Source organism: Hypanus sabinus, unplaced genomic scaffold, assembly GCF_030144855.1.
Source record: "Hypanus sabinus isolate sHypSab1 unplaced genomic scaffold, sHypSab1.hap1 scaffold_1034, whole genome shotgun sequence".
Classification (NCBI taxonomy): domain Eukaryota; kingdom Metazoa; phylum Chordata; class Chondrichthyes; order Myliobatiformes; family Dasyatidae; genus Hypanus; species Hypanus sabinus.
This window is the reverse complement of record NW_026779087.1, coordinates 4,999-149,177: the sequence shown is the minus strand read 5'-3', so window position 1 is coordinate 149,177 and position 144,179 is coordinate 4,999. Positions and strand designations below refer to the sequence as shown.

Genomic DNA, 144,179 nt, shown 5'->3' with positions numbered 1-144,179 from the left:
CAGGTGGAGCTGGAAGATGAGGGGCCGCTCTCTGCAGTCCGTCACTCTGACTCTGACTCATCCTCCTCCCAAGCCTGTCTCTCCGCACCTTCCTCGGGCTGGTCGAGGTTCTGGGTATAACAGGAGACAGCAGCAGTCAGTTTGTCACTGAGCAGCCATCTGAGTGAAGCAGCGTCATGTCCGGTGGAGGGAAAGAAGGCAAAGGACAGGGAAAAGGTGGAACAGGCTCCTTTAAGTGCTCCGTGTTAATATCCCGTGAAACATCAAACCAGCCATTTCCCCCTGTCTCCTACCACCACATTTCAGGCTGCGGCAGTACATGCTGAGGGACACACTGAGGCTTGGTGTAGCCGACTGTGTCCCTGCAGAATGATGTGAGTAGAGATGTGCACAGTCCAGCTCTCATCAGACTCATCAGAAAGTGCATATCTGCATTGTAATCCATTTGTCACTCTGTGGCCCTCTTCCCTAAATGGTCAGGGTATCCCTGTAATATATAGTCACCTTCATGAACTGGTGTTTAACTCTCTAATCTCCCGGACCCTATTGAATGTCGCTCAGGTGGTAATGCAAAGATCCTCCTTCCTCGTTCTACCTATGTTGTCGGTGCCCACATGCACCTCCCACTGCAAGTTCCTCTACAGGGCAGATAAGGCGACCCGAACCCGGGCAGAGGCAGGCAACACAGTCAGTCTGTGACTCTGCTACAAGTTCTTCCACCATATCCAGTGTACATCAGTAAGCAGGGGCTACAGCATGCTCAGGTGGAACCAGCATGGAGGGCTTTACCTCTATTCTATTAGGTCTACCTACACAAACATAATTCCGGACATTGTCCGTGGTTTAGTGGAACAAGAACCTAAAATATGAAAAGAGATGCAGCTTGGGTTCAATGATGCAGATAATGAAACACACTAGGGAACATGAAAATATCGAGTCTCCATCACTTACAGCTTTACACAGCTGCTTCTTTTTCTGATCTCGCAAACTGACAAGAACAGAATAAATGAATATAATTGTTAAAATATCCCGCATGGCGGTAAACATACGTATAACGTAGTTAAACACTCAACAATATTCAGAATAGTGCTGCAAATAAACGTTCGTGTTGATGCTGTTCCGAGCAGGCTGTGCATAACAAAGAGAATTATTGCACATCACAAATCAGATTAATTACAGTCAGAAATAGATGTTGTTAACCCTTTGTAGTTCAGCACATGCAGAAATATGAGATACACCACATGTTGGTATAAAATGAAAATAGGGCACATTATTATTAAAGGCTTTGTAATAATCTTATTTGTTGCTCTGATAGGAGTAAGCATTCCAACAAGGATTTCTCTGCAGAAGTGGAAAGATGTGAAACACAGACTTGATGAATCTGCCCAAAATCTCCACCAGTCAAACTCAGACTCTTCTCTCTGACCTCCTGGAGAACCACTTCCTGGATTGGAACTGCAAGACAGTGGACACGAACAGACACATTGAGTGTGAAGCGGGAACGTCAGAACGGTTAGGGGCTCTTGTGTTCAATATGCAAAATGGTCTGTACTTTCTGAGCACGTCACTGACCCCTATGATGTCGTCATTGCTTCTCTGGATCTCAGCTCACTGAACTGAGATGATGATATCACTGCAGGCCAAGCTGCCGAAGTCATTACTATTCCACGCGCACCGTTGCCCATGATGATAATGTTGCCTCTGGAGCCTTCACACTGACCAGAGTGGTAACGTTACTGTGAGGCCTGGACATCCCCAAGACCGCCTTCCGAAACCACTTCCCAGTCAATGTCGTCCACTTAGCTAGAAAAAAAAACATTTTTGTTTCACTTTTGGTAGTTTTTAGCAAATGTGTATGACAAGGAAAATTGAAATATTCTATTATTATGCATTTATACTATGTAATTTGCTAAAACTCAGTTGAAATTGCAAATTTTCACGGTAATTTGGTTAGTTCGGTTGTATAATTTAATCAGTCAGTTTCAAAAAGATTTTTGAATCAATAATGATCTGCTGAATAAATTTACAACACAGTGGGAAAAAGCCCAATATTTTTAATTGCCTTTCCCTCAACATATTTGTGTGAGAGCGGATTCTGCAAGTCTCTGGAAACCAACCAGAAAGGCCCCTTTAATTCACAGACGCTGCCTCCTGCCCGTTAAGCATTCCGCTGTCCGTGTCAGTAAATTTCCAGCAACGCCATTGGATGGCATCTTGTTACGTAGTCTGATGTGAGGCCCCTCATCAACTGAGTTCTGAAAATCCAAGTCAGTGACAACCTCTGCCTCTCCTTTACTGCGACTCCACTCCTCTAGTTAGCACATCTCACTCCTGTATGCCCTCTCGTCGCCGCCTGAGATTCCACCAATGGTTGTCTCATCAGCAAATTTATAGATGTTATTTGAGCTATGAGAAACCATACAGTCATGGGCATATAGAGAGTAGATCAGTGGGCTGAGCACAGACCCCTGAGGTGCGCCAGTGTTGATAGTCAGTGAAGAGGAGATGTTATAACCAAGCCGCACAGGCTGTGGTCTTCCGGATGTACAGTCAACGATCCAATTGCAGACGTAGCGTCACGTACCCCGTGATCGGGTTAAAGAACCTGCAGAAATGGAAAACACTCCGCAGTCTGGTATTGCTATTAACTAATAGTTTTTATTAGTAACTAAGCAATACCGTACTACAAATGCAAATATATCAAAGAGGTTAGCAACGATATATAGATATATAAGTGTGGAAATAGGAACAAAATTAGGCTCTTTCAAACCTAGGGGTAATTGAGTCAGTCTTACGATGTGATGAAGACAGTTCAGTTCAGGTCTAGTAGTTAGTTGAGTAACGTCGGAGACAAGAGGTGAGAGGTGAGAGGTGATGCTGTTGATCTTTCCGTTGTCTTCCGAAGTCCTGTTGTGGTCACCGACTATGACCATGATACGTACGACCGTTCTTCAGTGGGGGAATTATTACCCAGACAAGAGTGAACACACAAATAATTCCCCGACGGTCGCGCCTTTTCCACACTGTGAGCCACCGATCGATTCTTAAAAAAAACCACCTTCGTGTGGGTGCAACAAAGCTCGTTCAGTGTCCGAACTGTGTGTCCCGTGGTGCGTCTGTCTGTGTAACAGCGGACCTGGCTTTTATCTCTCCATGTTGTCCATCAGCCTGCTGTGCACTCCACTTTCTGCACGAACTCTACAAGCAGGCAAGTGACCTCGGGGAAAAGGTAAACAAGCTGGCAGAAGAAACTATCACATCAATCTTTCGAGCAGATTCTGTTTCTCTCTCTCGTTGCGCTGGACACCTTCCTCTCTCTCGCCTAATAGCAGCACGGATCATAGGGTCTATTCTGGGCACTGTTTCAAACTAGTTTTCCCCCTGGTTATAGTAACAAAGCCCGAATTCTGCAACTAGTCAATCAGGATTATGCTGAGCAATAGTCGATGAACAACATCCTGACATGGGTGTTTGTGTTGCTAAAGTCATCAGCCCTGCTCTGTCTCCATCTTCCCTCCACTCTCCGCCGCATTCATCTCATCTTCCATGTGTCCCGCATAAAGCGTATCAAGAGCCACCCCGGTGTCCTGTACCCAACACCTCCCCACCCTCACCGCTCATCGATGGGTCAGAGGTGTTCGAGGTCCGTCGACTGCTGGACGGTCATCGCCGAAGGCGTAGCCTCCAGTACCATGGGTACTGGGAGGGCTACTGACCTGAGTAGATGTGCTGAATCCCCGCCGTTACATCCTGGAGGCCTCTCTCCTCAGGAAATTTTATCGCCAGCACCAAGCTCTTCCTGCTGTGACAACAGGGGCCGTCCGTAGTGTGTGTGTAGAGGGCAGGGGTACTGTCAGTACCGCCAGTTGAACTCTGTCTTTTTGTGTATTTCCTCCAGCTGTCAGTCTGTGATTTTGTATTACCATGTGTCCTGTCCCCGCTCCTGCTCTACTCCGGCCCCTGTGTTACTGAGTACTCCGTCTCTCATCTGTTTCTCATTATTACCTGTATTGCTGCCACCTGTATCTCATTGTGCTCCCCCTATCACCTGCCGCTCTGTTTATTGCTCAGTGTATTTCAGTCCGGTGCTTTCACCGGTTTGTTGCCAGATTGTGCCAGTGAATTTTCCTGAGCGTTTCCGGCATTCATATCTGTCCCCTATCCGTCTGAATATCGACTCTGCCTGTTTCCCGATTCTGGTGTTTGGATTTCTCTGGATGATTTGATCTCTACCTGAATTTTGACGCTGACTTTGTTTGTACCTCGGAATTTATGACTCAGTATATATCACCGTGTGCACTGTACTGGGTCAACGATTGGATCCCTGCTCCAGAGCCTCGACGGAAATAGCAAACATGAATTGCTCTGCTCACTCATCAGGAACTCCAATGACCGCAATGAACACGGACAATATTTTCTCCACACTCAAGTACCTATCCAATATTGCAGACATTTTCTCCGTCCAGTGGTTTGTCCTCTTGTGCTACAGACGAGCTCTCGCAATGAGATGTTCAGATAACACATGCCTGAGGTTCTTAATAAAAACACAAAATGCTGGAAGAACTCAGCAGGCCAGACAGTATCTATGGGAGGAGGTAGTGACGAAGATTCGGGCCGAAACCCTTCCTCAGGAGTGATATAACATGGGATGGTCGGGGGGGGGGGGAATAAAAACAGGGGTGAGAGATAAAGTAGAGAGCTGGGAAGTGATAGGCTGAAGGGAAATGGGCTAGGAGAAAGTGGAGAATTATGGGAAATAAGAGAGAAAGAAAGGTAGGGCTGTGGAGAGATTATAGTGAGGGAGTAAAAGCGAGAGAAAGAGAATCGGACTATAATTATAGATTGGGATTGGGTAAGGGGGGAAGGGGTATCAACGGAGTTGAATGTTCATGCCGGCAGGTAGGAGGCAACCTGGGCGGGAGGTTAGGTATTGCTCCATCAACCTGAGTCTGGGCTCATCTTGACGGTAGAGGAGGCCACGGACAGACATATCGGAGAGGGTGTGGTCTGTGGAATTGAAGTGTGTGGCCACAGGGAGATCCCGGCACTGCTGGAGGACTGAGCGCCGGTGTTCGGCGAAACGGTCTCCCAGTCTGCGGCGGGTCTGCCCAATGTATAAATGGCCACATCGGGAGTACCGGATACAGTATATCACCCCGATTGACTCGCAGGTGAAATGGTGCCTCACCTGAAAGTACTGTCTGGGGCCTAGGATGGTGGTGTGGGAAAAAGTCTGGGGCAGGTGTAGCACTGATTCCGTTTGCAAGGAAAAATGCCTGGAGGGAGGTCGGTGGGGAGGGATGTGGTGGATGAATAGACAAAGGAGTCGCGTAGGGAGCGATCCCTGCGGAAAGTCTAGAATGAGGGGAGGGGAAGATCTGGCTGGTGGTGGGATCCCGTAGGAGGTGGCGGAAGTTACGGAGGATTATGTGTTGGAGCTGTAGGCTGGTAGGGTGATAGGTGAGGACCAGGTGGACTCTTATCCCTGGTGGGCTGGCGGTGGGGTTGGGTGAGGGCAGAGGTGCGTGAAACACGGGAGATGCGATGGAGGGCAGAGTTGATTGTGGACGAAGGGAAACTCCTTTTTTTAAAAAAGGGAAGACATATCTATTGCCCTAGAATGAAAGGCCTCATCCTGAGAGCAGATGCGGCGGAGGTGGAGGAATTGAGAGAAAGGGATAGCATTTTTACCGGAGACCGGGTGGGAGGAGAAATATTCTAGGTAGCTCTGAGAGTCTGTAGGTTTGTAGTAGGCTTCAGTGGATAGGCTGTCTCCGGAGATGGAAACAGAAAGATCTAGGAAAGGGAGGGAGGTGTCGGAAATAGACTAGGTGAATTTGCGGGCAGGGTGAAAGTTGGAGGCGAAGTTAGTGAAGTCGACGAGCTCAGCATGTGTGTAGGAAGCAGCGCCGATGCAGTCGTCGATATAAAGTAAGATAAGAGGAGGATAGATACCGGTGTAGGCATGGAACATAGATTGCTGCACATGGCCGACAAAAAGGCAGGCGTAGTTAGGACCCGTGCGTGTACCCATGGCTACACCTTTAGTATTGATGAAGTGGGAGGAGCCAAAGGAGAAATTGTTAAGGGTGAGGACTAATTCCGCAAGGCGGAGAAAGTGGTGGTAGACGGTGAGGTTTTTAATATCACTTAGCGACTCCACGAAGGCAGATTTTAACAGATTTAAAAGTAAAGATGTTGAATTTACTTACACCAAATACGTTAAGCAGGTGCAATCCTCGCGGTGGCAGATTCAGAATAAACTGAATAATTTATATTTAGACCATTTGTGGGACCATTTGTTTGTCCCAACAATGGTGACAGAACCATTCGAAGTGTCTTATCAGCTAAAGGTGCTTCCACTGTACATTTGCAACATTTATCAGACACTGAATATGGAAGTAAATTATGGCATAGTAGCTTCTGACTCTTGATGAAGGTTATGTTTGGGGAACTACAGACGGGGACTCCAAATTAATGCCTGTTTGTGGTGATGAATAAACACTTTCCTATCCATGAAACGCTCCAACGACTCAGCGAATCGGTCATACTCAGAACATTTGGGGGCTCGTCCAGTACCCACCCGTAACCATGACATATATCACCATCAAACTCACCAGTCTAGCGTGGGGGAGCACGATTTAAACATAGCACCCTATATGGGTCAAGAACACGGCTGTAAGCCAAAGAGGCGGTAAGAAAGTTTGTGTGAGTCTGAGCGTGTGCACACGTGTGTGTGTGTGTGTGTGTGTGTGTGTGTGTGTGTGTGTGTGTGTGTGTGTGTGTGTGTGTGTGTGTTTGTATCTATCTATACGTCTTAAAGTATGCCAGTGTGTTTCTGTGCGTGTTTCCCATTCCACAATTCCACCCAAATAGCCTCCCTAGACGAACCCTCTCGAATCAGTTTGAAAGCTGTCGAATATTGAATTCACATGGAACGGGGCAGAGTTCAGACGTGGGGAGGCAGGAGTGATTTTTAATTAATAAGACACCTGGGACGTATAGGGACACCTTTGTTGTATAATCTAACTCCCACAAATGATCTAAATATTATTCATTAATTTAATCACAATCTGTCATCGCGGCGATTGCACCTGTCTGACGTAATTGGTTTGTAAATAATTTAAAAACATTTCTTTTCAAATCTGTTGAAATATGTCCCTGTGGAATTGCCAATGGCTTTTAATATCCCAGGCATGTGCTGCCTTAATATTTCATTCCGAGAGATTTCCTGACGCACAAAGAGACAAATCAATGGACAGAGAAAATGTCTGCAATGTTCTATAGACATGTCATGCGGAGAAAATATTGTACATGTTCATTGCCGTCATTGGAGTTCCGGGTCAATGAGCAGAGCATTTCTTGTTCGTTATTTCTGTGTGCTAACCGATGTGAACCTGTTTAAGATAATGTTCCAAGCTTTCAACATGAACATCACTGCAAAAATAGCCATCAGAGGTATCGATCCTGTCAATTTTACGTTCTGAATGTTCATATTTAATTACAAGTGGAACTAAGTCTATGTTTCCCCTCTAACTCACGGGTCGAAGAGAACGCTGTTCTTGCCTTGAATGACACCTTGTCCAGAGATGTCCCAGTGCTGGGGCCAGGGATCTCTCCGGGTAGTTGTGACTGGGAGATGTTTGCATTCTGAAGTAAACTTTTCCTAAGTGATTCATCAGAGGGAAACCCTAGTCTTGTGTTTCACGTCTCCCAGTGGAGTCTGTCACTGCCGGATCCCACTGTCTGTTGGTCTGTTATTGGATCTGATCACCTGAACCAGTGTTCACGGATCTGCTGCAGTATGTTATCGAACTAAACTGCGCTGCAGAATTAATCCATTAACGGAGCAACTCAGCCACAGGTCACTAAGTATTTCCTTCTTTCCCTCTGAAACCCGTCATAAATCGGGGCAGCGCTTCGTCCTGAAGGGGGGTTTCGACCCGAAACGAAAGATTATTCAATTTCGTGGATGCTGCCTGACCTAATGTGTTCCTTCAATTTTGTGTGTGTTGCTCCTCTCTGTATCCTGTCTCGGCCTCGTCAGATGCTGATTTTCCAGAGTCCTGGTCAGTCACTGTTAATTCAGTGAAACCGGCCCCATCAGCGACTGGAGTGGGGATCAGCACCGATCGTTGTTTTTCATGCAGATCACATTTATCGCCAACAATTCCCCACACATCGTCTTATCTCCACACTGCAGAAGAAAGGTCAGAGACAGTGCGACCCATTTCTGGTGTTAGATTATCAGCCGTTTACAGGCTCTAGCACTCCCGAATTTTAGCGAAAGCCCGATCCCATGTTAATTCCCAGAGAATATTTTCAGTAATGCCCTGTGTCTGTTCTCTCTCCAGTGAATGTAGTGGCGATTGTGATCCTGTCCCGGGGAAGGTGCGGCCTCTCTACCTGCACCACTCGCTACCTGGTGGCCATGGCAGCGGCGGATCTACTGACCATTGTCACCGAGGTAATTTTGATTCGAATCAGAGTGTTTTACTTCCGGTGGATTTTTCTGGGCATCACCCCTGTGTGCAGTGTTACCGACGTACTGAGCTTCACAGCCGCACACTGTTCTGTCTGGTTCACCGTCACTTTCACCTTTGACCGGTTTGTCGCCATTTGCTGCCAGAAACTGAAAACAAAATATTGCACCGGGAAAACTGCGGCTGTGGTTCTAACAACTGTCCTGTCTAAGAAGGGTTCCCCGATACTTTGTACGGGAACCCAGAGTGATCATCGACAATGTACCGTGGTTCTGTGATCTCAGGGACAATTATTTCATTGACCCCGGGTGGGTAGGATATGACTGGCTCGATACGGTTTTAACTCCGTTCCTCCCTTTCGCTGGGATCCTGCTGCTCAACGCTCTGACAGTCAGACACATTTTAGTGGCCAGTCGGGTCCGTAAGGGGCTGAAGGGTCAGAGCAAAGGGGAGAACCGCAGTGACCCGGAGATGGAGAGCAGGAGGAGGTCTGTGGTTTTACTCTTCACCCTCTCCGGCAGCTTCATCCTCCTTTGGATGACATACGTCGTAAATGTCATATATTATCAGGTCTCAGGAAAAGGGGTCGATTTCAAAGATTCTGAATTGATCTTTCACCACGTCGAGTTTTTCCTGATGGATTTCAGCTGCTGCACAAACACATTTATTTAAGCGCTGACTCAGTCGAAATTCAGGGAGCAGGTGATCAGCGCGGTGAAATGTCCGGTCACCTCGGTGCTTCAGTTGACTAACGGCGCCGCATCATGAGTAGTCGCCAGAGGCGGCGGCAGAGTTTCCAGTCCGGGCTCCAACTCCTCGGATTCACCGCCTGATCTTCCAGGTGTCATTCCCGGGCGGATTGTCCCATCGACAGACAATCCGGGTCGTTAACATAGTGTGTGTTGGGAGGGGCAAAGCACCGTCCAAAAGAGTCAGTACCTCATTCTTCCCGCCAGATGCCAGACAAAGAACATCTTCGGAATGCCGCCCGCACATCCGTCTGCGGATATGTCCGTCTATTCCCATTCCGCTCTCAACGTCACTGACAGACATTCCCACAAGACGGTGCGAGTCGAGTCAGATACCCATTTTCTAACCCAATGTAGACACCGGCCTCTGCAATTAAGGCTCTGCAACCTAAAGGCGCATTCCCTAATGAAACACAATACTGCGAATTAAATTAAAGTCATACCATGACTTAAGAAAGGGATTAAATGAAATCAATCAAGACAACCAAAATTTCAATGAAGTCTGTATGATTTCTTTCCTGATCTGTTTCACCCTGAAATAACATCTGTTCAACAATTTCATATTGAAAAAACCTGCACGATCGGGAAGCATGTTTTGGTGTGTGTGTGTGTGTGTGTGTGTGTGTGTGTGTGTGTGTGTGTGTGTGTGTGTGTGTGTGTGTGTGTGTGTGCGCGTGCGTGTGTGTGTGTGTGTGTGTGTGTGTGTGTGTGTGTGTGTGTGTGTGTGTGTGTGTGTGTCTGTGTGTGTGTGTGTGTGTGTGTGGCCGCTCCAGGTCGACGGACTGTTTGCCTTTACACAACGTAGCGTCGCCTCCAGGTCGTGTTTAACCCGTTCCGTCTGCCCGATACGTCTGGGGGTGGAAGCCGGATGACAGGCTGACCGACGCACCTGAGGCTTGACAGAAGGCCCATACCTGTGAGACGAACTGGGGACCTCGATCGGAGACGATGTCCGCGGGGATTCCGTGGAGGCGGAAGACGGACGAGAGGATCTGCGGGTTCTGGAGAGGAAGGGAGTTTAGGGAGGACAACGAAGTGCACCGCCTAGGAGGATCGGTCTGCCTCGGTGAGTCCGGGGGTGTTCTCATGTGAAGGGGGTTGACCGGGGACGAAGTCTCGGGCGCTGTGTGACCAGGGACGACCAGGGAGAAGACGGAGAGGATGCGAGGCTTTTCCCCGGGAACAGATGGAACATGCCGAGACATAGGAACGGGGATCCACCTCCATGGACGGCCGCGAAAGGGCTTCTTCAGCAGGGTTATGGTCCGATCACTCCCGGGGTGGCAGGCGAACTGTGACTAGTGTCCCATTGGAGAACCTGGAACCTGAAGAAAACGGGCACATACAGGCGATCGATGGGCCGATTGCCAGTGTCGGTGTCATCCCGTTCAGCTTCTTTTTCTTTGGAATCCATCTCCCTAGTGAGGGTGGCAGCCACGCAGGGTAGTGGGAGGACAGCCTCTGGGCTGGAAGTGTCCTCCTTGCAGTCGTATTGGCGGGACGGCGCGTCCGGCTTCCCTTTCTTGCGGGAAAACTTTAACGGTTCATAAAATAATGACCAACCGGCCTGGCGGGACTTCAAACGTTTGGCGGTCTGAATATACCCCAGATTTTTATGTCGAGACCACAATCGGTTGTTCTGCCACCTTCAGCCAATGCCTCCATTCTTCCAACGCTGGTCTGACCGTCAGGAGTTTCCGATTCCCCACGTCGTAATTCCGCTTGGCGGGAGACATTCGGCGAGGACAGAAGGCGCAGGTGTGAAGGGTTTCGTCCAAACTTGATCGTTGGGACAGGACTGCTCCTATCCCGGAGTCTGAGGCGTCCACCTCGACAATGAATTGACGGGCTGGGTCCGGATGGACCAGAATGAGAGTGGTGGTGAAACGCCTCTTTAGGTCGGTGAATGCCGAGTCGGCTTCGGAGTCCCAACAGAAGTGGGTAGTAGGCGAGGTACTCCGTGTAAGGGGGGCCGCCACTCGACTGCAGTCTCTGATAAATCGGCGGTAGAAATTGTCAAACCCCAGGAATCGTTGAAGTTGTTTGCGGGCCGTGGGCTTAGGCCATTCATCCACTGCCCGGATCTTCTCGGGGTCTGCTCTCACCTGCCCGCTCTCGATGATATAACCCAGGAAGCTGACCGAAGGAACGTGGGACTCACATTTCTCCGCCTTCACAAATAATTGGTTTTCCCACAGTCTCTGAAGGACTTGACGGACATGGATCAAGGTCAGGGGAGAAAGGCGGAGAAAGTGGTGGTAGACGGTGAGGTTTTTAATATCACTTAGCGACTCCACGAAGGCAGATTTTAACAGATTTAAAAGTAAAGATGTTGAATTTACTTACTACAAATGCAAATAGATCAAACATGTTAGCAACGATATATAGATATAAAAGTGTGGAAATAGGAATAAAACTAGGCTCTTTCAAACCTAGGGGTAAATGAGTCCAGTCTTCCGATGTGATGAATAGAGTTCAGTTCAGGTCGAGGTAGTTAGTTGAGTGCCGTTGGAGAGAGAGAGGTGAGAGGTGAGCTGTTGCTGTCGATCTCCCCGTTGTCTTCCGAAGTCCTGTTGTGTTCACCGACCATGATACGTGCGACCGTTCTTCAGTGGGGGAATTATCACCCAGACGAGGGTGAACACAGAAATAATTCCCCGACGGTCGCACCTTTTCCACACTGTGAACCACCGATCGATTTCCGCGAATCGTTCGTTTAAAAAAAAACACCTTCGAGTCGGTGGAACAAACCTCGTTCAGTGTCACGGGTGTCTCACGGTTTGTCTGCCTGTGTGACAGCGGACCTGGCTTTTATCTCTCCATGCTGGACACCAGCTGTCCATCAACCTGCTCTGCCCTCCACTTTCTGCAGGAACTTTAACGAGCAGGCAAGTGACCTTGGGGAAAAGTAAACAAGGTGGCAGAGAAACTATCACATCAATCTTTCGAGCAGATTCTGTCTCTCTCTCTCTCTCTCTCTCTCTCTCTCTCTCTCTCTCTCTCTCTCTCTCTCTCTCTCTCTCTCTCTCTCTCTCTCTCATTGCGCTGGACGCCTTCCTCTCTCTCGCTTAATAGCGGCACAAATCAGAGGGTCTATTCTGGGCCCCGTTTCAAACTAGGTTTTCCCCTGTCAGTAGGAACAGAGCCCGAATTCTGCAACTGCTCAATCAGGATTATGCTGAGCAATAGTCGATGAACAACATCCTGACGGGATTCTGTTTGTGTTGCGAAAGTCATCAACCCTGCTCTGTCTCCATCTTCCCTCCACTCTCCGCCGCATTCATCTCACCTTCCATGTGCCCCGCATATAGGTTATCATGAGCTACCCCTGTGTCCCCCAACACCCCCCCCCCCCCACTCACGGCTCATTGATCGGTCAGAGGTGTTCACGGTCCGTCGACTGCTGGACGGTCGTCGCCGCGGGCGTGGCCTCCAGTCCCATGGGGTCTGAGAGGGCTACGGACCTGAGCAGATGTGCTGAGTGCCCGCCCGTTGCATCCTGGAAGCCTCTCTCATCAGGGACTGCACCCAGCTCTACCCTCCGCGAGGCCAGGAGGCGTCCGTAGTGTCCGTAGTGGCGGGGGCGGGGGTACTGTGAGTACCTCCAGTTGAACTCTGTCTTTTTGTGTGTTTCCTCCAGCTGTCAGTCTGTGGTTTTGCATTGCCGTGTGCTCCTGTCCCCGCTCCTGCTCTACTCCGGCCCCTGTGTTACTGAGTACTCCGTCTCTCATCTGTTTCTCATTATTATCTGTATTGCTGCCACCTGTGTCTCATTGTGCTCCACCTGTCACCTGCTACTCTGTTTATTGCTCAGTGTATTTCAGTCCGGTGCTTTCACCGGTTTGTTGTCCAGGTGAATTTTCCTGAGCGTTTCCAGCATTTGTACCTGTACCCTGACCGAATATCGACTCTGCCTGTTTCCCGATTCTGGTGTTTGGATTTCTCTGGATGTTTTGATCTCTAACTGAACTTTGACGCTGACTTTGTTTGTACATCGGGATTTGTGACTCAGTATATATCACTCTATGCCCTGTACTGGGTCCGCGATTGAATCCCTGCTCCAGAGCCTTGACAGAAATAGCGAACATGAATTACTCTGCTCACTCACCAGGAACTCCAATGACCGCAATGAACACTTACAATATTTTCCCGACACTCAAGTACCTATCCAATATTGCAGACATTTTCTCCGTCCAGTGGTTTGTCCTCCTGTGCTACAGACGAGCTCTCGCAATGAGATATTCAGATAACACATGCCTGAGGTTTTTAATAAAAACACAAAATGCTGGAAGAACTCAGCAGGCCAGACAGTATCTATGGGAGGAGGTAGTGACGACGTTTCGGGCCGAAACCCTTCATCAGGAGTGAAGTAACATGGGGTGGTCGGGGGGGGGGGTGGAATAAAAACAGGGGTGAGAGATAAAGTAGAGAGCTGGGAAGTGATAGGCTGAAGGGAAATGGGCTGGGGAAAGTGGAGAATTATGGGAAATAAGACAGAAAGAAAGGTAGGGCTGTGGAGAGATTATAGTGAGGGAGTAAAAGAGGGAGGAAGAGAATCAGACTATAATTATGTAAGGATTGGGTAAGGGGGGAAGGGGTATCAACGTAGTTGAATGATCATGCGGGCAAGTAGGAGGCTATCTAGGCGGGAGATTAGGTATTGCTCCATCAACCTGCGTGTGGTCTCATCTTGACGGTAGAGGAGGCCACGGACAGACATATCGTAGAGGGAGTGGTCTGTGGAATTGAAGAGTGTGGCCACAGGGAGATCCCGCCACTGCTGGAGGACTGAGTCTAGGTGTTCGGCGAAACGGTCTCCCAGTCTGCGGCGGGTCTGCCTAATGTATAAATGGCCATATCGGGAACACCGGATACAGTATATTACCCCCGATTGACTCGCAAGTGAAGTGGTGCCTCACCTGAAAATACTATCTGGGGCCGAGGATGGTGGTGAGGAAAGAAGTGTGTGGCAGGTGTAGCACTTATTCCGTTTGCAAGGATAAGTGCCTGGAGGGAGGTCGGTGGGGAGGGGTGTGGCGGATGAATAGACAAGGGAGTCGTGTAGGGAGCGATCCCTGTGGAAAGTCTAGAGTGATGGGAGGGGAAGACCTGGCTGGTGGTGGGATCCCGTAGGAGGTGGCGGAAGTTACGGAGGATTATGTGTTGGAGCTGTAGGCTGGTAGGGTGATAGGTGAGGACCAGGGGGAGTCTTATCCCTTGTGGGCTGGCGGGGGGATGGGGTGAGTGCTGTGGTGCGTGAAACACGGGAGATGCGATGGAGGTCAGAGTTAATTGTGGACGAAGGGAAACTCCTTTCTTTTAAAAAGGAAGACATCTCTTTAGCCCTAGAATGACAGGCCTCATCCAGAGAGCAGATGCGGCGGAGGCGGAGGAATTGAGAGGAAGGGATAGCAATTTTGCTTGAGACAAGGCAAGGCAGAGAAAGTGGTGGTAGAGAATGAGGTTTTTAATATCATTTAGCGACTCCACGAAGACATATTTCAACAGATTTTAAAGTAAAGATGTTTAATTTTCTTACACCAAATACGTTAAGCAGGTGCAATCCTCGCTGTGACAGATTCAGCATAAACTGAATAATTTATATTTAGACCATTTGTGGGACCATTTGTTTGTCCCAACAATGATGACTGAACCTTCCGAGGTGTCTTATCAGCTAAAGGTGCTTCCACTGTACATGTGCAGCATTTGTCAGACACAGAATATGGAAGTAAATTATGGCATAGTAGCTTGTGAAACTGTATTGAATCACCGACTCTTGATGAAGGTTATGTTTGGTGGGTCTCCAAAATAATGTCTGTTTGTGGTGATGAATAAACACTTTCCTACCCATGAAACGCTCCAAGGACTCAGCGAATCGGTCATACTCAGAACATTTGGGGGCTCGTCCAGGACCCACCCCAAACCCTGACATATATCACCATTAAACTCACTAGTCTAGCGTGGGGGAGCATGATTTAACTATAGCACACTATATGGGTCAGAACACGGCTGTAAGGAAAAGAGGCGGTAAGTAAGTTTGTGTGAGTCTGAGCGTGTGCACACGTGTGTGTGTGTGTGTGTGTGTGTGTGTGTGTGTGTGGGTGTGTGTGTGTGTGTGTGTCTGTGTGTGTGTGTGTGTGTTTGTATCTGTCTATACGTCTTAAAGTATGCCAGTGTGTTTCTGTGCATGTTTCCCATTCCTCAATTACACCCAAATTGCCTCCCTAGACGAACCCTCTCAAATCAGTTTGAAAGCTGTCGAATATTGAATTCACATGGAACGGGGCAGAGTTGAGACGTGGGGTGACAGCAGTGATTTTTAATTGATAAGACACCTGGGACGTATAGGGACACCTTTGTTGTATAATCTAACTCCCACAAATGATCAAAATATTATTCATTAATTTAATCACAATCTGTCAGCGCAGCGGTTGCACCTGTCTGACGTAATTGGTTTGTAAATAACTTAAAAACATTTCTTTTTAAATCTGTGGAAATCTGTCCCTGTGGAATTGCCAATGGCTTTTCATATCCCAAGCATGTGCTGCCTTAATATTTCATTCCGAGAGATCTCCTGACGCACAAAGAGACAAATCACTGGACAGAGAAAATGTCTGCAATGTTCTATAGGCATATCATGCGGAGAAAATATTGTACATGTTCAATGCCGTCATTGGAGTTCCTGGTCAGTGGGCAGAGCATTTCATGTTCGTTATTTCTGTGTGTTAACCGATGTGAACCTGTTTAAGGCAATGTTCCAAGCTTACAACCTGAACATCACTGCACAAATATCCATCAGAGGTATCGATCCTGTCAATTTCACATTCTGAATTTTCATATTTAATAACAAGTGGAACTAAGTCTATGTTTCTCCTCTATCTCACGGGGTTCTTGTCTTGAATGACACCTTGTCCAAAGATGTCCCAGTGCTGGGGCCTGGGATCTCTCCGGGAAGTTGTGACTGGGAGATGTTTGCATTCTGAAGTACACTTTTCCTAAGTGACTCATCAGAGGGAAACACTAGTCTTGTGTTTCACGTCTTTCTGTGGAGTCTGTTACTTTCAGATCCCACTGTCTGTTGGTCCGTTATTGGATATGATCACCTGAACCATTTTTCACGGATCTGCTGCCGTGTGTTATCGAACTAAACTGCGCTAAAGAATTAATCCATTAATGGAGCAACTCAGCCACAGGTCACAAAGTGGTTCCTTCTTTCCCTCTGAAACCCGTCATAAATCGGGGCAGCGCTTCGTCCTGAAGGAGGGTCTCGACCCGAAATGAAAGATGATTCAATTTCATGGATGCTGCCTGAGCTTCTGAGTTCCTCTAGTTACTGTGCGTTGCTCCTCTCTGTATCCCTTCTCGGCCTCATCAGATGCTGATTTTCCCGAGTCCTGGTCAGTCACAGTTAATTCAGTGAAACCGGCCCCATCAGCGACTGGAATGGGGATCAGCACCGATCGTTATTGTTCATGTAGATCGTTTTTATCTCCAACGATTCCCCACACATGTCTTACCTCCACTGAAGAAGACAGGCCAGAGACAGTGAGACCCATTTCTGGTGTTAGATTAGCAGCCGTTTACAGACTCCAGCACTCCCGAGTTTTAGTTAAAGCCCGATCCCATGATAATTCCCAGAGAATGTTTTCAGTAATGCCCAGTGTCTGTGCTCTCTCTCCAGTGAATGTACTGGCGACTGTGATCCTGTCCTGGGGAAAGTGCAGCCTCTCTACTGTACCGCTCGCTACCTGCTGGCCATGGTAGCAGCCGATCTACTGACCATTGTCACCGGGGTCATTTTGAATCGAATCAATGTGTATTACTTCCCGTGGAGTTTTCTGAGCATCTCCACTGTGTGCAGTGTTGTCGATGTACTGAGCTTCACAGCCACACACTTACTTACACCTTACTTACACAACGTCACTTACACCTTTAACTTCACTGTCAGACATTCCCACAAGACGGCGCGGGTCGAGTCAGATACTTATTGACTAACCCAGTGTGAATCACACCAGTCTCCGCTATCTCGTTTCATGATTGACAAAATTAAGACACTCCAACTTGAAGGTGCATTCCCGTTATCAACAGGATTGGACTGTGTTGCAGAGTATTGGGAAATTAAATCCTCACTGCTTCTGTCTTTAATGAAAGCTAATTTAGCCCCAACAAATCCTATCGATTACACGTAACGAAAAAAAAAACTGTTAACTATTTAAAGTCACAATCATGACTTAAGAAAGCGGTTAAATGAAATCAATCAAGCCTGCCAAAATTACATTGAAGTCTGTATGATTTCTTTCCTGATATGTTTCACCGTGAAATAGCATCTGTTCAAACGTTTCTTAATGAAAAAACCTGCACGATCTGGAAGCATGTTTTGAAACAGGACAAAAGGAATAATTAAGCATTATAAGTCATGGCGATATAATTCCCTCCCTTCTTGTTTTTCCCATAAATCCAGCACTTTCATGTTCCCATTCCAGTTCATGTCAATATAATTCCGTCCATTCTTGTTTTACCCCTTTCTCCCCATACACGCAACACGTTGATGTATTCTATAAAGGTGTACCCATTTTCCCATCAGTCTTTCCATAAGCTCCTAACTCCCAACATACATAACTCTGAACTTCTGATTTGTTAAGCGAAGGGTCTTTATCCACAGTTGAACTTTTGTAACTTACAGTCAACCCACTCATTCCCCTTAATACCTCTGTGTGCAGGGACCTATAAGAAGAAAATATATAAACAAGTACTTGAATATGAATTAATGGCTGCTGAGTTTCCAAAAGTAAATCTGACCGACTGCAAGAATAACGTGTTAAAGAATCATCAAAACATAGCAATTATAACGTTACGTGGGAAGAAATTTCTCCACCAACTTTAAGCCTATAATGATGACACCCAATTATGCTGTATGTACTGATAAATGGTTGCAAAGTAATTTCTCTATCATTGTCTATACTTCCGGCACAATAGTGGTCTTCTCCAAACATCCCAGTTCTATTATCTTTCGTTCCTTTTGGAAAAATGTTAAAAACTTGACATGATTAGTGTAACGCTTCTGGCTATCGGCTTGTATTTGTCCAGGGAAAAATACGTCCTCCCGCCAAATCGTGTCTCCCGTTTGCGTGGATGCTGTGTAATGCACACTGGTACAAACTCGCACACACAATATCAGACAGCACATATTGTACGTTCACAGAGTACACTTTATAAATTTTATTGGAACTAGGAAATAGCGATACAATATAAAAAGAAAGAAAAGGGCGCGGAAACGTTTTTAGAGTTCATTGAATTCGTGCACAACCGTTGGAGCTCAGTTATCGAAACCTTCTGTCCACCATTCGATCTTCTCCGACCTCCTCGACCCGCCGCCTGGGACCAAAGGGTCCAGCACGTCCTTCCTCTTCGGTTCTCCTCTCGAAAAACCCGCGCACTGACTCCAGGTTCCCACACATACAGAAGGAACAACATCGCTTCCAGTGGTTAGTTCCTCCGTTATCAATAATTATAACTCAATCATTTCAACTAAACATGGCATTACCAAATCAGTTACCCACAAAGAAGCCTTTTCATTATAACGCTACAGAAAAGCCATTTTATATTTGTAGTTAACAGTTAACATTACAGTTAATAATCTGAGAACCGCGCAATCTCCTCCCACCGATCTCCCGGCAATAGTTGTGAGAATTTCACCTTTTTTGTCAAACCTCCTCTTATTTCCCCGATTCTGTTCCTTGGCCGCCTCCCCAGCCAGCTCATAAGCTCTTTGTAGTTCATTCTTCATATCAGACACACACTTCAAGGAGGCTTTACTTTACCAGCATCCGTCACGAAACAGAGATCAATTAGAAACCTTGCCTCGCACCGAAATATCAAATAGTTGGGCGAGTATCCAGTAGCTTCATTTCGGGTACAGTTGTAACAGTGAACCAGATGTCCAATATGTTGACTCCATCGGCTCTTTTTGCTAATCTGCAGAGTTCCCACCATGTCTAGCAGCGTCCGATTAAACCTCTCTCCCAAAGTTAAAGGCCTCAGCTGTCAGCTTCCCTCTGTTTTCCAATCGTTCCCCCCGCGTGGGACTCACAGGGGCGCTAGACATTACCGTCACCGGGTGCAAATGCGCCAGCGGCATCCCTCTCTTAAAGGTGATTTCCCTCAGAGCTATCTGCCTGGCCTGCACCACCAAGGGCCTCTGCACTTCGGTCCTCACCAGCACCCCACCCGGAAATCGCGTCTCCCCCTCGAGTCCATAAAAGGGCTTCGCCTTCAGGCACTGCGGGAAATCCGGAGAAGATTTCCCATCACTCTTGCTACTTCCCGGGGCCTTATTATCACAGACTTCAACTGGGTGCATCATACAGACCCTCGATTAAATTCAGTCTCCGGCCCAGGTCCCCGAACAGTTCTCACTCGCCCTCTCCTGGCAGGCCCCCATGAGCCTCCGCACCACAGGGGAGTTTGTACCCACCAGGATTGAAGCAACCTGCTCCGGACAAACCAGTGCTACCGTCTCCAAAACTTCAGACACTCCTACATCGACTTCTGAAAATTCTAGTCTCACTAACAAACACCAGTCATAGGGCAATACCCAGCACTGACGCCCTAGATCTTCAGTGCACGGAATGGGGTCAATGGCAAAAGCTTTAAGTATTGATTGTCCAACGAACGGTATAGTAGTGTGACCTGCGACCCCGTATCAGTATGGCTTTAGCATGGATTCCCTGTATCCATAGTGACACACTGCAGCGGGTCCCACTAATCCTTCCAGAATCGGGTCTTCTGCTTTCAGGGGTTTCTTGGTACATTGCTGGGAACGTGTTCCCTTAGAGACACCAGGTCGTTCCCTCACTGGGTCCCCTCTAAGTTTCCCGACACCTCTCCCTTCTTGGATACCCGGAGACTCGGCATCCTAGAGGCTTCCGGCCGCACACATTCCCGCCAGAAGTGTCCCTCCTCCCCACAGTTATAGCACACCCCCTGCCTCTCACAGTCTCTCCGGAAGTGTCCCTCTTTCACACAGTTATAGCACACCCCCTGCCCCTCACAGTCTCTCCGGAAGTGGCCCTCCTCCCCGCAGTTATAGCACACTCCCTGCCTCTCACAGTCTCTCCGGAAGTGTCCCTCTCTCCCATAGTTATAGAACACGTTATTAGTCGCCACTCTTCTCGCTGACCACCCGCCACTTGCAGCTTCCTGCGCTGTCCGTCCTCTGGGGGGCAAAGCCCGCCCTACCGACACCTCAGTCCTCCGCTCGGCCACCACCTCATTTATCATTTGCCGGGTAGAGCCAGATCCTCTTCCGTCCCCACTAGGGGCTACAACTGAGGATCTCACCCCGCTGACAGAGTCCACCCGCGGCCGGAACGTGCGCTCATCCCCCCTCACATCTCTGATCAGTTGAAGGAACGTCGGTGCAGGGCGCGTTTTATAAGACTGCCGGAGACTCCAAGCAATCTTGTCCTCGGCCTGGGCTCCCCGAAATACCTGATCCATCCTTAGCTAATCCAACTGGTCAGACCGAATGACCCCCCGGCTCCGCAATCCATTACGCTGTCCCTCTAGCCGATAAAAGGTCCGCAGAGAGCTTCTCACCCTCCTCCTGATACATGTTTTGAAACTCCCCGAGGAGCTGCCAGTCAACCCAGAAGCTCTTTCTAAAGCCTCTATATCGTCCTTCAGAGTGGCCAAAGGCTGGATAACCTTCAGACCTCGCACTACCCCAGCCGTCTCTCCCCGCAAAATTTCAACTAATCTCTGTCGCTTTTCCTCATCCGAGCACTGACACTCCCTCAACAACTGTGAAGTTTTCTCAACCCATGTCTCATAATCCTCCTCACCCTCGGGAGCGGGCGTTATCCCCGAGAAAACTCTTATCTCCTGGCGGGGATCCTCTGCCCTTCTCGCTAAGGAGGTAAGTGCAGAGGCAAACTCAGAGCTCTCGCCTTTCACTTTGGAACAGGAACTGACCAACTTTTCCAAATCTGACCACCCTTTCCTTTCATCCTCCAACACCGGAAGAATTCTCTCCCTGAGGTCTGCTCCCCCCTCTGCAGGCAACTCTGCTCGCTGAGCTTTGACCCCTCCCTCCCCTACACTCTGTAGGCTCCATGGCCCCGCCTCCCCGGGGACGCCAATCTCCTCTGTCAACTCCGCCCCTGTTTATGTCCTCATTGGCCTGCACTAACACAGTAACACCTACCTCAAAATCAAAATTCCGCGATACAATCTCCACTTTGCCAAAAGTTTTAACCGCACTCAAACCGCGGAGTAACGTTTCATCCGGTACGCTGGTCTCCATCCCCCTCAACACGCACGCATTTCTCTCTGCCCCCTTCGCAGGCGCACACCATCGCCGAAAAGAAGCTGCCTCCACCCCAACTGTATTTTATTTAAGCAGATTGGTCACACAAAATCCATGCAATTCTATCCCGGGACGAGCGCCCCATAGATGTAACGCTTAGGGCTATCGGCTTGTGTATGTCTCGGGGAAAATCCATCCACCCGCCAAACCGTGTCTCCCGGGTGTGTGGATGCTGTGTAATGCATGGTGTGGAGACTAGCCTTCCGGATGAAATGTTACTTCGAGGTTTGAGTGCGGTTAAAACTTTTTGGCAAAGTGGAGATTGTATCGCGGAACTTTGTTTTTGAGGCAGGTACAGATACAGTGTTAATGTAGACAAGTGAGGACATAACAGGGGCGGAGTTGCCAGAGGAGATTGGCGTCCCTGAGGAGGCGGGGCCATGGTGTCTGCAGAGTGTCGGGGAGGGAGGGGCCAAAGCTGTACGAGCAGAGTTGCCAGCAGAGGGCGGAGGAGATCTTAGCGAACGGAGTCTTGCAGTGCTATTGGATGAAAGGAAAGAGTGGTCAGATTTTGAAAAGTTGGTCATTTCCCGTTCCACCGTGAAAGGCGAGAGTTCTGAGTTTGCCTCTGCACTTACCTCCTTAGCGAGAAGGGCAGAGGATCCCCGCCAGGAGATAAGAGTTTTCTCGGGGATAACGCCCGCTCCCGAGGGTGAGGAGGATTATGAGACATGGGTTGAGCAAACTTCACAGTTGTTGAGGGAGTGTCAGTGCTCGGAAGAGGAAAAGCGACAGAGATTGGTAGAAAGTTTGAGGGGAGAGGAGGCCGGGGTACTGCGAGGTTGAAATTTAACCAGCCTTTGGCCACTCTGAAGGACTATATGGAGGCCTTGAAAAGTGCTTTTGGGTTGACTGGGAGCTCCACGGGGAGTTGTAAAACATTTATCAGGAGGTGGGTGAGAAGCTCTCTGCGGACCTTTTAACCGCCAGAGAGACAGTTTAATGGATGGCGGCGCCGGGGGGGGGGAGGGTCATTCGGGCTGAACAGGTGGGTCAGTTCAGAATGGATCAGGTATTTCGGGGTGCCCAGGCCGAATGTTTAGAGTCTCCGGCAGTCTTATAAAATGCGCCCTCCTCCGACGTTCGTTCAACTGATCAGAGAAGTGAGGGGGGATGTGGACGCGTTGAGGCCGCGGAAGGACTCTGTCAGCAGGGTGAGATCTTCAGTTGTTGGGACAAGAGAGGAGCAGGCTCCATCCGGCAACTGATAAAGGAGGTGGTGGCCGAGCTGAGGGCTGAGGGGTCGGTATGGAGGACTTTGCCCCCTCCTTCAGAGGACGGAATGCGCAGGATGCTGCGAGTGGCGAGAGGTCTGCGAGATGAAGGGGTGGGGTAGAGCGTGAAAGATTGGGAAAGACGGAAACTTCCAGACAGACGGTGAGAGGCAGGGGTGTGCTATAACTGCGGGGAGGAGGGCCACTTCCAGCGGGACTTCCAGCCGGAAACTTCTGGGAGGACGAGTCACCGGGTATCCGAGAAGGGAGAGCTGTCGGGAAACTTAGACGGGAATCAGTGTGGGAAACGTCTGATGTCACTAAGGGAACACGTTCCCAGCAATGTACCAAACAACCCCTGAAAGCAATAGACCCTATTCCGGAAGGGTTAGTGAAACCCCTCTCGATCGTGTCGCTACGGATAGAGGGAATCTCTGCTAAAGCCATACTCGACACCGGGTCACACTACTATACCGTTGGTCTTACAATCAGTAATTAAAGCATTTGCCATTGACCCCATTCTGTGCACTGGAGCTTTGGCGCTTCAGAGCTGGGGATTCTCCGTATGACAGGTATTTGTCGGTGAAACTAGAATTTTCAGAAGCCGACGTGGGAGTGTCTGAAGTTTTGGAGACGTTAGTGCTTGTTTGTCCGGACCCAGTGGAGACGGTGGGGGGTGGTGGTGGTGTGGCGGTTCGATCTTGGTGGAGACCATCACTCCTGTGGTGCGGAGGCTCACGGGGGCCTGCCAGGAGAGGGCGAATCAGAACTGCATGGGGCCCGGACCGTGCACTCAGCGTTTCATGCTGCTTTTGAGGAAGGGCGGCATCTGCCTGGTCCGAAAATTGAATTTAAGCGAAAGACTATGTGATGCCCTCAGTCGAACCCTGTGATAATAAGGCCCGGGGAAGTATCGAGAGTGATGGGAACCCCTAGATTTCCCGGAGTTCCAGATGGCGAGGCCCTTTCAGTGGACGCCCCGGAAGACATCGAGGGGGAGTCACGATTTCCGGCTGGGGAGCTGGTGAGACCCGAAGTGTAGAGGCCATCGGTGGTAGAGGCGAGGCGGACAGCCGTGAGTGATAGGAACACTACGAAAAGAGAAATCACCTTGAAGAGGGGGATGCCGCTGGGGCATTTGTTCCAGGTGACGGTAATGTCTATCGCCCCTGTGAGGCCCATTTAGGGGGGAAGAATTGGAATACAGGAAAGCTGACCGCTGAGGACTTTAACTTTGTGGACTCTTTTGTGCCGCCGGAGTGGAAACGCAGGCTGGTGGAGAAGATGTTGACGCTGGAAGATGTTTTTTTTTCTTTTGGTGAGTTTGATGTGAGTTGCTACAAGAGCACTCACAATATCATCCAGTGACCAAGGACACCCCGTTCAGGGAGAGGTCGCGGCGACTGGCCCCTGCAGATGTGGAGAACGTGCGGCAGTACTTGTGCAAGTTGAAGAAAGCTGGAATCATCACTGAGTCCGGAAGCCCCTATGCGTCCCCAATAGTAGTGGCCCGGAAGAAGAACGGAAAGGTACGGATGTGTGTGGACTATAGGACCCTGAACCGGCGCACTGTCCCTGACCGGTATACGGTCCCCAGGGTCGGAGACGCGTTGGTCTGTCTGAGTGGAGCGAATTGGTTTAGTTTGCTGTACTTGCGGAGTGGATATTACCAGATCCCGATGAGTAAGGCCGACAAAGAGAGGACGGCATTTATATCCCCTCTGGGGTTTTTCCCGTTCGAAAGGATGCCCGAGGGCAAATCGGCGGCCCCTGCCACCTTCCAGGGGGTCATGGTGAGGACGGTGGGGAATATGAATTTGCTTGAAGTGCTGGTGTATTTGGATGATTTGGTAGTGTTTGGATCCACCTTGGAAGAACACGAAGCGAGGCTACTGAATGTGCTAAGTCGGCTGAAGGAGGAAGGGTTAAAACTCTCCCTGGACAAGTGTCAGTTCGGCAAGACGTCTGTTAGCTATGTTGGACACATAATCTCGCGGGATGGAGTAGCTACAGACCCGGATAAGAGAGAAGCGGTGACAACGTGGGTGAGGCCCCGGACTGTGAGCGATGGACGCTCGTTCTCGTGGTTCTGTGGTTATAATCGGAGATTCGTGAAGGGCTACACCAAAGTGAGTCACCCCTTGAACCAGCTTCTGCGTGGTTACCCTCCCATGGGAAAGAAAGGAAAAGGGAGCCGGGAGGTTGGAGAAAATCTGAACCCGTCGGAGCCCTTCGGACAGAGGTGGGATGCAAAATCTGAGGAGGCTTCTAAATCGCTGAAAGAGTTGCCGACCCAGGCACCGGTGCTGGCTTTTGCGGATCCCCGATTACTCTGTGTACTACAGACGAGAGGGATTATGGGCCGTCTTGTATCAGGAACAGGGCACGGGTTCAGACCTGTCGCGTTTGTCAGCCGGAGTTTGTCGCCCTCAGAGAGAAACTATCCCACCCATAAGTTGGAGTTCCGGGCGTTGTAGTGGGCAGAGGTGGATAAGCTGAGTGACTATCTCTACAGATCCAAGTTTGTGGTGAGAACGGACAACAAGCCATTTACTTATATCCTGACTTCGGCGAAACTGGATGCTAAATGCCATCGGTGGTTGGCGGCTTTGTCGGCATATTATTTCATCCTGAAGTACTAGCCGGGGAGCAGGAACGTCGATGTGGATGCTTTGTGACCACGGGACCATGAATAACAAGAGACGTACGAGGAGTGGGAGAGCGTTCCGGCCCCTGTGGTTAAAGCCATGTGTCAGTTAACTATCACAGTGTAGGCCGAGAAAAAAGAGAGGCAGAAGCGAGCAGTGGACCCATTGGGGGCTTCTGATGACACCCTACCCCAAGTTTACTCTGACCTGACTGCACTGAAGACTAAGCAGTTGCCAGAATTAAGTCCGGGGGAAGTGGCAGCTGCTCAGCGGGATGACCCGGGCATTGGTGCTGTTTGGTGCGCGTTGGAAAAGAGCGATGTGGCGTCGGCTGAAGTTGAGGAAACAGGTTTTATATCGGGTAACGTCACCCCCAGACCATCCCCCTGCCTGAGAAGTATGGGAAGATTGTGTTGAAGTCCCTGCACGATGATTCTTGACATTTGGTGGTGGAGTAGATCGATGGATCGCTCAAAGACAGGTTGTACTGGTTCCGAATGAAGTACTAGTCGGACCCGGGCCCAGAGGATACTGACTCGGAGGATTATGACTCGGACGATTGGTACAAGCTGACGCTCCTGTGATGGAGCGGGAGGGGGGCCAGTGATGGGCAGTCGGGGGTACCACAGGGTGTTGGAATAAAGGATGTAGGGCGCAAGCAAGAGATCGACGCTTCCGCGGAGCAGAGGGGTTTGGTTCACCACTCACGGGAGGGGTCGCCTCGTAGTTTCCATCGGTCTTCCTGTAGTGTCCGAGGTGGAAGAGATAGAGATAGTCCTCAGAGAAGTAGGTGTCCCCCAGACAGGTTGGTCTATGTGGCACCTGGGGAACAGGGTGTGATCTGCAATGTTTTGGGGAGCTATGCCACTGCTTTCTGCACTTGGATTGGGCTGTGTGTTCTGCAGGAGGGGTAGGCGAATTATCTGAACGTCATGAGGGTATGACTTAATTCAGTGGGGGAGAATGCAGGGCTCTCAGACTATTAACTGTAATGTTAACTGTAACCTGCATACATAAAATGGCTTCTCTGTAACGTTATAATGAAATGGCTTCTTCGTAGGGAACTGATTTGGTAATGCTCTGTTTAGTTGAAATGTTTGGGTTATAGTTATTGAGAACGGAAGAACTAACCACTGGAAGTGATGTTGCACCGAACCAATTGAACTCTGATAAGTTTTTGCGCCCTTTTCTTTCTTTTTATATTATATCGCTATTAATTACCCAGTTCCAGTAAGATTGATAAAGTGTACTCTGTAAACGTACACTGTGTGCTGTCTGATATTGTATGTCCGAGCTTGTACCAGTGTGCATTACACAGCATCCACGCAAACGGGAGACACGGTTTGGCGGGTGGACGGATTTCCCCGAGACAAATACAAGCCGATAGACCTAAGCGTTACACTAATCATGTCAAGTTTTCAACATTTTTACAGATGGAACAAAAGATAGTTTAACAAGGAATGTTGGAGAAACTCATGTTTGTGCCTGGAGTACAGACAAGGACAGAGAAATTACGTTGTAACCAATTATCAGTATATACAGTAGAATTGGTTGCCGTCATTTTAGGCTGAAGGTTGGTTGAGAAATTTCTTCCCACGTAACGTTATATTTGTTCAGATTATTTTTCGACTTTGATGATTCTTAACCAGGTTATTCTAGCAGTGGGTCAGATTTACTGTTGGAAACTCAACAGGCATTAATTCAGATGCAAGTACTTGTTTATATATTTCTTCTTATAGGTCCCTGAACACAGAGGTATTGTGGGGAATGAGTGGGTTGACTGGATGTTACAGAAGTTCAACTGTGGATAATGACCCTTCACTTACAAAAACAGAAGTTCAGAGTTTGGTATGTTGAGAATTAGGAGCTTAAGGAAAGGCTGATGGGAAAATGGGCACACACTTACAGAAAACATAAACGTGTTGGGAGTATGGGGAAAAGGGGTAAAACAGGAACGGACGGAATTATATTGACATGATCTCGACCGGAAACATGAAGGTGCAGTGTTTACGGGAGAAACAAGAAGCGAAGGAATGATATCGCCATGACTTACTATGCTTAATTATTCCTTTTGTCATGTTGCAAAACATGCTTCCAGATCGTGTAGGTTTTTTTTTCTGAAACGGGACGAATGAGGTTCTGACTCTCTTGGACGGGGCTTTGCCCCTACCCACACACACTATCTCAACGACCCGGACTGCCGGTCGATGGGACAATCCGCCCGGGAATAACAGGCGGTGAATCTGAGGAGCTGGAGCCCGGACTGGAAACTCTGCCGCCGCCTCTGGCGACTACTCAGGATGCGGCGCCGTTAATCAACTGAAGCATCGAAGTGACGGGATATTTCACCGCGCTGATCGCCTGCTTCCTGAATTTTGACTGAGTAACCATGTAAATAAATGTGTTCGTGCAGCAGCTGCAATTCATCAGAAAATTCCCGACGTACTGAAAGATCAATTCAGAAACGTTGAATTCGAATCCTTTTCCTGAGCCCTGATTATATATAAAATTTACAACCACCGTCATCCACAGGAGGATGAAGCTGCCGGAGACGGTGAAGAGTAAAACCACAGACCTCCTCCTGCTCTCCATCTCCGGGTCACTGCGGTTCTCCCCCTTGCTTTGACCCTGCAGCCTCTTACGGACCCGACTGGCCACTAAAATGTGCCTGACTGTCAGAGCGTTGAGCAGCAGGATCCCACCGAAAGGGAGGAACGGAGTTAAAACCGTATCAAGCCAGTCATAACCCACCCACCAGGGGTCAGTGAAATAATAGTGCTTGGTAATACAGGCCCACGGTATATTATCGATGATCATCCGGGGTTCCCATATGAAAAACCGGGGAACATTTCTCAGACAGGACAGTACGCCGTTGTTGTCAGAACCACAGCCGCAGTTTTCCCGGTGCAATATTTTGTTTTCAGTTTCTGGCAGCAAATGGCGACAAACCGGTCAAAGGTGAAAGTGACGGTGAACCAGACGGAACAGTGTGTGGCTTTAAAAATCAGTACACCAATAACTGTGCACACAGGCGTGATGTCCAGAAAACTCCGCGGGAAGTAATACACTCTGATTCGATTCAAAATGATGTTGGTGACAACGGTCAGTAGATCGGCCGCTGCCATGGCAGCGAGGTAGCGAGTGGTGCAGGTAGAGAGGCCGCACTTTCCCCGGGACAGGATCACAATCGCCACGACTTTCACTGGAGAGTGAGAGAACAGACACTGGGCATTACTGAAAACATTCTCCAGGAATTATCATGGGATCGGGCTACAGCTAAAACTCGGGAGTGCTAGAGGCTGTAAGAGGCTGATAATCTGACACCAGAAATGGGTCGCACTGTCTCTGACCTGTCTTCTTCAGTGTGATTAGACGATGTGTGAGGAATCGTTGGCGATAAAAGCGATCTGCATGAACAATAAAGATCGGTGCTGATCCCCATTCCAGTCGCTGATGGGGCCGGTTTCACTGAATTAACTGTGACTGACCAGGACTCTGGAAAGTCAGCATCTGATGAGGCCGTCAAGGGATACAGACGCAGTGCACATGATAGTCAGCAAGTACTGACAGCCAGTTTTTGTTTTCGGTAATGGTCCTACACAAACTATAACAGTTTGGAAAACGGTTCCGCAAATGCGGGAATAGGCTGCAGTGTGGCTGCTGGAGTAAATTAATTAGGTTCACCAACAATCTGGCAAGTATGACACGTTCTGCAAAACATCCTCAGATCTTTTCTCAGACCAGGCTGGTCAGAATGTTTTAAAATCTTGTCCACAGATTTCCTTACCCCTTTAGGCCCACAAAAGTGAAAAAGTTAAAATCTCATTTCGATAAACATTAGCAGCAACTACCTGGTGAACAATATTCCATTCATTACTTGCAGTTACTGCAGGCGGTCTGCACTTCCTCATCAGTACTCCTTTCTCAAAATAAACTCTTACTGGCATCCTATCAATTTCACTAGAGTTTGTTCTTTTAAAATGATAATCTCAGGGTCTCTACGCTGCTCTGCTATCATCTGCTTCCGAGACAGAGACAAATCTTCATGGTCAGACTTACTCCAACAATCTTGTTCGAACAATGAAGGTAAGAAAGTTTCTGACCCATCCTCAAAACTCGAATCACGAGTTGTACAGTCGTGGGTAACAACCCCATTCTGCACATAATCTTTTCAGACATAGATCGAGTTACAACACAGGAGGTTCAATGAGGTTATCAAGACCCAGCTGAGGAAGCTCCGCAACAATCTTGATGGATGGGAGAGATTATCACAGGGTTGGAAACGCTGGAGAAGGACTGTCTATGCGGAGACTGCACAAGAACACCTCCACCGTGCCGCTGAGAATGAGCGGCTTCAACATAAGGAGAGACGGGCAAAGGCCCCAACAAGCCACGTCCACCGGCACCTCAATGGCCTACACCTGGCAACACTGCAACAGGGCTTGTGGAGCACGGATCTGCCGCTTCAGTCATTTTAAGAGCCACAAGTGACCAGATCAACGAGCAGGAGAAGAATCACACCCGACTACGAGTGATCGCTGATGATGATGATGATAATCACAAGAATCTACGAAACAACGATGAAATGGCATACCCGCCAAACTCACTAATTTTTGACAGCTTCAGTTTCCGTCATATGTCAAAGTGCAACTGGAGTCGCGTGTTATCTGCAGAGCGGCCGACGGAATGCAAACATACACACCATTCCATTCTCCAGCTCTCTCTGAAGTTTGTCTATATCGGTCCGTATTGTTACTCTACATATTCGTCATTTTCAATATAAATGTGAAGTGTTCTCGGGTATATGCCAGATTATAGATGGCACTAACTGGGACAGATTAAATTGTCTGATATCTCGTACAATAAAATCACGATAATAACTGTGGCTGTTCTGTTCCTGCAGTGTCGCTCCCGCAGCCGTTCTCAACAAACTGTGATCAAGCTATCGAAAGAGAAACCCAGTGTCAGCAAAACCCAACAGTCTCCGATTACAGACGGCGGTACGAGAGTCTGACGCAAATCTAAGTATATTAACGTAATTGTTGACGTAATTAGCCTGTCACACAACAACAACAAATACAACTAACATGACATCTACTTTTGCCGTTCTACTCGTAAGGGTGAAGAATTTCAAGTCCACGTGTTCCGCGAGGCATGACCAAAACTGTCGTTAAATTAACCACAAGAAAACAATCTTTGGCAAAACTGAACGGCTTTACTTCGGAATTGCACTACACTGTACAGAATAGTTCCAATTCCTCTGTTTCCGTAAATGGCCGGTTTTAGAAAATTAGCGTCGGCAATATTGATAATGGTCGCCCAAGGGTACTGTTCCTCTCAGCAGAAACTTGTTTGGAAAATAGGGAGATTCACAGTTTTAAACTTGGAACTTCGGAAACAAAGCCAGAGGGGAAAGCTTCATTAACGCTGTTGTTGTGATGAAGCTGAGTTTACTTACATACTTGAGCCCTGTGCTCCTAACGGCAGCATTGGGCGTTGATGTCCTCCCGTCTTCACCGTCCTCTGAGATCGATGGTATGATTGGAGTTCATCAAAGCTCCTATACTCCATTGTCTGCCCTGTACAGTGGATTGGCCTGGACAGCTTCACCAGAGCCCTTTTGTCCGGACTTACCCGTTTCTACCTCTCCCGACGGGATCGCAGGTTTGGCGTTTCAGTCCCAAGAGTCACTTGGACAGAAAAAGAACACGAGTTCTCATTTGTTGATATGTGATGGAACGATCAGCTTGTCTAAAGTCAACTAGATCGTTCACCGGAAGAGCTGCCATGCTGTTGTGAAGTCTCAGGGTTTTGTTATCGTTCAGATTCCGACATAAACACTAAATCCCGGTTGTCCTTCTTTCGTTGTACAACAAATACAATGTATCATGTACGGTGTGTAGGCAAGGGATGTACCAAATATAATGTTTATATAGGACAGATTCTGGAATAAAATAACGTGGGACTGGAGAGAACAGAAGCTGGTCCGACATGATTTATTGAAGATATAATGAAGGTATGGGACTTTACACTCACGCACTGACACACAGCGACAGCGCGAGTACAAGTTATTGTCACTTCAGGCCACTTTGCTTCAGCGATCATCAGTGCATTTGCTTTAAATACGAAGTGTCTTAAATCCAGTAGGGAAAACACGGCAACTGGCCTTACCTGTGGATACACATCCGCTTTAAATACGAATTGTCTTAAATCCAGTAGGGAAAACACGGCAACTGGCCTTACCTATGGATACACATCCGCTTTAAATACGAATTGTCTTAAATCCAGTAGGGAAAACACTGCAACTGGCCTTACCTATGGATACACATCCGCTTTAAATACGAATTGTCTTAAATCCAGTAGGGAAAACACGGCAACTGGCCTTACCTATGGACAAACATCTGCTTTTAGCCGTCACTTGTCGTCAGATAATAACAATTGTAATGGTTTCTGGGTTGGCAACACAACAAAAACAGGAGGTATTCAGACAACAACGGGTGAATATAATACAGCTGCAAGGAATGGCGCAAAGGGTGCTGGGAGACTCAGGTTTCTCTGGGAGAAACTGTCCATCAGTTTCAATAGTCACATGATCACAGACCACCCCATATTACTGTAGATGAGATGTAACATAACTTCTGTCGTCGTTTCCTAAGCCATTTCACATCCACACTGACCGGTGTCTTGGCACCAGACCAACCTAAAAACAGGGAGGTGTGAGCATTCCCCTTCCAGGAAAAAGACTATCCAATTTAACAGCTAAAACAATTGCCTTTCCATAACTTAGAGATATTAATATACTGCGCCTACTGAACGTGCCGTGAGGGTGATGTCGCACGTTGTAAGCATATTGGGACAATAGAATTGTTTCATTTAAAAGTTGTCAAAACTCTGTCCGAAAGAGTGTACATCATGTGGAGCAATATTCGCCGTGCAGGTCGATGGGAGTCGGCAGTTAATATGGTTTCGCCATGGACTAGATGGGCCGAAGGTCCTGCTTCTTGGCTGTACTTTTTCATGAGTCTTTGACTCTGTTTCCGTTTTGGAGTGTAAGTGATGGAAATTAAAGTTGTGTAAATATGTGATCTGAGGAGTGATTTGCATTGTACGATGACACAACTGATATCAATTGTTTACCCTGATGGGTCTGTTCTGTGGACTGTCTCTAATGCGACTAACTAGGTATCTTAGTCTTTGATGGAAATCTAAATGATTACAGCTTGTACCAAGTGGAAGAAGTTATTCAGGTAGATCTCTGAAATTGAGTTGCCGACAGGATGGGAGCGGATTTTCCAGTTACATCTTTTCTCTGGTGCCGGGTAATCAGTAGAAAAACCAACGTCGATGGAAAAATCACTGTTTCTCCCGCTCCAGGAAGGGAAATATTAATAAGCGTTTCCATCGGATTTGAATGGACATTGAATCAGTATTTCCTGCTTTTTACTGCATCTTTAATTTAATTCATTCCTTTATTTATCTATATTTCTCGCAATTTATAGTTTTAGTATTATTCATTGGAAGTATTGCCGCCGGTAAACGATATATTTCACGATATATGCCAGTGATAGTAAACTTGATTCAGATTCTGATTCCGAATCTGAGGTACTAACATTCGCACACCAGGGTTCATGAAGATCTGACGGATACAGAAAATTATTTGATCTACCATGAAAAGTTGCAATTGGATTTGAGTTTTACTCACTGAGCCGACCATATAATGTCACTGGATGTTTGACACCATTCCTCAGCTCCAGCGTGGATTTCCTGTGTCATCGTACAGATTCATCGGAGTATGGGGACATCTAGTTGACTGAACAGAAAAGGTAACGCTGGTGGAAGAACTCCGTCAAGACGCAGTATGACTGCTTCTTGACGCTGATATTTTCATGATCTCTCTCGTTTACTGTTGAATAATTCAACACCCTTGCCGGATGAAGCAATGGTCAGATTCTGTTCCAAGATCACCGCAATTTGCGAATTTTTAAATTCAGAATATTAGTAGACATAATATAATGGAATCCACGCTTCTGTACAGTTTGCGCTTTAATGACGGGCAAAAGTAACACAAAAAGAAAATCTACAGCTGCATTTTTGATACAAACCACTCTAAGTAGCCTTTGACAACGTTACCGGCGAAGGGTTGGGAAGAATTGTTCTGCACGCCACAGCTGTCTTTCTGATACCATCCCCTCTCAGTATGAGGGGATGCTACACATCTCCATTGATGGGACAGACTGGGGCGTCGTGCAGTTTTAACTTCCCATTTAGGAAGGGACCGCGCGCTTTTTGAATGAAAAGGCAGTAGCCACATGTTTTACACAGTTACAATAGAAATTGTATGTAACCGTGCTCACTTTATCAGACACCAGTTTTCCAGGTTTCAGGAATATTTCTCCAGTTGTCACATAAATCCCTGGAATGATCTGTAGTCCAGTGAATTAGAATAGATTTTCTACCAGTGTAAGGAAAATCGTTGGGCCATATTCTGGCGTTGATTCAAAATATTGAATACAATTTCTGTCGGTGTAACAATCACATCTCTGATTTTTGTTGTTTCTTGCGCCGCACAATTCAATTAATTTTTCTGACTTCAACGAACGCCGCAAACACTAACATTCGTTCACCTGGCTGCAGAAAATTTTACCAGACGGATAAGTAACGTGGAAATGCTTCTGAACTTCCTTCAAAGCTTACAACTCGATTTTGTTTCATCTACAGAGCCGAACACACACCGTAACCAGCGGTTTGACTCCACATTTCAGCTCTTTCCTGAATCTCCTCTGTGACAGAGTGTAGATACACGTGTTGGTGCAGGTCCAGAGAGACTTCAACATGAACCCAAACTGTTGCAGGATATACATCGGGCTGTTCAAATATCTGTCAGTGTAAAAGTAATTCTCAACTTGCCAGTTCATAGTATATACAATAAAGGGGATCCACAATAATATGAAATTGGCTGACAGTGCGAACAACAACATTATTGACTTTCTCCGGTTCTCCACCTCTGGATCATTCTTTTTCCCTCTGCTGTTCCTGAGCCCCCGGCGAACTCTGTTTGCCGCGATAATCTGATTGACTGTTAAAGCATTAAAAAGTAGAATAAAACCGATCGGCAATAAAGGTGTATTAATAGCGTTAAACAACTGGAATGCTTTCCATGCTGGTAAGGTTAGGTATACCATTGTCAAAATGCATCGCCAGGGTATGTTGTCAATGATACGGTAAGGTTCTACCGCAAAGTAGAATGGAACACTTTTCGCACAACATCCGAAACACACAATGGCTATCACAATAGTCGCTGTCCTCTCGGTGCAGTATCGCTCCCGCAGCTTTTGACTGCAGATTGCAATACAGCGATCGAAGGTGAAAGCCACCGTGAGCCAAACAGAGCAGCCCACGCTTGCGAGCCTCAAGACCAGCGTCATGGCGCAAACCGGTGTGATGTGCAAAGGAAGGGCATAAACATAAATATTATTGATCTGATCGATTACAACAGAAATAATAACACCCAGTAAGTCAGCCGCTGCCATTCCCACCAGGTAACGGGAGATGCATTTAGAGAGTCCGCAGTTTCGCAGAGACAGGATCACAATCGCCATTAAATTAACTGCAAGGAAGCAAAGAAAAGGTTAGGCTTATCGATCCACTCATCCAGACAGACCCATCATTGTAGAGGAGAATGCTGAAGATTTTATATATTGCGGGAATAAAATGGACTCGGAGACTGTTTCTTCGGCGATAACATTTTGGAGTGGAGGATCGGCAGAGCTAAATGAATGTTTCGATGTACAGGTGGCAAATAAACTTGAATCTTGTACATTGCGACGGAAACGCAACATAAAGACTTTTACCCTCTCATGTCGTGAGATGGATGTAAGAGTTAAAATAAATCTCACCTTATCTGATCTTATCTAAATTAAAACTGTCCAAAGAAGAATAACGTGCTGAAACGGAAAAGTTCCGCGCGGTACTGTGGCAAATTCAAAGACATTTCGACAAATAAGTACAAAAAAAAGTCTCTTTAGTTGCATGAAGACGGAGCGGAAAGAACAGCGTGTTGCCGAGAAACCGGGGAGCTCGCAGAGAGATCAGCAGCGACACTAAAGATTGTGTTTTCATTTTAGTAAACATTTGAGTTTCCACAGTGATGCAGAATCAGATTTAGAACAATGTGCGATGGAAGGCCGAGTAAGGTAAAATGCTAGAACAGTATCAATCTTAACACTCAATGAATTGACTATATTGACAAAATTGGTCGGACATGAGAACGGATTAACAATTCCAGAAAAAAAAATTGAACAATAAAATAAACTATATCTTTAAACCTAAACAGTTTTAAAACACTCATCAGATGAGGCACCATCTATAACAAATGCTACAAGAACAGAACACACACATACAGTAGCAGACAACGCCAGTTACTTACCAGGGATACCAATGGCTGCCAGTACAGGATAGTAAATACACGAGATGTAGGAAATTGTTGGATATCCCGTTTTCTGTGTGAATCGGTGATCAGTTCAAAATACTCTAACTGCTGATATGTACTGCTGATTGCTTTGCAAGCTCTTATACAGGAGAGGAATGTGCCCCCTGAAAATTAATCATACGACCTGTTCAGCCACATTAGTGACAGCCCGCTAAACAAACAGTTCTGGATTGTTTTCATTTATATTAATTGCGTCATTGTGCAATTAAAATCTCTCCCTCGAAGGAATCACAAAAGTAACAATTGTTTTACTCTCACATAAATATCAATTATAACAATTGGCGATAGCGCATTAAGATTCTGAGGTTAAGGAAGGGGATTTAGTTTGATTGCTCAATTCAGTCATTCCCCGGAAGGGGAATGTTCACACCTCCTTCTTGCTTTCAGATTGGTTTGGTGCAACAATAGTTTTCAATCTAGATGAGAACTAATTTAGTAAACGATTAGATTAAGTACATGTCTCTAAGGTCATTTTAACATCTAACCTGATATGGGAGTCGCGGGGTCATCTATCATTTATGTAAGAGGTCTGTTTCATGAAACTATCTTTAAACATGGAGAGATTGAATATCAATTTTTTTGCACAGAACTGCATTGTTTAACACTAAGTGGTTGTAACATACATCCATTTCACTGCTATTTTGTGCCAATTCTTGTAGGTGTGATATTTTCATACATTGTTCACTGCATTCTGTTTTTTTAACTTACAAGTTGTACACAGCTCGAGGTGTATCATGTGGGAAGGCAAATAACATCTCAGACTGTGCTTTATGCATAGGTGACGCGGGCTCCATATTTTCCTTACTGGATTAAGACACGTTGCATTAAAGTCTAATGATTTAATATCCGCCACAACAAAGCGACTAAAATAACAATAACTTATACTCGCACTGTGACTGTGTGTATGGAAATCCCATTCTTTCATTATATATCCAATAAATCATGTCGGGACAGTTTTGTTGTCTCCAATCCCACGCCTTGATTATATCTAAATGAAACACTGTACGGCCAGTCATGCTGGGCAATGAAAGAACGATTACCGTAGATAATGTCTATGTCGCAGCTTGCGTCTTTCGTACAATTTGGGGCTGTATAACATCAACGACAACTCTACAAGTGTTTTCCTTGGTGAACTCTGCTTTTGACATCGGACAAGCAGGTCTTTCCATCGCAAATGAGAACTCGTGTCGAAACCTCACTTGAAATTCGTTTTTCATAATGAAGTTTTCCCCTCTCGGGCTATTTCACGAGTTTCAATATTCAGACCAAAAGACATGGGATTTATGGGGAGGATTTGGCCATTTGTCCCATCGCGTCTTCTCCGCTATTTCAGCAAGGCTGATCCAATTTTCCTCTCAGCACCAACCTTCTGCCCTGAGCAATCAAACTGAGCATTTAATGCACCAAACGAAATGACTTCAACAATTGCATGAGGCAAAGAACCCCACAGATTTGTCCAAAGAAATACATTATTACCTCCGTTCAAAAGGACGCCCTTCTATCCTGAGGCTGTGCCCTCCGTACGTAGACTGTCCCACCACAGGGAACTTCCTATTGAAAGTCTCACGCCTTGATTATATCCACATGGAACACAGTAAGGCCGGTCATGGTCTCCAAAGAACAGCATGAGTACATGGGAAATAGCGGCCGTCCGAGCCTGCTTCGTCATTCAATAAGATCGTCACTGATCTGACCCTGTATTCATGTCCAACTACCCGCCCTTCTCCCATAACCCTTAACTCCCCTACTACGCAAAAATCTATCCAACCCACTACTAACTCTATTTAATGATGGAGCCTCCACTGCTTCATTGGACAGAAAATTGCACCGATTCTCCACTCTGCGATAAGTAGTTCGTCCTCATCGCCGCCCTGCAACTACTCCCCCGAATCTGTCGGTTAAGTCTCCTCGATCAAGTCTCAGCAACTAGCGGGAACAACGTACCTGCTCTATCTTATTTGTCCTGCTCATAATTTTATCTGTTTCTATAAGATTTCCTCTCATCGTTCTGAATTCCAGCGAATACAGTCCCAGCGATTTCACCTCTCCTCATAGTTTAACCCCGTCGTGCCTGGAATCAAACTGGAGAAACTCCTTCGCCAGTATATCTTTCCTCAAGTAAGGAGACGGGGACTTCACACAGTACTCCAGGTGCGGCCTCACCAGTACCCTGTACAGTTGCAGCATAACCTCTCTGTTCTTTAATTCAATTCGTCTAGCAATGAAGGACAACATTCCATTTGTCTTCTCGATTGCCTTCTGCAGCTGGAAGCAAACATTTTGAGATTCATGCCTAAGGAATCACAAGTTCTCTTCCACAGCGCCATGCTGCAATCTTTTACCATTTAAATAATAGACTGAACCTCCTCTTTTCCTTCTAAAGTTTGCGACCTCGTATTTAATGCCATTGTATTCCATCTGCCAGACCCTTGCCCACTCAATTAACCCATCTAAATCGCTTTTCAGCCTCTCCGTATCCTCTGCACAACTTGCTTTCCCACTCAATTTAGTGTCATCAGCAACCTTAGATACACTGCACTCAGTCCCTTCTTCCAGACCGTTCATGTATATCGTGAACAGTTGTGACCTCAGCTCCGACCTCGGGGCAAACCGCTCACTGCTGATTGACAACCACAGTAACACCCCCGTATCCCAATCCTCTATCCACGCTAATAAGTCACCCCCAACTCTATGCGTCCTTATCTAACGGAAAGTTTTTTTTTTATGTGACACATTATCGAACGCCCTCTAAAAAGTAAAAGTAAATAACACCTGTCTGTTCGCTGTAAACTCTCCGCTCGTTGTAGCCTCAAATAACTCTTGTAACTTTGTCAAACAGGACCTGCTTAAGCCGGATCCCGGCTGCATCTGCATGATGGATCCATTTGTTTCCAGATGCTTTGCTATTCCTTCTTTACCGGTAAAGAAGCTACCGGTAGCTTCATGCGTTTTCCCATTACAGATGTTAAAATAATTTGCCTGTTGTCTACAGCTTTTCTTCAAATATGGCTTGACATTCACTTTCTTCCAATCCAACGGGATCTGCCGATAGACCAGAGAATTTTCGTAAGTTATCACGAATGAAAGACGGACCCTTAATTCTACGCATTTCCTAAATATTTCAGGCCCAAAGTTGAAGTTTTACCATTATGAATTCTGGAACGCTTGGTTTCTTAACGAACCATTGACAACACCGAATCAGAGGAACTGGAACCATTAGCGAGCACTGAAACACGACTGCACTTCTTTGGAACAGCGGTAGAAATTTGCCTGGAAGATAAAAAGCTAGTGTTTGTTAAAGTGAGATAGTATAATGCAATTCTCGTTGTACTTGTGCAAATAATGTGATTAATGCCCTTTCCTTTAGAAAGCTCGCTGCCCATTCCAAAATGAAAGTTTAACACGGCGACGAAGCATTCGTCGGACCAGTCACTATGTTTACCAGTCTTACTGAGAGGGGATGATATTAGAAATGAAGCGCCGACGTACAAATCAATGCTTCCCCTCATAATAACGTGTCCTTACTTAATATTTTCATTTTGGGAGCGAGAGAAACAGAGATTTTCCTCATCAGAAGTCATCGCTCCATTCTGTCGGCATCTCAATTTCGCAGCTGTACTTGACTAACTTCTTCCATTTCGTAAACCAGGTGGCCATTTAGATTTCCGTCAAAACCTAAGACACCCACTTAGTTACATTAGAGACAATCCACTGAACAAACACCAGTTGTGTCGGTGCAGTGAAATTCGCTGCTCGGAGGAATCACAAAATAACACTTTTGTTTAATTTTGTTTAGTTTTACAACGTGCGCTATCACTCTCAAATACTTACCTGTAGAGCAGCATATTGAGGTTTTCAAGTTATGGAGATGCATTTTAATTTGTCTATTAAACTCGATAAGCATTTCTCTGCAAGGGGAATATTCACGCCTCTTTACTGTTTGGTTGGTTTGGTTAGACAGAGGCCAATGTGGACGAGAACAACTTTGCAAAAGATTGGAATACTTATATTACTCGAAGGACAGCGCCACATCCACACTGACAATAGGGTCATCTGTGATGAATGTAACGAGTCGGTTTCATGAAACTACCGAAACAAATGGGCAGAGTAAATCCTGGAATTCCCAGCGTTGAAATGTATTCGGGTTTCTCCAAGTGACACAACAGCTCATCTTCCTTCTCACCATTGACATCTTGCGACATTTCTTACAGTTGTATTGTTTTCATTCATTGCTCACTGTCTGTCTATTTATCTATCTATCTATCTACTGTATCTATATAAGGGAAATGCATAATAATCGCGAAATAGCGGCCTAAAATGACGATATCTTCCACCCGCACTAACATTGCCTGTGTGTGTGTGTGTGTGTGTGTGTGTGTGTGTGTGTGTGTGTGTGTGTGTGTGTGTGTGTGTGTGTGTGTGTGTGCAGTCCCATGGCTTCATTATATTTTCAACAAATGATGTCGGACAGGTTTCTGTTATCTCCAATCCCACAATATTTTATTCCAGAATCTGCTCCCGATAAAAATTTTCTTTGGGAATTCCCACTGCAAGAGGCAAGCGTGCAAATTTTCACTGTTATCTTGGAATAACTGGCGAGATGTTCTGCTGTTTAATGTTAATGGATGGACGACTATTTAGTTGATAGCAAATATTACAAGTGACATTCTCCTCCTGATACGTTGTACTGCCAGTCCTTGTCCCCCAATGAAACGACGATAAACGGGTTATAGTGTTCTATGTTGGAGACCGAATCCTGACAAAAACATGAGACTTTACAACAACAACATGACAGCTTCATTGGTGAAATTCTAGTTGCTTTTAGAAAAATTGATATTTTTCTACCGCATATGAGGGGATGAGAGGTCGTGTTTTATATGTAAAAATGTTCTTGCCTCAGGTAGGAAAGGGTACGTCTGGCCAAAAGGACTCCGGTGAATCTGTACAGGTGAATCTTCTGTTCTGTGGATGCAATGGATGACAGAAGCGTTAATGAACTCTGACGTCAGAGGACGATGGAGACGTGGGGAGGGGGGCTTCAAAGGCCGCTCCGCCATTAATCCTCGTTTAGTGGCATTTATGAAACAAGAAATTCCATGTTTGTTCGCTGTGTAATTCAACGCTAACATCTCGCAGCAGAAAACTCCAGCCAACGAATTTGGTTAACCATGCCTCTTGTAATATCTGCAAATAATAGCTCATCCTTTAATTAGCCGACTACTTCGCCAGTTATTGCAAGATAACGACGAAGAGTTTCCACGCTTGCCTCTTCACTCTGAAGTCCGTTAGCACTCAAAAGGCTGCGGCTTAAATCGATTTTTCCACCTTTTTGTCACTGTGGTTGAATTTCTGCTGAAAGTCGACAGGAGGACTGGAAATAAGACTGAGCTTCTACGTTCAGATGTAGCTCACCTGACCAATCCGCACGGCAAAATGAACATTCTAAACATGAAGCTGCCAGCAGAGACTTCCAATTCTATCGAGGGAAAAGGTGGCGTCTCCATTTATATCAGGAAATTGGAAATATATAAGCAAGATTTTGGGAGGAGAATGTTCCCATCGTTTCCCTGTGAAACTGAAAGCAATTAGCTTTACAGAACACGCCCTGCTGACTGGGGACGGGTGTCAGCAATTATCTCCAGCATCTTGCTAGTATGTTTCAATAATACCTGGTCTTTCACACTCCATTTTATTTTAACCGCATTGTCAATTTCCTTCCACGGCATTCACACATTATCGTTAACCCTCTAAATGCCCTCATAGGCCCCTCCTTTTTGATCACTGATCAACTTCCCCTTCCTGAAAAGGTGGCTCGTAAGAAGCGGGGAAAGATAGCACAGCAAGACGAGCTTGCTCATCGTTTTCGGGGTTATATGCATTATTTTCTCTCCGGAGACGTTGGTACCCTGGGGAAAATAGCATGTCCCGGCTAGTTTCCAAATACAGGAAACAAGTGAATGTCCGAAGCACCGTCATAGCTCGACTACCGGGATCATTAGAAGTAGATTTAACTCATAGTGTGCTATCGTGGCCTCTTTAGATCGTCATCGTGAAATTCCTTAAACGCTTCTGTACATGGTCCGCGAAAAGGGTGATGTTTTGAGATTCATTAGTGATGTAGGTGCAGCCCTCTGGACTTCTAAGGGCGAACACTTCCTCCGTCTCGGCTAATATAAAATCAAGGGCCATCCTGATCTGCAGAGCGACTTTTCAAATCGCTATTACCTCGGCCATATGGTCCCCGATTTGCTGCTGTGCTTCTCCCAAGGCCGAGGCGGTATCGTTCGTTATTTTCTCCCGGGCGGTGGCTAATTTTATAACTTCCGAGGTGATCCATCCAGTTTTCCAACGGGGAAACATAATCATCCATTTTTTCCCCTGAGACAGCCCTCTTCTTCTATTACTGTCCGGGTGGTTCCATTAATCGTGGCAGCCATCCTGCTCAAGGGAGGGGCTACATGTAGATAGGGTACCGCTTACCGAACAAATCAGCCCAGCGCATTGTCATGGGAGGCGAGGGTATGCCCGATCACCACAAATCCAATAGGTCTCATTCAAGATCCATGGGACCCCCATGGAACTATTGGTCCCATCAACCCAATAGCTTAGCACATTTTCTTCGGTCCATAAAACTGCTTCCATTTCTATTAAACCAATAATGGTCAACCTTTTGTGGCATCACTTGTAACACTGGGGCTTTGGGATCAGTCAAGTTATAGCGGGGAATACACCATCAACAAACTGATTGTCTCGCGGAAACTAATGGTAAAACTGATACCGGGCCCTCGTAGCCAGTGTGGAGTTACTGGATGTTGATAATATACCCCAACCCCTGATATATTCTTCGCAAATTACCAGGATCCAAAATAACCTTCCATAAAGGACCGATAGACTTTGATCTCGCTTTGATGAAATAGGATGTGTACTCATGGTATTACAGGACCAGCGAGGATGGGTATGGCCATGCAGATTGAGAAAATTAATATGCTCTTGAAAAGTCCATATTCATCAGTCATACACCTAAATTATTAGTAAGTGGGTGTGCTGTGTTTCCCTGTCCTTCACCCGCAACTCCGTCCCCCCCCCGCCAACATGTCTTTCAATGCTGTCACTATTAGCAAGAGAATCCTCTCATACTGCCATACATCCAATCGGGTCTACCTTCTAGTTTGAGCTCAGTCCTGGTGACCATCAGCACTCTGGTCGGCCCCTTTCACCTCGGAGAAGAAGAATACCATTTTATCGTCCTCGCATACACATCTCCCCTAGCTTAAAAGGATGGGCGTTTCCCTCACCTGACTGAGTAGGGGCTGCTTCTACTTGTGTTTGGTTCTCCATGACCACATCTCCTTTTATATTTCTAAAATTTTCTCCTCCGTCCAGATTAATGGTGTATTATGTCCTCCAATTGGGGGTCTTGGGGGGGGGGAGCTGGTGTACGTGAACCTGCAGGCATGCGTTCTCCTGATAGCACTCCATGTGAGTTTCATTTAGAGATCTTGTTGACATAGTTCAACAAGTTATAGAGGTCTACCGGTAAGGCCTCAGGATCTTTTAGTTAGTCCACTGTTGTGATAGGTGTTCGTCAAATTTTATTTTAATACACCATTAATTCTTTCTACTAACCGATTAGAGTGGGGTTACTATGGGAGTTGATACTCCCGAGGAAATCCTCGGCCCTTGCCAAATTCCTGAATCAACTTCCCCGTGAAGTGCGTTCCCCGATCACTGTTGATCTGCCAGCGGAACCAAAGAGGGGGATCAGCGCACGCATGAAGATCTTGACTGCAATCTTAGTATCATTTTTGTGAGTCGGGAAGCCATCAATCCATTTCGAAAACATGTTCACTATCAAGAGGGTAAGGCGTGAGAGAACAGGACCAATCAATTGTGACAGTAGAAAAGTGTGCATGGAATCGGAGGGAATAGTAGAAATACTTAATGAATACTTTGCTTTGGTATTCACTGCGGAAAAGAATCTTGGCGATTGTGGATGAATTACAGCGGACTGAAAAGCTGCAGCATGTAGATTTTAAGAAAGAGGATGTGCTGGAGCTTTTAGAAAGCATCAAGTTGTATAAACGACTGGGATCGAACGAGATTAACCCCAGGCTACAGTGGGAGGCGAGGGAGGAGATTGCTGAGCCTCTGGCGATGGTCCTTGCATCATCAGTGGGGTCGGGAGAGTTTCCGGGGGATTGAAGGTTTGCGGATGTTGTTCACTTATTCAAGAAAGGAAGTAGAGGTAGCCCAGGAACTATAGACCAGTAATTCTTAATTCAGTGATCGGCAAGTTGATGGAGAAGATCCTGAGAGGTAGGATTTATGATCATTTGGAGAGGCATAATATGATTAGGAATAGTCAGCATGGCGGGTCGTGCCTTACGATCCTGATTGAGTTTTTTAGGATGTGATTAAACGCATTGATATAGTTGGAGCAGTAGATGTAGTGCATATGGATTTCAGCAAGCCATTTGATAAGATAGCCCAGTAATGAGCCTTAAGGATTTCCGCAGTAGATCTATCTGCTTGCTGAGCTCTTGTTCCTTTTGATTGAAGCAAAGCATTGGTGCAAATAATGCTCGAATTAAAATTATTGACATCATTAGAAGTAATAAAAACAAATATTAAAAATATGAAAAATATGTTTGATAAAGTTGTGACAAAACAGGAGAAAACGGATATGCAAGTTAAAAAGTTGGAAGAAATAACGGGAGACACCATGGATAGAGTGAACAAAAAGGAAGATAATATCCTCGCCTGGAAAACTGAAAGAAAACGGTTGTTGGAAAAAGTGGACGAGCTTAAAAATTTTAGCAGACGAAATAATATTAAGATTGTTGGTCTTAAAGAAGATTCAGGGGGAGAAGATTCTTTTTATTTTTCAAAATTGAATCCCGGAAAATTTGGAAATGGAAGAGGGAAATCAGTTAATTGAAATCGAAAGGGCTCATAGAGCCTTAAGACAAAAACCTCAACAAGATCAAATCCCGCGACCAATCTTGATAAAATTCTTAAGATATCAAGATAAAGAAAGGATCCTGAAGGCGGCTGCCCAATGTGCCAAAAAAAGAAACGGACCTTTGAAGATAGAAGGGAAAACTGTAATTTTCTATCCTGATATAAGTTATGACCTTTTGAAGAGAAAGAAGTAATTTAACCCAGTGAAAAAAGTCTTATAAGAAAAGGGTTATAAATTTACACTGCGCCACCCGGCAACACTGATAATTTTTTTGGATGACGGAAAAAGATATTTTACTGATGGTAGGAAAGTGGAAGAGTTCGCACAAGAACTCCCAAATATTTGCTACACACAGCTAAGAATCTATGGAAGCGAAACGGATTAAAGATGAAGACTGAGATAGTGAATGGAATTGATCGATATTTAAGGACAGAAGAATACATAAATGTACTCTTAATTATGTGATAGAGGGGGCGAAAGGTAAAAATTTGAGGAATATTAATCGGGAGTAGTGGTATTATTTTTTCTTCTCTTCCATATATTTTTTTCTGTTCGTTCCGGGGGGAGCAGGGGGAACTTCTGATGGATCGCTACGGGATTCATGTGTGTAATAATGGCGATTGCCATGACCCGTACAATGGAGAGACGGAGAGGGGTAATGTTGTGTTTTTTTTTCATTCACATAATTAGTAGGGGGTATTTTGTTATCTTTTTCTTTATAATCTGTTTTTCTTTTATCTTTCTTTCTTTGCCTGGATGATCGGGGTGTGGGGGTGTGGGGGAAGGGGTGACACATAGCAACATGGAGAATTTAAAAATGATTCCCCAAGATACTACGAGAGTTGAAATATTATGTATTGTTATATATTGGAGTAACCTTGTTAAAAATAATGACTGATTTACTGAACTTTTAAAGTTTTAATGTTAATGGACTTAATAGGCCGGTGAAAAGAAAGAGAATTTTAACATACATCAAGAAAATGAAAAATAGATATAGGTTTTCTATAAGAAACACATTTAACAGAGGTAGAACATTAGAAATTAAAGAGAGAGTAGGTTGGAAATGTTATTGCAGCTTCATTTAATTCAGAGGCGAGGAGAGTTGCAATTTTGGTTAAAAAACTGTACGAATTAAAATACAAAATGTATTAATTGATTTTGCGGGGAGATATGTGATTATAATTTGTCACATCTTTTCAGAATTATGGACTGTTATGAATATTTATGCACCAAATGAAACTGATGTAAATTTTATGCAAGTAGCCTTTTTGAACTTGCCTGACGCACATGATAAAATACTAATAGGTGGGGACTTTAATTTTTGTTTAGACCCAGTTTTAGACAGGTCAACAAAGGTTGTTACAAAATCGAAAGTAGTAAAATTAATTTTAACATTGATGAAAGATTTAAATTTGATTGATATATGGAGAAGAATTAACCCAAGAGAACTATATTATTTATTTTATTCAAAAAGGCATAAAGTGTATTCAAGGATAGGTTTTTTCCTATTAACAACGAATATTCAAGATAGAGTGAAAACTTGGAATATAAAGCAAGAATACTGTCAGATCATTCCCCCTTGATAATGACAATGATAATGATGGATAAGGAGGAATGGATTTACAGATGGAGATTTAATTCAATATTATTAAAACGTCGTTTTCTGTGATTTTATGAAAAAAAACAGATTGAATTCTTTAAAGATACAAATTCACATTCAGTTGATAATTAATTTGTATCATGGGAAGCTATGAAGGCATATTTGAGGGGCAAGATAATAAGTTATACTTCTGAAATTAAGAAGGAATATATGATAGAAATAGATCAATTCGAAAACGAGATTACAACATTAGAAAACGAATCTCAAAGATCCATGACAGAAGAAAAACGAAGACAACTTGTTAATAAGAAGCTACAATATAATACACTTCAGACATACCGAACAGAAAAAGCAATTATGAGATTTAAACAGAAAAATTTCGAACTAGGTGAAAGATCACACAAGATTCTTGCTTGGCAGTTAAAAACAGATCAGGCTTCCAAAACGATAAATGCAATTAGAACAAGTGTAAATACAATTACTTATAGACCTTTAGAAACTTTTAGAAGTTCTTATTCTAAATTATATCAATCAGAATCACAAAATGATATTGTTGAGATAAAAAGGTTTTTATCACAAATAACTCTGCTAAAATTGAAATAGGAAGAACAGAGGGGATTAGATGTGCCTTTTACATTCAAAGAGGTCGAAGAAGTTCTAGGATTACTTCAGATTAATAATTCTCCCAGAGAAGATGGTTTTCCACCTGAATTTTACAAAAGGTTTAAAGACTTATTAATTCCTCCTTTTATGGAGCTAATACACCAAGCGGAAAGAACGCATACACTTCCAGAATCTTCCTCGACAGCTATTTTAATAGTTTTGGCAAAAAAGCTAGAGATCTTTTAAAGCCAGCATCATATAGGCCTATTTCTTTGTTGAATACGGACTATAAGTTAATAGCAAAGATTTTATCTGATAGATTATCTAAATATTTACCAAAATTAATACATATGGATCAAACTGGATTTATTAACGACAGACAATCGGCAGATAATGTAATTCGGTTACTTAACATAATTCATCTGGCACAAAAGAGTGAGGAAATGAGTGTAGCAGTTGCTTTGGGTGTAGAGAAAGCACTTGATAGATCGGAATGGGATTTTTTATTTAAGGTATTGGAAAAATATGGATTAGGGTGTCTTTTATAACTTGGATTAAAACCTTAAATACTAATCCCACGTCTAAAGTAGTGACAAATGGCCAAATTTAAACATCATTACAGTTAACAAGGTCAACTGGGCAAGGTTGTCCATTATCACCTGCATTGTTTTGTATTGGCGATAGAACAATTAGCTGAATTAATTAGAACTGACTCAGATATTATTGGTTTAATCAGGAGGAATATAAATTTAATTTATTTGTTGATGATGTTCTGATTTATCTAACAAACCCATTGTATTCGTTGCGTAAAGTACCTTCTAGATTGGAAGAACATGGGAAAATATCAGGGTATAAAATAAATTGGGATAAAAGTGAAATTTTAGCCGTTACTAAAGGAGATTATAATCAAGGTCCATCAGTAACTCAAGTTAGATAGCCGATAAATGGTATAAAATATTTAGGGATAAGAGTTGACAACGATATAAAGAATTTATATAAATTAAATTATTTACCATTATTGAAAAAAATTCAAGAAGATCTTGATAAATGGATGATGCTACCAATAACATTAGTAGGTAGAGTCAATGCTTTAAAATAAATATATTTCAAAGATTACAATATTTATCCCAATCACTACCAATATAATTACCGCAGAATTTTTTTTTCAAAAAGTAAGTAAATGCTTGAGGAATTTCCTTTGGAAAGGTAAGATGTCAAGAGTACCGTTGGAAAATTTGACATGGAAATTTGACCTAGGAGGGTTACAATTACCAAACTTTAAGAATTATTATAAAGCAAACCAATTTAGATTTTTTGCATCATTTTTCTATGCAGATAAACCGGCATGGATTAGAATAGAATTAGATAATTGAGGAGAAAATATACCAGAAGATTTTATATATAAATAGGAATCTAAATGGGCACGGGAAAAGAAAGAAACTCTTATATTAAAACATTTGATTGATCTATGGAATGAGATAACTGTTGATGATGAGTTAAAGAAATCTTTATTAGCAAAGAGACCTTTAATTCAGAATAGACTTATTCCTTTTACAATGGATAACCAACTCTTATATAGCTGGTTTCAAAAAGGGATTAGATATATAGGAGACTGTTTTGAAGGAGGGATATTAATGACATTTGATCAATTAACGAATAAATATAGAATATCAAATAATACTCTTTTCTGTTATTTCCAATTACGGGCTTAATTAAGAGATAAACTGGATCAAACAACGTTAATGTCGAAACTTAATGAAATGGAAACGTTAATTCAAAATAGAAATGTTTTAAAAAATTACTTCTTGTATGTATAATTTGATTCAAAAACAAACACCTAAACAAGGAATTCAAAAGTCAAGACAAAAATGGGAAACTAATTTGAATATTAAAATTGATTAAACAAGTTGGTCAAGACTATGCCTTGACAGTAGGACAAATACAACAAATGTTCGACTTAGATTAGTACAATACAATGTTTTGTACATCAATTACATATTACACAACAAAAAATGAATAGATTAAGCCAAAATTTATCTGATCAATGTTTTCACTGTAATCAAGAAACCAGTATTTTTTTTTTACATTCTACTTGGTCTTGTTTTAAAAATCAACCTTTTTTTGAGTTTCATTGGAACAAATTATTGGAACACAACTTCCGCATATCACATTATTATTTTTACTAGGTGATATTGAAGGGATAAAACCGAAACCTAAATTGAACGAATATCAGAAAGAACTCATAAAAATTGCATTGGCAATAGCCAAAAAGGCTATTGCAGTTACTTGAAAATCAGATTCATGCTTAAGTATGGAACGTTGGAAGAATGAAATTTTTAGCTGTATTCCACTTGAAAAAAATTACTTATAATTTAAAAGATAAATATGACATTTTTGAAAATTTGGCTCCGTTGTTACAAAAGGTAGGATTAAATTTATCGGTGCTCCGAAGATAGTTATTGGGTATCAGTGGAAAAAAAAAAAAAATATATATATATATATATGTTATTTTGTATTCCATGGAGCATGTGGGGATCTTCCAATACCCAGGCAATCTTTCTTTCTTTCTTTTTGTCTTTCTTTCTTTCTTCTTTTTTGTCTCCTTTTTCACATATAAGGATATGCTGGGGGGAAGGGTTGATATTATTAACTATTCTTTCCTATCTTATGTATCCTGTTTGAAAATTTAATTTTAGAAAAATTTAAAAAAAGCAAGGGTACACGATCATGGAAAAAAGGGTAAGGGCGAGAGGAAGGGAGTTGATCGGCAGGTAAGGAGATAAAGAGAGAGGGAAACAGGAATGGGGGAGTGGTGAAGAGGCGTGCGTAATGACGGTAAGTTCGAGTGCTCAATATTCATGGCATCCGGTTGGATCCCACCCGGTCGGAACATGAAGTGTTGCTCCTCCAAACTGAGTGGCCTCATCGCACAGGCGAGGAGGCCATGGACTGCCGTGTCGGAATGGGAATGGGAAGAAGAATTGAAATGCCAGTGTTGAGTTCATTTCCAGTATATGGAGATTTTCCCGAGTTTCAGGTTGCATTCAGATGAGATGCGACCAGACTTGCTGCAGAATCAGAGTGAGAGTTTGTTTTATTCCAGAGGATCTTCCATATGATTTCCTTAACGAAAGGTCGAAGGTCACACGTACACAAACAAGAGGTGGTGAGATGGGTCTGATGGTGTTTTGCAGGAAGAATGCTACTCCCAATTTACATCCCTTAATACTATCACATTATCCATTGTTTACCGTTTCACAATTAATTCACTAAATTAATCTCTCTCTGTCACCGTGGGGATTTCACGTGACTGAAAATAGTTTGGAAATAGTTTGAATATCTTTATTTCTGAATCTGTTGAAACCTCTCCCTGTGGATTTGCTAAATGGTATTAAAAACCTCAGGCTTCTGCTGCTTTAACATTTCATTCCGACAGATCGCCGGTAACACGGGGGACGGATCACTGAGCAGAGAAAATGTCTTCAATGTTGAATAGTTACAAGACTGTGCAGAAAATATTGTACGTGCCCATTGCCGTCTTTGGAGTTCCTGGTGAGTGTGCACACTTCATGTGTGATATTTCTGTGTATTAACCTGTTTCCGATCAGTTTACCAGCTTCCTACTTGATGATTGTTGCACATATATCCGTCACAAATATCAATCCTGTGAAGTCGACGTCTGATTTTTCATATTTAATGACCAATAAAACAAAACTTCTGTCACCCCTCCGCCCGCAGTGATCGACCCGGACGTTTTTCGTCCCTTTAATGACACCTTTTCCAGAGTAGTCCCAGTGAAGCTCTCCGGGAAGGTGTGATTGGAAGGGTTTTACTGGGAATTCGTCCAGAGTTATGCCCCATGCTGGAGAGAGGCATTTTCCCCGCACCGAAGATGCGACTGGGCGACCGGGAGGGTTTTACATGGTGAAGTTGACTGTCTCTGAGTTATTAATCAGACTGAACACCTGGTCCTGTGTTTTATGTCTCCCTGCTGAGTCTGTCATAGTCGGATCCCACTGTCTGCTGGTCAATAATTGGGTTTTATCACCTGAATCAGTGTCCTCGGACATACTGAAGTGTGTTATGGAATTGCTCTGCGTTGTATTAATCCAATAACGGAGCCACTCAGCCTCTGTTTACTAAGTTGACCCGGCATTCCCTCTGAGACCCGTCGTAAATTGGGGCATCGTTTAGTCCAAAAGAAGGACCCGACACGGTCAGTATTTGTTCAATTCCATAAAAGCTCTTGAGCTACCGTGACCATCCAGTGCTTTGTGTGCGTTACCCCTCCTCAACCCCACCAGATTCTGAGTTCCTCGTGGCCTGCTCAGTCACGGCTCAGTCAGAGAAACCGGCCCCCATCAGCGATGGAGTCAGGATTAGCATCAAATGCTGTCGTTCATGCAGCTGGATTTTAGTACCGAAGATTAGTCACAGATCGCCTTATTTGCACAGTGAATAAGAGAGTTCAGAGATAGTGAGAGGCGTGTCAGATGTTAGACTAGCAGCTGTTTACACATTCTCGCACTCCTGAACTTTAGTAAAAACCCGGTGATTGTGTTCAGTAATGCCGAGTGTCTGTTCTCTTCCCTCTTCTCCCTCCCTGTTTCTCTCTCTCCCTCTCTCTCCAGTGAATTTAGCGGCGATTGTGATCCTGTCCCGTGGAAAGTGCGGCCTCTCTACCTGCACCACTCGCTACCTGGTGGCCATGGCAGCAGCCGATCTACTGACTATTGTCTTCGAGATCATTCTGTACCGGATAAAAAACAATTACTTTAAGTACAGTTTTTTTAACATCACCCCTGTGTGCAGGGTTATCAATGTACTGAGGTTCACAGCCACGGACTGTTCTGTCTGGTTCACCGTCACTTTCACCTTTGACCGGTTTGTCGCCATTTGCTGTCAGAAGCTGAAAACAAAATATTGCACCGGGAAAACTGCGGCTGTGGTACTAACAACCACCAGTGTACTGTTCAGTCTAAAGAACGTTCCCCGCTACTTCCTCTTAGTGCCTAAAGTGATCATCGACAATGTGCCGTGGTTCTGTAAACGCATGGCCAAAGGTAACACTGACCCCGGGTGGGTAGCACGGGCTTGGGTGGAGACTGTTTTAACTCCGTTGCTGCCTTTTGCTGTGATATTCTTCCTCAACGCTCTGACAGTCAGACACATTTTAGTGGCCAGTCGGGTCCGGAAGGGGCTGAAGGGTCAGAGCAAGGGGGAGAACCGCAGTGACCCGGAGATGGAGAGCAGGAGAAGGTCTGTGGTTTTACTCTTCACCCTCTCCGGCAGCTTCATCCTCCTGTGGATGACACTGGTTGTAAATTTCATATATTATCAGGTCAAGGCAATCGGTAACAATTTCAATGATTCCGAATGGATATTTCATGAGGTCGGCGTTTTGATGAGGAATTTCAGCTTGTGCACGAACACATTTATTTACGCGGTGACTCAGCCGAAATTCAGGGAGCAGGTGATCAGCGCGGTGAAATACCCGGTCACCTCGGTGGTTCAGTTCATCAATAAAGTCGCGGCCTGAGCGGAACCCGGATGTAGCTTCAATGTATCCAGTCCGGGCTGCAGATCTTCTCATCCACCGTCTAGTCTCCAAGCTGTTATTCCCGGGCGGTCGCCCTGTTGAAAGGGGATTGGAAGCAGCAGAGCTGTGTACCGCGAGAAAATGGAGGGAGATTGGAAAGTGCTTGCAAGAGAGAGACGTCTGGGATTGGCTGAGTTGAGTGCTTGCGTGGGAGCGGGGTAAAGAGAGACTGGGAGAGCGTGAATAATTGTGGTGTGTGTGTGTGTGTGTGTGTGTGTGTGTGTGTGTGTGTGTGTGTGTGTGTGTGTGTGTGTGTGTGTGTGTGTGTGTGTGTGTGTGTGTGTGTGTGTGTGTACTTGAGAGAGAGTGCAGGAAAGGTGTAAGAAGTTGCTGCCAGTACAAGGTGACCTGTGTTAAAGAGACAGGTTGGCCAGGCATGACACTTGAGAGGCAACCGCACGGCACGTATTAAGATTACAAGTGGTCAGATAGGCAACGCACAAAATTCTTCTGGAACTGATCATCTATTGAAAATTGCAAAACGTCGACATTTCTGTCCAAGACGTAGCTTCAGTCCCCATGCTCCAATCTGACATTCAATCTCCACACCCCGCTCCATTATATACACAAACACATCACTGTCCCTAATTCCTCATCAGAATCAGAATCCTTTATTATCGCCGAGTATGAGGACACACACAGGGAATTTGATACCGGTTTCCCTGAGCTCTCACTGTACAGAATTAAAAACAAACAAAACAATAGTGCAAATAGTCATAAACTCTATGCAATGAGGTCCAACTAGTTGAATGTACAGGTGGACTTGATTTATAATAAACTGAAATTCAAGTCTTGATAAGACTGATGGGATACGGACAGAAACTGTTCTTGTACCTGTTTGTCCTGGCATACAGTGATCTAAAGCGCCTACCAGAAGGAAGGAGTTGGGACAGGTGATGTCCAGGGTGTGATGGGTCCACAATAATGCTGTTTGCTCTCTTCCTGACTCTAGATGCATATAAGTCCTGGATGCAGGGCAGCTTCACACCAATAATCCTTCCCGCAGCCCTGACGGTTCTTTGAAGTCTATTCTTGTCTTGTTTGCTAGCTGATCCAAACCAGACAGTGATGGACGAACAGAGAACAGACTGGATTATTCCTGAATAGAATTGAATCAGCAGCTCCTGAGGCAGGTTGTACTTCCTGAGCTGACGTAGGAAATACAACCTCTGCTGAGCCATTTTGATAAGAGTGTCCACGTTGGGTGCCCACTTCCGGTCCTGGGAGATTGTGACACCCAGAAATCTGAACGTACTGGTGAGTACAGTGAGTGGAGGGGAATATTGGGGGGCTCCGCCTGAAGTCCACTGTCATCTCCACAGTCTTCAGCGTATTTAGCTCCAGATTGTTCTGACAACACCAGACGACCAGCCGTTCCACCTCCCGTCTGTATGCAGACTCATCACCGTCTCGGATCAGGCCAATGACAGATGTGTCGTCTGCAAACTTCAGGAGTTTAGCAGATAGATCCTGTGAGGTGCAGTAACTAGTGCAAAGGGAGAAGAGCAGTGGGGAGAGCACACATTCCTGGGGGGATCCGGTACTGATTGTCCGGCTGCTAGAAATAATGCTCCCCAGCCTCACTTGCTGTACCCTGTCAGTCAGGAAGCTTGTGATCTACTGACAGATGGCGGGGGAGACAGTCAGCTGGGTGAGTTTTGAATGAAGGATTTCTGGGACGATGGTGTTAAACGCCGAGCTGAAGTAAACAAACAGGACCCTCACAGATGATCCTGGGTTGTCGAGGTGCTTTAGAATGTCATGCGGTCCCATGTTGACCGCATCATCCACTGACCTATTTGCCCGATAAGCAAACTGCAGGGGGTCTAGCAGGGGGCCCTGTGGTGTCCTTCAGGTGAGCCGACACTCGTCTCTCAAAGGACTTCATGACCACAGATGTCAAAGCAACAGGCCTGTCGTCATTTAGTCCCTTGATAGTGGGACCACTATCTGACCGCTAACACATCGCGACCCTGGCTAAATCATCATCTGCATTCTAACTACAATATCTGACGTCTAACGCTTCATGTGACCTCGAACTACCTGACATCGCTGTCCCTAAACCACATTGTAAGCTTTTACTCCTCACATTCCTGTCCCTAAACCCAAAATTATATCTACTTCACCCACATGCTTGTTATTAAACCCAATCCGATACTTAAATCCTTCACAAACCTGCAGTCTGCCTAACCTGACTTCTAACACCCCAAAACCCGTCACCAAACATGAGTCTATCCTCCCATTAATTCCATCCCAACCCCCGATCCTAATCTGCTCTGTAACCTCCTACATCTCCGCCCCTGACCCTAATATGAAAACTAACTTCCAAACATCCCATTTTTTTAAATCCTGAAGTGAACTCTAAATCCCCTCAACACTGTCCCTAATCCTCAATCTGAACTCTGAAAACCTCCGGCACCCCACATCTCTCAGCCTAAACCCCGAATCTAAGCAGACCTCCAGCACCACACTGTCCTCTCCATAAAACCTTACCAGACATCTAGACCACCAGAGCCAAGTCCCCAAACGCCAATCTGACCGCTACTTCCCCACATCCCTGACGTTAAACATAAGTGGCCTATAACCCAGCCACATCCCCGTCCCTAAACGCTAATCAGCCCTGAAGCACTTCACATGTTTGTCTATCAATCATCATCTGAAATCTAAATCCGCAGATTCCTGTCCATAGGTCTCAGGGCCTAAGAGACATCAATAGTTTAGGGGAATGGGCAAAGAAGAGGCAAATGAAATACAATGTTGGAAACTGTATGGCCATGCACTTTGGTGGAAGAAATAAACAGGCAGATTATTATTTAGATGGTGAGAGAATTCAAAATGCAGACGTTCAAAAGGACTTGGGAGTCCTTGTTCAAAATGCTCTAAACGTTATCATCCAGGTTGAGTCGGTGGTGAAGAAGGCAAATGCAATGTCAGCGTTTATTTCTAGAGGTGTAGAATATAAAAACAGGGATGCGATGTTGATGCTCTATAAGGCACTGCTCAGACCACACCGAGTATTGCATGCAGTTCCGGAATCCTTCACTTCTCACTTTTAGGATCTTTTTTATTGGCAAATAATCTTCTCCTGCTATAAAATGATACAAGATTTCAACAAATTAATTTGTATACAATTAATAAAGCTGAAGAAAACAAGCTGATCGTAATACATAAAATTGAAAAAAAAGTTATATATGAAGAAAAGAAGGAAAATAAAAGATCCCCAGTCTAACTAAGAAAAAACTCAATGACTACAAAACAAGGGAAACAAAAACGATTAGGAATCAACCCCTCGGGGCAATACGTCTTACCATCATCTATATATATAAAGAAAAAGAGTCGTCAACCGCTAATTCATGTATATATAGAATAAGACTGGAAGGAAACCTTATAAAATAATTCAAATTAAATGATAATATTTGGCAAAAGAGCCCCATCTTCTGTCAAAATCGAACCGGGGATCTAAAGTTCTACTTCTAATATTTTGTTTAGGGACATAACAAAGCTTGAGAAAACCATTCGATTAATGTATGGGCCGGAATCCTTATTTTAGAAATGAGATACTGATATCGGAGAGGGTTTAGAGAATATTCAGGAGAATGATTCCAGGAATGAACGGGATACCGTATGAGGAACGCCTGGCAGCCCTTGGGCTGTCTTTCCTGCTGTTCAGGAGAATGAAGGGGGGTCTCAAAGAAACATTCCAAGTGTTAAAAGGCGAGAACAGATTAGATATGGCAAAGTTATTTCCTATGGTGGGGGATTCTAGGACAAGAGGACACGACTTCAGGATTGAAAGACGACCTTTAAGAACGGACATGGGGAGAAATTACTTTAGTCGGAGGGTGGTAAATCTGTGGAATGTGTTGCCACGTGCACCTGTGGAGGCCAAGCAAAAGCTTACCTGACCTCTGACTCTCCACATCCCTCACCTTAAACATAATCTGACCTCATCCCTGTCCCTAAACGCGAATCAGATCTGGAACGTCCCACATGTCTGACCGTCAATCATAAACTGAAATCGAAGTTCGCAGATCCCTGTCGCTAAATCCTAATCTGAACTAACGCTGATGCATGGGCCAGGACAACTTGGTAGGGTTGCGTAATACTGCATCTCGAGTGAAGTGATCAAGAAACACAAAGGATGATTTTCCCACTGCCCCCATAATCACAACCGAATCAAGTAGTGACATGCTCTTCATTTTCCCAGTCAGTGAAAAAGCCAAGATACCAAGAAGGCGAGAGGGGTCCGATTAGTTAAACCTGAACCACAGAAAACAAGTTGCCCTAAACTCTCAGTGACAGGGTGGAGTGACTCTGAATCTCCAGTAAACCCTGTTGATTTAAACCGGGCGACCCACCACACCCAGATGCAAAATACAGATTACCGTAAACTTAAAGTAAGGAGGTTACGTCTTACTTTGAGATGAAGCCTCAGACCGAAATTGTTAAAGTAAATTCAAATAAAGAGATCTGAAATAACTTAAACACGGGATGTCATGGTTTCCATTATCTTTGCCCATGGGAGTGTCACAAGCCTGGCCTGAGCAACCCTGCTGGGTCGCCCTGGTGAGGGCATCGAGAGATTAAAGTCCTGAATTACCCCCAGCGAAAACAGTTTACGTTACTGATGATGCGTTCCAGTACACACCTGGTTAATTAAGCCGTGTTTTTGGACTGGGTTAATGAAAGGCGTGGGGCACATAAAAGTTGTTCCGCCAGAGCCCAACATTCCGTTTTACCCTAAACTCTATAAGTCTGTCTCCCCAGCCCAACATGTACATCGCTAGCCTAAACGTTAACCATAATCCTACAACACAAATATCCCGGACTGCACCCCGACCAACTCTGGCCACAGCCCCACGAACAAGCTCACTTAACACCAGCACTCATTCACCCCGCTCTCTCCCCTAGTGGATAGTGGAGACCTGCATCTCCATCTCCCGACCCTACGCTAAACTAACACCTTCTCCCCTCCTACACACCCGGGTAAACCCGAACCCACACCTCGACACTCATTCCCTGCAATCCAACATCATCCCCCACTTCAATCACGTAGTGATCCTATCACCTTAGCATATCCATAACAATAAACCTGAAAATTTGTATAACGGGGAGGAATACTCATTAAGGCAGTGGTTAATCGCGGGCCAGAGCAAAGCGGCAGGTTTGAGTGACTCTGAATCCCCAGAGAAGAAATTATTAAGCATAAGAGTGATGAATTTCCCTCCACCCGAATAACAAATAACTATTGCATTGTGGTGAGCAGGTGTGAACAGACAAATGGATTATGCTTTACTCGACACATGGGACACAGAAGAGTTCAGCACAGGAACCAGCCATTCGGCCCACAGTGCTGCGCCGAGCCAGATCCAAAGCAAATCAAAAACACCCGAATACTAATCCATCCTACCTACTCCATGTTTATTTCCCTCAACTTCGGGACATCCATGTGTCTATCCCACACGTCTCTTCAGAACCTCTCATGTAGTTCCTTCACACCACCACACCAGGCACCCACGAGTCTCTGAATAAAATTATATGTTTGCACACAGAAGACAGAATGCAGTGATTGAAGGGACTTATTGGAGCCGGAAGCCTGCAATTAGGCTGCAATTCACCAGGGTTCTGTTCTGGGAGCTCTGCTGTCTGTGATGTATATAAATGACCTGGATGAAGATGGAAATGGGTGGGGTGGTAAATTTGCCGGTGATACCAAGATCTGTACAGCTTTGGATCGTGTAGGAAACTGGCAAATAATTCAGCACAATATAGATCGGTTGCAGATAATTGCAGAGAAATGGCAGGTGGGAGTTAACTGCGATAAATGAAAAGAGATGGTGCATTGTAAAGGCAAGATCCTCAGCAGTGTTGCTACGCAGAGAGATCTTGTGGTCTAAAGCAATATCTCGTTGAAAGTGGCTGTACAGGTCGATGAGGTGGTTAAAAAGGCTTATGGAATTCGTGCTTTTATTAGACCAGAAATTGAGTTCAAAAGTCAGGAAGTAATGCTGCACCTGTGTAAACCTCTGATTATGCCACATCTATAGGTTTGGATACAGTTTTGATCACAACACTATAGGAAGGATGTTGAGGTTTCGGGGAGGGTGCTGAGGAGGTTTTCCAGGGTGCTGCCTGGTTCCGAGGACATGTGCTATCACGACAGTCCGGATAAACTTGATTTGACTCTTCTGGAGCGTTGGACGCAGAGTGGAGATTCGATGGAGATAAGATTATGAGATGAGATTATGAGATTATGAGAAAATGGAGATAAGATTATGATAAGATTATAATCATAAGATTATGAGAAAACATAGATAGAGTGGACAAAATCTATCTCTTTCCCAGGGTTGAAATGATTAATACCAGAGGACATGCATTGCAGATGAGAGAGGGTAGGTTCAAGGAGAATGTGAAGGGTGAGTGCGTATTTGGAGATGCACACAGATTCTGGAATGTCAGCAGATCCAGGGTTGTGCTGAATATCAAAATTGTACAAATTCTACATACGTTGATAACAAATATACTTCTAACTTTAATCTTTGCTCTTGCCATTTGCTTGACGATGGAGGAGGCCATGTTGGAAGACTGTACTGGCAGGCCTCCATTTTGAGATCAGTTTGAACGGATTCTTGCTCTGGGATAATCTGATGTGGATTTGGGTATCACCCGATAAGGATGTGTGCTCTCTTGCGGATGCTGAGAGATTCGGATTGTGGGCGGATATGGGGTGTGCATGGATAATATAGGTGTCGGCCTGTTTGGGGGGTGTCGGAGGATGAGAGATTTAGAACAGTAATGAAGCTTCTCCAACTGTCTTGGTTGTTGGCTGAAACCAGTTTCTGTGTGGGTCCCGGCGGTGGTCACAACTTCCATTATCGTGTCAGTAGCTTCCACTCAGTTCACCAGTGAGCTATGCAAGTCCCTGGTGGAGACAGAGGAATACCGGCGCACACGGATGTTGGAGTGTTCTTCATTGCCGTTTCTGTGACTGTTCTGTTTGGCCAGCCCGGGTTGTTAGCCCTGAGCGAAACTCTCAGCAAATATTTAGTTGGAAAGCTATTGGAAGTTATTCTAAGGACCCGGATATATACGTCCTTCCAGAGCCAGTGCCTGACTGGGGATAGTCAATATAGCTTTGTGCGTGATGCGCCCATGTCTAATCCATCTTCCAGAGTCTTCAGAGGTGTTACTAAGAAGTCTGATGGAAGAAAGTCAGTGGATGTGGTCTCCAGGTAATTTAGCAAGGCCATTGCCGAGGTCCCGCTTCCGATTTGGTTCAGAAGATTCAGTCACTGGGCATCCGGAAGGAGGTAGTGAATTGGAGGAGGTAGAGAGTGGAAACAGTCGGTTGCCTCTCTGACTGGAAGCCTGTGACTAGATGAGTGGCGCAGGGATGTTGTTGTTTGTCATCCATATCAGCAATCTGAATGTTAATGTGATAAACTGGATCAAATTTGTGGATGTCATCCAGATTGTGTTGTGTTGTAGACAATCAGAAAGGCTATCAAAGTTTGCCAGGGGATTTGGACCAGATGGACAAATGGGCTGAAACATTGCGGATGAATTTTAATACAGACCAGTGTGAGATGTTACACTTTGCGTGGACAAATCAGGTGATCAGTTCAGCAACGGGGAATGCGGCAGAAGAGAGTGATCTAGGAATACGGATTCATAATGACTTGAATGTGGCGTCACAGGTCGATAGGGCCCATCGGCATTCAGAAATCAAAGTACTGCGGACAGAAGACGGTGTGGTATGTTGAAATTGGATAAGATGCTGGCGAGGCCGCATTCGTGTAGCTTTTGTCACGAACCTACAGGGAAAACATGAATCTGATTGAGAGAGTGCAGAGAGAATTCACAGGAATGTTGCTGGGAATTGAGCAACTGAGTTATAGGGAAAGATTGAACAGATTAGGAAGTTATTCCCTGGAGTTTAGGAAAATGATGGGAGATTTCAGACAGATGTGCAGTCATTTTAAACTTGGTTGGATGTGTTACACACACAACATCTCAGATTGTGTTGTGGTGCCATAAGGTGGTCCCCTGTTTCGGATTGACCGGCTGGAACGGGACAATGACGCTTCCGGATGCGATGGTTCAAGTTGATGTGAACGTACTGGAATGATTCGAGGGGCAAAGAAATGATGATACTGTTAATTGTGTGGAAACGTCACAGGAAGAGAGGGTTTAGTATTGCGTGGATACGATTTAATAAATATGATTTAATAAATTCCAAGGATTCTGTTATGACTGGGAGTCTTTAGGGGTCATCAGCATTTTAAAGAAAATCATTATGATATGTTAGCCATTTTTAAAGGTGTTTCTAAAAATACTTTTACTGGGAACGTTGGTGTGACCGTTTTTGCGCCTGAATTGCAGAGACGATAAAGAAACGACGTACTGACCATTTTCCAGTTTGTACATCAGAATTAGTTGGCGTCATTTTAGGCTTAACGTGGGTGAGTGAAACGTCCTTGCAAAGTTGGAATTTGATTAGATTCCTTTTCGGTGTTGATGAGTCTTTAAGATGGTCATTCTAGCAGATAGGGTTTACTGTTGGAAGCTCAGCCAACATAATCGCATATACAATGTATTGGATTAACATGTCGATTTCCCTTGGGTCCCTGCATGGGCTGATTGTTCTGCTACAAAAGCTGTGTTTGTCTGTACGCAGATTTGGGGGTGCACGCAGATTAGAGAGCAGCATTGGGTTCGCGGGTTGCCCTCCGATTTGGTGGTGAAGGCTGACATGAGGGTGCAGACGGGTTTGATGGTGCGCTCGGGATGGACTGTGTGCATATTTGGGGTGCACGCGGATTAGAAGAACGCACACAGATTTGAGGGTGCGCACGGATTTGAGGGTGGGCACGGATTTGAGGGTGGGCACAGATTTGAGGGTGCGCACGGATTTGAGGGTGGGCACGGATTTGAGGGTGGGCACGGATTTGAGGGTGGGCACGGATTTGAGGGTGCGCACGGATTTGAGGGTGGGCACGGATTTGAGGGTGGGCACGGATTTGAAGCTGGGCACGGATTCGAGGGTGGGCACGGATTTGAGGGTGAGCACGGATTTGAAGCTGGGCACGGATTTGAGGGTGGGCACGGATTTAAGGGTGGGCACGGATTTGAGGGTGGGCACGGATTTAAGGGTGGGCACGAATTCGAGGGTGGGCACGGATTTTCAGGTGTCGGCAGATGTGGACGTTCTAAATGAATTCCCTAATGTGTTACAAGTTAGCTGCAGCAATGGTAGTATTACTGATGTAGGATTTTCCTTCAGTAAATTTAAGAAATCTTTACTTAATGCAGGTCAGGTGTCGGCAGGAAAGAATTATGTGTGTTGCTGTATATGCCCTGACAACGCTCTTGTGATAATATTTCAATGTATGTTTTAATCGTATTTGGAAGTTAGGGCATCTTCCTTTCTGATGGAATCTGGCCGTTCTAGTGCCGACTCTGAAACCTGGGAGCTCCCCGTCTGATTCTTCTGGTCAGAGGCTAAATCGTTCATATATCATTGATGTAAACTCATGGAACTTATGGTGATAGAGGGTTTGAATTATATTCTGGAAAGAGGTGGTACAGCATTGTATCAGAGTGCATTTCGGAAGTGTAGAAAGCATTCGATTCAGTTTTATATTTGGAAGACTGTTAAATGAAGATGTTGTAACAGCAGTATTTTTTGATACTGTCTGAGACAGGTACTGTGGTGGGTAGATGATGTATGTAGATGATGCAGTTTTATAGATTAGCGGTAAGTAAATCGATTTTGCTTCATTTAGGTTGTAATTAGCAGTTAATCCATTCGAACATCAGGTAAATCGTTCCGGATTTAAGACTTCAGTAGCAAATACACACATTGTGTGTTTTTGAAATCGGATGAATAGACCTGCACTTGATTTGAATTCTATGCTCAGACTCTTGAAGCCGCGTCTGTGGCAAGATTTCTGGTATTGGGAAATGAACCTGGTCAGGCGTCAGACCTCTCGGTGGGAGAGTATTTTAGAGGTAGCGACAACAACTCTATCACCTTCACCATGGCGTCTGGAGAGGGATAGGAGCAGACAATTTGGGAAAACATTTCACTGGGTTAAGGGGAAATACGATGCTATTGGGCAGGAACGTGGATACATAAATTGGGAGCAGATGTTCTCATGTAAATGCACTGTAGAAATATGACAAATGTTCAGGGAATATCTGTACGGCATTCTGCATAGGTATGTTCTATTGATGCGAGGGAAGGGTGGGAGGGTTAAAGAATAATGCTGTACAAAGGATGTAGCAAATCTCGTTCAGAAGAAAAGAAAAGCTAACAAAAGTTTCAAGAAATAGGTACTGTTGAAGCTCTGGAAAATTACAAGAGCTAGCAGGAGCCATGAGAAGGCCTTGGCGAACAGGATTAAGGAAAATCCACAAGGCTTTCTACAATAACGTGAAGAGCAAGGGGATGAGCCGTGTGGGAATAGGACCAATCGGGTGCAATCGTGGAAACATGTGCATGGAGCGGAAGGAGGTAGCGGAGGTATTTAATGAATGCTTTGCTTCAGTATTCACCAGTGAACAGGATCTCGGCAGCTGTGGGGATGACTTACAGTGGACTGAAATGCTTGAGTGTATAGTCATTAAGAAAGAGAAGTGCTGGAGCTTTTGAATTATATTAAGTTAGATAGGTCGCCGGGACAAAATGAAATGTACCCTTGACTACTGAGGGAAGGGAGGTAAGGGATTGATGCTGGAGTGGTGATAGGTAGGTCATATCGAGAGAGGTAATTGCACCCAAGGTCACGGCACCGGATTCTGAGTGACCGTCAGGAAGGAGAGTGCAGCGCACCCCTGTGGTCTGCCCCTGAACAACAGGTATATCACTTTACACACCGGTGGGATGGGGATGACCTCGCAAAGGAAAGTCACAACAGCGCATCCCTGTGGCCATCCCTTGAACAACAGGTATATCGCTTTCCACACCGGTGGGATGGGGATGACCTCATAAAGGAAAGTCACAGCTGTAGGGCCTTTGGCGCTTGGTATGGCTCTGAGGCTCAGATGTGAACAAGGTTCTGCAAAGGAAGTTCAGGAAGTGAGGTGCAAAGTAAAGAGACAGCTCATACTGGGCTGTGATCTCAAGACTGCCATCTGTGCCATGTGCCAGGAATAGGAAGTATAAACTGTTTAACACGTGGCGAAGGAGTTGGTGCAGGAGGGAGGTCATTACATTTGTGGATCATTTGAGCCCACAGGGATTGCAGTGTGCACAGAGTATGAGTGTGTTGGTGGAGAGAGCACATCGTTGATGGAGGGTGAGTGAGCATGCAGGTCTCTCTCTCACACACATACACATGCATTGGAGTGTGAGGGAGGGGAGTCAGGAGGGAAAAGGGGAATGAGGTGGACGGAGTTCCTTCACAAAGCCCCAGAGTCACAAAACAATTTTCCTCTGGAATTGGCCCCATTCCCAATCCCAGGCTGGGCAATGCATGACACTGAGTTGCCTCGCCATCGAGAAAATGAATTGTTCTATAGCATCTGGTTAACACTCTTTGTTAATAAATTTACTTTGAGCTTGATCATTGAAATGTATTGTTTATAAAACATGTACTGATGAGAAATGGTCTCAGTGAAGGTCCGAAAGTGGAAAACGAACCGGTGTTCAGCCCCACTGCTCCGTGCCGGACAAGAACCCCTGTCGGAATCTGTCCCATCTGTCTGTGCTTGACACGTCTCACTCTAAAGATTCCTCTTCCTGTACCTGTCCTAGTGTCTGTTATTTTCCTTCTCAACCCCGTTCCCTGTCTTCTGCCCATGACCTTCGACGCCTTTAGGAATCCAGTACTGGTCAGGACTGTGATCCGGCCTCTGAACGGTCCATGGCAAAGAATTCCACAGCTCCCTCAACTCTCCAAATGCATGATCTCCGGGGTTAGACATTGTGACCCGGAAGGTGAAAATGGCAGCTGTCTACTATATCGAGATCTTTCGTCATGTGACCAAGTTCCGTCAGGTCACACTGAGCCTCCTCCACTCCAGAGAAAACAGCCCAAGTTTGTCCGAACTCTCCTTACACAGTAGTTCATGCCTCTAATCCAGACATCTCGGTGAACCTCTTCGACTATCTCTTCATTGCTGCCCCAAACACCAGTGGAGTAATGGGCTTTACGTAAGTAAGTGATGTGTTGTTGATTGATAAGGGGGCAGTGTGGGGTTTAGAGGAAACATCCGGTAGCCATGATCGAATGGTGGAGAAGACTCGATGGACGGAATGGGTATTTCATTCCAAGACTTGTGGTACAGACGTAAGATGGCGAAGCCGTGGAGAGTGAGGTGCATGTGCAGGTAAGAGGGAGGGTCCAGGTAGGAGATGGTATTGAGCACCTTTTCACTATGTATTATCACCGAGAACAATTTACTCAGAGTGGATGAATATTAAGAGCGATTATGTATACTTGCAGCAAGGGAAGAGTAGCACTGCCCGAGAGCTGGCAATAGCATTGTCAAAAAGAAACAGTACTACCACCCCTTTGAGCATCGGTTCAAGGACAGGGTGCATTCTGCTGAATCAGAGTAGTTGGCATTCTCCCACTGACACAGCTGCGGGTCTGCACTCAAGTGCTCAGTTACCATGTTGCACGAACATCTCTGATACAATACAGGTTCCAGCTGGTTACAGGCCATTTTGGTGTGACAAGTGAAGTACATTTCCCCAGTGCTGGAGAAGCATTCCTACACCACTCGCCCCCTGTGAAATCCCTTCCAACCCCTGCACCACTCCCCAATTCTGTTAACACCCACTGTGATAACCCTTCCAACCCCTACACCACTCCCCATTTCTGTTAATACCCCCTGTGAAAACCCTTCCAACCCCCACACCACTCCCCATTTCTGTTAACACCTCCTGTGAAAACCCTTCCAACCCCTACACCACTCCCCATTTCTGTTAACACCTCCTGTGAAAACCCTTCCAACCCCTACACCACTCCCCATTTCTGTTAACACCCCCTGTGAAAACCCTTCCAACCCTCACACCACTCCCCATTTCTGTTAACACCTCCTGTGAAAACCCTTCCAACCCCTACACCACTCCCCATTTCTGTTAACACCCCCTGTGAAAACCCTTCCAACCCTCACACCACTCCCCATTTCTGTTAACACCCCCTGTGAAAACCCTTCCAACCCTCACACCACTCCCCATTTCTGTTAACACCTCCTGTGAAAACCCTTCCAACCCCTACACCACTCCCCATTTCTGTTAACACCCCCCGTGAAATCCCTTCCAACCCCTACATCACTCCCCATTTCTGTTAACACCCCCTGTGAAAACCCTTCCAACCCCTACACCACTCCCCATTTCTGTTAACACCCCCTGTGAAAACCCTTCCAACCCTCACACCACTCCCCATTTCTGTTAACACCTCCTGTGAAAACCCTTCCAACCCCTACACCACTCCCCATTTCTGTTAACACCTTCTGTGAAAACCCTTCCAACCCCTACACCACTCCCCATTTCTGTTAACACCTCCTGTGAAAACCCTTCCAACCCCTACACCACTCCCCATTTCTGTTAACACCCCCTGTGAAAACCCTTCCAACCCCTACACCACACCCCTTTTCTGTTAACACCTCCTGTGAAAACCCTTCCAACCCTCACACCACTCCCCATTTCTGTGAAATCTGAATGTGCGCAGGGTACTGCATAACAGTGATGCAAACTTATAGCACAATGTGATTTGTATACATCACTGTATCATGGCTAACAGAAAATTATAACCCGGACCTTAACGTACAAGGAGACACGGTGTTTCCGAAGGACAGAGAGGTAGGCAAAGGGGGTAGGTGGCCCTGCTCGTAAAGATGAAATCAAATCATTAAAACTATTGATGACACAGGATCAGAAGATGTAGATTTTCTGTGGATAATACCCTGAAGGAACTTATATACAGACCCCAACAGTAGAAAGAATGCGGTCTGCAGATTACAACGTGAGACAAGATGTATGTCAAAAGGACAATGTTATGACAGTCATGGGGTTACCAACTGGGAAAGTCAGGTTAGTGTTGGTTACCATGAGGGGAATTTGTTTAGAGCAACTGGTGGCTGACCCCACTGGGGATCAGATATTCCGCATAGTGTGTTGAGCGATGAACCGGAATTGAGCCCTGAAGAAATGCTAGAGCAGACTCAATGGGCCGAATGGCCTGACTGCTCTCCTATATCGGATGGGGTTATGGTCTAACAAACCCCTGCAATGCTGAGTGACCAGGGTTCAGTCCTGGGAGTGAGGAGCTGCTACTGGAGTTTAAGCAGGTGGGATGACTGAGTAAATCTCTGTGCTCACTCAGGACAGAAGTGTGGCCTCTAACTTACTGAGTTTACTTACTGTAAACTCGCGGGAGCCTTTCAAGGTGGGTCAATTGAAAGAAACTCTTCCCACACTCCGAACAGCTGTACAGCTGCTTCTGTTGCGTGAAATGTCTGGTGTTTACATTGCTCAGGTAACTGAATGAATCCTTTCCCACACACGGAGATGGTGGACGGTTTCTCCCCACTTTGAACTTGCTGGTGTATCTGCAGCTACAATGACCTTGTGAATCACTTCCACGATGAGAAAAGGAGAATGACGTCCCACCACTACCAATAGTCCGCCGTTCATTTCCGTCTTTTAACGGGCATGTACACATATTCGGGTTCTCCATGCCACAGCTGTGTGCTGTCTTCTCCAGTATCTCCTCCTCCACATTCGAGGACTGCCGGCATTTAAGTGCCGGTGAACTGACAGACACAGCAGAACAGACGTGCTGTCCTGTTGGACACTCCCACACACAAACCCTTTTCCTTCTTCCGCACCGTCAAAATTCTGCAAAGTTCGTCAGTGGATGAAAAACAGCTACAATACTGTTGGTCTTAATGGTGACCTCTGGTATCAGACTGTTACAGCAAGGCTCAACACTGGTCGGAGGAGGAATACCTCATCTTCTAACTGGGCACAATTCAAGCATCCAGGCACAACATCCACAAATACGGATGCCATCACAAATGGTCCTGGCACACAATAATCCAGAATAACACGCAGAACGACATAAAATAATATGATAAACAGCAAAACGTAGAAGTTGCTGCAACTGGTGCAGCGCCATCTTAGAGAGTGAGTACAGGAGTGTCCAGTCTGACAGTGACTGATCAGGGTAGGAGACAGCCGGAGAGACTACATCTGCTGACCCGTCTGACAGTGACTGGTCAGGGTAGGAGACAGCCGGAGAGACTACATCTGCTGACCCGTCTGACAGTGACTGGTCAGGGTAGGAGACAGCCGGAGAGACTACATCTGCTGACCCGTCTGACAGTGACTGGTCAGGGTAGGAGACAGCCGGAGAGACTACATCTGCTGACCCGTCTGACAGTGACTGGTCGGGGTAGGAGACAGCCGGAGAGACTACATCTGCTGACCCGTCTGACAGTGACCGGTCAGGGTAGGAGACAGCCGGAGAGACTACATCTGCTGACCCGTCTGACAGTGACCGGTCAGGGTAGGAGACAGCCGGAGAGACCACATCTGCTGTCCCGTCTGACAGTGACTGGTCAGGGTAGGAGACAGACGGAGAGACCACATCTGCTGACCCGTCTGACAGTGACTGGTCAGGGTAGGAGACAGCCGGAGAGACTACATCTGCTGACCCGTCTGACAGTGACTGGTCAGGGTAGGAGACAGCCGGAGAGACTACATCTGCTGACCCGTCTGACAGTGACTGGTCAGGGTAGGAGACAGCCGGAGAGACTACATCTGCTGACCCGTCTGACAGTGACTGGTCAGGGTAGGAGACAGCCGGAGAGTCTACATCTGCTGACCCGTCTGACAGTGACTGGTCAGGGTAGGAGACAGACGAAGAGACTACATCTGCTGACCCGTCTGACAGTGACTGGTCAGGGTAGGAGACAGCCGGAGAGACCACATCTGCTGACCCGTCTGACAGTGACTGGTCAGGGTAGGAGACAGCCGGAGAGACCACATCTGCTGACCCGTCTGACAGTGACCGCAGGTCAGGGTAGGAGACATCCGGAGAGACTACATCTGCTGACCCGTCTGACAGTGACTGCAGGTCAGGGTAGGAGATGTCGTGGTTTCTCCTGCCCCAGAAATGACCAAGAGACGCAGAAGATTCTTCAAGAAGGGTTAAACTTTAATTTGCAAATGAGACAGTCATTGAGCTAGTCGCTGATTGCCCACCGATCCTTGTACATAACATTTATATAGCAATCTCTTGGTTTAGTTGCATTAGCATATCCGATCGGTCTACAGTTGCGTATCACAAGTACGTCCACCACTATTGTTTCTACCCATTGATTTAATCATGTTCTAAGCTACATCTCTTAGCTCGCCTCTCATTAACACACCATTGTCTTCTACATTCTTAAGATTTCATTCTCCTACTAAATTGGGTACATGTACTCAGCTCCGATGTCACTATTGGAGTATAAAAGTATAAATTTTGCTGTGTAACCAAAACTATGAAGTCAGTTTTGAAACTTGCTATTTGCTATTCTCCTAGTAGAATGAAATCTTAAGAATGTAGAAGACAATGCTGTGTTAATGAGAAGTAGCTAAAGAGATGTAGATTCGAACATAATTAAGTCACATAATCCTAGGACGACTAATTGCTATGCATGTATCCTAAAAATGCAGAAGACAATGGTGTGTTAATGAGAGGTAGCTAAAGAGATGTAGATTAGAACATTGGTCCGTTCTGAGTTTGCTATTTGCTATACATGTACCCAATTTAGTAGGAGAATGAAAATTTAAGAATGTAGAAGACAATGGTGTGTTAATGAGAGGCAGCTAAAGAGATGTAGATTAGAACATTGGTCAGTTCTGAGTTTGCTATTATTTTGCACAGTTCTGAGTTTGCTATTTGCTATGCATGTACCCAATTTAGTAGGAGACTGAAATCTTAAGAATGTTGGAGACAATGGTGTGTTAACGAGAGGCAGCTAAGAGATGTAGATCAGAACACGATTGGGTCAATGGGACGTACGTTTAGTACGTGTGAAACTGGACCAGGGGATTGATATAAAAATGCTGTGTCCGGGGATCGGTGGGCAATCAGCGACTAGCTCAATGACTGTCTCAGCTTTGACTTGCAAATTAAAGTTTAACCCTGCTTGAAGAATCTTCTGCGTCTCCTGGTCATTTGTGAGGCACGAAAAACCACGACATCACAAGGATTGTTACAGAAACTCTTTCCCACCAAATGTAATCAGAATACAACCGTTCATTTACTGCAACAGGAGAACACACATCGTACTTCAATAGTCTCTGCGTTATTATTTAATATATAATTATTGCGTATATTGTAAATCTTTATTTTTAGTAGTCTGCACAGTGCTAAGTATGTTTTTAAATGTTGCTGCTGTAACGAAAGAATTCCCCACTCTGGATTAATAGTATTTAATAATAATAATTCTCCACCCCTTTATCACTCTCACCAATCAACTTCTCAGCTCTTCACTCCTCCCCGTCTCCCTGTTTACCCTATCACCTCACCTTCCCCCAGATTCTTACTCCCTCCCTTCCTTTCCAGTCCTGAAGAAGGGTCTCGGTCTGAAACGCCGACTGTTCTCTCCTCTCCATAGTTGCTGCCGGCCCCTTTGAATTTCCTCCAGCATTTCCCCTCTTTTGCTTTGGATTTCCGCATCTGCAGATTTTCTCGTTTGCTCAAATGCGCATGCGCAGAGGTCTGAGGCGGTACGACCTATCGCGCATGCGCTCAGTCGGCGTGAGGCTCACAAGGACCGGCTGCAGGTAGGATGGTCTCCGGGAGGGAATTAATCTCCGGTGACTGAAACGCGATTGAAGGGCTATTACTGCGAGCTCTTGCCGCACTGGTCCTGCATCCCAGGACAGCCCCGGTCCGTTCCCTCTTCCTCAGCCCCACGATCCGTACCCGGGCCCCGGGGAGCTGACGAGCGCGGGAGCCGCCGTCTTCTCTGCGGCGCATGCGCATCGCGAGAACGTTCGGTGGCTGACAGACCGGTTTCTCGTTCGTGCGGCCTTCTGGGTAAAGCGGCAGCCATGCGTGACTCTGCCAGCGTTGTCCCAGTACAGTCGGAGGAAATGAGAGCGAATGTCTCTCTCAAACTCTGCCGAGGTCCAGCTGTATACATGCAAGGATTAGTAATTCGGAACAAAAATATGTTTTCTAGTTAATCTTGGATGAAAAGCCTGCCTTCCAATCAATTAAATTGTCAATTAGTGCTGTATGGCAAAAAAAAATCCTTCCGTCAGATTTAGTTCCCTCTGGTTAAGTAACCCCTTTGTCCTCGAGGACAAGTGACTTGTGGCTTTCACATCACAAAAGTGCCACACTCCAATGAGAATAACTGCTGCCCTCCCATTCAGGATTGCTGGCATTGACATTAATGGATTCATCACTATCAATCAGCGGGGGTGGGGATCCGAGTAATTAGGTAATCTCTGGGATTCTATATGTTGTGACAAGTGATCTTGGTAGTGTTGTGGAGCATGGCCAGAACTTGAAATAATCCCAAAGGACAGAGACAAATTGAGCCAAGTCATAGGTTGATTGAACGCAGAAACATCCTCGTACAGACAGGAGTACAGAGAATTTAATGGTCAGCCAGGATAACTGATCCGTGCCTTGTTAGAAGATGAGGAGTGCATATAGAAACAGAAATCCACAGTGTAATTACAATTCCCTACCACATAGCCCATGTACCTATCTAAAAGTCTCTGAAAAGTTCGTATTGTACCCACCCTTTGTGTGAAAAACATACCTCTGACATCACCCTTGTACCTACTTCCAAGCACCATAAAACTATGCCCCCCGCCCATGTCAGCCATTTCACTCTTGGGAAAAAGCTTCTTGCTATCCACACGATCAATGCCCCTCATCATCTTATTCACCTCTATCAGGTCACCTCTCATCTTCCTTCACTCCGAAGTTCACTCAACCTATTCACATGAGGCATATTCTCCAATCCATGCAACATCCTTGTAAATCTCCTCTGTACTCTGTCTATAGTATCCACGTCCTTCCTGTATTGAGGGGACCAGAACTGAACACAGTACCAAAAGTGAGGTCTAACTAAGTCCTTATATCTGTAAATCTCCTCTGCCCTCTGTCTATAGTATCCACGTCCTTCCTGTATTGAGGGGACCAGAACTGAACACAGTACCAAAAGTGAGGTCTAACTCAGTCCTTATATCTGTAAATCTCCTCTGCCCTCTGTCTATAGTATCCACATCCTTCCTGTATTGAGGGAACCAGAACTGAACACAATACCAAAAGTGAGGTCTAATTAAGGCCTTGTATCTGTAAAGTTACCTCTGGCATTTGAACTCGGTCCCATTGTTGATGAAGGCCTTCTTAACAACACTGTCAACCTGCCCGGCAGCTTTGTGTGCACGATTGAGACGGACCCCAAGATCTCACTGATCCTCCACCCTGTCAAGAGTCCTAACATTATTGTTGTATTCTGTCTTCAAATGTCACCTACTGAAAGGAACCACTGGGTTGAACTCCATCTGTCACTTCCCAGCCCAGTTCTGCATCCTATTGATGTCCGGCTGTAACCTCCAGACTATCCACAACAACCCCAACATTTGTGTAATCGACAAACTTACAAACCCACCCTTCTAGAAACATAGGAAACTACAACAAGATACAGGCCTTTCGGCCCACTTAGTCCTCTATTTTACTAAGCTCCATGTACCTATCCAAAAGTCTCTTAAGAGACACTATCATATCTGCCTCCACCACCGTTGCCAGCAGCCCATTCCACACACTCACCACTCTCTGAGTAAAAGACCTACGACTGACAACTCCTCTGTACCTACTCCCCAGCACCTTAGACCTGTGTCCTCTTGTGGCAACCATTTCCGACCTGGGAAAAAGCCTCTGACTATCCACACTATCATGCCTCTCATCATCTTATACACTACTTCCTCATCAAGGTCATTTGTAAAAGTTACAAAGAGGAGGGGTCCCGGAAAAGATCCCTGCTGAACTGCACTGGTCACCGTCCTTCATACAGCATCTACATCCACCCTTTGCCTTCTGTGGGCAAGCCAATTCTGGATCCACAAAGCAAGGTCACCTTGGATCCTTGCCTCATTAATTTCTCAATGAGCTTTGCTTGAGGAACCTTATCGAAAGTCTTACTGAAAGCCACGTCCACTACATCCAATGCTCTACCTTCATCACTGCTTTGTTGCATCTTCAAAGAATTCAATCCGGTTCGTAAGGCATGACTTGCCCTTAACAAAGCCATGCTGACTATCCGTGATCGGATTATGTCTCTCCAAATGTTTGAAGTCCTGCCTCCCAGGATCTTCTCCAACCACTTGCCCACCACTGAAGCAAGACTTCATAAGACCATAAGATACAGGAGCAGAATTAGGCCATTTGGCCCATCGAGACTGCACCGCCATTCAATCATGGGCTGATCCAATTCTTCCAGTCATCCGCATTCCCCTGCTTTCACTCAATACCCTTCGATGTCCTGGCTAATCAAGAAACTATCTATCTCTGCCTTAAATACACCCAATGACTAGGCCTCCACAGCCACTTGTGGCAACAAATTCCACAGATTTACAACCCTCAGACTAAAGTAATTTCTCCGCATCTCAGTTCCGAAAGGTCGTCCTTCAATCCTGAAGTTGTGCCCTCTTGTCCTAGACTCCCCTACCATGGGGCCTTTTAATGTTCGGAGTGTTTCTATGAGAACTCCGTCATTCTCCTGAACTCCAGGGAATACAGCTCAAGAGCTGCCGGACGTTCCTCATGCGGTAACTGTTACGAACACAAAAGTCTCAGCAGCAGTGGAATGCCTGGAGTCTGGTTTTGCTGTTAACAAAACGCTATTTTATTAGTAACTACATCATTTAGTAACTTAAACCAGGTAAATCAAGAGGTAATGCTGTTATGCATATATAGGTGTAAATGCATAAATCCCCGAACTTCTTCAAGCTTAGGTGGTAAATGATACAGTCTTACGATGGTGTGGTAAGGAAATTCAATTTGGTCCACGGGATTGAAGTGAGAGAGAGAGAGAGAGATGTGTAATCCAAGTAAACAGATGTTGTCAATCCTCCTCGATGTCCTCCAAATCTTCCAAGTTAGCCAAACGTGACCAGCTTAAGAGCGACATCTTCAAGTGATAATCTACCAACCCAGGCAAGGGTTAGACAAGGGTTAGATTCCACAGGGTTGCCCTCAAACGCACTAATAGTCATGGATCGATTCTTCTAATCGATCCTCAGCCCCACCCTTGTGGGCACTTAAAAATTCAGTGGCAATTACGCCACCAACCTTTGTGCATCTGCGTGTACCACGAAAGAGATAGTTACACTTGTTTAAATGCTGGTGTACTGAACAACAGCTGTGTATCATGTAGCGTTCTCTCTCTCTCTCTCTCTCTCTCTCTCTCTCTCTCTCTCTCTCTCTCTCTCCCTCTCCCTCTCTCTCCTCCCCCCCTCCCTCTCCCTCTCCCTCCCCCTCCCCCTCCTTCCCCCCCTCTCTCTCTCTCTCTCTCTCCTCTCCCCCTCCCCCTCCTTCCCCCTCTCTCTCTCTCTCCCCCCCACTCTCCCTCTCCCTCTCCCTCTCCCTCCCTCTCTCTCTCTCTCTCTCTCTCTCTCTCTCCGTCCCTCCCTCCCCTTTCTCCCTCTCACTCCCTCTACTTGCACTGAACTTCTCTCTCTCTCTCTTACAGGCGTGATTCTTAAAGGCACAGTCCATAATGAATAAAACTTAAGATTTCATCGCATTAACCATTTCATACCTCGTGAATCTTCGTTGAGCATTCACCAATGTCAATATATCCTTCCCAAAGTGAGGAGCCCAATCCTGTACACAATACTCCAAGTGTGGTCTCCCGAGTGCCTTATAAAGCCACAACATCACATCACTGCTCTTATATCCTATACCTCTAGAATTTTGCCTTATTCACAACCGGCTCAACCTGGAGGTTCACCTTTAGTGCATCCAGCACAAGGATTCCCAAGTCTCTTTGCATTTCTGCATTTTGAATTCTCTCCCCATTGAAATCATAGTCTGCCCATTTATTTCTTCTACCAAAGTGCATGATCACACACTTTCCAACATTGTATTTCATTTACCACTTCTTTGCTATTCCCCTAAACTATCTATGTCTCTTTGCAGGCTCTCTGTTTCCTCAACACTACCTGCTCCTCCACCTATTTTTTTATCATCGGCAAATTTAGCCATAAATCCTTTCATATCATAGTCAAAATCATTGACATGTATCGTAAAAAGTAGTGGTCCCAACTCTGACCCCTGTGGAACTCCACTGGTAACAGGAAGCCAGCCAGAATAGGATCCCTTTATTCCCACTCTCTGTTTTCTGCCGACCAGCCAATGCTCCACCCACTTTAATAACTTCCCTGTCATACCATGGGCTTTTATCTTGCTAAACAGCCTCATGTGCAGCACATTGTCAAAGGCCTTCTGAACATCCAAGTACACCACGTCTACTGCATCTCCTTTGTCTACCCTGCTTGTAATTTCCTCAAAGAATTGCAGTAGTTTTGTCAGGCAGGATTTTCCTTTCAAGAAACCATGCTGGCTTTGGCCTATCTTGTCATGCGCCTCCAGGTACTCCATAATCTCATCCCTAACAATCGATTCCATCAACCGCCAACCATTGATGTCATGCTAACAGGTCTATAGTTCCCTTTCTGTTGCCTCTGACCCTTCTTAAATAGCGGAGTAACATTTGCTATTTTCCAGTCATCTGGTACAATGCCAGAATTTATTGATTCTTCAAAGATCTGTTAATGCCTCCACAATCTTTCCAGCTATTTTCTTCAGAACCGGAGGGTGCATTGCATCAGGTCCTGGAGATTTATCCACCCTCAGACCATTAAACTTCCAGAGCACCTTCTGAGTCGTAATTGTCAGTGCACAAACTTCACTTCCCTGATACCCTTGAATGTCTGGTACGCATTCAGTTCCTCTTACTTCTCAGCAACTCTCATTACAATAAGTCCAGCGATATATTGTATTGGTCCTAAATCTACCCTCGACTCTTTTTACCCTTTATATATATATATATATATATTTAAAAAAGCTTTCAGTATCTTCTTTGATATTAGTCACCAGCTTACTCTCATAATTCATCTTTTCCTTCCGAATGACCTTCTGAGTTTTCTTTTGCAAGTTTTAAAAAGCTGGTGAAGCTGTCTTCCCACTAGCTCCAACTTCCTTGTTTGCCCTCTCTTTTGCTTTTACTTTGGCTCTGACTTCACTTGTCAGCCACAGTAGTGTCCTTCTTCCCTTTGAAAATTTCTTCTTATTTGGAATATATCTGTCTTGTATTTCCCTCATTATTTGCAGAAAGTCCACCCATTCTGCTCTGCTGTCCTTCCTGCAAATGTCCCTTTTCAGTCGACTTCAGCCAGTTCCCCTCTCATCCATTGCAATTTCCTTTATTCCACTGAAATACTGACACATTGGTTTTATTTTTCCCCTCTCAAATTTCAATGTGAATTTGATCATATTGGGATCACCCAGTCCAGCATAGCCGATCCCCTCGTGGGCTCAACAACCAGCTGTTCTAAAAAGCAATCCCTTAGATATTCTACAAATTCTTTCTGTCGAGGTCCTCCCAATTCACTTTCATGTTAAAATTGCCAATGATTATCATGACATTGCCTTTCTGACAGGCCTTTTCTATCTCCTGCTGTAATTTGTAATCCACATCCCGACTGCTGTATGGAGATCTGCATACAACTGCCATACCCCTCCCCATTTCGTAACTCAACCCGTAGAGACTCATGACCCCATCATGTGGATAGGGTGGTGAAGAAAGCGTTTGTTATACTGGCCTTTTTAAATAAGAGCATTGAGTATAGGAGTTGGGATATAGTGTTAAAACTGTACATGGCATTCGTAAGGCCGAATTTGGAGTATTGTGTACAGTTCCGGTTACTGAATTATAGGAATGATATCAACAAAATAGAGAGAGTACAGAGAAGATTTACTAGAATGTTACCTGGCTTTCAGCACCTGAGTCACAGGGAAAGGCTGAACAAGTTAGGTCTTTATTCTTTGGAGCATAGAAGGTTGAGGGGGGACTTGATAGAGGTATTTAAAATAATGAGGGGGATATATTGAGTTGACGTGGATAGGCTTTTTCCATTGTGAATAGGGGAGATTCAAACAAGAGGACATGATTTGAGAGTTTGAGGCAAAAGTTTAAGGAGGGAATTTCTTTACTCAGAGAGTGGAAGCCGTGTGGAATGAGCTTCCAGTGGAAGTGGTAGAGGCAGGTTCGGTATTGTCATTTAAAGTAAATTTGGATAGGTATATGGACAGGAAAGGAATGGAGGGTTATGGACTGAGTGCCGGCCAGTGGGACTAGGTGAGTGTAAGCGTTCGCATGGACTAGAAGGGCCGAGATGTCCTGTTTCCGTGCTGTAATTGTTATATGGTTAGACGGTCACACCTTACAATCCTATGTCATCTCTTTCCAATGATTTAATATTTTTTTTTTATCCAGAGAGCCACACCACCCTCTCTGCCCAGTCACCTATCATTCTGATACACCGTGTATTCTTGGACATTCAACCCCCATCGGCAGCCACCTTTTATCCAAGTTTCAGAGATTGTCCAATTTGCCAATTTGCAGCTGAATTTCAAGATCGCCCATTTTAATCCTCATGCTCTGTACATTCAAATAACTCTCTCTGCCCAGGATTTGTTGCTTTCTATTTTCACTGCCCCACATGTCTGTTGCCCTGTTCCTCATGCCACTGGCTTTGATTAAGCCTCATCTCCTGACCGTTCTTTCCACAGTCTCTGTTGCACGCTATCTTCGATTTATTTCTGTTTCCCGTTTCCTCAGCCCCATCACTCCGTTTCCCATCCCCACGCCAAATCAGTTTAAACCCTCCCTAACAGCTCTATTAAATGTGCTGGCTAGGATATTGGACCCCTTTGGGTTCAGGTGTAACCCGTCCTTTTTGTACAGGTCATACCTCCCCCAGAGGAGAACCCAATGATCAAGGAATCTAAAGCCCTGCCCCCTGCCACACAATAATATACCTAATCATGCCAGTATTGCTCTCACTAGCACGTGGCACAGGCAGCAATCCCAAGGTTACTACCCTAGATGTCCTGCCTTTCAGCTTCCTACCGAACTCCCTGAATTCTCTCCTCACGCCCTCCTCCCTTTGTCTACCTGTGTCATATATACCAACGTGTACCAAAACTTCTGGCTGGTCACCCCCTCCCTTCAGAATACCTTGCACCCGATCTGAGAGATCCCGTACCCTGGCACCTGGGAGGCAACACACCACACACGTATCTCTATCAGGCGTGCAGAACCTCCTGTCCATTCCCCTCACTATTGAATCCTATGACTACTGCATTCCTCAACTTCCTCTTTCCCTTCTGCACCACGGAACCAGGCTCAGTGCCAGAGACCCGATCGTCGTGGTCGTCCTCTGTCAGGTCATCTCCCCTCAACCGCATCCAAAGTGAGGTAACAATTACTGAGGGAGATGGCCACTGGGGCACTCTCCACTCACTGGTCTATAATTCCTGGGTTCCCTCAACTCCATTCCCTAACAAGGGGACAATGTCTTCCAATTCTCTGGTACATCTCCCTTCCTGAGTGGTAATACAAAGGTCATCGCCAGAGGCTCAGCAATCTCCTCCCTCGCTTCCCACTGTATATCTCAGGTTGAGTTGCTCCAGCTTGAGTTGAACTGGGTAAAATTGTGATTCCAGCGCTCACATTCAGAGGAGATCTTACAGAAACATGTAAAGTTATCAAAGGGGTAGATAAGCCAGAGGCAGGAAAGTTGCTTCCACTGGTAGGTGAGGCTTAGTACGAGAGGACATTGCCTCAAGATTAGGGGATGTGGGACGGAGATGAGGAGGAACTGCTTTTCCCTGAGGGTGGTGAATCTGTGGATTTCTCTGCCTAATGAAGCAGTGAAGGCGACCTCAGTAAATGTGTTTGAGATGAGGTCGGATGGATATTGTCCTTCTCCCATTGATGTATTTTGCATTGTTGTTGATCCAGTTGGAGTTGTATCTGTGTCTGAAGGGAAGTTTTCTTTTGTAACTCCGTGTTATCCACAGGAACCGGGGTGCTGAGAACATACCAGCATTTGTTCACTGGAGATCAGTTCTTCAACTCATTGATTGTACAAGGGATTCAAACATCTGACTGTCTGAATTGCCAGATGATTGATCGCAGTGAGATATCATTCTCCTTCTCTCAGTGTGGGAGGGGATTCACTCACAGCCTACCCACAGACACGCCTGTGAGTTCACAGTGGGGAGAGGCCATTCACCTGCTCTGTGTGAGGGAAGGGATTCACTCACAGCCTACCCGCAGACACGCCAGTGAGTTCACAGTGGGGAGAGGCCATTCACCTGCTCTGTGTGAGGGAGGGGATTCACTCACAGCCTACCCGCAGACACGCCAGTGAGTTCACAGTGGGGAGAGGCCATTCACCTGCTCTGTGTGAGGGAGGGGATTCACTCACAGCCTACCCGCAGACACGCCAGTGAGTTCACAGTGGGGAGAGGCCATTCACCTGCTCTGTGTGAGGGAGGGGATTCACTCACAGCCTACCCGCAGACACGCCAGTGAGTTCACAGTGGGGAGAGGCCATTCACCTGCTCTGTGTGAGGGAGGGGATTCACTCACAGCCTACCCGCAGACACGCCAGTGAGTTCACAGTGGGGAGAGGCCATTCACCTGCTCTGTGTGAGGGAGGGGATTCACTCACAGCCTACCCGCAGACACGCCAGTGAGTTCACAGTGAGGAGAGGCCGTTCACCTGCTCTGTGTGAGGGAGGGGATTCACTCACAGCCTACCCACAGACACACCAGTGAGTTCACAGTGGGGAGAGGCCATTCACCTGCTCTGTGTGAGGGAGGGGATTCACTCACAGCCTACCCACAGACACGCCAGTGAGTTCACAGTGGGGAGAGGCCGTTCACCTGCTCTGTGTGAGGGAGGGGAACTACTCAGTCAACCAGCCTGAAGATACATCAGCAAGTTCACACCACAGTGAGATGCTCCACCTGTTCTGACTGCGGGAAGCAATTCATTCTGTCATTGATGCTGAAGATATATCCAAAAATTCACCAGTAAGGAGACGTTTCTCAGAGTGCAGGAAGGCACTGACACAATCAACCACACTACAGAGACACCAGCAAATTCACATGGTGCCATGGCCTTTCCCCACCTCTGAATGTCGAAACAGATTCATTTAGTCATCTCAACTCAACAAACGTCACCAGTTCACACTGAGAAGATGCCGTTCACCTGCTCAGACTGTGGGAAGGAGTTCAGTTCGTCATCTCAACTGAAGGTACATCGGCGAGTTCACACTGGGGAGAGGCCGTTCACCTGCTCAGAATGTGGAGAGGCATTCACTCGGTCATCTCACCTACTGAGACACCAGCTGGTTCACACTGGGGAGAAACTGTTCAGCTGCTCAGAATGTGGGAAGCGATTCACTTGGTCATCTCACCTACTGAGACATCAGCTGGTTCACACTGGGGAGAAACCGTTCACCTGCTCAGACTGTGGGAAGGCATTCACTCGGTCATCTGACCTGAAGGTACATCAGCAAGTTCATACTGGGGTGAGTCCGTTCACCTGCTCTGAATGTGGGAAAGGTTTCATGCACTCATCCAAACTACGGAGACACTTGCTGGTTCACACTGGGGAGAGGCCATTCACCTGCTCTGAGTGTGGGAAGGGATTCACTCAGTCATCCAAACTACAGACACACTGGCTGGTTCACACCGGGGAGAAACCGTTTGCCTGCTCAGTATGTGAGAAAGGATTCACACGGTCATCTCAACTGAAGGAACATCAGCGAGTTCACACTGGGGAGAAACCGTTCACCTGCTCAGACTGTGGGAAGGAGTTCGCTCGTGCAGCTCAGCTGAGCGTCCATCAACGATTTCACACCGGGGAGAAACCGTTCAGCTGCTCTGAATGTGGGAAGAGATTCACTCTGTCATCTGACTTGAAAGTACATCAGCGAGTTCACACAGGGGAGAGGCCATTCACCTGCTCAGACTGTGGGAAGCGATTCATTCGGTCATTTGAACTGAACACACATCAGTGCTCTCACACTGGGGAGAAACCGTTCATTTGCTCAGACTGTGGAAAGGAGTTCGCTCGATCACTCTGTCATTTTGTCTACTGAGGCACCAGTTAGTTCAGACTGGGGAGAAACCGTTCATCTGCTCAGACTGTGGAAAGGAGTTCGCTCGATCATCTGGCTTGAAAATACATCAGCGAATCCACACTGGGGAGAGGCCGTTCACAAGCTCAGATTGTGGGAAGGAGTTCACTTCGTCATCTCAACTGAAGGGACATCGGCGAGTTCACACTGGGGAGAGGCCGTTCACCTGCTCAGAATGTGGGAAGGAGTTCGCTCGTGCAGCTCAGCTGAGCGTCCATCAACGATTTCACACCGGGGAGAAACCGTTCAGCTGCTCTGAATGTGGGAAGAGATTCACTCTGACATCCGACTTGAAAATACATCAGCGAGTTCACACTGGGGAGAGGCCGTTCACCTGCTCAGACTGTGGAAAGGAGTTTGCTGGGTCATCGGACTTGAAAATACATCTGCGAGTTCACATTGGGGAGAGGCCGTTCACCTGCTCTGTGTGTGGGAAGGGATTCACTCACTCATCCACCCTGCAGAGACACCAGCTGGTTCACACTGGGGAGAGGCCGTTCACTTGTTCTGAATGTGGGAAGGAGTTTGCTCGTGCAGCTCAGCTGAGCGTCCATCAACGATTTCACACTGGGGAGAAACCGTTCAGCTGCTCTGAATGTGGGAAGAGATTCACTCTGACATCTGACTTGAAAGTACATCAGCGAGTTCACACTGGGGAGAAACCGTTCACCTGCTCAGACTGTGGGAAGGAGTTTGCTCGTGCAGCTCAGCTGAGCGTCCATCAACGATTTCACACTGGGGAGAAACCGTTCAGCTGCTCTGAATGTGGGAAGAGATTCACTCTGACATCTGACTTGAAAGTACATCAGCGAGTTCACACTGGGGAGAGGCCATTCACCTGCTCGGACTGTGGGAAGCGATTCATTCGGTCATCTCAACTGAAAACACTTCAGTGCTCTCACACTGGGGAGAAACCGTTCATTTGCTCAGACTGTGGGAAAAGATTCACTCTGTCATTTCGTCTACTGAGGCACCAGTTAGTTCACACTGGGGAGAAACCGTTCATCTGCTCAGACTGTGGAAAGGAGTTCGCTCGATCATCTGGCTTGAAAATACATCAGCGAGTTCACACTGGGGAGAGGCCGTTCACCAGCTCAGACTGTGGAAAGGAGTTTGCTGGGTCATCGGATTTGAAAATACATCTGCGAGTTCACATTGGGGAGAGGCCGTTCACCTGCTCTGTGTGTGGGAAGGGATTCACTCACTCATCCACCCTACAGAGACACCAGCTGGTTCACACTGGGGAGAGGCCGTTCACCTGTTCTGAATGTGGGAAGGGATTCACTCAGTCATCCAACCTTTTGTCACATCAGCGAATCCACACTGGGGAGAGGTCGTTCACCTGCCCTGAATGTGGGAAGGGATTCACTCGGTCATCCAAGCTACAGAGACACCAGTTAGTTCATACTGGGGAGAAACCATTCACTTTCTTAGATTGTGGGAAGGGATTCACTTAGTCATCTGACTTGAAGCTACATCAGCGAGTTCACACTGGGGACAGACCGTCAGACTATAAGACTTAAGACCAGAATGAGGCTGTTTACCCCATTGAGTCTGTTCTGTCATTTTATCATGGCTGATCCAAATTTGCTCTCCGCTCCAATCTCCTGTCTTGTCCCCGTATCACTTCATGCCCGGATCAATCAAGATTCTGTCCACCTCTGCCCTAAATGTACATAAAGAATTGGCCTCCACAGCAGCCTGTGGCACGGAATTCCCTAGATTCACCACTCTCAGTCCGTTCTCTGTCATCTCCGTTCTAAAAGGACACCCCTCTATTCTGATGCTCTGTTCCCTGGTCGCAGACTCTTCCACCACAGGAAGCATCCTTTCCACATCCACTCTATCAAGCCCTTCCACAGTTTGATAAGTTTCCATGAGGTCAGCCCTAATTCCTCTGCTGATCCAGGCTCAGGCCCATTGAACGCTCTTCATATGACAATCCATTCAATCCTGGAATCTGTTTTTGTGAACATACTCTGAACCTTCTCCAGTTTCGGCACATCCTTTCCAAGATCAGGGGCCCAGACCTGTCCTCCAAGTGTGGCCTCACCAGTGATGACCAACTTCCCACATTACATCCTCGCTGATATATTGTAGATCTCTCGAAATGAATGCTGACGTTGCGTTTGCCTTCCACACCACAGACTCGACCTGCAAATTAACCTTCAGGGAATCCTGAACATGGACTCCCCGTGACCCTTTGCACCTCAGTTGTTTGGTATTTTCTGTCCATTTCAAAGAAGTTAACACTTTTATTTCTTCTACCAAAATGCATGAACATACACTTCCCGCCACTGTATTCCATCTGCTGTTTTTTTTCCCATTCTCTAAATCTATCTCAGTCCTTCTGTACCCTCTCTCCCTAAAACTACCTGCCCCTCCTCATGTCTTCATATTGTCTGCAAACCTTGTAACAAAGCCAGCAATTCTGTCTTCCAAACTATAGGAATATAACAAAAATCACCAGTCCGAACACAGAGCCCTGAGGAACACCACTAGTAACTGGCAGCCAACCAGAGATGGCTCCCTTTATTCCCAGTCTTTGCCTCCTACCATTCAGCTTGTCATGGTCCGGTCCATGACGTCTGCGTTCCGGTTCACGGTCCGGTCCGTGGACTCTGGACTCCGGGTCTTCTGGCTGTCCATTGTTTCAGTTGGGCTGAATCACAGGCACCTGATTCTCAAATTGGGGCTGGAATATCAGTGGCCCTGGGTTCGAGTGTAGGTGCGGGTTGGTCTTGTCAGTATCCTGTCCTCGCCTCTGTGGGGTAGGTCAGGCCGTCTTTGCCATTGCCCTGCGGTTGATTCTGTCCCTCCCTGTCCTCGCCTCCGTTGGGTAAGACAGGCCGGCTTTGCCGTTACCCTTCCCTGGACTGTTCCCTTCCCTTCCCTTCCATCCCTTCCCCATCTTTCAGCAACCCACTCCTGAAGCCTTGCCTGCAACCTCGCCTGTGTCATCGCCTGAATCACCATCAAGTTTAACCGCTGGATTGAGACTGGAGCCTTGTCATGCCAACAGAAGGAACTGTCTATCGATGAGCTTTGTGTCCCCGTGTTTAGTGTCCGTGTATGAGTCCCGGCCCTACGTCCTGTCCCCAAGGGGGGGGGGGGGGTCCTGACTCTGTGTAAAGCCCCGGCCCTACGTCCTGTCCCCAAGGAGGGGTCCTGACTCTGTGTAAAGCCCCGGCCCTACGTCCTGTCCCCAAGGAAGGGTCCTGACTCTATGTAAAGCCCCGGCTCTGCGTCGTGTCCCCAACGAGGGGACACTCGAGTGGACTGCCGTTGTTTGTCGTTCCGTGTCCAAGTCCTGTCCAAGTCTCAGGCTCCGAGTCAAGTCCAGTCCGGGTCAAAGTCTCCGCGGAAGTTTCCAGTCCATGTTCGAGGCTCTGAGGACATTCCCAGTCCTGTTACCTTGCCACGTCCAGTCCTCGTCTGGATCCGGAGTCCGAGCCCGAGTCAAGACCCAGGTTCCGGGTCCCTGTCCAGTCTCTGTCTTGGAATCCTTGTCCAGACTCCTAGTTCCCAGTTCTTAGTTCCTCGTCCAGGCCTCACCTTCCTACTCTTGTCCTAGCCCATGCCCTGTCACATAGTGTTGTCCATGGCCTGTGTCATGTGCAGTGTCGTTTCTTCCCCACTTCTTTCCTGATACACCTAGTCCTCTCCCTAGCACTTCAGTGTCTGTATCTTGCATTTGGGTCCGTTCCCAACGCCCACCTTATGGCACAGCCACTGTTTAATCCATGCTGGAATCTCCACTGTGATACCGTGGGTTTATTCAGCAGCCTAGTGTGGTGCACCTTGTCAAAGGCCTTCTGAAAATCCAAGTACACATCATATATTTCTTCATTCTGGTTGCTTTTCCAGCCGGAGTTTCACTTGAGGAAACCAATTCTCCTTAGTTGATCCTGCTTGTTGCTTCTTCCAAGAATGCCAACAGATTTGTCAGGCAAGACTTTCCCTTCATGAAACTTTGCTGACGTTAGAGAAATTGAAGGCTCGAAGAAAAATAGAGGGCTATGGGTAACCCTAGGTAATTTCTGAGGTAAGGGTATGTTTGGCGCAGCTTTGTGGCCCGAACAGTCTGTATTGTCCTGTAGGTTTTCTATGTTTCTATGCCCTATGGTCTTCAGTCGAAGATTAAAGGCAGAGCCTTGCAGCAGTTTGTTTCCGTTGGACCTTTGAGCAGCGGCCAGTCAGCATTCGGGTTTGCTCAGCAAGAACTGAAAGTTGGGCAGGAGCGAGTGGAGCGGTCAGTATCAGAGTGAATGGAGTCGGAGTGGAGATTTTGAGGCTTTAGCTGAAGGTAGAGATTTTTTTGCCCCCTTCTTTTCAGTTGCTTAGTGAGAACAGCAGAGATTACAGACGGGGTAGCAGATAGCTCCTCTGGTGGGGTGTGGGAAGCAGGGACACCTCCATCTTCTAACAAGGCACGGAACAGACACTCTGACTGACCATCAAATTCTCGGACTGTATTCCTGTCTGTGTGAGATTGGGCTGTTTCTGACTTCAATCAATCTATGACTTGGCTCAATTTGTCCTTTGACATTATTTCAAGTTCTGGTCATGTTGCACAAGACTACAAAGAGCACTTGTTACTTCATGTACGATCCTGGAGATTTACTAATTACTTGGATCGCCCCCCCCCCCCCCACCATCTGCTGATTGACAGTGATGAACCCATCGATGGCAATGCCAATGAATATATAGTGGAGGGCAGTGGTTATTCTCATTGGAGTGTGGCACCTTTGTGATCTGAAAGCCAGAAGTCACTTGTCGTCGAGGCAAAGGTGTTTCATATCTTTATCAACCCAGAGTGAACTGAATCTGACGGAAGGTTTTATTTCCATACAGCACGAATTGACACTTTCACTAGTTCAACGGACTCGGAGTCCGTAGCGGTTGGAGCATTTTCATTGTGTGCTGCATCTGCGAGGCTGAGTCGGGCGGCGCTGTGGAAGTATAGCGGAGGTATTCCCTTCTGCCGCCTGCGTGGGATGGCGAGGCTGTCGGGACCCTGAGGGCTTGTGGAAACTGTGTGCTGGTTTCTTTTCGAACTTATAGTCTTTTAACATCTTTGGACTATTTTAACTGTGCCCATGGTCTGTTTTTTTTTAATCAATTATGCTATTGTTTGCTCTGTTGTAAATATATGTTGTAATTATGTGGTTTTGTGCAGGTCTTGTATCTTTAGTTTTTGGTCTTGTTTTGTCTGGTGATTTGGAGCTACTTTAGGAATAAGCAGCATCCTCTCCGGACTCTGGATTGGGGATTGCCAAACGTTACGTGGATTTTCTGGTGTAGTCTGTTCTGTAATGTGCTTTTGTGATATCTCATAAAACGTTGTCTCATTTTTAACTGCATTGCATTTGTGGTTTCTAAATGACAATAAACTGAATCTGAATCTAAATGGAAGGTAAACTCTTTAACTGAGATAAACTGGTAACTATATTTTTGTTCAGAGTTCATAATCCTCGAATTTACATAGCTGGAGCTCGGTAGTGTTTGGGAGATACATTCGCTCACACTTCCTTCGACTGTACGAGGCAACACTGGTACCAACGGCCATGGCTGCCTCTTTACCCAGAAGCCCTCACGTAGAGAAACCTCCCTGTCCGCCATCGAAAGATCCAGGAATGCGCATGCGCCGCAAAACTGGCGGCGGCGTCGCCCACGAGTCGAAAGCTCCCCCCGGCCGGGTACGGATCATGGGGTTCAGAGAGAGGGAGAGGACCGGGACTGTCGTGGGGTGCAGCACTAGTGTGGCTGGAAATCACAGTAATTGTACTTTGGTCGCGTTTCAGACGCCGGTGAATAAGTTCACCCGGAGTTCGCTCTTACCTGCGTCCGTTAGTTCAGCGCCTCTCGTCTACTTAGCGCATGCGCGATATTCGGGAATCGGCCGCACCGACCACGCATGCGCATTGGTTTATGGTGTGACTGCAGATACGGAAACCCAAAGCAACACAGACAACATGCTGGAGGAACCCGGGGTCAGGCAGCGACTATGGAGAGGAGTGAACAGTCGGCGTTTCAGACAGAGAGCCTTCTTCAGGACTGGACAGGAAAAGAGGGATTCAGAATGTGGGGGGAGACGAGGTGATAGGTGAAAACGGGAGAGGGGGAGGAGTAAAGTCAAGAGTTGTGAAGCTGATTGGTGAAAGAGATATAGGGCTGGGGAATAATAATAATAATAATAATAACAACAACAACAATAACCATTGATCCTGTGGGAAATTTTTCGTTACAGTAGCATTATTTTAAATCACACTTAGCAGTGTGCAGACTTCGCTAAAAATAAAGCAGAGAATAATATACACAATGATACTGTATCAATGAGCAATAATGATGTATAAAGCAATATTGCAGACTATTGAACTATGATCTGTCGCAGAAAGGTGCATTGAAATGACTTTATTCCTCACATCATTCACAAAATGTTTACGTTATGCCTCCGTCGAAATGTGCCATGTGCAATCATAGTAATTTATAATAAACAGAGCAGTCAGCGTAACGTATTACACTCAAATCAGTGTGAGTTAAACAGTCTGATGGCCTAGTGGAAGAAGCTGTCCCGGAGCCTGTTGGTCCTGGCTTTTATGCTGCGGTAGTGTTGCCCGGATGGTAGCAGCTGGAATAGATCTTGATTGTAGTGACTCGGGTGCCCCATGATCCTGCGGACCCTTTTTATCCGTCTGTCTATGTAAATTTCCTGAATCATGAGAAGTTCACACCTACAGATGCGCTGGGCTGTCCACACCACTCTCTGCAGAATCCTTCGATTAAGGGAGGTAAAGTTCCCATACCAGGCTGTGGTGCAGCCGGTCAGGATGCTCTCAATTATGCCCCTGTAGAAAGTTCTTGGGATTTGGGGGGCCCATACCAAACTTCCTCAACCGTCTGAGGTGGAAGAGACGCTGTTGTGCCTTTTTCCCCGCACAGCTTGTGTGTACAGACAACGTGAGATCCTCAGTGATGAGGGTCCCGAGGAGCTTAAAGCTGTTTACCCTCTCAACCCTAGATCCACTGATGTCTCTTGGGGTTTGCTCGTCTCCATTCCTCCTGTAATCCACAACCAGCTCCCTTGATTTTTCGACATTGAAGGAGAGGTTGTTTTCTCGACACCAGTGTGTCAGAGAGATGACTTCTTCCTTGCAGGCCACCTCATTATTGTTTGAGATTAGGCCAATCAATGTGGTGCTGTCGGCAAATTTAATGAACAGATTGGAGCTGTGGGTGGCCGGTTAGCAGATGAACTGTTGTATGTGGTTATTACATCTGATAGGAAAGAGCTTCTGTAACGGTCCTTGTGACAGCGGTGCTGAGTGAGTCTGTTCGAAAGGGTGCTCCGCTGCCTGTGCAGTCGGTCATGGAGAGGATGTGCCCGATTGTCCGTAATGGATGGCCATTTGTTTAGTGACACCACTCCTCTCCACCACTCACTCGTAAGAGCCCCGGTTGTGGCCAAGGATGGTTCCAACTTTTCTGATGAGTTTATTTTGCACCGATGCTGCTCCCCCTACGTAAAGCGGCAAAGAAAACTGCAGTTACATCAACAGACTGGTAAAACATCTCCAGCATCCTGCCTGACACATTCAAGGATCTCGGCTTCTTTAGAAAACGGAGACCGCTCATCCCCTTCTTGTAAACAGCCTTACTTCTGTTACTTGTGTTCTCAGCGCCCGGTTCCAGTGGATTTCACTGAGTTACATCGAAAATATTTCAGTCACGTCTCCGGCTGAGATGAGACACTACTTCAAGGATCAACAACTGATATATCGGTGTTTCAATGGAAATATCTGGTCACTCCTTAAATATCCGGACATAGATCTGTCCGGAATTTGAGAATTCCCGGACACAAATTGCTGTTTCTTTCCTGTAGAAAGATTTACAGAGGACACCAATGGATGAAGGACTGAATTTCGGGGACGGCATGGTCGTGTACTTTAGTAGAAGAAATAAAAGGGCAGACAGTTTTGTAACTGGAAAAAATATTAAAAAACATAAAAAATTAAAGGGACTTCTGAATCCTCGTGTAGGATTCCCTGAAGGATAATTTGCAGGTTGAGTCGATGTTGAGGAAGTTCTCTGTGATGTTGACATTCACTTCGAGAGGAAAAGCAAGGATGCATTGGTGAGGCTTTACAAAGAGGCCTCACGTGGAGCATTGTGAGCAGTTTCTGGCCCCATGTCTAAGAAAAGATGTGCTGACCTCGGAAGGGGCTCAAAGGAGCCACAGGAATTTGAACAGGACCCCACGATGTCTGTTGACGGAACATTAACCATCTGGACTTCAACGTCCTCTCTCCAATTCCATCCTCACTCCGTCTGAACGTTGGACTCTCCACTCCCATTGCACTGATCCAAACCTCACCATCAAACCCGCAGATAGCGGAGGTGCTGTAGTAGTCTGTCGGACTGACCCCTACCTTGCAGAGGCCCATCGCCAACTCTGACACCTCCACTTACTTACCCCTCGAACAGGACCCCAGTAAGGAACACCAGGACATTGTCTCCCACACCATCACCAACCATCTTGACTCTGGGGATCTCCCAGCACCCACCACCAACCTCATACAGTAGTTGAGCCTGCTGGGCCTGAACACCTCCCTCTACAACTGGATCCTAGATTTCCTGACTGGGAGACCTGTCAGTCCGAATCGGGAGGCAGCATCACCAACACCATCACTCTGAGCACGGGGGCGCCCCAGGGTTGTGTGCTCAGTCCACTGCTGTTCACTCTGCTGACCCACGACTGTGCTGACACACACAGCTCGAACCACATCATCAAGTTCGCCGATGACACGACCGTGGTGGGTCTCATCAGCAAGAACAACGAGTCAGCTTACAGAGAGGAGGTGCAGCAGCTAATGGACTGGTGCAGAGCCAACAACCTGCCTCTGAATGTGAGCAAAGCGAAAGAGATGGTTGTTGTCTTCAGGAGGGCACTCCCCGCTGAGCATCGACGGCTCCTCAGAGGAGATCGTTAAGATCACCAAATTTCTTGGTGTTCACCTGACGGAGAATCTCACCTGGACCCTCAACAGCAGTTCCAAAGCAAAGAAAGCCCAGCAGCGTCTCTGCTTTCTCCGGATGCTGAGGAAAGTCCATCTCACAACCCCCCTCCCCCCAATCCTCATCATATTCTACAGGGGTTGTATTGAGAGCATCCCGAACAGCTGCATCACTGCCTGGTTCGGCAATTGCACCATCTTGGATCGCAAGACCCGGCAGCGGATAGTGAGGTCAGCTGAGAAGATCATCGGGGTCTCTCTTCCCGTCATTACAGACATTTATACTACACACTGCCTCCGCAAAGCAAACAGCATTATGAAGGACCCCATGCACCCCTCATACAAACTCTTCTCCTTCCTGCCGTCTGGGAAAAGGCTCCGAAGCATTCGGACAATGACCAGACTATGTAACAGTTTCTTCCCTCAAGCTATCAGACTCCTCAATAGCCAGAGCCTGGACTGACCCCTTGCCCTACTGTCCTGTTTATTATTTATTGTAATGCCTGCACTGTATACAGTCCTGGGTAGGTAATGGTAAGGAGTGAAAGTGAGCTTTGTAGGCAAGAGAGTGGGGAGGGCGGAGGGACAGAAATGGATGGGTATGGAGTGGGAGGTGCCTCATATCTTGCCTTGATGACGGATGCTGCTTTTCCTTTTGCTAAGGCAGACGTTGATGGACTTTCAATCGGTCAGGGCATGAAAGGATACGCGGCGAAGGCAGGAAATTGGGGCTGGGAGGAAAAATGGATTTACCATGACGAAACAGCAGAGCAGTTTTGATGGGCCAAATGGCGTAATTCTGCTTCTTATGGTCCAAGAGCAGCCTCTCATTCAATGAGAGCAAGAGCAATGAGCTGGTTCTGGACATTGGAGGAGGAAACAGGAACCCATGAGGCAATCCTCATCGGGGCTCAAAGGTGGAGACGTTCAGCAACTTTAAATTCCACAGTGTTAACATTTCAGAGGATCTGTCCCGAGCCTGGGACACAAGTGCAATTACAAGAAAGCAGGAACTCTCTGTCCTCAGTAGTACGGCCCAGCACATCATAGTGGATGTGGCCCAGCACATCACAGGTAAAACTCTGCTCACGACTGAGCACATCTCTGTGGAGTGCTGTCGCAGGAAATCAGCATCCATCATCAAGGACCCCCACCACCCAGGCCATGCTCTCTTCTCAATGCTGCCATCAGGAAGAAGGTGCATGAGTCTCAGGAGCATCAACCCCAGGTTCAGGAACAGTTATTACACTCAACCAACAGGTCCTGCTTTCTTTTTACAATATTTTTATTCAGAAGAAAAAAAAAGATTTACAGAGCGCAACACATAGATACATCTCATCATAACGTGTACATTCATATATTGTAATAATATTGATCAAAATGTTATAGCATAACACATAAAGGTATAGCACTTGGGAATCAAGAATTTAAAGGCAGATCAAATCATAAAATAAATGTTATATATATATAAAGTCAACCCCCTACCAACTACCAAAGAAAAAAGCTGATGGATGACAATGGATTAGAAAAAAAAAACATATTCACTTAAGAAGAGAAGATAAAAATATACATCAAAGTCTGTGCACTGTTAAACTTTATAAATTGGAAACGTTATTTAGGAAAGGTCCCAAAATATCATAAAAAGATTGTTTCGAATTTAAGACTGAGCAGCGGATCTTTTCTAAATTTAAATACGACATAATATTACGTAGCCTTTGAAGATGTGTAGGACGGGCTGACTCCTTCCATTTAAGCAAGATTGCTCTTCTTGCTAAAAGAGAGGTAAAAACTAAAACCTGTAGGTTAGGAGTATTTAAAGTTATGTCTTCATTTGCAATAATACCAAACAAGGAAGTAAGGGGATTTGGGTCAAATTGGATCCTAAAAAGTTGGGAGAAGGTATGAAATACTTCCCTCCAAATCTTTTCAATTGTAAGGCAAAACCAAAACATATGAATTAAAGAGGCATCAGCAGAGTTGCATTTATTAGAAAGTGGGGAAACATTCGGGTAAAAACTGGACAGCTTCTGTTTAGAAATGTAAGCTCTGTGAACCACTTTAAATTGTAGAAGAGAATGATGAGCACAGAAAGATGATTTATTAACCTGTTTAAAAATTTTATTCCATCTATCATCAGAAATCTGACAATTTAGGTCATCCTCCCAAGCGTTTTTTTATTTTATCTAAAAAGTCTTGTCTAGAATCAATCAACAAGTTAGAACCATTAACAAAAGGTGTTAAATTTAAAAGATCTTCCAGTAAATTTTTATCAGGACCTATAGGAAAAGTAGCTAATTGGAAACGTAGAAAATCTCTAATTTGAAGGTATCTGGAAAAATGTGATTTTGGGAGTGCAAATTGATTTGACAATTGGTCAAATGATGCAAGAGATCCTGAGATAAACAAGTCCCAAAGACACTTAATACCTAGTTCATCCCAATCCTTAAAGACTTTGTCAGTCACGGAAGGGATAAAAAAAATAATTAAGGAGATTGGGAGATGATAATGAAAAATTCGCTAAACCAAAAAAATTTCTAAATTGAGACCAGATCCCTAAACTTTGCTATTCCCACAACGAATGGACACAATCAACAGCTCTTCTTCTCATGTTCTTGATGTTTATTTCTGGGTTATTTTTTGGTTTTATTTCTTTTGTATTTGAATTTTGTTGTCTTCTGCACATGGTTATTTTGTTTGTCCTGTTGGGGGCGATCTTTCATTAATTTTATAATGGTTCCTGAGTTTACTGAATTTACAACATAATCAAATCCCAGGATTATACATGGTGATGTGCCTATACTTTGATAATAAATTTACTTTGCACATTTTAAATTGTACATTTCAATTTGTAAATAACTCTGAAACACAAGAGCGGGTTGTGAGCTCAGTCTGCTGGGTAAATGATTTTGTTCTGATCTGAGTAGTCGGCCCAACACTGTGACCCGTCTTTCGAGGCACACCAATTACTGGAAATATTCCTGCATCGAACTGGAAAGCCTCAAGTACTCTGTCTCTCTACTCAAGCATGCAAACACACGTAGACATACACACACACGCGCGTTTCAGAACGTCAACAATTATACCAGTGCCCAAAAATACCAGGGTGACCTGCCTCAACAACCATCGCCCAGTGACGCTCACTACTGTAATGAAGTGCTTTGAGGGGTTGGTCATGGTCAATCAACTCCTGTCTGTGTGCAGGGATCCACTGCAATTTGCCAATCGCTACAATCGGTCAACAATTCTCACTGGCTCACAATCAGCATCAGATCACCCGGACAATAGCAATACACAAGATAGGCTGATGATTACAGATCAGCATTCAACACAGTCAGACCCTCAATTGTAATCAACAAGCTCCAAAACTTGGGCCTCTGTACCTCCTTCTGCCACTGGATCCTCACCAGGAGCACTGTGTGGAGTTTGTGGAGTGTCTAAGGGATGTATTTTTGGAACAGCTTGTGCTTGAGCCAACCAGGAACGAGGCTATTTTGGACTTGGTGATGTGTAATGAACAGGAATTGATAAGTGATCTTGAAGTAAAGGAGCCATTAGGAAGTAGTGATCATAACATGATAAGTTTTTATCTACAATTTGAGAGGGATAAGGGCAGATCAGAGGTGTCAGTGTTGCAAATAAATAAAGGAGACTACGGAGCCATGAGGGAAGAGCTGGCCAAAATTAAATGGGCGGATGCCCTGGCAGGAAAGACAGTGGATCAGCAGTGGCAGATATTCTTGGGGATAATACAAAAGATGCAAAAGCAGTTCATTCCAATGAGAAGGAAGGATTCAAAGAGGTGGAAGTCAGAGATTGTATAGCATTAAAGAAAAAGAAGTATGACAGGGCGAAATGAGTGAGAATACAGATGATTGGGAAAGTTTTAAGGAACAGCAGATCTTAACTAAAAAAGCAATATGGAGAGAAAAAAAATAAGGTATGAGCTCAGTCTAGCCAGGAATATAAAAGGGGATAGCAAAAGCTTTTTTAGCTATGTGAAGAGAAAGAAGATAGTTAAGAACAATGTTGGCCCCTTGAAGAATGAATTGGGAGAAATTGTTATGGGAAACAGGGAAATGGCAACAGAATTTAATGCGTACTTTAGATCTGTCTTCACCAGGGAGGACACAAGCAATCTCCCAGTTGTATGGATGGGCCAGGGTCATAAGTTATCAGAGGAATTGAGATAGATTGACATTAGGAAAGGAACTGTGATGAGTAGACTGGTAGGACTGAAGGCTAATAAATCCCCTGGTCCAGATGGTCTGCATCCGAGGGCTCTAAAAGAGGTGGCTCAGGAAAATGCGGATGCATTGGTAATCATTTTCCAATGTTCCTTAGATTCAGGATCAGTTCCTGAAGATTGGAGAGTGTTAATGTTACCCCACTTTTCAAGAAGGGAGGGAAGGAGAAAACGGAGAACTATCGCCCTGTTAGCCTAACGTCAGTCGTGGGGAAGATGCTTGAGTCCATTATTAAGGACAAAATAGTGGCACATCTTGATGGCAGTAATAGGATTAGGCCGAGCCAGCATGGATTTACCAAGGGCAAATCATGCTTGACTAATCTGTTGGAGTTTTTTGAGGGTGTAACAGGGATGTTAGACGAGGGTAAGCCAGTGGATGTTGTGTACCTAGATTTTCAGAAGGCATTCGATAAGGTGCCACATCGGAGATTGGTGAGTAAAATCAGAGCTCATGGCATTGGGGGCAGGGTTTCAACATGGATAGAAAACTGGTTGGCAGATAGAAAGCAAAGGGTAGCAGTGAACGGGTGTTTCTCGGTCTGGCTGGAGGTGACCAGTGGGGTACCACAGGGCTCTGTATTGGGACCACAGCCCTTTACGATTTATGTCAACGATTTAGATGAGGGCGTTGAAAACTATATCAGCAAGTTTGCTGATGATACTAAACTGGGTGGCAGTGTGACATGAGAAGAGGACGTTAGGAGAATACAGGGAGACTTGGATAGGCTCGGTGAGTGGGCAGATACTTGGCAGATGTCATTCAATGTGAATAAATGTGAAGTTCTCCACTTTGGAAGCAGGAACAAGAGGGCAGAGCATTGTCTGAACGGTGTAGAGTTAGGTAAGGGAGAAATGCAAAGAGACCTAGGAGTCCTAGTTCATCAGTCAATGAAGGTGAATGAGCAAGTGCAACAGGCAGTGAAGAGGGCAAATGGAATGTTGGCCTTTATTACAAGGGGAATTTAGTACAAGAGCAAAGATGTCCTTTTGCATTTGTACAGGGCCCTGGTGAGATCACACCTGGAATATTGTGTACAGTTTTGGTCTCCAGGTTTAAGGAAGGACATTTTGGCAATTCAGGAAGTGCAGCCTTGATTCACTAGGTTGATTCCTGGGATGGCAGGGCTGTCTTACGCAGAGAGATTGGAGAGATCGGGCTTGTACACGCTGGAATTGAGGAGAATGAGAGGGGATCTGATTGAAACGTATAAGATAATTAAAGGATTTGATAGGATTGAGGCAGGAAATATGTTCCAGATGTTGGGAGAGTACAGTACCAGAGGGCATGGATTGAGAATAAGAGGTCAGTTATTTAAAACAGAGTTGAGGAAGAGCTTCTTCTCCCAGAGAGTTGTGGAGGTGTGGAATGCACTGCCTCGGAAGACAGTGGAGGCCAATTCTCTGGATGCTTTCAAGAAGGAGCTAGATAGATATCTGATGGATAGGGGAATCAAGGGATATGGGGACAAGGCAGGGACTGGGAATTGATAGTGAATGATCAGCCATGATCTCAGAATGGCGGTGCAGACTCGAGGGGCCGAATGGTCTACTTCTGCACCTATTGTCTATTGTCTATTGAGACCCCAGACTGTGTGAATCAGAAATAACATCTCCTCCTTGCTGACAATCAACACGGGCACACCTCAATGATGTGTGCTCAGCCCACTGCTCTACTCTCTCTACACCACGTCTGTGTGTCTAGGCTCATCTACAAACTTGCTGATGACACAACTATTGTTGCTGGAATTTCAGACGGTGACGAGGAGGAGTACAGGAGTGAGATAGATCAGCAAGTTGAGTGGTGTCACAGCAACAACCTTGCACTCAACATCATGAAGACAAAGGAATTGATTGTGGATTCAGGAAGGGGAAGTCGAGGGAACACACACCAGTCCCCATCGTGGGATCAGAAGTGAAAAGGGTGAGCAGTTTCCATTTCCTGCCTGTCATCATCTCTGAGGAACTATCCTGGGCCCAACATATTGATGCAGTTACAATGAAGGCACAACATCGGCTATATTTCATTCGGAGATTGAGGGGAATCAGTCTGTCACTAAAGACACTTGCAAATTTCTACAGATGTGCTGTGGAGAGCATTCTAACTGGTTGCATCACTGCCTGGTGTGGAGAGGCCACTGCACAGGATCGGAAAATGCTGCAGAAAGTTGTAAACTCAGCCAGCTCCTTCATGGGCACCACAGCATCCAGGACACATTCAAAAGATGATGCCACAAAAAGGTGATCCATCATTAAGGACCCCAATCACCCAGGACATGACCTCTTCTCATTTCTACTATCAAGGAGTATGTACAGGACCCTGAAGACACACTCCCCGGTTGAGGAACAGCTTCTTCCCCACTGTCAGATTTCTGAATGGACAATGAGCTGATAAACACTTCCTCAGGATTTTCCCTCGCTTTTTGCACTACACTTTAAATATAATTTTATACATACTTATTGTAATCTGTAGGTTTTATTAATAAATAATGCAATCTGCTGCTGTCAAATTTCACCACATACGCCGCTGATATTAAACCTGATTCTGATACACAAACACACACAGCTGGTCTCAGACATACAACATTCCCACATTCCTCCCTTTGTGACACCCTGTTTGCTCCGTGGCCCCCGGTATGAAGCTCAAACTGTTGCAACACCTGCCCTTTAAATTCATGGCTGAGGCTGTGTTGTGTCTGTTCACTGTTTGAGTTCGATATTAAATGAAGAGCATTGAATGGGAAGGAAGGTTTGAATACAAGAATAAAGATCTCCTCTGAAGGTATATGTTGTCCTGGTGAGAGCGTACATGGAACACTGTGCACAGGTCTGGTCTCCCTCCCCGAGTCAGCCTGTGGGATGAAGGGAATGAAGAGATTTCCCAGATTGATTTAGGAGGTGAGGTAGTGTCCTCGGAGAGATTATACTGACCGGGTCTCTCTCAATATTGGAGAAATAAAAGGCCGTCTGACTGAGACAGACACAGTCTCACAGTGTATTGACTCTCTCACCAGGTCCCCGTATACCTTCAGAGGAGATCTTTATTCTTGTCTTCAAACCTTCCTTCCCATTCAATGTTCTTCATTTAATATCGAACTCAAACAGTGAGCAGACACAACACAGCCTCAGCCATGAATTTAAAGGGCAGGTGTTGCAACAGTTTGAGCTTCATACCGGGGGCCACGGAGCAAACAGGGTGTCACAAATGCAGGAATGATGTTTCCTTTGGCTGTGTTGAGGAACCGGGGTCACAGAATCTGAGCGCTGGTTCCACACCTTATGGGAAACTTCATTCCAGCTCTTCTGCTGTAAATATCCTGTGAGATTCTATTTCTCTAATTCTGAGACAGGAATGTGATCTGTCTCAGTCAAACCACCTCCAATTTCACTCATTTTGATACAGTCTCAGTATGATGATTTGTTGTGGGAGCCTCTCTATGGACCAGTGAGTGCAGTTGTCCTGTGTTGTTCCACAGCCCGATGGTTGAGGGGTAGTAACTGTCCCTGACCCTGGTGGGGCAAGTCCTGAGGCTCTTGTACCTTCTACCTGATTGCAGCAGTGAGAAAAGAGCCTGCCTGTGTGGTGAGCCTGATCACAACCGCCTGTATCACCGTCCCCTCTGGCCTGTCCTATCCGGGACCAAAGGGATTGTGGAGAGTAAATGTGGTACTCTGTCGAGTATCACTGTGATCCATCCACTCCGATCTGCCCCATCCGGGAACAAAGGGATTGTGGAGAGTAAATGTGGTACTCTGTCGAGTATCACTGTGATCCGTCCCCTCTGGCCTGCCCTATCAGGGACCAAAGGGATTGTGGAGAGTAAATGTGGTACTATGTCGAGTATCACTGTGATCCGTCCCCTCTGGCCTGCCCTAACCGGGACCTAAGGGATTGTGGAGAGTAAATGTGGTACTATGTCGAGTATCACTGTGAACCGTCCCCTCTGGCCTGTCCTATCCGGGACCAAAGGGATTGTGAAGAGTAAATGTGGTACTCTGTCGAGTATCACTGTCATCCAGGCTCTCTTCCTGCCGCTTATTATTCTTGTCTGTGAATGCAGTGCGACAATCTCTGGCCCAATGTCCCCTCTTTCTACAAACCCCTTTTCTGTCCTTAGCCAAGTGTCCTCTTCATCTGCACCGTCCGCACGATCCTGACACCCGTTCTGGGTTCTTCGCCGGTACCCGAACTCCATCTCCTCACTACCGGTTCTCTGTGCACACTCTCGCTTTTCCCCAGTCCCTTTAAAGAGTCAAATGCACTCCCTATTCATCAGAATTTATGTCACCCGGTGCCAGGTCTGACACAGGGAATTGAGATTAGTTAATTTAAAGGAGTGGGCAGGCTTGGGCCTGAGACAGTGTAGAAAAGTCTGCACTGCCAGCTGGACACATTGATCTGTCCAGGGGTTTGCCGGCATTGGACTCTCACATATCCTTAAAACGAGCTATAAAGTACGCAAGGGATTCTCCTTTTTTCTGTAGCTATCGGATAAATTCTCAAAATCTGCATGCAGTCGGGCTGTCATTCAAATGGGTTCCCTTACCTCAGCGACCCACCATGACATGGCTTGTATTACATCAGCCCCTCTGGTGGCTCCCGGTCACCTTCAGGCATCTGCCTGGGAAAGGGGAACCCACTCCCTGTCTCTGCCCAAGAGCTTCCATATATAACCCTGAGGAGAGGCACGAGTCCCTGGGTAGGGTCTAGAAAGGGGAACCCACTCCCTGTCCCTGCCCGAGAGGTTCCATATATAACCCTGAGGAGTGGCACAAGTCCCCGGGCAGGGTCTGGAAAAGGGAACCCACTCCCTTTTTCAATGAATTCAGTTAAAGCCACTGGTCCGGACTGTTATACTGCTGAATTTTTTAAATCCTTTTCTTCTACACTCACTCCTTGGCTTTGTAAAATTGTTAAAGATGCGTTAACTGTAAGTAAATAACCACAATCTTTTTATGATGCCTCCATTTCTCCAATTCTTAAAAAAAGTTGAAGACCCCACTGAATGTGCATCCTATCGGCCAATATCCTTGCTGAATACGGATTCTACGATTTTTTCCAAAATTTTGGCCACTGCATGAGAAAATGTATTCCCTCAAATTATCTCTGAAGATCAGACCGGATTTATTAAAACCTGTTATTCATCTTTTAACATTAGAAAATAAATTAATATAATCTATACTTCATCTAAAATACCAGAATGTCATTTCCGTAGATGCTGAAAAAGCGTTCGATAGAGTTGAATCATTATATTTATTTAATACGTTGCAGAATTTTAATTTCAGCTTGAAATTTATATCATTGATTATATTAATGTATTATAAACCTTTGGCTTCGGTTCTTACCAGTAATCAAAGATCTTTTTATCAGTTGTCCCCTGGTAAGAGGCAAGGCTGCCCTTTAAGTCCTCTATTATTTGACATTGCTTTGGAAACTTTAGCCGTTGCCATTTATGAATCACCTAATATTTTTGGTATTACCCGTGGGTAAGGGACTTATAAGTTATCATTATATGCTGATGATTTGCTACTATACATATCTGACCCCGAGAGATCTATTCCTGCTGTTTCATCCTTGCTTGCTCAGTTTAGTAGCTTTTCTGGCTACAAAATGAATTTTAATAAGAGTGAATTATTTCCATTAAATATGCTAGTTCCAATTTATAAACACTTACCATTTAAAGTTGTGACAGATCATTTTACTTATTTGGGTATTAAAATTACCAAGAAACATAAGGGTTTATTTAAAGTTAATTTTTTACCTTTAATTGAACAAATCAAGCAAATTGTTACCAGGTGGTCCCCATTATCTCTGTCATTGGTTGGTCGAATTAATACTAACAAGATGATAGTATTACCCAATTTTTTATATTTAATCGAAGCATTACCAATTTTTATTCCTAAAGCTTTTTTTGATATTATTGATTGCAAAATATCTTAGTACATGTGGCAGAATAAAAATCCTACATTAAGTAAGAAATATTTACAGAAGCCTAAGTAGGAAGGTGGTTTTGCTTTGCCAAACCTAAGATTTTACTACTGGGCAGTTACCATCTGATAGTTAATATTTTGGACATGAGAATTGGTCGTAGTACCTTACCCACAATGGGTAAATTTGGAGTGTAAATCTGTACAAGGCTTCTCATTGTTTTCTATTTTAGGATCTTTGCCTCCTTTTGCTTTATCTAAACAAAATAAACAAATAACTAATCCTATAGTTAAACATACATTAAGAATATGGTTTCAATTTTGTAAATTCTTCGGCTTGAATAAGTTTATCTTATCAAGCTCTCTGATATCTAACTTTTTTTTCCAGCCCTCTTTTATGGACCCAGCCTTTGTGTTATGGAAAACAAAAGGTATAACATGTTTTCGTGATCTATTTTTAGATAACAGTTTTATGTCCTTTGAACAGCTATCCAGCCTAAAACTCTTTTTTTTTTTAGATACTTGCAAGTTAGAAATTTCTTGAATGTTAGTCTTTTCTGAAATTATGTCCAATGGACATTACAGAAAAAAATCTGGCTCTGAATCCTTGCCAGAAGGGTTTAGTAGCCATCATTTATAATACGATCATGAAAATACAGCCAGGACTATGAGAAAAAATTAAGAAGGAATGGGAAAAAGAACTTCATTTTCTTATACTCACAGGGCAGTGGGAGAACATTTTACAATTAATCAATTTTTCTTCTATTTGTGCTAAACATGCCTAATACCATTTAAGGATGTTCATAGGGCTCACATGTCCAAGGATAAACTCGCTCGATTTTATTCTTATGTTAATCCAGCCTGTCACAGATGTCATTCTGAAGTTGCTTCATTGACCCACATGTTCTGGTCTTGCCCCTGTTTGGAAAATTATTGGAAAGATGTTTTTGGTATTATTTCAACAGTTCTGAATATCAAATTGCAACCGCATCCTATTTCTGCAACTTTCAGTTTACCAATGGTGGATAATAGTCATTTATTCCCCCCTCAGCCCGGCGGATGATTGCATTTTTTTACATTAATGGCTAGATGATCTATCCTATTTAACTGGAAAGAAATTAATCCTCCAACTATATTTCAGTGGTTTTCTCAAACTATTTCTTGTTTGAGTTTAGAAAAAAATTCGAAGTGTTGTCTTTGACCCTTCAGTTAATTTTCAAGAAATTTGGAGACCATTTATTCAACATTTTCATATGAGCTAAATTTACTTTTCCAAAACTTTACTTTTAATATCCTTAATTATTTGGTTGGAGGTGCGGAGTTATTGACGTTACTGTGTATAATTGATATAATGCAATGGCCCATGTCGGTTAGGATTTGTTTAATTTATTTTCTCCATTTTTTGTAACACCTATGAGTTTGGGAGGTTATTATCATCTATTTGTATTTATACCTTAACCTATTAATTATGTACTCTCAAGCTCTTTGTATTCGTGTTTCATTTATGTTTGTTTAAACTCAATAAAAAGATTTAAAAAGGACTACTCTGAGGAAAGGGTGGAATAGGCGCAACGGGCCGAATGGCCGGGCATGCTCCTGTTGGTTATTTTCTAAAGCACGAGTTTACCTTTGCGCCTTGTTCTCCCTTGGCTTTCAGCCGTTCGGATTGCACAGGGGAGCGGTGAGAGCTCCGGAGATCCACCGGCAGCCGCTGCGGGGCAGCTCCCGTCTCCCAGCAGGAAGGGACGGGGCTGGGAGACAACTCCAGACAACAGGCCCCGATCCTCGGCGGGGAAAGGCCGGGCGCTTCCGTGCAGCTGAAACATCTCACGGAATCTCCGCCGGTCGCTTCAGCTCTGCCTTCGAAAGGATTCACGACCCGCCGGTGGTGCAGCCGAAACCCGAGGCGCAGCTCCCGGTCTCCGGCCCATTCGGTCCCGGTCCAAACAGCGTCCCGCCCACTGACACCCCTCAGCCAATGGGAGCATCCCTCTACCAGCGGTGATCGCTGATTGGCTGTGTGTGTGAGAATGGGCTGCTACTGGGAGCTGGAGATGCCAGTCACAGTTTGTTCACAGAATTAAAGGAAAATCCCCGAAACTCAAATTTCAAAATAAATTTTATTATCAGAGTCCAGATAAGTCACCACATACAATCCCGAGAAACATTTTCCTGCGGACATACTTGGAAAAAATATAGAATAGTAACCATAACAGAAGCAGGCAGTGAAAGATCAGCCAGAGTGCTGAAGGGAACCAAATACAGAGAAACAGCGATAAATAACAAGAGTATGAAATAACCGCAGCGGCTGCTGATGGATCTCCGTAGCTCTCACCGTCCCCCTGTGCAATCCGACAGACTGAAGACCAAGGGGAAAGGTAAACTCGTGATTTAGAAAATAAGAAACAGGAGAAGGCGTGGCCATTCGGCCCATTGCACTATTCTTCCCCTCACTCAGAACATGGCTGATCTTTGACCCCAGCGCCACTTTCCTGCAACGTTCCCAACATCGCCGAGCCCCTAAATATGTCCGTTTAATTTAGAAGTCTTGTGGAGAAAATTCCAAATATTCACACACTGTGTTGGGGAAATTTCTCCTCATCTCAGTCCTGCTGAGGTGACCTCAGATTTTGAGTCTGTGATCCCTGGTTCCACTGCCCAACCAGGGGAAACATCATTCCTGCCCCTACCCTGTAAATACACTGTGACACTGTGTCTGTCTCAATCAGGAAGCTTCTCCATGTGAACCTTGTGTTCATGAAACTGGTGACAGTTCTTTCAGACCAGCAGCTTTGACCACAAGAACACCAGACAGTGGTCAGCACGGAATGTACTGCAGTTACTGCAGGAGAAGGACTGGATGGACACAGTGGAGTGGTTCCCGGAGCAGACAGTCCAGACCATATGGCAGAATGCCTCATCACCAGGTCTTACCAACTGCCGGCGAGAGGGCCCCTCCCAGTCTGGTCCTCACTGCATGCCCGGAGATCACTCCCACAGCACGCTGCCCCGAGATTACTGCAGTGGAGACGAGACGGTCACTCACCTCTTTGCGGACTGTGGGCTGGCGAAAGATTCATGGGCCTTTGTCACAGCAGCTGCGTGACAGAAGGCTCACTGATCCTCGGGCTGTTCCCAGGACGCGCAAGAAAACGGACAGCGAGTGCTGCTGGAAGATCATCAACTCGGGGAAAGACCCCCGAAACTTGTTGGCCTGCCATCACATCGAGATGTCCGGAGAGCAGGTGTTACCAACCTGGGGTCCAGGGTTTCTGGTATTGGTCTTTGGCATAAAAATGTTTGGGAACCTCTGTCGTACAGGAATGCTGCAGACCGGCACATTCCAGACTACAGGGACACCAGTGGAACTATCGTGTCCCTCTACTGCTCGACTGGGAGAGGCCGTGTTGGCTGAGGAAGCCTCTCAATTATTGTACACCACCCCAGGGGGCACATGAGCGACAACAGACAACAGAATACCCCATAGACAACGAAGGTAAATTCATTGGGTAAAGGTATTGGCACGTTTTATCATTCTGAATATTTTATTTAAATCTTATTTTGATGCAAAAAAAAGTATCAACATCTGATCTGTATTCAGAGTGAAGGAGACCAGGCCTTCTATTGGAAACGGGACAGACATGGGTCAAGTCATTAAGGTTTTCTCACGAAGGGCTGTTGAAATCAGGACCTTGCCGAAAAATTAACATTTTCCACCCTGTGACGTAAAATGTCCAGTCCTGTGCTTTTTCCTGCAACCACAGGTCGGTCATCACCACTGAATCTCTCTCCTCACAGCACAATATTTTCTCCACATCCCCAGTTTAATGGCATGTATTCACTGTTTACTTATTCACCGTTTTACACTCCACTCTGACTCTCTTAGACCTGGAGAAAGATACAAAAAAACGAGCTGCTGGAGGAGCTCAGCGGGTCGGGCAGCATCTGTGGAGGGAAATGGACAATCGACATTTCGGGTTGAGACAGTTCAGATGAAGGATCTCGATCCGGAAAAGTCCTTCCGATCGGAGCGATGGGGCCTTTGGACATTCAGCTGACGTTTTTTGTCGCTGTAGGTGTTTACGAGACGGGGTTGCTGGGCATATGGCCAACTCACCTACGCTTGTCGCCGGGCTTAGACAGTCCATTAGGCGTTTCCTTACCTTTTCTCTGTTTAATTTATTTTTGATCCCACACTAACATTCAAATAGCCATGAACATATACAGCAGCAGAATGTTCATTCCCTGAGACTGCAGCGCGCGTAGTGGACAATCGCGGTACTGCAGGGGTCATTCCCCGGGTCTACAGCGCGCGTAGTGGACAATCGCGGTACTGCAGGGGTCATTCCCCGAGTCTGCAGCGCGCGTAGTGGACAATCGCGGTACTGCAGGGGATCTGCAGCTCCCGGAAGTGAAAGTATTCTGAATCAGGAAGTGCTGGGAGTTAACATGGCTTCGAAAGGACCGGTCGAGAGTTTAACAGAGGAGGCGATTTGAAAGTATTCTGAATCAGGAAGTGCCGGAGTTAACATGGCTTCGAAAGGAGAGACCGAGAGTTGGACCGAGGAGGTAATTTGTCCCGTCTGTCTGGATTTCTTCACCGATCCGGTTATACTGGAGTGTGGACACAACTTCTGTCGCTCTTGTATCACACGGTGTTGGGAAAGGGAGGAGAGAAACTCCTGCCCGGACTGTAGAGAGGTGTTTGCTGACCGCACCCTCAAGGTGAATCGGGCCTTAGAAAATCTGGCTGAAAAAGCTCGAAATCTAAACCTGAATCCGAAAGAGAAGGAAGGTAAACGTCACTGCGAGGAACATGAGGAAGAACTGAAGCTGTTTTGTGAAACGGACAAGACACTGATCTGTCTGATCTGTAGAGATGCGCAGGAACACAGAGAGCACCGCTTCTTGCCGATTACAGAAGCTGTTAAAATCTACAAGGTAACGTTAGTTCAATACTTAAAATACTGCCTTTGTCCTATATATCATCACACGAGCCTCGATAACTAACACATCACTTTCTGCAACTTCCGCCATCTCTAACGGGATTCCAGCACCCATCCGTCCCACCGCCCACCTCCACAGCTCTACGTACTGTATCGCCCTGATCCACTCGCTCATCCACACTGATCTCCCTCCTGGCACTGACACCTGCAAGCGGGACAAGTGCTACACCTGACTCCTAACCTCCTCCCTCGTCACCATTCAGGACCGCAAACAGCCCAGTTCCTCCCGTTTCTTCCATGGTCGATTGTCCTCTCGTATTAGTTTCCTTCTTCTCCAGCTCTTTACCTCTTCTACCTGTCCCCTCTCAGCTTCTCACTTCATCACCCTCCCCCACGTCCCCCCTCTCGTTGTCTCAACCGTCACCTGTCAGCTGGTTCTCATAGCCAACCTTCTTATTCTGGCTTCTGTCCCATTCCTTCCCAGTCCTAATGAAGGGTCTCATCCCGGAACACCGACTGTTTATTTCACCTGAATGGATGCTGCCTGACTCACTGAGTTCCTCCGGCATTTTGTGCGATAATCGGGTTTGATAATGTGTTTCTTTCGATGCATCTTTGTTTATATTTCCTTCACTCTCTGACTTCCAGGAACAGCTAAAATCTTCCTTAGACTCTCTCACAAAAAAGAAATCAGACTTCCAGGAAAAGGAGCAGCAACAGAAAGAGAAGATTTCCGGAGTTCGGGTGAGGCTTCCTGAGCGGAATTTCTGATAATACTGTCCAGTTTTGCTCCATTCAATGCAGAATAGCCGAGTATCACAGCTCTGGAGACCTGGGTTCGATCCTGATCTCTGCGGCTGTCTGTGTGGAGTTTGCATGCTCTCCATTTGACCACGAGAGACTCCGACACATTCCAAGGACATCATGGATGAATGGCTAATTATAATTAATCCTATGAAGGTGGGGAGTGTGTGCGTGAATCAGATGGGAGTTTATGCGTCAATAAGTGAGAATAGGTTACAGAAAAACCTGAGTGAATGGTGTTGACGGGAATGCACTCAGAAGTAGCATGGACTCTAATAGACAGTACTTAATGACAAAAGGAAACTGAGCACAGCAATGCAGTATATTAATCTTCACCTTTCATTCAACAGGAACAGTCACACAGCGTTCAGTCCCACGTCACATCCCAGTTTGCTGAACTGCGCCAGATTATCACTGAGAAAGAGCAGAGCTTACTCAGGGATCTCAGGGAGGAGGAGAAGAGGATTCTCAACCCAATGAAGAAAAATCTTTGGGAGATTCAAGAGAATATAAGACTTATTAAGGAGGAAATCTCAAAGTTAATGGAACAGATGGATCAAAAAGACAGTGTGATATTTCTCAAGGTGAGGGATTCTATTTCAATTTGTTTCTGTCAAAGGGCACTAAATGAACAGTGGTATATTTAAAATAAACACAGTACAGCGGCCAATTCTAACAAATCAATTGCCGCTGCTGGCGACCTTACACAAGTTGTTATGCCTGCATGACGCGCCCTCCCATCACTCCAATAATGACATTTCAAAATGTCCAAGATACGCTTTCAGTCCTTCATTAGCAAAATACAATCTTGAAGCGATGAAACTTCAGGCTAATTCATTATAAAGTAAGCTGCAACACACCAGTCAAATACAGAATGACATCCACCCGTCCTCAGCTCAAAACTGTGCAGAACAAAGTTTGAATACGTAACTTATTCCCTTTGCTTTTACCACGTCTCCACTCACGTGACTGGTTATCATAATCAACACGTACCGCAGAATACAATGCAGACAGAAAACAGATGCATTGCTCATACACACAGTATTTACAAATGGCAGTAAACTGTTTCTCACCAGAGAATTGATGCTTCTATTCAGGGTTGTTGTTGCCCCAAAACTGGACTTCCACAACTTCTGTACATCCCAGGACAGAATGCAAATTTCTCTAAAACTATTTACTCTGATCATAACACAGAGCTGCTGACTGCGTCCTTAATTCTGCATTAAATATCCTCTAAAACTCTCATTAACTACCAGTTCCAGTCACAGACTGTGAGTGTGTCTGGTGCGGTGGGTGTGAGGGTCTTTTTGTCATTCAGTGAGAACAAAGAATTTGACCCACACATCAGACTTATCTTCTATATCCGGTTTCCGCCAGATTAAGGAAACTATTTCTGTCCCTTTACTTTTACAGATAACATTCAAATGAACGTTCAATGATTCAATACATAACCAGGCCATTCGGCCCATTTCCTCCTCTCAATTTCCCTGCTTCACAATCCTCCTGCCACCTACTCACCACAACCAGCAACAGTGCCCCGAAATCTCTGGTCCCTCACGTGCTTATCCAGCCTCCCCATTACATTCAGTCTCTGCTGTTCCATTTCAACCACTCCGGTGGCACTGAGATCCACATCCTCCTCACTAAATTTCTTGCGGAATTTGTTAAAATCCATCTGGAACTACATCATTGCAGAAGTCTCCCCATAAATAGAGGTACTTCCTCCACCCGCACACAATCACATACATCACTGATCATAAATTCCTCCATCCTATCACACTGACGTCATATCCAGATGAAAATCCACAGCCTGTCCTGTCTTCCCTGTAATTTTCATCCTCTCAGTAATGGTCTGACATTCAGAAACTTTCCCTGTAAATTACCCTGGGGTTCTGTATTGTCCGTGTGTGTGAGTGACTGTGGGAGTGGGAATTTTCAACACTTTGTAATGATTTGGATGAAGTTCTGGATGTGGACAGTAAGTCCAAGTCTAATCCGATTTGTGTTTTATTTATTTCAGGAGGAAGTTCGTCGGAACAGAAGGTAGGACAGGCTCTTTAATGAAACCCTTAATGGATTTAGAATAGCAATTTATAACCAGCAGTTTAATATTTACAGGATTAATGACGATGTCCAGGAATTGTCAGTGACAGATGAGACCCTGCCGGTTGAAAAATTCGATCACCCCTATTTGTTGAACACAGTGCTGAGAGAAACGCTTGATACTATTAATCGAGGTAAAACTTACAAAGATTCATTTCTCCTTGTTTATGAAGCTCAAAGTAGTTCCAATTTGAGGCAAAGATTGTTTGTAATACTAGGCTGAAGGGGAACTGAAGTTTATTTCACATCAACCCCACCGACTGGGAGGTATCACTGTCACATGGTCAGCTAGTGATGTCAGACCCCTGGACACACCAGCACAGGGTCACAATGCAACCAATACACGGGACTGGCAGATGAACCACTGTGTTCCAATCCCAGTCAAATGCACTAACACACCAGGACATGAGTTAGGATCTACCAGAGGAACTGGGAATTTAATACTGACGATACTATTGTAGGGAATAATAGCAGGTATCAGTGTGGTGACAGGGATTGTCAGGAAAATACACAAGTCCTTCATGTGCCCTGTGAGTGCAGACTCTGAACTGACAGAGGTCTTCCCCTTTCCGGATCAGCAACTCTCACTGTTGTTAGAGGCAGAAGAGGGGAGTGGTCGTGATCGGGGACTGAATCGCCAGGGGAACAGACAGGAGAATCTATTGATGTGAACGGGACACGCGAATGGTATGTTGCCTCCTGGGTGCCAGGGTCAGGGATGCCTCGAATCGTTTCCGCAGCATTTTAGAGAGGGAGGGAAAAGAGCCAGATATTTTGGTAAATTTGCGACACTGACATTGGAAGTAAAAGCAAAGAGGTCCTGAAAATAGAATTGGGAGAGCTTGGTAGAAAACTCAGAAGCAGTACCCTCAGGGATGTAATTTCTGTATTGCTGCCTGTGCCACATGCTGGTGAGGGTAGAAACAGGATAATTTGGCAGATTAACGATGGCTGAGAAGCCGGTGTAGGGGACAGGGATTCAGGTTCATGGATCATCGGGATCTCATCTGGTGGAGGAATGATCTGCTCAAAAGGGATGGGTCGCACCTCGACCCGAGGGAGAATAATACTCTCACAGGGAGGTTTGATAGAGCTGTTGGGGAGGGTTTAAACTAATTTGGTGGGGTGAGGGGTTGGAAGTGGAGTGAAGCGATAGAACTGATGGTAAAATGCAACGATAGCATGCAATCAGACTGTCAGATAGGGCGGACAGATGAGAGGAGAAAATTGCAGGTGTGTATCCGTGCATTAAGGATGCAGAATTTAAAAGGGTAGCAGATACAGTACACAAAGTGTTATAACTCAATGCATGGAGTATGAGATCTTGTTGCACTATTACAGATTGTCAGGTGTGATGTTGTGGCCATCATTGAAACGTGGCTGAAAGATGGTTGTAGTTGGGAGCTGAATGTTAAAGATTACACAATGTATCGGAGGAAGGAAGGAAGGGTGATGGGGTGGTGTGGCTCTGCTGGTAAATCAGCAGCAAGATGTGACATAGGATTGGAAGATGTTCTATCTTGTGGGTTGAGGTACGCAACTGCAAAAGTAAAAATGACACTGACACCAGTCATATACAGGCCTCCCAACAGTCAGTGGGTTGAGGCTGGAAATAGAAAACTGGAAATAGAAAAGGCTGATGAAAAGGACAATGTTGTGAAAATCATGGGAGATTTCAACATGCAGGTCAATTGGGAAAATCAGGTTGGTAAAGGATCTCAAGAGAGTGAGTTTGTTGAATGCAATGTGATGGCTTTCTAGAGCAGTTTGTCGTTGAGCCTACTCGGGGAACAGCTCTACTGGATTGGGTGTTATGTACTGAACCAGAGGTGAGCAGTTAAAATAAACCTTAGGAGGCAGTGCTCACAACATGACTGAGTCGAACTTGAAATCTGACGAGGAAGAGGTGAAGTCTGACATTGTAGTATTTCAGAGAAATGAAAGAAATTACAGTGGTCTGAGAGAGGAGTTGGCCAAAGCAAATTGGAAGGAGATGCTGGCAGTGATGAGAGCAGAGCAGAAATGGTGTCAGTTTCTGGGAAAATGAGGAAGGTGAAGGATAGATGTATTCCAAAAATAAATAAATACTCAAATGCCAAAATAGTAAAACCGTGGCTGACAAGGGAAGACAAATTAATGTCAAGGCAAAAGAGAGGGGATACAACGAAACAAAAATTAGTAGGAAGACAGAGGATTGTGAAGCTTTTAAATATCTACAGAGAGGAACTGAAAGAATAATTGGGATGAAAAAAATAATCATGAAATTGATTTGAATTGAATTGACTTTATTACTTACATCATTCAGATACATGAGGATTAAAAATCTTTACGTTACATCTCCGTCTAAATGTGCAATGTGCAATTTATAGTAATTTATAATGAATAATATGCACAACAGGCTGGTTACTATTACATTGGAATACAGTTGTGTCCACATGAGTTAATCAGTCTGATAGCCTGGTTGAAGAAGCTGCCCTGGAGCCTGTTGCTCCTGGATTTTAATCTGTGGTTTAGAATAGCATTCAATTCAAGAGCAGGGATGTGATGCTGAGGCTTTATAAGGCACCGGTGAAGCCTCACCTTGAGTATTGTGAACAGTTTTGGGCTCCTCGTCTAAGAAAAGGTGTGCTGGTATTGCAGAAGGTTCATTTCATAAGGATGATTCCAGGAATGAAAGGGTTATCATACGAGGAACGTTTGATGGCTCTGTGTCTGCACTCGCTGGAATTTAGAAAGATGAGGGAGGGATCTCATTGAAACCTTTCGAATGATGGAAGTCCCAGACACAGTAGATGTGGAAGGGATGATTCCCATGGTGGTGGAGTTTAGGACAAGAGGGCACAGCCTCAAGATGGGGGGGGGGGGGGGTCTATCTAAAACAGATGTGTAGACATTTGTGCCAGCAGCTGGTGAATTTGTGTAACTTGTTGTGTGTATTTAAGGCACAGCTTGATAGGTTCTAGATTGAACAGCATCAAAGGTTACAGGGAGAAGACCACGGAGTGGGGCTGAGGAGGAAAAATAAGGATCAGCCATGATTGAATGGCAGAGCAGACTCGATGGGCAAATGGCCTAATTCTGCTCCTATGTCTTATGGTGATCAGACCACCACATTGAAACATTGTGAGAATGAGCTCGGACACAACAACAAGCATTGACATGGGTCAAGATTTCATCTCTGGAGAAGCACACACAGCATAACCGCCCTGGCAAAGCTCCCTCACACACATACACAGGAAGGACTGGTAGACTGTATTCAGTGCCTCAGCAATGTACGTTGTTATTTCCCTCAGTAACCTGGAAACCAGTCTCTTCAGAGACAGTCATTTACTCATTTAAACAACTCAATCATGTGTGACACATTGTCAACACACACCAGACATGTGATCACACACTGTAACATACAAATTCTTCAATGTGCACAATCTGCTTCAATGTATATACACACCACTCGGATATTTACGACAATCAACACACACACACACACACAATCAACACACACACACACACACACACACACACACACACACACAGATACACTATCAGAGTGTGACACACAGCCACAGAAATAGGCACAAATTCCCATTTAGGATTGAAATCTGCTGTCCTTACCCAGTCTGTCTGTTCTGTGGCACTGAGCTGCCGTCTGACGTGACGTCACATCAACACTTCACAAACAGACTCCGGGGTGAGATTCCTCAGGAGGATGATCTCGGAGGGTTTGATGGATGTTGAACTCACGGCCCACTTCATCAATTTGCAAGGCTAAGATGTCTTCTTGAGCATGGCCCATTTGTGTGTGTTTGCCACCACCCCCCCACCCCCCATCCCTCTAACCATTTCCCATCTGTGTACCTGCCCAAATTTATTTTAAAATATTTTATTTTTACCTGTTTATACAGCGTCTGAGGGCAAATTCCATTTACCGACCTCCCTCTCTATGAGAATGTTACCCGATAGACCACTCAGAAAAAATTCCCGTCTCACTTTCAAACTGAGGCCTTTGGTTCTGTACTCCCATTTCTTGGAAAAAGAAACGTTATTTAAGCTCCTTATGATTTACTTACCTTGATAGGGGGTCATACCGGAACATCCTACACTACAGCTGAATAGCTGAAGTTTATCCGCTCTCTGCTTTTAACCCAAGCCCCCAGTCCTGGTAACATCCTCCTGAAGCCTCCTGTCCAGTGTAATGACATCCTCCCCATATTCGGGAACCGGAAATGCAGACAATGCTCCAAGTGTGGTCTATCATCGACATCAAAGGCCTTGCTGAATTTCATGTGGACAGTGTGGAATAGGCTGATGAATACACGACTGAAGGTGTTTTTTTAGATTGGGACAAGAAGGGCGGCGTGGGAGCTAAATTCTGAAGGAAGGCAGATTTTTTTAAAACTTTGCGTACAAGAACGGTGAGACTGCGCAGGACAGCGCGGAGAGTTTAAAAAGATGACCACCCTATACAGCGGGCAGCGGAGTGGGTGGCAGCAGAGTGTAGGGCTTTGGCTCAACGGGCTTAGGCGGTAACGGGAAGAGGCGAGAGCGAGGCACCGACTCTTTTTCTCCCCTTGGCAAATCGGCCCGATGGACGGTGGAACAGCAGGGCACATTAGCTAACAGTTTAAAAAGTTCGTGTATTTGGCGAAGTAAGTGGGTGAGTAGACCTATCTTTCTTTGTTTCATTCCTGTAGAATTAGGTAGCATGTCTGCAGGGTTAGTGCTTTGTTCAGGGTGTCAGATGTGGGAATCCTGGGAGACCTTCAGCCTCCCTGATAGCCACATCTGCACTAGGTGAACCGAGATTCAGCTCCTCGGAGACCGTGTTAGGGACCTGGAGCTGCAGCTTGATGACCTACTGCTTATTAGAGAAAATGAAGAGGTGATGGACAGGAGCTACAGGGAGGTAGTCATCCCTCGGCTACCGGGGTCAGAAAACTGGGTGACTGTCAGGAGAGGGAAGGGAAATGCCCGGATAGTGGAGAGCACCCCTGTGGCTGCCCCCCTCAGCAACAAGTATATCGTTTCGGATGCTGTTGAGGGGGATGACCTGACATGGGACTGCCACGGTGGCCGGGTCTCTGGCACTGAGCCTGGCGCTGTTGTGCAGGAGGAAGGAGGGAGAAGAGGAATGCGGTAGTCAAAGGGGATTCCATAGTCAGTGGAACAGGCAGGAGTTTCTGTGAGCCTGGTAGAGATACCCGCATGGTGTGCTGCCTCCCAGGTGCCAGGGTATGGGATGTCTCGGATCGGGTCCAGAATATTCTGAAGGGAGAGAGCGAGCAGCCAGGTGTTTTGGTACATGTTGGTACCAATGATATAGAGAGGAAAAGGGAGGAGGTCCTGAAGAGAGATTTCCGGGAGTTAGGAATGAAGCAGGGAAGCAGGACCTCCAGGGTAGTAATCTCAGGATTGCTACCTGTGCCACGTGCTAGCGAGGGCAAGAATAGTAGGATCAGGCTGATGAATGTGTGGCTGAGAGACTGGTGCAGGGGGCAGGGCTTCAGATTCTTGGATCATTGGGATCTCTTTCGGGGGAAGTACTACTTATTCAAAAAGGACGGGTTACACCTGAACCCGAAGGGGATCAATATCATCGCGGGAATGTTTAATAGAGCTGTTAGGGAGGGTTTAAACTAATTTGGCGGGGGGGTGGTAAACCGGAATGTTAGAGTGGAGGAGAGGGAAAACAGAAATAAATCTAAGATAGTGAGCAGTAAAGATGTCAGGAAGGACAGGCAGGTGATGGGGCAAATTTGCAGCCACTGGGATGAGTTGCAGTGCAATCAAAGCAAAAATTACCAAATACTGGACTTAAGGTGTTATACTTAAATACACACAGCATAAGGCATAAGGTGGATGATCTTGTCGTACAGCTACAGATTGGCAGGTGTAATTTTGTGGCCATCACTGAGACGTGGCTAAAGGATGCATGTCTCTGAGAGCTGAAAGTCCAAGGAGACACGGTGTATCGGAAGGATAGGCAGGTAGGCAGAGGGGGTGGCGTGGCTTTATTGGTATGAAATGATATTAAATCATTAGAAAGAGGTGACATAGGATCGGAATTGCAGAATCTTTCTGGGTTGAGCTAAGAAATCCCCGGGGTAAAAGGACCCTGATGGCAGTTATCTACAGGCCTCCTAACAGCTGCAGTGATGTGGATTACAAATTACAACAGAAAATAGAAAAGGCTTGCCAGAAGGGCAGTGTTATGATAATTGTGGGGATTTTAACATGCGAGTGGATTGGGAAAATCAGGTCGACACTGGATCTCAAGAGAGAGAATTTGTAGAATGTCTACGAGATGGCTTTTCAGAACAGCTTGTTGTTGAGCCCACTAGGGGATCAGAGATACTGGATTGGATATTGTGTAATGACCCAGAGGAGATTAGAGAGATTGAGGTGAAGGAACCATTAGGAGGCAGTGATCGTAACATGATTGAGTTCACTGTGAAATTTGAGAAAGAGAAGCCGAAATCTGATGTGTCGGTATTGCAGTAGAGTAAAGGAAATTACAGTGGCACGGGAGAGGAACTGGCCAAATTTGACTTGAAAGGGACATTAGGGGGAAGGACGGCCTAGCAGCAGTGGCTGGAGGTTATGTGAGGAGTGAGGAATGTGCAAGACAGATATATTCCAAAAAAGAAGAATTTTTCAAATGGAAAAAGAGAAGTCAAAGCCAAAGTAAAAGCAAAGGAGAGGGCATTCAAAGAAGCAAAAATTAGTGGGAAGACAGAGGATTGGGAAGTTTTTAAAAGCTTACAAAAGGAAACTAAGAAGGCCATTAAGAGGGAAAAGATGAACTATGAAAGGAAGCTTGCAAATTATATCAAAGAAGATACTAAAAGCTTTGTCAAGTATATAAAGAATAAAAAACGGGTGAGAGTGGATATTAGACAGATAGAAAATGATGCTGGAGAAATTGTAATGGGAGATAAGGAGATGGCTGAGGAACTGAACGAGTATTTGCATCAGTCCTCACTGAGGAAGATATCAGCAGTATACCGGACACTCAAGGGTGTCAGGGAAGAGAAGTGTGCGCAGTCACAATTACGACAGAGAAAGTACTCAGGAAGCTGAATAGTCTCAGGGTAGATAAATCTCCAGGACCAGACGGAATGCACACTTGTGTTTTGAAGGAAGTAGCTGTGGAGATCGCGGAGGCATTAGCAATGATCTTTCAAAAGTCAATAGATTCTGGCATGGTTCCGGAGGAGTGGAAGATTGTAAATGCCACTCTGGTATTTAAGAAAGGGGCAAGGAAGCAAAAAGTAAATTATAGACCTGTTAGATTGAGAAATGGTTGTAAAGTTTCTGGAGTCAATTGTCAAGAATGAGGTTACGGAGTACCTGGACGCATATGACAAGATAGGCCAAACTCAGCATGGTTGCCTTAAAGGAAAATCCTGCCTGACAAACCCATTGAAATCTTTTGAGGAGATTACAAGTAGGCTAGACAAGGGAGATGCAGTGGATGTTGTGTATTTGGATTTTCAGAAGGCTTTTGACAAGGTGCCACACATGAAGTTGCTAAACAAGATAAGAGCCCATGGAATTATGGGAAATTTACATAAGTGGATAGAGCGTTGGCTGATTGGCAGGAAACAGAGAATGGGAATAAAGGATCCCATTCTGGTTGTCTGCCAGTTACCAGTGGTGTTCCACAGGGGTCCATGTTGGGGCCACTTCTTTTTACATTGTATATCAACAATTTGGATTATGAAATAGATGGCTTTGTGGCTAAGTTTGCTGATGATACAAAGATAGGTGGAGGGGACGGTAGTGCTGAGGAAACAGAGAGTCTGCAGAGAGACTTGGATAGATTGGGAGAATGGTCAAAGAAGTGGCAAATGAAATACAATGTTTAAAAGTGTATGGTCATGCACGTTGGTAGAAGAAATAAACGGGCTGACTATTATTGAAATGGAGAGAGAATTCAAAATTCTGAGATGCAATTGTACTTGGAAGTGCTCGTGCACTTAAGGTTAACCTCCAGGTTGAGTCGGTGGTGAAGAAGGTGAATGCAATATTGGCATTCATTTCTGGAGGAATAGAAAATAAGAGCAGGGATGTGATGTTGAGGCACTATAAGGAACTGGTAAGACCTCACTTGGAATACTGTGTGCAGTTTTGGGCTCCTTATTTACGAAAGGATGTTCTGACATTGGAGAGGGTTCAGAGAAGATTCACGAGAATGATTCCTGGAATAAGAGTGTTAACATGTGAGGAATGTTTGACCGCTCTTGGACTGTACTCCGTGGAGTTTAGAATGAGGGGGAACCTCACAGAAGCATTTCGGATGTTAAAAGGCATGGACAGAGTGGATATGGCAAAGTTGTTTCCCATGGTGGGGGAGTCTAGTACGAGAGCATGACTTAAGGATTGAAGGGCGCCCATTCAGAACGGAGATGCAAAGAAATTTTTTTAGCCAGAGGGTGGTGAATCTGTGTATTTCTTGCGGCAGTGGAAGCCAAGTCATTGTGTGTATTTAAGACAGAGATTGATAGGTATGTGAGTAGACAGGGCATCAAAGGTCATGGTGAGAGGGTGGGAGAGTGGGACTAAATGGGAGAATGGGAAAATGGATCAGCTCATGATAAAATAACTCCTGCTTTAAAAATCAAACACAAGAAAATCTACAGATGCTGGTAATCCAAGCTGCACAGGTCCTGATGAAGGGTCTCGCCAGATCTCTCTGACACCTGTCTGGAGAGAGTTGATGTTGGGAGGATGTGGGTGGGTCGAGAACGGTGAGCACAGCCTCCGACTATAGGGATGTCCATTTAGGACAGAGTCTCCCCCGATCCCCGGGGCCGCGCTGTCCGAGTCTCCCCCCGATCCCCGGGGACTCTCTAATTCTCTGCTTCTCCCCCCAGTCTCTGTCACCCTGGATGTGGAAACGGCGAATCCGTGTCTCGAGGTGTCTGAGGATCGGAAGAGTGTGAGACGGACCGGGACCCGGAGGAATCTCCCTGACACCGGGAAGAGATTCACAAACTGGGCTTGTGTGCTGGGATCGGAGGGATTCACATCGGGGAGACATTACTGGGAGGTGGAGGTGACGGGGAATCGGTTCTGGTGTCTGGGAGTCGCCGCAGAGTCTGTGGAGAGGAAGGGAGAGTTCAGACTGAGACCGGAGACCGGATTCTGGGTCATCAGGCGGGTTGATGACGTGTTACATCGGGATTGTGACGTGTTCGGTCTCATCTCCCCCGAGTCCCGTCTCGCTGCCGGTCCCATCCCCGGGAGGGTGGGAGTTTATCTCAGTTACGAGTCCGGGACAGTTTCATTTTACAACGCGGAGACCAAGTCCCATCTCCACAGCTTCACTGGGAATAAATTCACGGGGAAACTTTATCCTTTCTTCCGGACCTGGGATGTGAACCAGTGGCTGAGAATCTGCTCCGGTTCCGCTCCGGGTCTGTAAACGGGTCGGGTCCCGGGACCGGCGTCAGGAGTAAAGTCCCTGTAAATATAAATGTGCGGAGAGTGCAGCTAAATACGTGGCTCAGGGGATGGTGCAGGAGGGAGGGCTTCATGTTTCTGGACAATTGGGCTTTGTTCCCGGGAAGGTGGGGCCTGTTCCGACGGGACGGTTTGCCCCTAAACTGGGCGGGGGGGAGGGGGGAGGAATAACATTCTTGCGGGTAGATTTGCCAGTGCTGCTCCGGGGAATTTAATCCAGATTTGCAGAGGGAGGGGAACCAGAGTGTCAGAGCAGATAGTGAGGTGCAGGAGGATAAGGAACATGAGAGGACTGCATGTATAAACGGAAATGAAAAAAAAGCAGATGATATACATATTCTCAGGTACATCTATTTCAATGCACGGAGTATTGTCGGTAAAACAGATGAGTTCAGGGCTTGGGTTGACACGTGGGATAACGACATGACTGCTATTAGTGAGGGGCAGAACTGGCAGCTTAACGTTCCGGTAAAATTGGAGAACGGCCAATTTTGTGGAAATGAAAAAGGATCTAGGAAGAGTGGATTGGGATAAGTTTTTTTTTCTGGCAAGGATGTGTTCAGTAAGTTCACAGGCATAAGAAATTAAATAGAGATTGGGTTGGAAATGTTATAGCAATTTCATTTAATTCAAAATCGAGAGGAGTTGCAATTTCGGTTAATAAATCTTTACCAATTAAAATACAAAATGTAATAATTGATTCTGTGGGGAGATACGAGATTATACATTGTCAAATTTTTTCAGAATTATGCAAATTTTATGAACATTTATGCACCAAATGAAAATGATGCAAAATTCATACAAGAAGATTTTTTGAACTTGGCTGACGCAAATGATAAAATATTAATAGGCAGAGATTTTAATTTTTGTTTAGATCCAGTTTTGGAAAGGTCAACTACAGTTGTTACAAAATTAAAAGAAATAAAACTAACTTTATCATTAATGAAAGATTTAAACCTGATTGATATATGGAGGAAAATTAATCCAAGAGAAAGAGATTATTCATTTTATTCAAATAGACATAAAGCTTAGATGGAGATTTAATACAATTTTATTAAAACGTCAAGATTTTTGTGATTTTATGAAAAAACAGATTCAATTTTTTTTGGATACAAATTTACATTCAGTTGAGGGTAAAATTGTATTATAGGAAGCGATGAAAGCATATTTAAGGGGTCAGATTATAAGTTATACATCTAAAATTAAGAAGGAAAATTGGGAAAAGATATAAAGTTAGAAAAAGAATCTCAAAGATATATGACAGAACAAAAACAAAGACAACTTGTTAATAAAAAACTACAATATAATATCGTACATATCGTACAGAAAAAGTAATTATGAGAACTAAACAGAAATATTACGAATTAGGTGAAAGATCACATAAAATTCTTGCTTGGCAGTTGAAAACAGAACAGGCTTTTAAAACAATAAATGCAATTAGAACAAGTGTAAATAAGGTTGCTGATAAACCTTTGGAAATTCATGAAACTTTATTTTTTTTTTATATACTGAACTATATCAATCAGAATCACAAAATAAGATTACTGAGATGGATAAATTTTTATCACAAATAACCCTTCCGAAATTTAATTTGGAAGAACAGAAAGGATTAGATATGCCCTTTACATTAAAAGAGGTTGAAGAAGCTGTAGGATCACTTGAGAGTAACAAATCCCCAGAAGAAGATGGTTTTCCTCCTGAATTTTATAAAAAAAATTAAAGATATATTAATTCCTCCCTCTATGGAATTAATATACCAAGTGGAAAGAATGCATAAACTCCCACAATCTTTTTTAACAGCGATCATAACTGTATTGCCAAAAAAAGAGATCCTCTAAAACCAACATCATATAGGCCTATTTCTTTGTTGAATACAGATTATAAGATAATAGCAAAAATTTTATCTAATAGAATATCTAAATATTTACCAAAATTAATGCATATGGATCAAACAGATTTTATTACAATCAATGGATAATCTAACCTGGTTACTTAGTATAATTCATCTGGCACAAAAAAGAGAGGAAATGAGTGTGGCATTTGCTTTGGATGCAGAAAAAGCATTTGATAGATTGGAATGGGATTTTTTTGTTTAAGGTATTGGAAAAATATGAGCGAGGAAAATCTTTTATACAATGGATTAAAACCTTAAATACTAATCCTCAAGCTGAAGTAGTTACAAATGCTCAGATTTCAACACCATTTTGCTTAACGAGGTCAACTGGACAAGGCTGCCCGTTATCACCTGCTTTATTTGTATTGGCAAAAGAACCATTAGCTGAATTAATTAGAACAGATTCAGATATTGGCGGTTTTAGAGTTAATCAAGAAGAATATAAAATTAATTTATTTGCTGATGATGTTTTGATTTATTTTACAAACCTATTACAATCTTTGCAAAGATTATCTTTTAAATTGGAAGAATACGGGAAAGTATCAGGGTATAAATTAAATTGGAATAAAAGTGAAATTTTACCCCTTACAAAAGGAAATTATAATCAATGTCGATTAGTAACTCAATTTCGATGGTCAATAAATGGGATAAAATATTTAGGTATCAGAGTTGACAATGATGTAAAAAATTTATATAAACAAAATTATTTGCCATGATTAAAAAAAAATAAAAGAGGATCTTGATAAATGGATGATGTTACCAATAACATTAATAGGTAGAGTTAATGCTGTAAAAATGAATATATTCCATAGATTGCAATATATATTCCAAACTTTACCAATACAATTACCGCAGAAGTTTTTTCAAGAACTAAATAATATGTAAGGAAATTTCTTTGGAAAGGAAAGATGTCAAGAATATCATTGGAAAAATTGAGATGTAAATTTGATTTAGGAGGGTTACAACTTCCAAATTTTAACAATTATGATAAAGCAATTCAACTTAGATTTATTGCATCTTTTTTTGATGAAAAAAAAACCCGGCATGGATTAGAATAAAATTAGATAAGATAGGAGAAAACATACCAGAAGATTTTACATATAAATGGGAATCCAAATTGATACGGGAAAAAAAAAGAATCTCCTATATTAAGACACTTGAATGATTTATGGAATAAGGTAAATATGGACGATAAGATAAAGAAATCTTTATTAGCAAAAATAAACTTTAATTCAAAATAGGCTTATTCCTTTTACAATGGATAATAAACTTTTACATAATTGGTTCCAAAAGGGGATTAAATATATATGTAATTGTATTGATGTCGTTTGAGCAATGAAAAAATAAATATAAAATATCAAACAACACTCTTTTCTCTTATTTTCAATTAAAGGACAATTACGAGAAAAGCTGGGTCAAACAATGTTGATGCCAAAACTTAGTGAAATAGAAATATTAATTCAAAAAGGAAAAATTTAAAAAATTACATCTTGTATGTACAATTTGATTCAAAAACAGACTGAATCTGGAATTCATAAATCAAGACAAAAATGGGAAACTGATTTGAATGTTAAAATTGTTGGAAAAAGTTGGTCAAAATTATGTTCTGATAGTATGATAAATACAATAAATGTTCAAATTAGATTAATACAATATAATTTTTACATCAATTATATATAACACCACAGAAAATAAATAGATTAAATTCAAATATGTCTGACCAATGCTTTCGATGTAATCAAGAAATTGGTACTTTTTTACATTCTACTTGGTCTTGTTTTAAAATTCAACCATTTTCGATATATCTGACTTTTATTGGAACAAAGTACTGGAGTTCAACTCCCAAATAGTCCAATATTATTTTTATTAGGAGATATTGAAGGGACAATACCGAAAATTAAATTGAATATGTATCAGAAAAAAATTATAAATATTGATTGGCAGTAGCTAAAAAAGTTATCGCAATTACTTGGAAATCTGAGTTATATTTAACTATGGATTATTGGAATAATGAAATATATAGTTGTATTCCACTTGAAAAAATTACATATAATCTAAGAAATGAATATGATATATTTTTCAAAATTTGGCTCCCATACCTACAAAAGATAGGATTAAATATATAGGTCCTTTGAAGATAAAATTATAATGTAATTGGGGAAAGTAAGAATAAATATTAAAATTATTTTGAACTCCATGGAGCATGTGGGTATCCTCCAATATCGAGGCAATCTTTTTCTTCTTTATTTCTTTCTTTAGATAAGGGTTAAGGTGGGGATGGGGAGGAGGACTAATATTATTTTTCTTTTTCTTACTAATTTTTCATTACATTTATTCTTTGTAATTTTCTAAAAATTTAATAAATAAATAAAAAGAGCATCTCAGTAATCCAACAGCCCACTCACCTTTGCTACCCTTTATGTTATTTCCTTACGTTTAACACAATTATTACGTGCCTTTTCCAGCTCAAACTGTGAATTGATTTAAAGTCAGTCCCATAATTTAATAGCTTTTATTTGAAAACTATCTACCCTCGCAAAGATTGTACTGAAGACTGCATTTGATTTTTCTTCAGCCTTGTACGCTTCACATTGAAATAGTATGTGTTTCGACGGTTTCATAATGACAAAATGTACACGACACAGAATGAAGTTTTCCAATTAGTTACAAGGCATAATTAAGCATAGTGTGGATATTTCTGTCATGTGAATATCATTCCTTCCCTTGTTTTAAGCCCTTCTTCTATAAACCCAACAGGTTTATATATTCTGGAAAGGTGTCTGTCTTTACGTCCATTATCCTACGTCTTGCCATAAGCCCCTAATTCTTAACACTACCAACCCTTTAGCTTCTAATTTGCTAAGTGGAAGGTCTATATCCACAGCTTAACATTTAACAGCTTTTGGTGCTAAACAGTCAACATCATCATTTCCCTCAACAGTGTGATATGCAGGCCCCATAATGTGCAGACATATAAATCAAACTTTATATATGAAATACCGTTTGTCAAGTTTCCAACAGTCAATCTGACCTACTGCCAGAATGACCTGTTTAAGACTCATCAAAACTGAAATGTATTCTGAGCAAATTATAAGGACCAATTTCCTCCATCCACTGTAAGCCTAAACTGTTGGCAAAGAATTCTGCTTTCTATGCTGATAAATGGCTATAAGTCATTTCTTTATCATTACCTGCTATTCAGGCACACAAAAACAGCCACACCAACATCCCCAATTAAATTATCTTTTGATTCATCTGTAAAAATGGTTACTGTATGATAATAACTTTCATTAATATACTGATGACCAACAGACTCTCAGGCAGAACCGAATCCGATCGTGTAAAAAGTAAAATCACCTGAAGTCAATGGAAAAAACAATGTGGGGTTACAGAGAACGCTACAGTGGGACATACTGTGTCATCAAATACACCCATATTCGCAGCATGGTAAGAACCCAGCCACCCAAAACAAAAAACACTCTTCTAGTGATGTTCCCAACCGTCCTCTAGCACAACTTTAACAGGATGATCATTTCCTTGACCCGCAAATTAATCCAGTATGTTGACATCAACTTGAACCTCTGTTACTTTGAGGGCAATTGTCCCATTGCAATCAGTAAAGCCAAAGCAGGAGACAACATTACCGCACCAGAACACAATTAAAAGTCTGTAATTGTATCACATACAAACACTTTTAATTTGAAGATGAAGGTGATCCACAAGCCACACAGACATAATCATGAACAGATCAAATTAAACAAATATAATTGGTCAACAAAGATTTTCATGTTGCACCCAAGAATACCCACATAGATGTCTGAGGAGATTTAAAGCTCCTTTATATTTATCAATTATTTTACTGACAGGTGCTTCCCCATCAGCTTATTATTCATCCACATACTGAGAAATCTTACCACTGACACTTCCTCGAGACATTAATCCCATAAGTTAAAATCAAGTGCAAGTCTATTAATGCTGTTTGTAAACCACGTAATGTGTTTTAACGACTGAAAGCTTACAATCCTCATCAATCTGCCCACTGTTTGATCTATTAATTGTAAATTGCAGTTAATACCTCAAATCCATAAAGCTAAGTCATCTGTATATTGTGATTTACCCAGGGAATCCCATTTTCCCATCTCACAGAAAATATCATTAATCATAATATTAAATAATGAAGGGCTACAAATACTGCCTTGTGGGATTCCATTCTCTATCTCATAGACACAAACATGCCGACCGTTACTTGGACAGTCCATACAAAAAAAAACTCAGAAAAAAATACAATGACCCCCTTACTCCTAATTTAATCAAAAGTCCTTTCTTCCATATCATTTCCCTTTTCAGTCTCAATACTGCTATTACAACATCTTTATTTAATTGTGCTTTCCGAATATCATCTTCCAAACCTAAAACTGAATCTAATGTCATTTCACACTTCCAAAATCCACTCTAATAAAACACTTTATCACCACTCTTTCCAAAATATAACTCAAGCGCTTGATTACCATACATTCCATAAGTTTACATAAATGAGACTTTCACGATATAGGCACTTAACTAGAAGGATCAAATGGGGATCTACCAGGTTTTCAGGCACTACTATTTCCATTTTCCATGAGGAAAGTGGATGCACAATTCAAATATTTAATATTTTACAAATGCAAATTATATACAATTACAATTTCAAATATCACTCTTTCCTGGAGACACCTGACCTGCATTATTAATAGACTTCTTAAATTCATACAAAGAAATCTCTCCATCTGTGATACTATCATTGCTGCAGCAGACTTCCAACACATCAGGGTATTCACTGAAAAAACATATCCCTATATTGTTTAATTTCTTCACTTAAATTATCCTGATTATGAATCTCTGCAAATGACCCAGCCAGTAACCCAACCTTCCCTGTTTCAGTAACAATCATTTTGCCCTCAATAATCAACACAGGAATATTATGATCCCCACAAATCCCCCCATTTTCTAAATCATATCCCAAACAATTCCAAGTTTGATATCCCTTCCAATATTATCTCCATATAACCTCCAGTAAATCACCTCCTTCCTCACCACGGCCTTTGCCCTTTTATTGTTAATAATGTAACTCGGAGACTGATGCACCATCACATAAAAACTCACATTTCTCCCAATTTGCTTCCTGTCCCGTTATAAATCCAAATCCAAACTCATAAAGACAGGAAGGCTGACTGACGTTCACATAAACTAATCACCCTCCGAGTTCCCATTTGAGCGACAGGCACTGCAGCCAATGACAGCAGGCGTCAGTGTTAGGTCTGAGCTGCGATAGGCTGGAGGAAATCGGCCCTTGACCAGCCCCTCCTCTTCCGCTCCGTCGCCATGGCGGAGATCAGCGAGTCGCTTCTGTCGTTGTCGCCGGCCTCGGCGCCCACAAGGACGGGTGTGATTCCCCTTCGCGCCTCGGTGGGTCTGTTTCGGTGGCGTCTGTGGTGGCTGACAAAACATGCTTCGACAGGGAGCGAGCGAGGAACAATGACTACAACTCCCAGAAGGCCCCACTGATGACGTTGTGGTGTTTAGGGGTAAGGTATAAAAGCAAAATGGAGGAAAATGTAATGCATTACGTTTTCTGGACTGTGTCGTGCCTTCAATAAACAATTAAACTAAAAGAGAGATTCCAGCGAGAAATAGATAGAACATAGAACAATACCGCACAGTACAGGCCCTTCGGCCCACAATGTTGTGCCGACCCTTAAACTCTGCCTCCCAATCTTAACTTCCTCCATATACCTGTCTAGTTGGCACTTAAACTTCACCAGTGTATCTGCCTCCACCACTGTCTCGGGCAGTGCATTCCACGCACCAACCACTCTCTGAGTATAAAATCTTCCCCCTTGAACTTCCCTCCCCTTACCTTAAAGCCATGTCCTCTTGTATTGAGAGTGGCGCCCTGGGGAAGAGGCGCTGGCTGTCCACTCTATCTATTCCCCTTAATATCAACTATACCTCTATCATTTCTCCTCTCATCAGCCTTCTCTCCAGAGAGTAAAGCCTTAGCTCCCTTAATCTCTGATCATAATCCATACTCTCTAAACCACACAGCATTCTGGTAAATCTCCTCTGTACCCTTCCACAACATTCTTATAGTGAGGTGACCAGAACTGGACAGAGTACTCCAAGTGTGGCCCAACCAGAGTTTTACAGAGCTGCATCATTACATCGCGACTCTTAAACTCTATCCCTCGACTTATAAACGTTAACACCCCATAAGCTTTCTCAACTACTTTGTCTACATGTAGCCCCAGCTCCCTCTGCTCCTCCACACTTCCAAGTATCCTGCCATTTACTTTGTACTCTGCCTTGGAGTTTGTACTTCCAAAGTGTACCACCTCACACTTCTCCAGGTTGAACTCTATCTGCCTCTTCTCAGCCCACTCCTGCATCCTATCAATGTTTTTCTGCAATCTTTGACAATCCTCTTCTCTATCTGCAACATCACCAACCTTTGTGTCTTCTGCAAACTTGCCAACCCATCCTTCTACTCCCACATCCCGGTCGTTAATAAAAATCACAAAAATTAGGGATCCCAGAATTGAAACTTGTGGGACACCACTAGTCACAACCCTCCAATCCGAGTGTACACCCTCCACCACAACTCTCTTTCTGCCGGCAAGCCAATACTGAATCCACCTGGTCAAACATTCCTGGGTCCCAGACCTTCTGATTTTATGAATAAGCCTACCGTGTGGAACCTTGTCAAATGCATTACTAAAATCCATGTAGATCACATCCACTGCACTACCCTCATCTATATGCCTGGTCACCTCTTAAAAAATCTCCATCAGGCTTGTTAGACACGATCTGCCCTTCAGAAAGCCATGCTGACTGTCACTGATCAGACCATGGTTCTCTAAATGCCATCCACCTCTGCGTGTTTCCCATTCCCCAGTGTACTATGACAGGTATATGTAGCTTCAGGTCCCCTGGGCGGGAGGGGGCAAGAGAGTAAATGCTCCGGGGGCCCTGGCCTTCATCCTATGGGGGGGGGGGGAGAAGGTCTGTCACCCCTGTGGCGAGGCGCCTTGGTGGCTGAGGTGGGGCATTTCCTGTCTCAGGAAATCTCTGAGTTCTGCCCTCAGGCAGTTTCAGGTAAGGAAGGTGCAGAGGGTGGGTTGGTGTGGGCATAATCTGGCTGGGTGGGGCGGTCTGGGTGGTCTTGTTGCAGCTAGATTTGCCCCTGTAATGCAGAGAACGAAGTGAGATTGGGGAGAAAGACGGGGGAGTGGGGAGAGGAAAGAAGGGGGAGTGGGGCCTGTGAGAGAGAGGGAGAGAGGGCAATAGAAGGGAGTGTGGGGACCGGGAGAGAGACGGGGAGTGGATATGAAGAGACGGGGTAGTAAAAGAGAAAAGGGATTGTAGGGGGAAAGAGAGAGAGAGAGAGAAGGGAGAGTGTGGATTGAAAGAGGTAGAAGTCCGAGTGGGGAGATGAAGAGAGATAAGGAAGAATAGGGAATAAGTGACGAGTAAGGGCAAGTGTGTTGTGGAAGAGGGATTCCGGAGAAAGGGGAGTACAACAGTGTCACTCCACTCTTCAGGAAGCGAGAGAGGCAGAGGGAAGGAAACTGAAGGCCAGTTGGTCTGACCTCAGTGTTTGAGAAGATGTTGGATTCGATTATTAAAGATGATGTCTCAGTGCTCTTTGGGCAAATGATAAAAAGGGCCGGAGTCAGCATAGTTTCCTGACAAATCTGTTGAAATTCATTGAAGAAATAACAAGCGGGGTAGACAAAAGACAATCGGTTGATGTTGTGTGTTTTGAATTTCAGGCCTTTAAAAAGGTGGCAGACATGAGGCTGTTTAACACGCTACGAGCCCATGGTATTACAGAAAGAGCCCAGCACAGATAAAGCAGTGGCTGATTGACAGGAGGCAGAATGTGTGAATAAATGGAGCGTTTTCTGTCTGGCTGCAGATGTCCAATGGCATTCCACAGGGGTCTGTGATGGGACCCATTCTTCTCTGCTATATGGCAATGACTTGGATGATGTATTTGATGGTTTTGCTGCAAAATCTGCAGAGGACATGAACAGAGATGGAGGGAAAGGTAGTTCTGAGGACGTAGAGAGGCCACAGAAGGAGCTAGACAGATTAGGATTGGAAACGGCAGATGGTATACAGAGCATTCATTTCATGAGGACTAAAAGGTAAAAGTAGGGACGAAATGTTGAAACATTAAAAAGCTCTGGTGAGGCCTCACTTGTAGTATTTTGAGCAGGTTTGAGCTGCTTGTCTTAGAAAGCATGTGCTGAATCTCGAGGGGGTTCAGAGGTGGGGCACGAAAATGGTTCCAGTATTGAACAGGTTGTCATATCACCATTGATGTCTCTGGGCCAGAATTCAGAAAAATAAGGGGTGAACTCGTTGAAGGAGGAGCCTTGATAGAGTGGATGTGGGCAGGGTTTTTCCTGTGATTGGTGGGTCTAAGACCGGATGAGACATGAGGGCATCCTGTTAGAACGGAAATGAGGAGGAGTTTCTTTAGCCAGAGTGGAGAATCTATGGGATTCTTTGCCACAGGCAGTGGTGGAGGCCGAGTCTCTCTGTACATTTACTACAGATGGTCATATATTACTGATTGTTCAGGGTGTTAAAGGATACGGGGAGAAGACAGGAGATTGGGTCTGTTGCGAAATTGGATCAACCAGGATGATATGCTGATATATTGAAACAGAGTGGATGGGCCGAATGTCCTAACCTGCTCCAGCACCTCATGGTCTTATGGACTTTCTGCCTTTTGAACACTTCTGTCTCTTTGGGATGTGTATATCCTGCGCTTTCTGAATTGCTTCCCGAAATTCCACCCATTCTTGCTTTGACGTTATCGGTGCCAAAGGTCTTTTCCAATCACTTTTGGCCAGCTCCTCTCTCAGGCCTCTGCAGTTTCCTTCATTCCACTGCAACACTGCATCTCCGTTGTGCTTCCCCTTCTCAAATTGCAAATTCAATCCCGGTTCATTGCATCACACCCTAACCAGAATAGCAGATCCCTTAGTGCAGTGGTCCCCAGCCACCAGGCCGCAATGCATGTTCTACTGGGCCGCGAGGAACCGAAATGATTTGGCGATAGTGGGTTTAACCACGAGCTGCTCTCTGAAGCCACCTCGCAGGCATTCTAGAAATTCTCCCCCGGGGCATCCAGCAGCAACCGGGCTTTCCCAATCTATTTGTGTACTGAAATCCCACATGACTATTGTAACGTTGACCCGCTGACTTGCATTTTCTATCTCCCGTTGTAGTTTGTAGACTACGTCCTTACTACTGTTTGGGGGTCTGCACATACCTTCCACCAGGATTTCTTTGCACTTGCAGTTCCTCAGCTCTCCCCACAGCGACTCAGCACCTTCCGACCCTATGCCAGCTCTTTCTGATGGTTTGATTTTGTTATGTTTACCAACAGGGCCACGCTGTCAGTGATGCCCACAACCTCATGTATGCCAGTCTGCAGCTCTTCCTCCTCGTCAGTTTGCACAATGCGCGCATTCAAATGTAATACCTTCAGTCCTGTGTTCAGCCTTTTAGATTCTGTGCGTCTTTTCCATCGCAACTCATCCTGTCGACTGCCAGGTTGCCCGATCAGCAGCCTTTCATTGCCAGCAGTCTCACAACATACTGTCTCTGTCTACAAACCAACGACCTCATCCTCGGCGGTAGCACATCGGTTCCCAAACCCCTTACCTAACTCACAAAATTTCTTTTCAGGGCCTGCTGACATTTTTAACTGTCATTGGTGCCAATACTTACCAACAAGTCTGGTTGCTCGCCCTCCCCCTTTAGAATGCCAGGGACCTGATCGGAGTCATCCCTGTCCCTGGCAGCTGGACACATCTCACCATCCGGGTGACTCTATCGCCAGCACAGAACCGCTGGTCGGTGGTTGACAACAGGAGGGACTCTAACCCTGTTACGGCGGAGGGAGGATCGGGTGAGAGTTAATGTTCTGGAAATGGAGGGGTTGCCTCATCGATCAGAGGGAATGAAAGGTTGGAGAGGCTTCAGTTGTTTCCTCTGTAGCGATGGGGGCTGAGGGGAGACCAGAGGCAGACCGAGGCTGAGTAGAGATCTGAGAGAAGAGAACCGACATCGTTTGTTCACCAGGTGAATATCTCAATTCCCAGAGGATTTCAATGTGAGCGTGGGACAGTTCAGAGATGATATTTACCTGTGCCCCAGTACTCAATTCTGCTCCACAGTTCGTTCGTGTTCTCTCTCTCTCTCTCTCTCTCTCTCTCTCTCTCTCTCTCTCTCTCTTTATAAATATACAATTCCTCATCTCATCTTTTCCTCATCCATACTCTTTTGCACCTTCCCACTCCCCACTCCTTCCTCCAAACATTCTTCCCGACACAGTCACTAACCTGCATCTTTCCCTTATTGTCTCTTACTCCGTTTATGCCTAACCTTTCGCTTGCCTCTCGTTTACTCCCCAATTCCCCCTTTGCTGTAGCTTGCTGTCTCCGCCACCCACCCGTCCAGACCAGCACCCCTCCCTCACCCCGCACTGTGATGACGGTTTTACACACTCAGTGGATTACAGATGTTGTATAATTTCTCGTCGGTTGGAAAGATTCAATGTTCTCTCAGAAGATAAAGGCTTGTGGTTTCTGGGAGAGGCCTGTTTGTTTCCGTTTAGTGTGCTGCAGAATAGGCGGTGGAGGAGTGTGGAGAAGGGGGAGAGAGGGTAATTGAGGATGTAAGAGAGGGGGAAGAAGAGGGGAAAGGAGAGGGGTAGAGAGAAGGGAAAGAGAGAGGGAGAGAGTGACAGGCACAGAGAATGGGGGGGGAGAGGAGAGAGAGTACGAGAGAGTGACAGGCAGAGTTAGGGTGGGGGGAGAGAGAAGAGAAGAGGAGAGATGAACGTAAATTGGGACATTTGCTTTAAATGAATCAAGGTACAGTGATATCTTTTGATTCGCATCCCGTCTATAAAGAGCAATTCATCACCTCGAGACTGGGAGTGCGGGGTCGCGAAATGTGAGGGGGCAATTAATTAACAACGAATCATACAGACCAATTAATCACAACACTGGATTAGGCAGATTGTGAAGTTAGTGGTCCATCTCTCAGGAAGTCAGAATGTTCGACGTTTGTGGGGTCTTTGATAATGCGGACTGTTTTATTGAGGCAGAGAGATGTGTAAACAGTGTTCACAGTTTCCATGATGTACTGAACTTGTTCACAGCTCTCTGCAGTGTTTCCGGTGGTGGTCAGTGCTGTTGCCGTGACAACACGACTAGTTTCCGCACAGGATGTGTTCTGTAAAAATAGATGATGATCGTCCAGGAGGAGCCGATTTTCTTCAGCCTCTGGAAGAAACAGAGATGCCGCTGAGCTCTCTTGGCGATAGTGTCCTTGTGGCTGGACAAGGACAGGCTGTCAGTGGTGTTCACTCTCAGGAGATTGGAGCTCTCAACCCCCTTATCCTCTGCTGTTGATGTAAACAGGAATGTCTGCATCGCCCCGGCTGACTTCCTGTTGTCAGTAACCAGCTCTATTGTATTGGTGAAATGGAGGGGGTGGGGAGTGTTGATACCAGGTCACAAAGCTCTCCAGCTCCGACACGACACGCGGGTGGAGAAGGTTTACAGGAGTAAATTCCAACCGTGTGAAAACAGCACTGGCTCTGTGAACACGGGTGGATCTGTCCAGACGGACTGAAGGGTCTATTTACGCGCTTTCCCCGAATCTCGTCCTTCTCTCTCACTTTTCTCACTCTCACCTTCCTCTCTCTAGTCTCTCTCCGCTTCTCCTCTCTCATCCCAAACTCTACTATCCCTCCTCCTCACTCTCCTCTATTACTCCCCACTCCCTCCGCCTTACACCACGCTCACACTGACCCCTCACCCTCTGCTTACTCCCTACCTTCCTGAATCCTGCATCACTCATATGAAACATATTCCTCCCGCGTCCTCCTCATCCAGCCGAAAGGCTTTATCTGCTGTCGCTTCCGCAGGACACGGATTTACTCAAATTCCGGTGACTCTGATTCACTGTCAAACCCTCAGCGGAGAGGGTGGGAGAGGGCGAGGGGAAATATCAGGACATTGGGAAGAGGGAGAAACAGTTGAGGGAATTGGGAAGGGGGCGAGGGAGGAGGGAGATTAAGGGACGACGAGATGTGGGAAGAAGTAAGTGTGTAGAAGGAAGAGAGATAGAATGGGTGAAGAGCTCGGGGGAAGTTGAGAAGCAGGAGATACCGGGAGAGCAAGTTCACTCTCACCCTCTCCATCTCCCTCTCCCTATACGTCTCTCTCTCTCACTCCCACTCCTTTCTCTCTCTCCCTCTCCCCCTCTCTCTCTCTCAAACTCCCTCTGTCTCTCTCCCGCTCCTCTTCTCTCCCCCTCTCCCTCACTCTCCTCTCTCTCTCTCTCACTCTCTCTCCACACCCCCTCTCTCCCCCTCTATTTCCCTCTCCCTCTCACTCTCTCTGACTCTCTCACTCCCTCTCTCGCTGTCTGTGTCTGTCCCTCTCACTCACTCTCTCCCCATCCTCTCTCTGTTCCTTACTCGCGCTCTCTCTCACTCTGTTCCTCTCCCTCTATCTCTCTCCCTCTCTCTGCTTCTCCCTCTCCCCCCGTTCGTCTCTCTCTGTGTCTCTCTCTGCCTCTCTCTGTCACCCCCTCTCTCTGTTCCTCACACGCTGTCTCTCTCACTCTCTGTTCCTCTCTCCCACTCTCTCTCTCTCTCTCTTTCTCTCTCTCTCTCTCTCTCTCTCTCTCTGTTTCTCTCTGTCTCTCTCCCTCTCTCTCCCCCCCTCTTTGGCCTTCCCTCTCTCCCCCTCTCTCTGTCACCCCCTCTCTCTGTTCCTCACACGCTGTCGCTCTCACTCTCTCTCTGTCTCTCTCTCCGTCACTCTCTGTTCCTCTCTCTCTGTCTCTCTCCCTCCCTCTCCCCCTTCTCCCTCTCACTCTCAGTGTACTATAAAGGCACGGATGGAGGAAAAGATATGCAGTCTGGGAACAAGGCGGAGCAGGGGTCACTGACCAAAGCCAATGCCGATACAATTAATTGCTGACTTGGTCAGTTTCACTCCTCGCTCTCCATCTCTGTCTAACTGTCCGTGGCGGACAGATGTGACAGAGGTGAGGAGAGAAAGAGAGTGAGGTAGAGATATGTTAAGAGACAAAGGGTAGACTATGGGGGAGAGAATGGGACAGTGCGGGTAGGTAGGTTGAAGAGGGTGAGAGTGGGATGAGCGAGTGGGTGCAGTGAGAGAGGGTGAAGAGAGGCACCGAGGGAAGGGGGAAGGAAGCTGGAGGCTAAGAACGTGAGCAGCGATAGAGGGTGGGCAGGCAGAGAGGGAGAACCATTTTATGTGAAATCTGAGCAAACAAGAGAAGAAGAGCGGGAACAGGGGTGGGAAGGAAGGAGTGGACCAGCGTGAAAGTGGGAGAGATGGAGAGGGCTGGAGTGGAGGAGAGTGTGGGAGTGATTGCGAGAGTAATACAGGGGAGAGGTGTGTGTGTGTGTGTGTGAGAGAGAGAGAGAGAGTGATAAAGGGGGAGACAGAGAGACTGCAATGAACAGTTGGGGTGAGAGAGGGACAGAGAGAGTGAGCACGTGGGAGAGATGGGTAAGAATGGAGGAAGGGAGAGACGTGCAGGAAATGGGAAAAGAAAGGGGCAGAGAGGAGGAGGTGTAACGGAGAACACAAAATGCTGGAGGAACTCAGCAGTTCAGGCAACCTCTATGGAAAATAATAAAGAGTGGACGTGTCGGACCGAGATCAGCAAGCTGAGAGGATTCTATCAGTGGGGAGTAGGAACTGTCGAGGATGCTGCGGGATTGTTTGTCAGATTACAGTAAGTGAGAAGTACAATATATAATGAAAAACACAATCCCAAGTCTAAAACAAAGAGTGAAAGAATTGATAAAGGAACAAGTGATACGAACAATCTACTAAACAAATGTAAACAGAGCACAGAATCATTGATCTGAGAGAGGGGGTGTAGAGAGGATGAGGGGAAGAGTGGGTGAGACTTGAGAGGGGTGGAGAAAGGGGAAAAGGGAAGGGTAGAGTGAGGAAAGAGAGGGGTGAGAGTGAAAGAAAGAGAACGTGGGGAGAGAGGATTCAAGTGTAGGAGAGTGAGGTATATTGGGGAGGAAAGAGTGAAGCAGAAAGTTGCGGGAGTGTGAGGAGAGAGTGTGGAAGAGGGGAGGAGAGTGAGTGAGAGAGGAGAGAGTTGAGAGAGGGGAGGGAGAGAAGAGAATGGTAAGGAGTAAAAGAGGTTTGTAGGCTAGAGAGTGGGGAGGGGGGAGGGACAGAAATGGATGTGTATGGAGTGGGAGGTGCCTCACCTCATCTTGCCCTGATGACGGATTCTGCTTTTCCTTTTGCTAAGGCAGACGTTGATGGACTTTCGATCGGTCAGGACATGAAAGGATACAAGGCGAAGGCAGGAAAATGGAGCTGAGAGGGAAAATGGATTTACCGTGATGAAGTGGCAGAGCAGTTTTGATGGGCCAAATGGCCTAATTCTGCTCCTGTCTCTCATGGTCTTATGGTCCAAGAGCAGCCTCTCATTCAATTAGAGCAAGAGCAATGAACTGGTTCTGGACTTTGGAGGAGGAAACAGGAACCCATGAGGCAATCCTCATCGGGGCTCAAAGGTGGAGACCTTCAGCAAATTTAAATTCCACAGTGTCAACATTTCAGAGGATCTGTTCCGAGCCCGGGACACAAGTGCAATTACACGAAAGCAGGAACTGTCTGTTCCTGCTCAGAAGCTTGAATGGATTCAGAATGACATCTAAAACCCTGACAAACTTGGACAGATGTGTGGTGGGGAGCATGTTCAGAGGTTGCATCATGGCCTGGTATGGAAACACCAAAGCCCCTGAAAGGAAAATCCGATTAGAAATAGTGGATATGGCCCAGCACATCACGGGTAAAACTCTCCTTACAACTGAGCACATCTCTGAGGGCTGCTGTCACAGGAAATCAGCATCCATCATCAAGGACCCCCACCACCCAGGCCATGCTCTCTCCTCAATGCTGCCATCAGGAAGAAGGTGCATGAGCCTCAGGAGCCTCAACCCCAGGTTCAGGAACAGTTATTACACTCAACCAACAGGTCCTAAAAAAGAGGGGATAATTTTACTCAAATTAACTTGCCCCATCACTAAACCATTCCCACAACCGATGGACATAATCAACAACTCTTCATCTCATGTTCTTAATTTTTATTTCTGGGTTATTTCTTAGTTTTATTCTTTTGTATTTGAATTTCGTTGTCTTTTCCACATGGTTGTTTTGTTTGTCCTTTTGTGGGCGATCTTTCATTCATCGTATAATGGTTCTTGAGTTTACTGAATTTACAATATAATCAAATCCCAGGATTATACTTGGTGACATGCGTATACTTTGATAATAAATTTACTTTGCACATTTTAAATTGTACATTCCAATTTGTAAATAACTCTGAAACACAAGAGCGGGTTGTGAGCTCGGTCTGCTGGGTAAATTATTTTGTTCTGATCTGAATGGTCGGCCCAACACTGTGACCCATCCTTCGAGGCACACCAATTACTGGAAATATTACTGCATCCAAAACCCTCAAATGCTCTGTCTCTCTGCTCAAGTGTGCAAACACACGTAGACACACACACACACACACACACACTTAAAAATGTCGACAATCATACCAGCGCCCAAAAATACCTGGGTGACCTGCCGCAACGATTATCGCCCAGTGATGCTCACTACTGTGATGAAGTGCTTTGAGGGGTTGGTCATGGTCAATCAACTCCTGTCTGTGTGCAGGGACCCACTGCAATTTGCCAACCGCCACAATCTGTCAAAAAATACTGGCTCAAACTCAGCCTTAGATCACCAGGATAAAAGCAATTTAGGCTGCTGATATCAGCTCAGCATTCAACACAATCAGACCCTCAATTGTAATCAACAAGATCCAAAACCTGGGCCTCTGTACCTCCTTCTGCAACTGGATCCTCACCAGGAGACCCCAGTCTGTGTGGATCAGAAATAACATCTCCTCCTTGCTGACAATCAACACTGGCACACCTCAACGATGCGTGCTCAGCCCACTGCTCTACTCTCTCTACACCACGTCTTTGTGTCTAGGCTTATCTATAAACTTGCCGATGACACAACTATTGTTGGTGGAATTTCAGACGGTGACGAGAAGGAGTACAGGAGTGAGATAGATCAGCAAGTTGAGTGGTGTCACAGCAACAACCTTGCACTCAGCATCATGAAGACAAAGGAATTGATTGTGGATTCAGGAAGGGGAAGTCGAGGGAACACACACCAGTCCTCATCATGGGATCAGAAGTGAAAAGGGTGAGCAGTTCCCATTTCCTGCCTGTCAACATCTCTGAGGAACTATCCGGGGCCCAACATATTGATGCAGTTACAATGAAGGCACAGCATCGGCTATATTTCATTCGGAGATTGAGGGGAATCGGACTGACACTAAAGACACTTGCAAATTTCTAAAGATGCACCGTGGAGAGCATTCTAACTGGTTGCATCACTGCGTGGTGTGGAGAGTCCTCTGCACAGGATCGGAAAATGCTGCAGAAAGTTGTAAACTCAGCCAACTCCTTCATGGGCACTGGACTCCACAGCATCCAGGACACATTCAAAAGATGATGCCACAAAAAGAGGGCATCCACAATTAAGGACCCCCATCACCCAGGACATGCCTTTGTCTCATTGCTACCATCAAGGAGGATGTCCAGGACCCTGGAGACACACTCACTGGTTCAGGAACAGCTTCTTCCCGACTGTCAGATTTCTGAATGGGCAAAGAACCCATGAACATCCCCATCCCCATTTTCCATCTCGTTTTGAACTACATTTTAAATATAATTTTACACATTCTAATTGTAATCAGTAGTTTCACCACATATGCCAGTGATATTAAACCTGATTCTGATACACAAACACACACAGCTGGGCTCAGACATACAACACTCCCACATTCCTCCCTTTGTGACACCCTGCTTGCTCCGTGGCCCCCGGTATTAAGCTCAAACTGTTGCAACACCTGCCCTTTAAATTCATGGCTGAGGCTGTGTTGTGTCTGTTCACTGTTTGAGTTCGATATTAAATGAAGAGCATTGAATGGGAAGGAAGGTTTGAATAGAAGAAAACCTTCTCTGAAGGTATATGGGGTCCTGTTGAGAGGCCTAGACAATGTAGATATAGAAAGGATGTTTCCCATGGTGGGAGAGTCCAGGACAAGAGGGCAGATCCTCAGGATAGAGGGGAATCCTTTCAGAGCAGAGATGCAAAGAAACTTCTTTAGCCAAAAGGTGGTGAATTTGTGGAATTTGTTGCCACATGAAGCTGTGGAGGCCAGGTCGTTGGGAGTATTTATTGCAGAGATTGACTGCTTCTTGTTCGGACATGACATCAAAGGTTACAGGGAGGAGGCTGGAATCTGGGGTTGAGGAGGAGATTTTAAACAAGGGATCAGCCATGATTGATGGTGGAGTAGACTCGATGGGCCAGATGGCCTCATTCTACTCTTATCTCCCACGGTTCTTATAGTCTTATGGACTATTTTCTAAATGGGGAGAAATTTCAAAAATTGAGATGCAAAGGGATTTGGGAGTCCTTGCGCAGGATTCCCTGAAGGTTAATTTGCAGGAGTCTGTAGTGAGGAAGGTATATGCGATGTCACCATTCATTTGAAGAGGACAAGTCTATAAATGCAAAGATGTAATGTTGAGTCTTTATAAAGCTCTGGTGAGACCTCACTTGGAGTATTGGGAGCAGTTTTGTGCCCCTGAGCTTGGAGAGGATGTGCTGAAACCGGACAGGTTTCAAATGTGGTTCATGAAAATGATTCCAGGATTAAATGTCTTGTCATATGAAAATCATTCGATGGCTCTGGGTCTGAATTCACTGCAATTCAGAAGAATGAGGGGTGACCTGATTGAAACCTGTTGAATACTGAGAGAGCTTGATGGAGTGAATGTGGAGAAGGTGTTTCCTCTGGTGGGCATGTCTAAGGACACAGACTCAAAATAGAAGGGTGTCCTTTTGGATCAGAGATGAGGAGAATTTCTGTCGCCGGGAGAAGTGAATCTGTGGAAATCAGCTTGCGAGGCCAATTCATTATGTATTTTTCAGTCAGAGGTTGATTGATTCTTGATTGGTCAGTGCCTGACGTGATACGGGGCAAAGACAGGCGATTGCTGTAGAGAGTAAAAATGGATCGGCCATGATGAAATGGCTGAGCAGACGTGATAGAATAAATACAAGAATAAAGATCTCCTCTGAAGGTATATGGGGTCCTGTTGAGAGCCTGCATGGAACACTGTGCACAGGTCTGGTCCCCGTCCCAGAGGCAGCCTATCGGATAAAGGGAATGAAGAAGTTTCCCAGATTGATTTTCGGTTGTGGTAGTGTCCTCAGAGAGATTACAATGATTGGGCCTGTCTCAAAACTAGAGAAATAAGAGGTGGTCTGACTGAAAGAGACACAGAATCACAGGGCAGGGGCAGGAATGATGTTTTCCTAGGTGGGGGTTGGCGGCGGGGTGGTGTTGAACAAGGGGTCAGAGACTCAAAATCCGAGGTTACCTCAGCAGGGCTGAGATCCGGAGAAATTTCCTCACCCATATTGTGGTGAATATTTGGAATTTTCTCCACAAGTTTTCTAAATTCAAATTTCAAATTTAGGGACTCAGCGATGATGGGAAAGGACACGACCCACCCAGCCAACACACTTTTTGTTTCTCTTCCCTCTGGGAGAAGGTTCAGGAGCTTGAAGATTCGTAAGGCCAGATTTAGGAACAGCTTCTTTCCAACTGTGATAAGACTGCTGAACGGATCTTGACCCGGATCTGGGCCGCAACTTCCAAATATCCCGACCTGACTTGTACTACCTTGTACTACCCTTTTCTATTTTCTAACTATGATTTATAATTTAATTTTTTATTGCATTTACTTCGATTTGTTCTTCAGGGAGCGCAAAGCGCAGAGTCAAATATTGCTTTGATTATTGTACGTTCTAGTATCAATTGTTTGGTGACAATAAAGAGAAGTATAAAGTATAAATATCGGGTATTCTGAGGGAAGGGGAGAACAGGCGCAAAGGGCTGACTGGCCACGCACGCCTGCTACTGTTTCTTATTTTCTAAAGCAAGAGTTGACCATGGGTTTCAGCCATCCGGATTGCATAGGGGAGCGGTGAGAGCTCCGGAGATCCACCGGCAGCCGCTGCGGGTCAGCTCCCGTCTCCCGGCAGAAAGGGACGGGTCTGGGAGACAACTCCAGACAACAGGCCCCGATCCTCGGCGGGGAAAGGCCGGGCTCCCTCCGTGTAGCTGAAACATCTCACGGAATCTCCGCCAGTCTCTTCAGCTCTGCCTTCGAAAGGATTCACGACCCGCCGGTGTTGCAGCCGAAACCCGAGGCGCAGCTCCCGGTCTCCGGCCTCAGTCGGTCCCGGTTCCAAACTCTGGCCCGGCCGGGCTCTCAGCGTCCCACCCACTGACACCCCTCTGGCAATGGGAGCATACCTCTCCCAACAGTGTTTGAGGGCGGACAAACAATTGATACTAGAGCGTTCAATAATCACAGTGATGTTTGATTCTGTGTTCGCGCTCCCAGAAGTACAATTCGAAGTAAATACAATAAAAATTTAAATTATAAATTATAATCAGAAAACAGAAAAGGGAAAGTAAGGTAGTGCAAGTTAGGTCCAGATATTTGGAAGGTACGGCCCAGATCCGTGTCAGGACTTGTTCAGCAGTCTTATCACCGTTGGAAAGAAGCTGTTCCCAAATCTGACCGTAGGAATCTTCAAGCTCCTGAACCTTCTCCCGGAGGGAAGAGGGACAAAAAGTGTGTTGGCTGGGTGGGTCGTGTCTTTGATATCAGCGCCACTTTCCTGCAACGTCCCCAACGCTGAGCCCCTAAATTTGACTTTTGAATTCAGAAAACTTGTGGGAATTGTGCACTTTGCATCTCAGTTTTTGAAATTTCTCCCCATTTAGAAAATAGTCCATGAGACCATAAGAACCGTGAGACATAAGAGCAGAATGAGGCCATCTGGCCCGTCGGAGCAAGCAGGGTGTCACAAAGGGAGGAATGTGGGAGTGTTGTATGTCTGAGCCCAGCTGTGTGTGTTTGTGCATCAGAATCAGGTTTAATATCACCGGCATACGTGGTGAAATTTGTTGTTTTGTGTCTGCAGTACATTGCAATATTTAGCAATAAAAACTACAGATTACAATTAGGATGTGTAAAATTAAATTTGAAATGTAGTGCAAAATGAGAGGGAAAATACTGAGGAAGTGTTCATGGGTTCTTTGACCATTCAGATATCTGATGGTGGAGGGAAGAAGCTGTTCCCGAACCAGTTAGTGTGTCTCCAGGGTTCTGTACATCCTCCCTGATGGGAGCAATGAGACGAAGGCATGTCCTGGGTGATGGGGACCTACATCAATGTAAAATCTTCCCCATCCACCACCAATTCAGAAAGGGTTAACTTTAGTTTTGCAACTGACTCGTACGTTTAGGCAGGAAATGAAGTGAGAGAGATAGAGGGAGAGAGAGAGAGACAGAGAGAGAGAGGAGGGGTAGTGAAAGAGGGAAACGGATAGGGAGAAGGTGATGGAGAAGGTGAGAGTGAACTTGCTCTCCTGTCTGGTTCCACTCAGTCCTGGTTATCCATCTTCCCAGTAACACCTGCTTCTCAACTTCCCCGGAGTTCTTTACCCGTTCTATCTCTCCTCCTTCTACACACTTACCTCTCCCCATATCTCGTCATCCCCTAGTCTCCCTCCTCCCTCACCGCTTCCCAACTCCCTCAACTGTGTTTCTCCCTATTCCTAAAGTCCTGAAACTTCCACTCACCCTCTCCCTCCCTCTCCGCTGAGGGATTGACAGTGAATCAGTCACCGGAAGTTGATTAAATCCGTGTCCTGCGGAAGCGACAGCAGATAAAGCCTTTCGGCTGGATGAGGAGGGCGCGGGAGGAATATGTTTCATATGAGTGATGCAGGATTCAGGAAGGTAGGGAGTAAGCAGAGGGTGAGGGGTCAGTGTGAGAGTGATGTAAGGCGGAGGGAGTGGGGAGTAATGGAGGAGAGTGAGGAGGAGGGATAGTAGAGTTTGGGATGAGAGAGGAGAAGCGGAGAGAGACTAGAGAGAGGAAGGTGAGAGTGAGAAAAGTGAGAGAGAAGGACGAGATTCGGGGAAAGCGCGCAAATAGACCCTTCAGTCCGTCTGGACAGATCCACCCGTGTTCACAGAGCCAGTGCTGTTTTCACACGGTTGGAATTTACTCCTGTAAACCTTCTCCACCCGCGTGTCGGGTCGGAGCTGGAGAGCTTTGTGACCTGGTATCAACACTCCCCACCCACTCCATTTCACCAATACAATAGAGCTGGTTACTGACAACAGGAAGTCAGCCGGGGCGATGCAGACATTCCTGTTTACATCAACGGCAGAGGATAAGGGGGTTGAGAGCTCCAATCTCCTGAGAGTGAACACCACTGACAGCCTGTCCTTGTCCAGCCACAAGGACACTATCGCCAAGAGAGCTCAGCGGCATCTCTGCTTCTTCCAGAGGCTGAAGAAAATCGGCGCCTCCTGGGCGACCATCATCTGTTTTTACAGAACACATCCTGTGCGGAAACTGGTCGTGTTGTCACGGCAACAGCACTGACCACCACCGGAAACACTGCAGAGAGCTGTGAACAAGTTCAGTACCTCATGGAAACTGTGGACACTGTTTACACATCTCTCTGCCTCAATAAAACAGTCCGCATTATCAAAGACCCCACACACGTCGAACATTCTGACTTCCTGAGAGATGGACCACCAACTTCACAATCTCCCTAATGTAGCGCTGTGATTAATTGGTCTGTATGATTCGTTCATTTAATTAATTGTCCCTTCACATTTCGCGACCCCGCACTCCCAGTCCCGAGGTGATGAATTGATCTATATGGACGGGATGCGAATCAAAAGTTATCACTGTATCTTGATTCATTGAAAGCAACTGTCCCAATTTACGCTCATCTCTCCTCTCTTCTCTCTCTCCCCCCCCCCCTTCTCCACACTCCTCCGCCGCCTATTCTGCAGCACACTAAACGGAAACAAACAGGCCTCTCCCAGAAACCACAACACTTTATATTCTGAGAGAATATTGAATCTTTCCAACCGACGAGAAATTATACAACATCTGTAATCCACTGAATGTGTAAAACCGTCATCACAGTGCGGGGTGGGGGAGGGGGTCTGGTCTGGACGGGTGGGTGGCGGAGACAGCAAGCTACAGGAAAGGGGGAATTGGGGAGAAAGCGAGAGGCAAGCGGAAGGTTAGGCATAAACGGAGTAAGAGACAATAAGGGAAAGATGCAGGTTAGTGACTGTGTCGGGAAGAATGTTTGGAGGAAAGAGTGGGAGGGTGCAAAAGATTACGGATGAGGAAAAGAAAAGATAGAGAAATTGAGGAATTGTATATGTAAAGAGAGTGAGAGAGAGAGACGGAGAGAGAGAGAGGAACAGAGAGAGAGACAGACAGACAGAGAGAGAGGGTGAGAGAGACAGCGAGGGAGAGCAAGAGAGATACAAAGGCAGAGAGAGGAAAAAAGAGGGGGAGAGAGGGAGACAGAGGGAGGGAGAGAGAGAGAGAGAGGGAGAGAGAGAGGGAGCAAGAGACAGACAGGCAGAGGGAGAGGAAAAGAGAGGGACAGAGAGAGGGTGGCAGAGAGAGAGGGTGTGGTGAGAGAGTGAGGCAGAGAGAGAGGGGTGGAGAGAGGGAGAGAGAAAGAGAGAGCAGGAGAGACACAGAGGTAGAGAGACAGAAAGAGAGAGAGAGGGAGAGGAACAAAGTGTGAGAGAGAGAAAGAGAGAGGGAGAGATGGAGAGAAGGAGAGAGACAGAGAGAGAGGGAGAGTGAGAGACAGAGAGACAGGCAGAGAGAGAGAGGATGGGGAGAGTGAGTCAGAGAGAGGGAGATTTTCAGAGATGGAAGAGAGTGAGGGAGAGACAGAAAGAGAGAGAGTGAGGAAGAAAGAGTGGGACAGAGGAACAGTGAGAGAGAGACGTAGACAGGGAGAGAGAGAGAGAGTGGGTGGGGAGAGGGGGAGAGATAGAGATGGAGAGGATGGAGCGAGAGGGAGCGAGAGGAACCGTGAGAGAGAAAGACCAAGAGAGAGAGAGGGAGGGAGAGCAAGGGGAGAGAGAGGAACAGAGAGAGAGGGAGAGAGTTGGTGGGGAGAGAGGGAGAGGAACAGAGAGTGAGAGAGAGGGAGAGAGGAGAGAGAGGGAGAGCGAGAGGCTAAGAGAGAGAGAGAAGGAGAGACAGAGAGACAGGCAGAGAGAGGGTGGGGAGAGAGTGAGAGAGGGAGAGACAGAGAGGGGGAGAGACAGAGAGAGAGACAGAAAGAGAGAGAGAGGAGAGGAACAAAGTGTGAGAGAGAAAGAGAGAGGGAGAGATGGAGAGAAGGAGAGAGACAGAGAGAGAGGGAGAGTGAGAGACAGAGAGACAGGCAGAGAGAGAGGATGGGGAGAGTGAGTCAGAGAGAGGGAGATTTTCAGAGATGGGAAGAGAGTGAAGGAGAGACAGAAAGAGAGAGAGTGAGGAAGAAAGAGTGGGACAGAGGAACAGTGAGAGAGACGTAGACAGGGAGAGAGAGAGAGAGAGAGTGGGTGGGGAGAAGGGGAGAGACAGAGATGGAGAGGATGGAGCGAGAGGGAGCGAGAGGAACCGTGAGAGAGAAAGACCAAGAGAGAGAGAGGGAGGGAGAGCAAGGGGGAGAGAGAGGAACAGAGAGAGGGAGAGAGTTGGTGGGGAGAGAGGGAGAGGAACAGAGAGTGAGAGAGAGGAAGAGCAAGAGAGAGAGAGGGAGAGAGACAGAGAGAGAGGAACAGAGAGAGAGGGAGAAAGAGAGAGATACCGTGAGAGAGACAGAGACAGAGAGGGAGAAGAACAGAGAGAGAGAGGGAGAGAGAGTGAGAGAGAGACAGAGAGGGAGAGATGGACAGGGAGAAATACAGAGAGAGAGGGAGGGTGGGAAGAGAGTGAGAGAGTGAGAGAGAGAGGGTGGGGAGAGTGTGAGAGAGACAGAGAGGGAGATAGACAGAGGGGGAGAGAGGCAGAGAGGGTGAGAGAGAGACAGAGCTGGAGGGAGAGAGGGAGAGGGAGTGGAACAGAGAGTGAGGAACAGAGAGTGAGAGAGACAGAGGAGAGCAAGAGAGAGGGGGAGAGAGGCACAGAGAGAGAGAGGGAGAGAGACAGACAGAGAGAGGGTGGGAGAGAGTGACAGAAGAGAGAGGGAGAGAGAGGAACGGAGTGAGAGAGACAGAGACTGAGAGAAAGTGGGGGAACAGAGAGAGAGAGAGAGGCAGAGGGAGAGCGGGTGTGGTGAGAGAGTGAGAGGGGCGGAGAGAGGGAGAGACAGACAGAGAGAGCGTAGGGAGAGAGGGAGAGACAGAGTGGGAAGGAGAGAGAGATAGAGACGCAGAGAGAGAGAGGGTGGGGAGAGAGTGAGAGAGACGGAGAGAGGGAGATAGACAGAGAGGGGGAGACAGAGAGAAAGAGAGAGAGGGAGGGGTGGGGAGAGAGGGAGGAACAGAGAAAGAGAGAGGGAGGGAGGAAGAGAGAGTGAGAGAAACAGAGAGAGAGATGCAGAGAAAGACAGAGAGAGGGAGAGAAAGAGTGGGTGGGGAGAGAGGGAGAGAGGAACAGAGTGAGTGAGAGTGACAGAGATGGAGAAATAGGGAGATGGAGCAAGAGGGAGAGAATCAGGGAGAGAGGAACAGAGAGTGAGAGAGAAAGACAGGGAGAGCA

The 144,179-nt window shown here is 45.5% G+C and overlaps 2 protein-coding genes and 1 long non-coding RNA gene across 3 annotated transcripts; 2 read left to right on the top strand and 1 right to left on the bottom strand.

The window, feature by feature from the left end:
- Positions 1-70,457: 70,457 nt before the first annotated feature.
- LOC132386150 (uncharacterized) lies at positions 70,458-86,322 on the top strand. The gene is made up of 2 exons (XR_009509416.1): positions 70,458-70,505; positions 85,819-86,322. It is a non-coding gene; the product is annotated as an uncharacterized LOC132386150 (long non-coding RNA).
- A 413-nt stretch (positions 86,323-86,735) lies between these two features.
- Positions 86,736-104,297, bottom strand: LOC132386152 (uncharacterized). Its single transcript, XM_059958445.1, has 3 exons — positions 104,267-104,297; positions 101,777-102,165; positions 86,736-88,483 (listed from the first exon to the last, which is right to left on the bottom strand). Exons 1-3 carry the CDS (start codon positions 104,295-104,297, stop codon positions 88,154-88,156), a joined length of 750 nt encoding a protein of 249 aa, XP_059814428.1. The 3' UTR covers positions 86,736-88,153.
- LOC132386151 (zinc-binding protein A33-like) lies at positions 102,212-121,746 on the top strand. The gene is made up of 6 exons (XM_059958444.1): positions 102,212-105,090; positions 105,744-105,839; positions 106,250-106,483; positions 107,920-107,942; positions 108,018-108,136; positions 116,876-121,746. Exons 1-6 carry the CDS (start codon positions 104,680-104,682, stop codon positions 117,424-117,426), a joined length of 1,434 nt encoding a protein of 477 aa, XP_059814427.1. The 5' UTR covers positions 102,212-104,679; the 3' UTR covers positions 117,427-121,746.
- Positions 121,747-144,179: the final 22,433 nt, after the last annotated feature.

Bases quoted from the DNA above. Each gene is read 5' to 3' on its own strand.
- LOC132386152 (XM_059958445.1), bottom strand. From the start codon at position 104,297: ATGGACTGTCTAAGCCCGGCGACAAGCGTAG. The intron at 102,166-104,266 runs GTGAGTTGGCCA...TCACACACACAG, and splicing joins AAGCCCGGCGACAAGCGTAG to CCAATCAGCGATCACCGCTG. The intron at 88,484-101,776 runs GTAAACTCGTGC...CGCTTTACGTAG, and splicing joins AGGGAGAACAAGGCGCAAAG to GGGGAGCAGCATCGGTGCAA.
- LOC132386151 (XM_059958444.1), top strand. From the start codon at position 104,680: ATGGCTTCGAAAGGAGAGACCGAGAGTTGGACCGAGGAGGTAATTTGT. The intron at 105,840-106,249 runs GTGAGGCTTCCT...TTCATTCAACAG, and splicing joins AGAAGATTTCCGGAGTTCGG to GAACAGTCACACAGCGTTCA. The intron at 106,484-107,919 runs GTGAGGGATTCT...TATTTATTTCAG, and splicing joins ACAGTGTGATATTTCTCAAG to GAGGAAGTTCGTCGGAACAG.